The sequence below is a fragment of the Scardinius erythrophthalmus genome (assembly GCF_964197995.2).
Source record: "Scardinius erythrophthalmus genome assembly, chromosome: 19".
NCBI lineage: Eukaryota > Metazoa > Chordata > Actinopteri > Cypriniformes > Leuciscidae > Scardinius > Scardinius erythrophthalmus.
The window spans coordinates 16,841,989-16,983,110 of NC_138239.1; the positions used below are offsets into that span (position 1 = coordinate 16,841,989).

The 141,122-nt window shown below is 38.4% G+C and overlaps 13 protein-coding genes and 1 long non-coding RNA gene across 30 annotated transcripts; 7 read left to right on the plus strand and 7 right to left on the minus strand.

The window, feature by feature from the left end:
• Positions 1-19,004: 19,004 nt before the first annotated feature.
• On the plus strand, positions 19,005-26,877 carry erich1 (glutamate rich 1). 5 transcript variants are annotated; one of them, XR_014028878.1, is made up of 8 exons: positions 19,326-19,372; positions 19,516-19,625; positions 19,755-19,895; positions 20,679-20,819; positions 22,363-22,728; positions 23,485-23,676; positions 25,107-25,236; positions 26,476-26,877. XR_014028878.1 is itself a non-coding variant. In XM_081348002.1 (7 exons), the coding sequence occupies exons 2-7, from the start codon at positions 19,607-19,609 to the stop codon at positions 25,184-25,186; spliced, it is 939 nt and encodes a 312-aa protein (XP_081204128.1). In that variant the 5' UTR covers positions 19,005-19,372; positions 19,536-19,606; the 3' UTR covers positions 25,187-25,844. The 5 variants fall into 5 exon arrangements, 2 of the variants coding, with proteins under 2 accessions (XP_081204128.1, XP_081204127.1); XR_014028879.1 differs by having other exon boundaries at positions 19,536-19,625; XM_081348002.1 differs by lacking the exon at positions 26,476-26,877 and having other exon boundaries at positions 19,005-19,372; positions 19,536-19,625; positions 25,107-25,844.
• Positions 26,878-27,512: 635 nt separating this feature from the next.
• Positions 27,513-29,381, plus strand: LOC308707531 (uncharacterized protein). The gene is made up of 2 exons (XM_081394088.1): positions 27,513-27,745; positions 28,256-29,381. Exons 1-2 carry the CDS (start codon positions 27,695-27,697, stop codon positions 28,574-28,576), a joined length of 372 nt encoding a protein of 123 aa, XP_081250214.1. The 5' UTR covers positions 27,513-27,694; the 3' UTR covers positions 28,577-29,381.
• Positions 29,382-29,927: 546 nt separating this feature from the next.
• Positions 29,928-45,713, plus strand: LOC308707807 (cytospin-A). 2 transcript variants are annotated; one of them, XM_081394475.1, is made up of 12 exons: positions 29,928-30,009; positions 31,723-31,783; positions 33,116-33,478; positions 34,627-34,700; positions 39,955-40,346; positions 41,524-41,608; positions 41,703-41,760; positions 41,897-41,975; positions 42,082-42,187; positions 43,406-43,522; positions 43,610-43,669; positions 44,109-45,713. In XM_081394475.1, exons 2-12 carry the CDS (start codon positions 31,744-31,746, stop codon positions 44,196-44,198), a joined length of 1,464 nt encoding a protein of 487 aa, XP_081250601.1. In that variant the 5' UTR covers positions 29,928-30,009; positions 31,723-31,743; the 3' UTR covers positions 44,199-45,713. The 2 variants fall into 2 exon arrangements, with proteins under 2 accessions (XP_081250601.1, XP_081250602.1); XM_081394476.1 differs by having other exon boundaries at positions 29,997-30,009; positions 33,083-33,478.
• A 338-nt stretch (positions 45,714-46,051) lies between these two features.
• gale (UDP-galactose-4-epimerase) lies at positions 46,052-50,535 on the plus strand. 3 transcript variants are annotated; one of them, XM_081394199.1, is made up of 11 exons: positions 46,052-46,179; positions 46,594-46,723; positions 47,109-47,224; positions 47,866-47,979; positions 48,167-48,343; positions 48,419-48,532; positions 48,622-48,688; positions 49,436-49,521; positions 49,612-49,689; positions 49,847-49,961; positions 50,049-50,535. In XM_081394199.1, the coding sequence occupies exons 1-11, from the start codon at positions 46,177-46,179 to the stop codon at positions 50,111-50,113; spliced, it is 1,065 nt and encodes a 354-aa protein (XP_081250325.1). In that variant the 5' UTR covers positions 46,052-46,176; the 3' UTR covers positions 50,114-50,535. The 3 variants fall into 3 exon arrangements, with proteins under 3 accessions (XP_081250325.1, XP_081250326.1, XP_081250327.1); XM_081394200.1 differs by having other exon boundaries at positions 46,053-46,179; positions 47,112-47,224; XM_081394201.1 differs by having other exon boundaries at positions 46,177-46,510.
• Positions 50,536-50,760: 225 nt separating this feature from the next.
• On the plus strand, positions 50,761-54,943 carry zbtb8a (zinc finger and BTB domain containing 8A). 2 transcript variants are annotated; one of them, XM_081347806.1, is made up of 4 exons: positions 50,761-50,908; positions 51,842-52,665; positions 53,512-53,681; positions 53,948-54,943. In XM_081347806.1, exons 1-4 carry the CDS (start codon positions 50,844-50,846, stop codon positions 54,266-54,268), a joined length of 1,380 nt encoding a protein of 459 aa, XP_081203932.1. In that variant the 5' UTR covers positions 50,761-50,843; the 3' UTR covers positions 54,269-54,943. The 2 variants fall into 2 exon arrangements, with proteins under 2 accessions (XP_081203932.1, XP_081203933.1); XM_081347807.1 differs by lacking the exon at positions 50,761-50,908 and adding an exon at positions 50,940-51,017.
• A 131-nt stretch (positions 54,944-55,074) lies between these two features.
• On the plus strand, positions 55,075-61,117 carry hmgcl (3-hydroxy-3-methylglutaryl-CoA lyase). 2 transcript variants are annotated; one of them, XR_014028852.1, is made up of 9 exons: positions 55,090-55,196; positions 55,298-55,381; positions 55,759-55,866; positions 56,009-56,104; positions 56,735-56,883; positions 57,015-57,267; positions 58,524-58,649; positions 59,513-60,413; positions 60,670-61,117. XR_014028852.1 is itself a non-coding variant. In XM_081347537.1 (8 exons), the coding sequence occupies exons 1-8, from the start codon at positions 55,098-55,100 to the stop codon at positions 59,612-59,614; spliced, it is 1,017 nt and encodes a 338-aa protein (XP_081203663.1). In that variant the 5' UTR covers positions 55,075-55,097; the 3' UTR covers positions 59,615-60,589. The 2 variants fall into 2 exon arrangements, 1 of the variants encoding a protein (XP_081203663.1); XM_081347537.1 differs by lacking the exon at positions 60,670-61,117 and having other exon boundaries at positions 55,075-55,196; positions 59,513-60,589.
• A 648-nt stretch (positions 61,118-61,765) lies between these two features.
• gjb3 (gap junction protein beta 3) lies at positions 61,766-65,516 on the minus strand. 3 transcript variants are annotated; one of them, XR_014028853.1, is made up of 3 exons: positions 65,411-65,470; positions 62,702-63,831; positions 61,766-62,461 (listed from the first exon to the last, which is right to left on the minus strand). XR_014028853.1 is itself a non-coding variant. In XM_081347539.1 (2 exons), the coding sequence occupies exon 2, from the start codon at positions 63,765-63,767 to the stop codon at positions 62,838-62,840; it is 930 nt and encodes a 309-aa protein (XP_081203665.1). In that variant the 5' UTR covers positions 63,768-63,827; positions 65,411-65,516; the 3' UTR covers positions 61,766-62,837. The 3 variants fall into 3 exon arrangements, 2 of the variants coding, with proteins under 2 accessions (XP_081203665.1, XP_081203664.1); XM_081347539.1 differs by having other exon boundaries at positions 61,766-63,827; positions 65,411-65,516; XM_081347538.1 differs by having other exon boundaries at positions 61,766-63,831; positions 65,411-65,487.
• A 2,206-nt stretch (positions 65,517-67,722) lies between these two features.
• On the minus strand, positions 67,723-71,991 carry gjb10 (gap junction protein beta 10). 3 transcript variants are annotated; one of them, XM_081347542.1, is made up of 3 exons: positions 71,914-71,991; positions 71,035-71,207; positions 67,723-70,182 (listed from the first exon to the last, which is right to left on the minus strand). In XM_081347542.1, exon 3 carries the CDS (start codon positions 70,136-70,138, stop codon positions 69,341-69,343), a length of 798 nt encoding a protein of 265 aa, XP_081203668.1. In that variant the 5' UTR covers positions 70,139-70,182; positions 71,035-71,207; positions 71,914-71,991; the 3' UTR covers positions 67,723-69,340. The 3 variants fall into 3 exon arrangements, with proteins under 3 accessions (XP_081203668.1, XP_081203666.1, XP_081203667.1); XM_081347540.1 differs by having other exon boundaries at positions 71,035-71,216; positions 71,914-71,947; XM_081347541.1 differs by having other exon boundaries at positions 71,035-71,167; positions 71,914-71,943.
• A 7,176-nt stretch (positions 71,992-79,167) lies between these two features.
• On the minus strand, positions 79,168-96,951 carry wdr43 (WD repeat domain 43). Its single transcript, XM_081347948.1, has 21 exons — positions 96,634-96,951; positions 96,340-96,424; positions 94,866-95,092; positions 92,540-92,674; positions 90,334-90,455; positions 90,092-90,212; positions 89,887-90,005; positions 85,325-85,427; positions 85,179-85,243; positions 84,927-85,089; positions 84,759-84,845; positions 82,397-82,522; positions 82,168-82,311; positions 81,986-82,072; positions 81,836-81,867; positions 81,691-81,754; positions 81,419-81,532; positions 81,250-81,316; positions 80,139-80,197; positions 79,951-80,053; positions 79,168-79,809 (listed from the first exon to the last, which is right to left on the minus strand). Exons 2-21 carry the CDS (start codon positions 96,359-96,361, stop codon positions 79,799-79,801), a joined length of 1,971 nt encoding a protein of 656 aa, XP_081204074.1. The 5' UTR covers positions 96,362-96,424; positions 96,634-96,951; the 3' UTR covers positions 79,168-79,798.
• trmt61b (tRNA methyltransferase 61B) lies at positions 96,355-99,692 on the plus strand. Its single transcript, XM_081347949.1, has 7 exons — positions 96,355-97,442; positions 97,875-97,977; positions 98,123-98,313; positions 98,405-98,496; positions 99,033-99,220; positions 99,350-99,433; positions 99,563-99,692. Exons 1-7 carry the CDS (start codon positions 96,774-96,776, stop codon positions 99,595-99,597), a joined length of 1,362 nt encoding a protein of 453 aa, XP_081204075.1. The 5' UTR covers positions 96,355-96,773; the 3' UTR covers positions 99,598-99,692.
• Positions 99,209-105,886, minus strand: spdya (speedy/RINGO cell cycle regulator family member A). Of its 4 annotated transcripts, none has more exons than XM_081347951.1 (7): positions 105,824-105,886; positions 105,094-105,340; positions 104,883-104,941; positions 104,662-104,747; positions 103,659-103,830; positions 103,276-103,561; positions 99,209-100,201 (listed from the first exon to the last, which is right to left on the minus strand). In XM_081347951.1, the coding sequence occupies exons 2-7, from the start codon at positions 105,299-105,301 to the stop codon at positions 100,140-100,142; spliced, it is 873 nt and encodes a 290-aa protein (XP_081204077.1). In that variant the 5' UTR covers positions 105,302-105,340; positions 105,824-105,886; the 3' UTR covers positions 99,209-100,139. The 4 variants fall into 4 exon arrangements, with proteins under 4 accessions (XP_081204077.1, XP_081204076.1, XP_081204079.1 ...); XM_081347950.1 differs by having other exon boundaries at positions 105,612-105,886; XM_081347953.1 differs by having other exon boundaries at positions 105,094-105,495; positions 105,612-105,886.
• A 52-nt stretch (positions 105,887-105,938) lies between these two features.
• Positions 105,939-107,214, minus strand: LOC308680061 (uncharacterized protein). Its single transcript, XM_081347955.1, has 4 exons — positions 106,911-107,214; positions 106,661-106,773; positions 106,502-106,585; positions 105,939-106,415 (listed from the first exon to the last, which is right to left on the minus strand). Exons 1-4 carry the CDS (start codon positions 106,951-106,953, stop codon positions 106,272-106,274), a joined length of 384 nt encoding a protein of 127 aa, XP_081204081.1. The 5' UTR covers positions 106,954-107,214; the 3' UTR covers positions 105,939-106,271.
• A 5,136-nt stretch (positions 107,215-112,350) lies between these two features.
• Positions 112,351-115,503, minus strand: LOC308707496 (uncharacterized protein). Its single transcript, XM_081394037.1, has 6 exons — positions 115,403-115,503; positions 115,097-115,188; positions 113,756-114,912; positions 113,506-113,618; positions 113,334-113,420; positions 112,351-113,242 (listed from the first exon to the last, which is right to left on the minus strand). The coding sequence occupies exons 3-6, from the start codon at positions 113,796-113,798 to the stop codon at positions 113,099-113,101; spliced, it is 387 nt and encodes a 128-aa protein (XP_081250163.1). The 5' UTR covers positions 113,799-114,912; positions 115,097-115,188; positions 115,403-115,503; the 3' UTR covers positions 112,351-113,098.
• Positions 115,504-116,205: 702 nt separating this feature from the next.
• On the minus strand, positions 116,206-117,803 carry LOC308707497. Its single transcript, XR_014032174.1, has 4 exons — positions 117,702-117,803; positions 117,454-117,563; positions 117,254-117,367; positions 116,206-116,911 (listed from the first exon to the last, which is right to left on the minus strand). It is a non-coding gene; the product is annotated as an uncharacterized lncRNA (long non-coding RNA).
• Positions 117,804-141,122: the final 23,319 nt, after the last annotated feature.

Consider the following 141,122-nt stretch of genomic DNA (forward strand, 5'->3'; position numbering starts at 1 on the left):
CAGAAGAGCCGTGTGGGTGGCTGTTGTTAGCTGTCAGGAAAAAAAAAAACATTTTCTGCTTTACAGCACATTTATAACTGAAACTTACTCACTGATTCTTGAACTCATGATATTTCTGTATTGTTAGCTCATTGCCAGAAGCAAGTGTGTTTTCTTCCTCGTCATCAAAAGCTGCTGCATATAGTCTACACATCTGCCTTTCGCTTCATGTCGCAGAGAAAGACACAGCCAGTGTCTTTGTACTCACAGATGCTGCTTTCTGCTTTACAACAGGTCTATACAAAGCTGAGAGAGAGGAAAAATCAGTGACACCAATTTGCATAATGAGGGGAAGTTCTGTGGTGGCCACCTTCAATGCCTGGAGTTTGAGATCAGCTCCGAAGCAAAGGCCAAACCTGAAATTTAAAATGTAAATTGGACGATGCCTGTGAATGCTTTAGATGCATTAGGTAAAATGGCTTTCAGATGGATATACCATGATAGTAAACCTATACTGACATGGTCTACATTGTCTCCATAGAAACAGGATGAAACCATGGTCACAGCACTGGTGCAATACCACCAATCCATTCAGACATCCACTGGGAGTAAAAACCACCAACTTCCAAACTTGGCACAATGGTTTAATAGAAAATGCCCAATGGAGGCAGAACAGTGAATAATTGCTGCATTTCTGAGGCTTTTATAATGCAAAAATGTAAGGTCTACATGTCATGAAACGTTTTTTTAATCAACACAGCACCTGGCATCTTCTGCAATTATCTAATTAAAACACGCACCTCTGTTTCAGTCTGTAAACTCATTATGTTGTATTATTAAAGGTCCATGGCGAAGGAGGGGCACAAATGCCCCAGCAGAGAAATCCACTTGGCATATTATGTAAAAATTATGAACGCTAGTTTATCAAGCTTTGTTTTGACAAATGCCCTTGCTGTCATCTGCACACACAATACAGGAATGCATAATGAGCAAAAGAATATTTCATATTTATCAGGACACTTAATCTTTACGGAGAACAGAGACGGTTATGTGATCATCCGCCATGTGGATTATGATGAGGCTGCATTAATGCATCTCCTGTAAGGTCTCTAGTTTGTAATGGCTGTGTTAGGGGAGGATATTGTGATCCCCTGTTCATTTCCTTAATTCTTTTTCCATGGCACACTCAAAATTCCACTGCAATAAACCCTACTTATGGTACACTTTAGCTATCTAAATGGGGACATATCATTGACTTATTATTTTAAATACAACTAATTATAAACACTACAGACTAACCCACACCCTACTACAACAGAAAATGTTGTACTACACACACTCTTAAAAACACATAAACACACTTACAATCACCCTAAAGACCACTAGATCCCCACATTACACAAAGGTACACACATCAAGTTATTTACAAATAATTTTCTTAATCAGTATTTTAGTGCTGTTTTATGTATATTGAAACAAAAAATAAAATAATCAAATTTATCTGAGAATCCAAATTATTTAAGATCATTTGAATTAAGTTTCTTTTCTGCAAATTGCAATCAAAATTTCACTTAATCACTTAATTTAAGATTTTATGTCATTTTGCTTCTCAAGAAAATGTACTTGCATTTTAGTTTCTATATGCTTAATGGAAAAACAAAAAACGATCAAAAGTGTACAACAGCATAACACTAAAGGAAAAGCATAATGATAACTTGTTAACAATTTATTTTTAATTGCCTATTCACTATAAGATAAACAGCAATGTACAATGTATAATAAATGCGTTTAGTTTTAGCTTTTAAAGTCCTCCAGTCCTCCTAGTCCTTTGTACTGCCAAGTACATTCACAAATGCTGGGCTTAATTATCTAAAATTAGTGTAAATGGTTACAATTAAATGGATGAAACTGTAAGTGCAAGAAGCAGGTACAATCCAAACACACTGAGTCATCAAATTAGGTCCTTCCCTCCACTAAACCTTTACTCAAAATCAATTTCTGTTCCAGGTTTTGCTCCAAATGTTGATTTTCAAACCCCAAAAGACACTTTTTTGGTCTATTCTGAGCCCTATGTGAAGCTGGATCTACATCAGAAGACCAATACTAGCCGAGTCAGAGTCTTTGGAACAGATGCACAGCGAGTACCTCAGTAAATCTACAATCACGTCAAATCTAAAACGTATACAAGCATGTCTAACACACAAACTGGTAGATCAGCATCTAGGTCAACACACCGTTAGCAGAAGGGCCTCTGGCTCTGGGCCTAAACACACCATTGCATTTGAATGACAGGTGTGTGGTTTTACCTGTGTTCCTGTCTGGGAGGATACAGCAGTGTTGTTGCACTATGCTCAGCAGCACCTGTCAGGTGGGGAGAAGGATAGAGGCATCAGGGGAGGAGAGAGAGAAACTTGAAATAAAAAAAGAAAATTAGAACAAGCATGCATGAAGGCACATGCAGTCTCAACAGCCATTAATTACAGGCAGAAGCTGTCAGGTCTAGAAAGCATTAAATGGCGGTTTCCCTGCTGTGTGTGTGTGTGTGTGTGTGTGTGTGTGTGTGTGTGTGTGTGTGTGTGTGTGTGTGTGTGTGTGTGTGTGTGTGTGTGTGAGGCAGGAACGGCTGTGTGGGTGAAACATTTTATAACCATCTCTTTACATGGATGTTAGGGAAGAATGAAGCCAAAACAGATTACAACACAAATTTGTTCACTGAGAGAAAACAGAGGCCTCTAAATGCTCCAATTCGACACCCTTGACATGTACATAAGATGAGAAAAGTGTGTTACAGTAGAGGATTAGGATACAGTAAATTGGGTCTTTACATTCATGCTGACTCAGATGTAACTCGGCCACACTTTTGTTCAGTAATTCCCATGTAAATCCAGCTTTCTTTCATACTTCCAGGTGTTTCTGGAAGCTCAGATGGTATTTGTATCTCTTCAAGGCCACAATTAAATAGTGCTCAAGTAAACTGCAAATAACAGTATTCCGTTTAATAATAATCATGTTCAGGTGAAGCTTGGAAGTTTTAAAATGAGCAACAGTATTTGATTTTGTCTGTTCATATAGTTTTTATGATTTTTCCCTCTAAACAGAAACACAGAATGCGACTTTGAAAAGTTCCAGATCAGATTTTATGTGCAAGTATCCTTCACACTCTGAGCCATTTATGCTGCTCATATTTTAAGGTTATGCTGAATTTAACATATAAAACCATAAATCAATCTCCATTTAACAGCATTTCATATCTGCAGCCAAGCTGAACAAATTTACCCTCTTAAAGCAGATTGGAATGACGCTGCCATCTAGTGGCTGGGTGGCTTTGGCACTAGACTTTTTATCAGACAGCCTGACACACACTCAGTAGTACCATTGAGATACTAGTACAACAATCATCCGGTTTCATTTCTACAGAGTTTAATTGCTCAATTAGGTAGATACTAAGTGTCTCAGCATTATAATGTATCATAATCCATTTTCACAATTAAAAAAAAATCATGTAAGCTAGAAAATGTTAACTTGCTGACATTAAATTAGCAGCATTCACAACAACAATATTCAACACATCATAAAGAATAGAATAGAACAGAATAGTTTTTGGTCATGCTGCGCATTCACACTGCATCTGTCGATTCAGGTGCTCAGATGCTCCAACAGTACACAGCACACAAAAGACTGAGTTAACCAATCAGCTGGAAAATTATCACTTGTGTTGGCAGAGATCAAATCAAGTAGACAGGACTGCTGGGTTTTGTGTTGTTTGTATGTGTGACAGAGATAGTGTGTGATAGAGAGAGAGAGAAAGAGAATGAAATTAAGTGTGTGCAGTGTGGATGAAAGAAAAGGGAAGAATGTTTGTTTCACAATCCATCATTCCCGAAATAAATGTCTTCCATCTTACATGAATTGTATTTAGCTCATCAGAAGAAGCTTACAGAAAACGGCTTAACGTTTATGAAATATAAGCTACAGTAAATGAGGAATCTGATTAGAACAGAGTCAATTCATATACCAATCGGTTGCAGGATATGCAACACACTGTCATGGATTTTGAAGTCAGGAGTAAGGGGGGGGGGCGGGGGGGCTGAATTTGCTATGTTGAGCTGAATCTTAAACATAAACCAGAATTGGGAATATATCAGTTCAGTTATTCTGAATTTCTTCATGCGTTCACATTGTATTTAAGAAACAAGTTCTGTCACGGTTGTGAATTCATTGTTTCCTCTGCGTCTCGTGTCATTGTTGTTTACATGTCTGTGAGTTTGCGGGAGTGGGCGTTGTCCCGCTCACGTGTTTGTTCAGTGCTCCAGCTGTTCGCAATCATCCCATTCCCCACCTCAGCTGTTTCACATTACCGTTCCCTATTTATACTCACTCATCTCTCCATTCCAGTGTCCATCCGTTGTTTGCTGTACCTGCGTGTTTTGTTCGTGTCGTCTTCCGGGTTGTCGTGTCTTCAGTGGATCCCTGTTGTTTCACCGCACCCGAGCACCGATCACCAAGCACCAGCACTCAGCACCGAGCACCTGACCATCGAAGTCCCTGTGTGTCCGAGTCTGACCGTCTCCCCCTGTGTGGACCGTCCGGAGCTGTTTGCTGCACGCGAGATCGCGACCGCACCCTGAGAGGAACTTTCATTCCTGAATTGTCTTATTCTGTGTTTGAGTTCCAAATAAATATTGTTCACCTGCAATTGTTTCCAGTCTTCTGTCATGACAGAACGGATGGACCAAACGATGGGAGCAGCGGGTGATTCATCTGCCTCACTGGAGGATTTCATTCGAGTATGCATCGGCCGGATGGATGCACAGGATCGCAGCCAGGGGGAGACAGGACGCGCCATCCAGACTCTGGTCACACAGGTGTCCGAGCTCACCCAGCGATTTCATCAGCTACAACCCCCCACTGCGCCAGCACCTCCCGCCGCACTTGCAGTTCCTCCCACACCACCTGTGCCTCTCTCCCAGTCGGAACCCAGACTGCCCACGCCTGAATTATACTCTGGTGAGCCGAATTTCTGCCGTCCATTTCTGACACGTTGCAGTATGCATTTCTCATTACAGCCCAGAACTTTTGAAAAGGAGGAGGCGAAAGTAGCCTTCGTTTTGACGCTACTGACTGGGAGAGCGGCGCTTTGGGGAACTGCAGTGTGGGAGAATCAAGACCAGTGCTGCTCCTCGTTCCAAGCCCTCTCGGCGGAGATGAGACGTGTCTTCGACCGAGCCGCCGAGGGGAAGGAGGCTGCCAGGGTCTTGACTGACCTACGCCAAGGAGATCGATCGGTATCGGACTATTCTATCGAGTTTAAGACCCTGGCGGCCGGGTGTCGCTGGAACGAGGAGGCGCAGTGGGACCATTTCCTGCATGGGCTGGCCGAACGTGTCCAGAGGGAGATCTACGCCCTGGACCTTCCTTCAACGCTTAATGGACTCATCGACCTGGCCCTGAGAGTGGACGCCCGTCTGTCCAGGATTGGGCAGAGAACACCCACCAACCCAGTTCAGAGTCGGAGTGAGAACCAGCGGTCCAGCGGCCTGGACACGTTCGGCTCCCACGATCCCGAGCCCATGCAGGTGGGGCGAGCTCGGCTTTCCCGGGAGGAGAAAGAAAGGCGGAGATCCCAGGGCCTTTGTCTCTATTGTGGTGGCAACGGACATTATGCCTACAGTTGTCCAGTAAAAGGCCCAGCCCGATAGTAAGTTTGAGGCTACTATCGGGTGGGATCTCCGCAGGTAAGACCTCATCCACTTCCACCATCCTCCCGGTAAGACTGAGATGGTCAACTCTGGATCACCACTGCACTGCACTCATTGACTCTGGGGCAGAAGGTAACTTTTTGGATCATCAGTTTGCACTACAATTACAGATTCCACTTCGTACACTTTCCCAGAAGATCACAGTCAACGCATTAAACGGACAGACTTTACCCACTATCTCCTTGGTTACCGAGAAACTCACACTCATCACTTCTGGAAATCATGCTGAAACTATATCATTTTACATTACGGACTCTCAACTCACACCCATAGTTTTAGGACACCCATGGCTCAGTTTACACAACCCCCGTATCGACTGGAAAAGACGGACCATCTCAGCTTGGAGCACTGAGTGTCACAATTCGTGTCTTGTGTCTGCTTGTTCTGTCGTTTCTGTCCCTGTGTTACAGGAGGAAGCGGTGGATTTATCAAACGTGCCCGAGGAGTACCGTGACCTGAGTGAAGTGTTCAGTAAGTCTAGAGCTGCTTCTCTCCCTCCGCATCGTCCCTATGACTGTGCTATAGATTTATTGCCAGGTAAGTCTCCGCCTAAAGGCAAGATTTATTCACTTTCAGTTCCTGAGAGAGAGGTTATGGAGAAATATATTTCTGATTCTCTAGCAACCGGGTTCATCCGCCCTTCCTCTTCTCCAGCGGGGGCGGGGTTCTTTTTTGTGGGGAAGAAGGACGGTTCTCTGCGACCTTGCATTGATTACCGAGGACTGAATAACATCACGGTAAAGAATACTTATCCTTTGCCGTTGATGTCTTCAGCCTTCGAGAGGTTGCAGGGAGCGTCTCTCTTCACTAAATTGGACTTGCGTAATGCTTATCATTTGGTCCGCATCAGGGAGGGGGACGAATGGAAGACTGCTTTTAACACCCCTAGGGGGCATTTTGAATATTTGGTTATGCCTTTTGGGCTTTCCAATAGTCCCGCAGTCTTCCAGGCATTAGTCAATGATGTGTTGCGAGACATGATCGATCAATTCATATATGTTTACCTGGATGACATATTGATTTTTTCTTCGTCTCTCCAGGAACATGTGCAACACGTACGACTAGTGCTTCAAAGGTTGCTAGAGAATGGGCTTTTTGTCAAGGCGGAGAAATGCGTTTTCCATGCACAGTCAGTTCCTTTCCTGGGACACATCGTGTCGTCTGAAGGTATGCTTATGGACCCTGACAAGGTTAAGGCTGTGGTAGAGTGGCCAATCCCAGATTCCCGCAAGGCCCTGCAGCGGTTTCTGGGATTCGCCAACTTCTATCGGCGTTTTATTCGCAATTTCAGCCAACTAGCCGCACCTCTGACTGCCTTGACCTCTCCCAAAACTGCGTTCAGGTGGTCAGACGCAGCTGAGGCTGCGTTTGCCAAACTCAAGAGCCGCTTTGTTTCTGCTCCTATTCTCATAGCCCCTGATGCTTCACGTCAGTTTGTGGTGGAGGTCGATGCGTCGGAGGTGGGGGTAGGTGCAGTGCTTTCACAACGTTCACCTTCAGACGACAGAATGCATCCCTGCGCGTTTTTGTCACATCGATTATCTCCTGCCGAACGTAATTATGACATTGGTAACCGGGAGTTGTTGGCAGTCAAGTTAGCTTTGGAGGAATGGCGTCACTGGTTAGAGGGTTCAGGGGTACCCTTTACAGTCTGGACTGATCACAAGAATTTGGAGTACATTAGAACCGCTAAAAGATTGAACTCCAGGCAGGCTCGGTGGGCACTTTTTTTCGGTCGTTTCGATTTTACACTTTCCTATCGTCCGGGTTCCAAAAACGTCAAACCCGATTCTTTGTCGCGTATTTTTGATCGTCCCGAACACGAAGCTACTCCTGAGCGCATTTTTCCTGAGAACCTGATTATCTCTTCGCTCACATGGGAGGTCGAATCGAAGGTCAAGAAGGCCTTAGAAGGGGTAACGCCTCCGATCCGGTGCCCACCTAACCGCTTATTTGTGCCGGAGGAATTACGATCAGACGTCGTCCAGTGGGGTCATAGTTCCAGTCTAGCTTGCCATCCAGGGGTGAGTCGTACCATATTTCTAGTTAAGCAGCGATTCTGGTGGCCCCTGATGGCTCGTGATGTTCACAATTTTGTTTTGGCTTGCTCTAGTTGTGCCACTGGTAAGTCGTCCAATCGACCCCCAGCTGGGTTACTTCAACCGCTGTCGGTGCCTTCGAGACCTTGGTCCCACATCGCTCTAGATTTTATCACCGCCCTCCCACCCTCCCAGGGTAACACGGTAGTTTTGACCGTGGTGGACCGATTCTCGAAGGCAGCCCACTTTATTCCCTTGCCCAAATTACCTTCAGCCAAGGAGACAGCGGTGGCAGTCGTTGATCACGTCTTTCGGTTACATGGCCTCCCGACAGACGTGGTCTCTGACAGGGGACCCCAGTTTGTGTCCAGATTTTGGCGAGAGTTTTGTAAATTACTGGGGGCGACGGTCAGTCTGTCCTCTGGGTTTCATCCCCAGAGCAATGGCCAAACTGAGAGAGCCAACCAAGATTTGGAAAGATCATTACGATGTTTGGTCTCCAAGAATCCCTCCTCCTGGAGCCAACAACTTTCCATGGTGGAGTACGCCCACAATACCTTACCAGTGTCTTCCACGGGCCTATCTCCGTTTAAGTGTAGTGTAGGGTACCAACCACCTGTTTTTCCTAGTACTGAGTCCGAAGTCGCGGTCTCCTCCGCCCACGCCTTCATCCAGAGGTGTCACCGTACTTGGACGAGGGCCCGAGAGACTCTCCTCCAAGTGCGGGAACGCACCAAGGCCAAGGCCGATCGCCACCGGTCAAGGCCTCCCGTATACGTCGTCGGTTCCAAAGTGTGGCTTTCTACTAAGGACATTCCGCTCCGCTCCGTTTCCAATAAACTGGCACCCAAATTCATTGGCCCGTTTTCTGTCACTAAGATCATTAGTTTTCTGTCACTAAGATCAAGTAAAATTAAGCCCGTCTTTTTTGCACGCATTAATCCGCCAGCCCCGGTTCCCCCCCCGCCGCGACTCGTAGATGGGGAACCATCCTATTCGGTTCGTCGTATCCTGGATTCCAGGCGGAGGGGACGCGGATTTCAGTACTTGGTGGATTGGGAAGGTTACGGTCCGGAGGAGAGAAGTTGGGTTCCTGCTCGTGACATCCTGGATCACTCCCTTATCGATGATTACAATCGACAGGTAAGGAGTTCTGGGAATGCCGTGAGGCATTCCTAGGAGAGGGGGTACTGTCACGGTTGTGAATTCATTGTTTCCTCTGCGTCTCGTGTCATTGTTGTTTACATGTCTGTGAGTTTGCGGGAGTGGGCGTTGTCCCGCTCACGTGTTTGTTCAGTGCTCCAGCTGTTCGCAATCATCCCATTCCCCACCTCAGCTGTTTCACATTACCGTTCCCTATTTATACTCACTCATCTCTCCATTCCAGTGTCCATCCGTTGTTTGCTGTACCTGCGTGTTTTGTTCGTGTCGTCTTCCGGGTTGTCGTGTCTTCAGTGGATCCCTGTTGTTTCACCGCACCCGAGCACCGATCACCAAGCACCAGCACTCAGCACCGAGCACCTGACCATCGAAGTCCCTGTGTGTCCGAGTCTGACCGTCTCCCCCTGTGTGGACCGTCCGGAGCTGTTTGCTGCACGCGAGATCGCGACCGCACCCTGAGAGGAACTTTCATTCCTGAATTGTCTTATTCTGTGTTTGAGTTCCAAATAAATATTGTTCACCTGCAATTGTTTCCAGTCTTCTGTCATGACAAGTTCACTCTGATTCTCTGGCCCATTCACTCCAAGAACAACTGCAGTTCTGTTGTCTGTCACTTTAAATGATTGAGCTCTTTTAACAGGTGGATTCTGATTGGCTGCCAATGTTTGTGTTTATTTATTGGAAATGCACATTTGACAATAAAGCACTGAGCTTGAGTTGAGATGCAGATAAAATTAACTTTTAACTACAACCTAAGTTTTATAGGTAAAAATGTTTATATTCTACTCTTATTAAATGTACCATTGTTCTTCTATAGTATCATACTGAATTGACCAACAGCTTCATTGATTATAAAAAGAGCGCTCTTTACTTGTTATTTTTGTAATTCTTCGCAATTTGAGGAATTTTTTTGTTTTTCATGAGACTTCTTGACTTTTCTTTCTTCATACTTAAATACAAAGAAACTTTGTAAACTAAACTAAACTAAACTAAACTAAACCTAAAAATTCTTGATGATTTGCTATTTTATAACAGGGATTTCATAATATATAAATATAAATGTAATAGCAAAACATGTAAAAATATGTTATATATATATATATATTAGGGAGTAGAAATGTGTAATGAGCCAATAAGCACCGACATATAGCACCGTTGCGCTTCGGGCGACCCGGGTTCAAGTACCGGCTCGCAGACCTTTCCCGGATCGTCCGTCCCCCCACTCTTTCCCACATCACTTCCTGTCCACTCAATACTATCCTATCATAATAAAAAGGCAAAAATCACCACAAAAAAACAAACAATAAAACAAAAATGATAATTCAATAAACTATAACTGTGTTTTAAAAAAAACAGGCAGCTTAAAATAGCTAGTTTAAATATGGTTAAATGTCAAAATAAACTCCAATATCATACACTGGATTTGTATGGGTTGGGGGTAAATTAAGCACGGCCTGCTGTGACGTCACAATCACGTTGCATTGTGGTCTATGGATCTGCCTTAAGTGTACATGTTGAGTAGACTCGCTCCCTCTGTCAAAATCGAGGAGTCGAGGGTCTGCCGTAATAAACTTCCCTCGTCCATAATGAAATTTAACGCACTTCAAAATGGCGGTGGGGATTCACCCAAGGGGAAGTGCTTAGGGAAGTTTGAGTCTAAAAGTGGAGTTAAACACAGCCTGCAATAAACCACTCTGAAATGCAGTTAAACAGAATCTCAGGTGAACTCAGAGAAGACTCAGCTTAACATCAAAGTTCTAGCTCTCAATCCAAATTCTGCATTCTCTAGACTACATCCTCAGAATGCTAATCAAGCTGTGGAACCTGTGCTTACAATTCAGATGAGCCATCTGAGAGCGAGGGAGAGAGAACTGAAATTGAAATCAAGAGGGAGAGGAGAGAGAGAGAAATTTCACGCAAGAGCAATTCCAAGGTTCCCCTGCACAGAACAGACATCACAAACCGCATCCTGAACTACAGCACAATAGTCAAATCAAACTCAAAGCAAATCAGAGAGAACTGCTGACCAGTCCTTGCTAAAGGACACACAGGAGCCCTGCTGATATTGACCAACATGGCCTTGCACTGATTTAAATAGGAAAGACTCTTAATTTTTATAAATAGTTTCAAATTGTGTACTTTACTTTTACTTGAGTACATTTTAAGTGAGGTAACCACTTTTACTCCACTATTTTCCCTCCATTTGTGGTCATTACATGCTGGTTTTAATTTTATTTTTATGCTTCAACGTGACTAGCTATGAAGAGAGCAATCGGTCTTGTGACTCAAGTCAAATCCACAGCAGTAGATGGCACCAGCTGTTGTTAATCATGCCTGCTGTGAAAGGACATCCTTCAGGCATGATGTCAACATTTAATTCTTCCTATAATTTGAAAAAGCATGTTAAAGTAAATTTAGGATTTCAGCTTACTAGATGAAATTTGACATTTGGCGCGAGGTTGTGGGTATTGTGTATAATGTTAATAACTCTCCCACAATTGCCACGTTCATAATGCTGGGAATTCCCATTCCCATTTATTTACTTGAATATATAGAGAGTGATCTTCACTGCCACGTCTCTCCCTCGCGATTTTGTAAAATAATGAAAAATAATAAGTGTTGACTGTATAAATTAAATATAGATTCATTTTTCTTAAAGATGTGTTTTGTTTGATTAACATTAATGACATCACCTAATGAACGGATCCAATATAATGATACACATCCGATTTCTTTCTCATCTGTTTATGTTCCCTTAAGACATACCCGGCTGTGTTTACAAGAATACTTGCCGAGACGGACACACACAAAATTATGTTAAAATATCGGTTCAAGCGCAAGAAGACATCGAAGAGAAATCAAATCGGTGTTCGAGTTCTCTTTCACTTAAATCGCTTGTATAAATTGTCAAGACATGTGCAAATGATTAACTTTCACTCTATGATAGTTAAACTTAGCAATTAATATGCAAATCACATGCATGCCGAAACCTGGGGACTGTCCGTACTGATCACGGATCAACTGCGATCAATTGCAACCCGAATGTTAAAGATATAATTTTTGGTTTTGAGAGAGGTTTGAAATAGAAATAGGTGTAAATGCATATAAAAATCAACTTGTGAGGTGAAAGATCCAAGTGGAGAACAAAACAATCAAAAACAATGAAAATACATTGAAAATTCTCACCAGTCTGACGCATCACTTCCATTAATAAACCTGATTTCAACACCTCAGATAAAAACTGTGATGCATTCATTTCACATCTGAAAACATTCGTTTGAGATTAAGAAAATCTCAGCTAGGCAAAGATGTTGTTAACTTTATCAACACAGCAACTCAAGCTCTCACAGAAACAGCCAAGTAATGAAGAAATGAGGTTGGTGACGTGTGGGTACCTCGCCGGCATCATACTGCACAAAATTAAATTGACTGTTTTCTTTAGAATTAATGAACCTCCTCTCTTCCCTGAGCTCCCAGAGCACGGGAACTGACACCGAGGAGCTGGCATCCCAGAACTCATTTTTCTGCCCAAACTAAAGTGCACTGTCACGTTCAATGTTCTGCTTAGTCGCCTGTGACGAGGATAAAGTGAAAAGAGTACAAAAAAGAGAGAAAACTGACTCATAAACCCAAGGGTTTTCCTCTCATCTCAGATAAGATAACACATAGGAGTTCACCCAGCAAATACAAAAAAAAGCCAATTAAAACTCCATTAACCGTTTGAGACAGTCAGCAGATGTCATTGATGTAATCTATTCTGGACTCTAAGAGTGAGTTTAAGTATTCAATAATGAGAAAATAAAATAATGTATCTTCTTTTCTAATGTCAATGATCCATTTTTAGCTCAGTGATAAAAAAGTGGTTAAACAGCAGTGGTAGCATTTATGGGTCATTATGTCATTATTCTTCGATGCTGCTTACACCAACCGCAAATACTTAAGCACTTATGTGTATGAGGTATGCAATACAAAATGTTACATAGGTCTGCATGCATATATATTGTGATGTCTGCATGAATCCCCCTAAATGGGACTTTTCCAGCTGCATGAGAGGTCATTGTGAATGAACCCTTTGCTAAGCCCCGCCTTAAAAACGTTACTGACCAATCCTACCTTGGTAACTATTGCTGTCCGCTAATTTTTATATGCAAATCTATGGAGGATCTGTATGTAAAAAACTATATTATGGAAATAATCCCAAAATATGGTAATAATTGTTGCCAGGTCACTATTATCAGAGAAGATATAAGCTGTATGTTATTCTTTTTCCAAATCTTTAAATAAATCATGAAAGTTCATTCTGTGGATTAATAACTCTCTGCCTCATTTCCAAAAGGACATCACTAAAACAACTAGATTTGCTCCAAGATAAATAATGTTATTAGCTTTATGTCATTTCATTACATATTTATTCAGGTCATTGTAGTGTGGAGAAACTAATGATTATCATAGTAAAATAATGTAGAAACGTTCAAATCATTTCTGTTTACTCACACTAATATCATCAGCTGTAAACACTTTTAAATGAGGCTTTTCTCTTTTTACTATACTGTGTGGAGCATTTGCCTCACGGTCTCCAAAGTCTTTAACCACTTTTGCTGCATAATTTAACAAATTCTTCAAGAAAATTGACAGATAATAGCTTTGCAAAGGCCCCATAAGAATCATACTGAATAATCTTTTTACCACTTTATGCATACCAATTGTACAGTATTTATGTGAAGTGTCTAGTGATCACTGCGGTTTGTGTGCATGTAACCTGAAGAAAACCCTCAACTGTTGTAACTGACTTGATTTCTCATTCATAAAACAAACATACATGCATCTGGATACTATCTAATATATAAAACATACAATATATGAAATATATAGTGTGATAGAGAATCCATCTCTACAATAATCATTGCCAATAATCATAATCACTGACCCTCTTGACACAGGACACCAGCTGGCTCATGGTAGAGAATGTGTGAAATCTCTGTGTAATCAGTGTGTGTACACTTACGGTGTGCTTAATCAGTGTGTATATAATCAGTGTGTCTAATCGCAGCTCTCTAAATTACTAAATAGCTCCAACTGTCACAATCAGGAATAAAATAACACTCTGCCGCACAAGCAGATACTCTTGGTGTGCATGTGTGTGTGTGTCTCAGGCTTTCAGAACTCACTTTTTTTTCAGGCACCTCTTAATTCCCAGAGTAATCAGAGGAAGGCGGAGCTCTGAGACAGCAGCACTAATTACGGTACAGTGTTTTCTGGAGAAATGTTTCATGCTGTGGCCCTCACAAAATCCGGAGAGACTAAACAGTTTTAACCTACAGTCAGAGATGATAAGGTGAGAAACCACAAAAAGGGTGAGAAGTTGTAAATAAATTTTAACAAATAAATTAAACACAAAAAACTAAAATGCTACAAGTAAATTTAGGCATCATAACATTATAAGGTGCAGTGTTAAAATTGGATATTTATTTTGAGATTTGCTAAAGATTACATTCAACGATTACAATTTGCATGCTATTAAATTATTAGCGTTTTAGTGACTGTTGGATGACGAACTAAATAATCTTTATGTAAAAAAAAAAAAAAAATCTCTAACATCAACGATTAACTTATATGGTACCAATATATTGAGCATTCATACATTCTGGTAATGTCAATCTGATTCTTCACTGTTAAGTATATTTTTCAAGCTAATGACCTTGGGGTCCCTGCACAGCATGGAAACATATTTCTGACCCTGCCTCATTAATTCATTCGTTTTTTTCAGTCATTAATTTTTGTGCCATCCTCTGGTTGTTCCCTGTACTTATCTTGCCATGCAGCAGAGCTTCCACAGAAGCACTAACACATGCCTGCATTATGAATGGGAAAAGTCAAAAAAATAATACTGTAGCTGCCGTTAAGCTGATGACACAAGCACACATGCGAGACACGAAAAGCTTCTTCTTGTGGCTTGATGTCCATGAGTTCTCCTGTCATATCACGCTTTACCAGATATGGGCTAAAAATAAAGGCAATCCCGTGGAGTGTTTTATTCAAAAGGCTCCAATTCCGAAATATTTATGGGAAAAGAACAACAGGGGAACCTGCATCATGATCCACATCATACACTTTAACTAGTAGGGATGCACCATTGTAGTATTGTTAAATATCTAGTTTAGTGCTTATCATCATTATACAAAAATATCTGTTCGCAGAAAGTTGTGATCGACCAAAAAGTATTAAGCATTTCAAAGAGTCGCTTAATAAAAACAATTTGTTTTACATTATATCCCATATTATAAATCTGTACTGTTTTGTCTTTTTTTCTTTCTTTTAAACAAACACATTAAACTCTGATCTAGAATTTTAGTGAAATGAGCCATAAAAGATTATACATACATAGTAGAGCTGCACGATTCTGGATAAATTGAGAATCACGATTTTTAGGTTAAAATAAAGATCATGATTCTCCAATGATTATGAATAGAAAACTACACAAAAAGACATGTAATTTGCTAGCAGTTCTGACAAAATGTAAATTGCTGCACTCTATGTAAAAAAATATTTTAATAATTTGAATTACTTTTTTATTGGTTTAAATGAATGATTCAATGACTCACTCAGAAGCACTTCACTTGTTTTACTGGATGAATCAGCATTTTTGAATGAATCTCTTGAAAGAATGATTCAATGACAAATACATTTTTTAAACAGTTACTTGTCACCACCTACTGGTGAAATTATGTAATTTATGCAATCTTTATTTGAAGTGTCAAGTTACATTCAAAAGGCGATTTACTCTATTTTGTTTCCTATCATAGAATTCAGTGTTTATATCTGAATCTACACGATTTTATCCCAGTACTTATATGATCATTTGAATTATTGTAACACAAAAATAATGATATTGTGATTTTGTTTGTAAAGCTGTTTGTGAATGATTTTGTTTGTTTCATACCTATACATGACAACTGCTCTCTCTGGGTCACCAACGCAGATTTGAATCACTGTGATCGCACTGGTCAAAGGTTTACGCCATAGCCGAATCGTTGTCATTTACTGTAGGAATGAGATCACGATCTTTTAACGATTAATCGTGCAGCTCTATAGATGTTGGACTGACACCTGTACTTTTGAAAGCCTACAGAGAAAAAAAATATACTGTATGAATTGGAAAAAAAAATTATGTAACATTATTTGCTTCCAATATCGGACTGAACCTTTTAATTATGCTGAAAAATAATACAAATACTAATATTTATATGATAAACAAATGCTAATATTGGCATAGCAAGTATAACAAAATCCCACACCTGTCTTCAACCTATTCTGAGTCACTGAACTGAATAAATGATTTTTTTTATATATATTTACAGGTAAAGCAGCTATAAGAAGCTTTAATAAACTCTCGGCATGGGCCACAGAACCCTTCAGATCCTCAGTTAAATGTGCTGTCTATCAGCATAAGTGCAAGGTAGAGAAGGCTGATTCTGCCCGTCTGAGTTATTTCTGTAGAGCTGGTGTTTGAAACTGCAAATGAATGCTGCACCCCGCACTTACATTGACAGACAGCTGCATCTGGGAAGCTTTGTACTGCATCTGCTGCTGGCTTATGTAATATGTTTAAAATGGGCATCTTAGAGTCATTTTAGAGAACAGCTTAGATAATGGATGCGTATTTTGTCAAATTTGCTCTATCGCAGTCACACACACACACAAACACAGACACACATTTGCACTGTGGGATAGAAGGCACTCTTTCAATCTTTAAGATTTTCAAGCAAAAGCTACACAGCCTTATCCCAACCGCATCAATTAACTGGACTGAGGTGTGAATGACATTTTGGGTGACAACAAATGGGATTTTTTCTTATTTGCAACATTGTATTAGGGACCTGATATTGAATAATTAGCCTATATTATGCCAGATAACCGGTAAATGCCCAATAATTAAATTCTACGCTATTTTTTATAAATAAATTAAAAAATATATTTATTATAAACTAAAATCAACTGTTTTAAACGCTACAAGTGAATTTAGGTATCACAACAAAAGTACAGGTTTGAAAAGGGATATTGATTTTGAGATGTGCAAAAGATTCTTAGGCCTGGTTTCAGAGACAGTATGGCAAGACAGTTTAACATTTAATCCTTAAAACCTTTGGTACTAGTACTTATTTATTAGATACTAGTACTTATTCATTAGTTACTAGTCCTTATTATTAGATACTAGTACTTATTCATTCGATACTAGTACCTATTAAATAGATACTAGCTCTTATTCATTAGATTCTAGTACTTATTTCAATAGTGACTTGTAACTATTCTTTTATTTCTAGTAACACATTTAAAATTTTTGCCATTGACATCTATGGGGAACTGTCATTCAGATATCAACTATTCAGCTCTGACTAGTATGTATTCCAATTGTGACTAGTACGTATTTATTAGATACTAGTAATTCATTAGGTACTAGTACTTAATGATATTAGTACCTATTACTAGATACTAGTACTTGTTCAATAGATACTTGTACTTAGTCATTAGATACTAGTTCATATTAAATAGATACTAGTAGGCCTACTTATTCAATAGATGCCTGTACCTACTTATTTGATACTACATTAATAGCATTAATACCATTAAAAAGTAGGCTATTATTATATTGTTATTATAAAAACGGCTTTCTGCAATTCAGTCCATTTCTTGTGTCATCTCTTTTTGATATGTTGTTAGTTCATTAACATTCAACATATTACTTGCATACTGATTATTTAAATAGTACTAGTATCTATTAAGGTAAGGATATCTTTGATCTAAAATGTTACTAGTAACTAAAAAATAAGCACTACTTCTATTTTTTCTTAACAAGTTAGGTATAATTAAATACTAGACACTATTGGAATAAGTACTAGTATCTAATAAATAAGAACTAGTATCTAATGAATAAGAAGTATCTTTAAAAAGGTACTAGTACCTAAGGAATAAGCACTAGTATCTAACGAAAAGGCACTAAGGTACCTAAAAATAAGCACTAATAGCTAATGAATAAGTACTAGTAGGCTACTTAATGGAATAGATACTAGTATCTAAAAAATAAGTAATAGCAGCATGAAAATAGATATTAGTAGGTTTTAAGGATTAAATGTTAAAACGGCTTGCCATGGAGACGGGTCTTAAATTAAACCAGGATTACGCCTTAGTTTAATTAGGACATTTAAGTAGCTTTTATAAATGTGTCTTAGAAAAAAACAATACTGGTGTGCATCTTGAGACAAAACAAAGGCACTGACATATTTTAAGATATGCCAGTACATTGCTTCAGTTAAAACAGCTCAAACATGCTTTTTAGTCTGGGTCTGGGACTAGGCTTAAGCTTTGTCTGTGAAACTGAGGGATTGTGTAGCTTTTAAGTTAGTGTTAGATGATTGTAAAGGTAATCTAAAAGTAAAAATAACGTAAATCTGCATGTACAATTAAATACCCAACCTAATGTTATTCTAATAAATTACAAAGAAAATATCTAATATCACTCATTAACCAATATAGTGATAGAGTGTATCTTTAGTGTATCTATTTACAATTTAATATCTTCTCAACATTAAGAAAGGGGATGTCCCACTGTCACCCAAAATATTTCGATTAGTGGTAGATCAATGGAATTGTTTTAATAACCAATTCTTAAAAAGTTTACATTTATAAGTGAATGTAACCTAATATTGGGTGACTATAAATTGCATATCAGTGAATGTTTAGCCTACATATCAGTCTGAACTAGCAAACTGTTCTTTGAGGTAGACATGTTTAAGCTTACGTTCATAATAAGATGGATAATAATTAGCAGTTTTGAAAATTGCACTCCAGTTGACCCACACACCCAGTTAGGCTATACACAGAAAAGGGAAGAAGTTGTTTACAAGTCAATATCAATGTTCAAGAATGAACAATCTGAGCAAACTTGGGTATTTTTCGGAATAAAAATAAAATAAAATAAAAGGATAAATTAAATTGATAATAAAACCTAAATAAGCAAAATATCTGTTGAATCCGACAGGTGAAAATGTCACGCCTTCTCTCGTCAGGTAAGTGATGTAATGCTGAGCTCTGCATCCCGCGCGCCGCCGCACACAAGCTCGTTAGTAGAGTGGACTTTTTTGTTTTCTTCTCCGCCTTTCAAAAAACAAGCATGCAGAAATTGCTCAACGTACCTTCTTCCACGCTGACATTCTAGGTATTCGTTGAGCTTGCGGCTACATGGTGAGGATGCAGCGAAGTTTTGAGAGTGCATGTGCTTAGCAGTCGCTCGCCGCCCCGCGGGTGCAGATGCGGCGGTCCCCTGGAGGTGATGTAGCGCTTGTCCACGCCGCTGGATGGCGCAGTTCAGGACGCTGCACGTTCAGGCGCCATCATGATGAGGTCGGAAATACGACAATACAGGGAAAGAACCTGACGGTACTTTCTTTACATTATTATGACATATGTGTGCGATTTTACAGCTCCTTTTTTATATTCCCTTCATGTTAAATCCTGGATTCTTATTAAATGTGTAAAATAGACGGTTGACCTGATTTGCGCTTTATCATCCACTAACCCAGCCACTGTTTACACCTATCAGAAAAGTGTAATGGAGTGTAATTTTGTTTACGATTGAGGAAAAAAAGGTCTTCATGATTCTCAGCCGCTGATATGTCTGTCAGAAAAGAAGGTAAGAAGGGAGCATTGAATAAAAGTGTACTACAGAACTTGTGCTCTGCACGTGTTTTTATTGTTGACATATTGTGTTGACACACAAGAACACAACGTGTGTGTGTGTGTGTGTGTGTGTGTGTGTTAGTATTCCAGTCCAAGGTCCTGCAAAGATTGTATCCTGCATCCCAAGAGCAGAGTGTGCTGCAACCTGTTTCCCAGGAGCAGAGCATACTTGTACCTGTGCCACCTGTGGAAAGACCTCAGTACATCCCACCCAAAAAGTCAGGTTGGAGTTTGCTTTATGCTTAAGTCCTAAAACTTTTATGGTGCCCCTTTTATGCTATTTTAAAGGTACCTAGTTTTGTTTTGGAGGTCTTCTACAATAGGTTTACATGCATCTAAGGACAAAAAAAAAAACTTTCATTTCTCATAACATAAATTGCAGGTACAATAAATGAATCCATCTTTCTAAGCCACTCCTTTCCGAGAGCCAACCCTGCTCTGATTGGTCAGATGGCCCTGTCTGTTGTGATTTGTCTACCACTTAAAGCGCATGGTGGAAACAAAACGCCTAATACTATATCTGAATTTCAGCTCCAGAGGCTTCATTAGCATTTGTATACAGTAACAGTAACAATGGCAATGGTGTACCATATCTATTTGAGCTTGAGTCCTCATCCTTGGAAAGTGGATTTGCTTTCCCAGTGTCTTCGCGACATGTCGATAACATGAACCAAACTCTTCCAGGCCTCAGCTACATCTGCAGTGTTGTATTTGAAGGGTTTAAGTAGACATTGTTGATTTGTGACCTAATTTGTTACAAACCTACATAGGTTTGTGCAGGAAATAAGACTGGAATTACTGACGACTTGTTTCAGGCAGTTCAGAATCGGTTCTTTCTTTTGGGAGACAATATTTCCATTTCTTGTGCACTTTAGTCTTTGAAAATTTGCAGACATTTTACATTTACAAATAGCTATATATAATATAAAACACTACATGGAAGGTAATATTGGGGCTACAGGGGACTTGACTGCTTGTTTGCCCTTTCTTTCTCTCCCTTTCTTAGGTAATGAGAAAAGTACAGCTGTACCAGGAAAAAAGCTCTACACTGTACTTCCTCCTCCTCAAGGCTACCTGATCACTAGCGGGGATGATCCTGTCACACTGTCCAATCCAGATTCGATTGACTCTGAGAACAGCCCAGTCGGTGAGTTGGTGATAACCGTGTTCAATCTGATTAATGACACACCTCTTAGGTTAAGACCACCATCTCTTTACCCTTTTATTTGGTTTCTCTTTCAGTCACACATTCCAGTATGAAATGGATCCCACTAGTTGCTGTGAAGTGATCCTAGTAATCCCTGTAAATAATTATTAGTCACTGCAGATTATATTAGCCAGTCTGCAGCTGTATCTTGATATCCTGATTGATGTTTTTTAAATATTGGGTGATTTTTCTGTTTATTTTAATTTGCAACTCCTGTTGTGGATCCAAATGATCAAATCGTTTGATTCAGGGGAGCATATTAGCCACAGCACCCATTAAAAAAAAACCTCAGAAATAAAATCCTTATTCATCAGGAAAACAGTTTGGATTTAGCATCTACACAAACACAACATTAGTCATTTCTATGTTTAATTCGCACAAATATCACGGAACCAAAAGGAATCAGACCGTTTGAGATATTTGATTTGCCCTGATCATTTGTGATATTTAATTGTGGCCAAATTGATACATGCTTTTTCCTGCTTCCTGATGTATTTATACAGGTAGGACAAACCAAATCAAGGGTTTAACAAAATTAGGGTCTGTTGTAACATCCTTTTTGGGTAATTGTACTATATGACATTAAATTTTAATCACACCCAAAATATTTAATGACAAAACCAAGCACCTCCTCTATACGAAGTGACATTGTTGCATCTTTTATTACACATTACTCATCCACCATCATGAGTCTTTTAGTCCAGGTGTTGTATTTGTGATTTGGCTTAGTGTGCATGTTATACTTCTTTCCTCTTTCACTAAAAAGCTCTGTATATTTCTTCCTCCTACTGTCTTTTTGTTGCTATTGATCTGAATAGACCTCAATAGACCTGCAGAGCAGCAATAACTTCGTTCACAAGCTCTCTCTCACACACACACACACACACACACACACACACACACACGCTTACTCATACTGTCCATGTTATTGAGGCCTTTCCTCATCCCTCCTTTATTGCAAACCGGTCTCATTGTATGAGCTGTATGCTGATGAGCTGAATCTTTGCTTCCTGCGGTGTGTCACTCAGATGTGCGGTCAGTTTCTCTGCTCTGAATACAGATGAAAAAAATCAATAGCTCAGCACAACTCAGTGTGTTTGTATAGTCCTAAGGAGCTCGAAAAGCCTGCAGAAAACTCCTGAAAGGGCAAAGGGGTGTGTGTGTGTGTGTGTGTGTGTGTGTGTGGTGCACTATCCACTCTGGTAATTGCCTCTTATACAGCATGAGCACATTTTTTGTAGGATGCTTTTTATTTGAAAGAGTCTACCAAGAGCATAAATGTAATAAGGCTGTAACTGATGTCATTCAGTTGTTATTGTGTATTTATTTAAATCCATTCATGACAAATCAGTCACATTAAACCTCTTTTTCCAGATAATGGAGCCCGATGCTTGTCGGGATTTAAAACCCCTTTGTAATAATTCTAATACTGTGAGAAAGTCCATAATCCTCCTCACCAATGAGACATTTTTGGATCTTTCAGATGCAGATGACCATGAGTTACATAAGAAGAGGAAAAGGAGGAGAAAGAAAAAAGTGTCTCCCATTACTTCAGCCAAGGTATCCACCCCTCCAGCAGAGGGTGCTGTACAGGGCCAGACAGATGCTGTACATCCCAGCGATGAAGGGGACGCTGGAAGCTCATTGAGCATAGAGCGGCTCAGCAAGAACAGAAAGAGGAAGATGAAGAAGAAACGGCACAAAGAGAAACTCATCGCTTTTGGACTGGTGCCTCATGTGAGAGCTGTTGAGTTCACATACGCACAGAGTGGACTTGGAAATTCAGAGGAGGTGCTCGACTTCCTTCGTACCACACAGGAGATCTACCTGTCTGATCGCAAGTCCTCTGGTATAGTATTTTAATATAGCATCACTTTTTTCTATGTTGAGGGCAAATAAACACTATGTTCCAAATTTTGGGGTTGGTAAGATTTTATGTTTTTGAAAGAAGTATTTGACGGTCACCAAGGTTGCATTTATTTGATCAAAAGTTCAAAAGAACACCATTTTTTCTGGAATGGAAAGCTCCACACACTACCATTCAAAAGTTTGGGATCAGTAAGAATTTTTTTTTTTTTTTACTTTTATAATACTTTTATTCAGCAAAGATGCATTAAATTGATCAAAAGATACAGTAAAGACATTTATAATGTTACAAAAGCTTTCTATATCAGATAAATGCTGTTCTTTTGAACTTTCTATTCATCAAAGAATTTTGAAGAAAATGTACACAACTGTTTTCAACATTGATAATATGAATAAATGTTTATTGAGCAGCAAATCAGCATATTAGAATTATTTAGAATGAAGGATCATGTGAAACTGAAGACTGAAAATTCAGCTTTGCCATCACAGAAATACATTCCATTTTAAAATATATTCTAGTAGAAAACATGATTTTAAATAAAAAATAAAGTAAAAGTATTTCACAATATTACTGTTTTTGCTGTATTTTGGATCAAATAAATGCAGCCTTGGTGAGCAGAAGACACTTCTTTTAAAAACATAAAAAATCTTACCGATCCAAAACTTTTGATACGGTGTATATGTGTGTGTGTGTAAAAGTAATGAGATAAACATAATGTATTGCTACTCTTCTTTTCAGGCTCCTGTGTAGAAAGTGGACCTGCTCTCTCCCTCACTCCAGCTGAGACTCTGTTCTCTCGTCTGTCTGGTAGGACGCTGCCCCCTGCTGAGATCTCCAGGCTGTGCGGACTCAGGGCTCTATTGGTGAATAATGAAGAGCAGTTAAAATCACAGCTGCAAGAATTCAGGGACACAAGTATATTGCCTGCAGGTGAGTGAGGGCGCTTGGACCTCCCATGTCTGAACATCAAGCATGTGTGTTTTTGTTTTATAGTAATAGTTGCAAACAATAGAATATTGATTTCACTGCCAAAAGACTAAAATGTACACAACTGCCCACATATACACAAGCTACTATCATGCAAAAGTTTGGGGTCACTAATAAATAAATATAAATAAATAAATATATATATGTATATATTATTTTTTATTTTATTAAAAAAATATATTATTGTTTTAAAGTAATTAAAAAGTGACAGTAAAAACATTTACATTGAAATTTTTTTTTTAAATACATCAAAGTATGTATCATGTTTCCACAAAAGTATTAAGCGGCACAACTGTTTTCTACATTGATTATAATAATTTTAAAAAATTATTCTTGAGCAACAGATCAGCATATTAGAATAATTCAAGAAGGATCATGTGACACTGAAGATTGGAGGGATGGTGAGCCTTCCATCAGAGGAATAAATTACATTTTAAAATATAGACAACACTTTTTTTTTTAAATAGTATTTCACAGTAATACAATTTTTTTATGTATTTAAGATCAAATGAATGCAGACCTCAATATTTTGAATGGTAGATGTATATCTTTTATATATATATTTGTTTGTCTTTTATTTGCTTGACTTTAACGGAATGCCACTCACTTTAAGAAGTTCATGTGACGATAACTTAGCATACTACTGTTTCAAATGTTTATTGTTAAATAATGATTTTCACTATGCAGCTTACAATGTATATTGTGCAACAGTCAGTAAGTTCGATTCTCAACATACCCAAAGTATCGATCAAGAAAAATCTGCAGCATACAAAGTGCTTTCTAGCAAACTTTTGGCTTTATATGCATAAAAAAACAATAACAATTTTGTGTGTTTACTTTGAATGTGCCCATAGTGTTTTTTTTAGCCTTACTTTTCACATATGTGTAGTCAGATTAGACCTTAAGATGATCAGTGTTTTACTAAGGAGCTACAAGCACCCAGTAGATTCACGACATTCCGCACAGGTGTCCATGGTGACTCCTAAGCATAGCCTCCATCTCCACAACAACCACAGGAGACAACATTTATCCATTTTTTTCCCCATACACCATTATTTCCACCAGTAATTGCAGTAGGCCATTAATGTTACTCTGCAGATATGTGTTTTCCCTCAGATGTCCTCCTAATAACAAAACATTGTATGGGAATCTAGGTCCAATAGTGCATTTCAATAAAGCAGTACTTTTTATTTTTATTTAGCCCTTATTTGACCAGGTTGGTCCTGTTGTGATTTTAATCTCTGGCCAAAGTATCAGCCAAATCCAGACAGTAGTAAACATAAATTCATGATACCTAAGCAAACAACATAAGAACACACATAAATATGGGCAAATGTTACATTTAGATGATCTTTCTCTTTCTCGTTTTACAGATGAGGTTTCAGTGGTATGTACTCTTATTGAGTATTGGCTTACAGAGATTCTGCCCATACAGAGAGAGCAGAAGACATGACGTCCCCAGATTCAGATCCTAAGAGGAAAACGACTGTGAATAACCAGCAGGTCTCTGATTGTAATATCTCATCAGTCATGCTGTTTTATAGTCAAGGAATTCAAGAAACTCAGGATCAGATTGCAGCAGCAACCATTTGCATACCTTTTAAAAACCCAGCATGATATAGTCTAGTTTATTTTGCCTTCACAATAATAATTACTTATGAAACAGATTTTTTACACATTTTCTGCTGCTAATTTTTTTATCATAGGACACAAATACACTCTCACAGCTGTTCCAGAAAGTATGTTTCAGCTATCCAAACACTAGAGTATTATTATTGACCGCTGGATCACCGGTCTTCCACAGCTCATTATGAGGACTCTGTGGTTTGACGTCTTAGCAGCTAATAACCTTAACATCAGAACGTCAGCAGCCCCTCACTGATCTCAGAGACTGTTTAGATCATGACATTTAAGCTTTTACTCACTAGACTGCTCATTTCCCCAAAACAAAGCCTCATTTAGGTTTTTTTTATTTATTTTTTACATTTAATGAGCTACTTTGGGGCATCAATGTGACAAGCCACTGTGACTATCAGTGTGACTAGAAAAATGTCTTAGTGCAGCTATAAAGATATTAAAGTTTTATTTCAATTCACGAGATAAACAAATGTGTCCTTGTTTCCATTGATTGTTTGATATACCTACCTGCATTAAGTGCAGTGCACGACATACAAAGATCCATTGACACGGATACAATGGCTTATCCATGACGTCAAGGAAGAATCACTTTAACTAAACAAGCATCTCTAGACAGCCATGTGTGTGTTTGTGCTAATCTGAGATACTCAAGGCAACCCACAGCATGGGGTTTGATGCCATTATAGGATCACATGGATCTGGGTTGTCTCAGACAGAGGATACGTTTTTTTATTACTTCCCATTAGGTTACCATGTTTCGAAATAATAACCCTTCTGTATCTCTGAGAAATGTTTTCTTACGCCAGCTGGAAAATGAGGCGGACGACACAGCAGGTGTGATGGTGAAATTATAGCAGCTGAAAAGAACAAAATATCATCTTGTTTTAGCACTAAGCGCAGTATATCATCACACTAAATGCTCACTGCAGCTTTATTATCGCAGTTTATTGATTTATGGTTTATAGATCATATCCACTCAAAAGATGAGAGGCAATCCTGCAAAGAGGTGGAGCAAATATCTGCCAGTCATTAATGCTCGGAAAAGCAATTTAATTTAAACATACTAAATGATCTGCCACTGACTGAGGTCTGTTTGTTTAACAGGTCCTCATAAAGAACAAGATTCGTCGGTCCCCAGTGAGGCCCTCAACTCACAGACTGATATAACATTGTGTGGCTAAAGGGTCTATAGGACTGTGTTGGGAAAGACAATATTCTGCTGTCCCCTGTTTATTATGTTCTCTACCCTGAGGCAAAACTCCAGACAGGTTCATTTTGCAGAGTGTAGCAACAAACAGATATTTAACTAGGTGAATAAGCAAGACAAAATGGTGGCAGAAACTGCTACACCATACTGTTTTTGTTTGAATCTGCACCACCATTCAAAGTTTGGGGTCAGTAAGAGTTTTTTTTTAAAGAAATTTAAACTTGTATTAATGCATTAAATGTATCAAAAGTACATTGTTACAAAAATATTTATATTTTTAATAAATGCTGTTAAAAGTTTTTAACTTTCTATTCATCAAAGAATCCTAAAAAAAAAAAGTTTCCATAGAAATATTAACAACAAAAGTATTATTTTTAATATAATAACATTGATGGCAATGAAAAATGTTTCTTTAACAGCAAATCAACATATTAGAATGATTTCTGAAAGATCATGCGACCCTGAAGACTGTAATGATGAAATATATGATTTAAATATATTCAAAAAGAAAACAGTTATGAATAATATTTCACATAATGAATGGTTTTACTGGATTTCTGATAAAAAAAAAAACGTTTTACCTTTTTTACTGTAATACAATGGTATTCTTGGTGTTTATACGCTGTATGGTATCATACAGTACCATGGTAATATCATCTGATTGGTTGTTTTTTGTTTAAAATTTTGGTTGTTTTATGTCATGTTGTTTATATTATTTTGTGGGATTTTTTTTATTTTTTTGTTCTGATAACTGGGTCGCCTCTGACCGGTGTCAGTAGACTTTATAGCCCTTTCCGGCTTTACACGTGCCAAGCTGTACAAGGATGTCCTTCACAACAACTTAACCTTGCATCCTATACTGTCGCAGCTGTCGTCATCGCTAGCATGTCTTAAGTGTTTGCTAGCCTCTTTTCTTAATCTCATTGAGAGACAGACAGACAGATGGGGACTGTCTATATAAGCTGTGATCACAGGAAGACGTGATAGACGTGCACTCCTACCTGAGTGAGCTCTATCCTCTGTGAAGACTCCCAGTCAGAAAGGAAAGAAACAAGGAACCAGAGGAAGAGGTAGTCCTGCTCACAAACAGCTCCAAGGCATAGTGACGAACTTGACATGTTTTTTGGTCTCCCACGTCCTATTTCAGGATACATTCGCTACTTGCAGGTAAGTAAAATAATCTGTCCAGATGTGCATGTTATGGATAAAAAACTGAATAGCTAAATAGTCTAAATTAATCATCTGTAGATGTTTATAGTTTTGTATATGTATTTAAACCTGAACTGGGGCAGAACTCCAGTGCTAAACATAAAGCTGATTGGACGTTGATGTAATGGTTGAATAATTGTTTTCTATAATTCAAGAATTTTTATAACATTCCACATGGTGTGATTTCAATCACTATAATCTCAAATTAAGCATTAAATCTGCAATTATTACATTAGAGAACTGTTTGATCTAATTATAATCCATTTGTGTGACAATCCGGTCGTTATAGAATTATTATGATTTACAAGTGTACTTGGCCATTGTTCAAACATTTAATGTTTCACAGCCGAAAGAAAAGAGTCATCATTCAGTCATGCAGGCTGAGGTGTTCCTAATTAAATGTGACCTGAAATGTAATGTTTGTCAGTTCAACACACAATGTAACCATGTGTTTGCACTCTCTTTCAGACGTCAGCAGTGCAGACTGTGATCTACAGGGCTAACGATCTTGTAGTGCCGAGGTTGGCTGTTGTTCTGGGAGCTTTGGGATTTGCAATGTCCGGATACAGCTCTCGCCAACTCACTATTCACCACCGACCCTCCACTCGCATCCTTCATTGGATGTCCAAACCCGCCACTAATGTTGAGAGTCCAGGATCCCCATCAGCCCGAGCCCGTCTGTCTCCCGCCAAGGCTGCCATGGCATCCATCAAAAAAGATGAAGAGGATCAACCAATCAAAACCACAGGTGGCATCGAGCAGCCTGTGAAGACACCAACTGCCGCATAAAGAAGAAACTTTAGCCATACAAGGTCTTACTGTGTAAGATGGAGCATTAGTCAATAATTTATTCAGTAGTGGTGCCTGTAGTAATGTGCCTTTGTACAAGAAAGCCAGTTTGCCCTGATTAGTTTGTGTTTATTTATGAGGTCGGCCACAGTTGCTCAAATGATTCAGCAGATCTGTATTAATGACCAATTGTTGGTCATACATTGAATTGACATGTTTATGAAAATTACTTGAATTTTTTTAAATCTGTGTAAAAATACAGGCATATGGTTTGATGTCATGCTTAGGCGCTGTCACTGGTCGAGCAACATTGTGAATTCAACTCAATTTTAATATGCTGAATCAAGCCCACATGCTAGGCATAATTTACACATGTCTGTCAGTGACATCCTGATGACTGGTCTTAGAAATGTATTTACAGTAACAATATCACCTACTATGACTGGGATGTTTCCTAAGCTAAATCGTTTCCTGAAGATTATTTCACTAAGTTTATTTACTAGGGTTTGTTAATGAGATGTAAACGTAGGGGAGACTGTGAATTAGCGAGAAGCTGATTAACCTGTTCTACACTCATACAGAGAGAGTATGGCATTAAAAACAGTCCTGTATATTAAACTACATGCAGACAACTGGGAGGATTGTTCTGATTTGTTTTGTATTTATAATCTTTTTTAAATGCTTATTTTAGTTTTTATATGGCTGCAGTCCTGATAACTGTCTATCTTATAAACAGGAAATGCAAACTATTGTGTAAATTTAGCTGTGTATGGATTTACATTTTATGCAAATAAAGAACTAACTTAATTTTTCTTAGCCTTTTTATTTATGGTCTATAGTTTTTATGTTGTGATAAAAAAAAACATCAATAAATCACTTAAGCTTATTGCCTTGCTACACTACAGTAGGTCAGATAAGCTAAACAACAATATTAACCACCTTCTGTTGCTCAGTGCTCAAGTCTTTAAATTAGGATCAGGTCAGAGGTTATGGTGAACTGACTGCCTGTAGTATTCGTTAATCTATATAAATCACAACTCAGAGTAAGTTCAAACCCTTAATAACGATGATGTTAATGAGGGAATGTAGCCTACTCGCACGTGACTCCTGGTGGAAAGTAACTCAGTCACTTGGAGGGTGTTTACACAGGAGTTGTTTATTTGTGAGTTGTCGCTCCTTAAAAAGCTGAGGACAGTAAGGTCATAATGCTTTTTCGATCTAGTTCACGCTGTTTTCAGTAGTAGCTAGTACTGCTCAGTCCTCGTGAGGGGGCAAAAGGACCGTTTTTAACCGTGCTTCAGAGTTCATACCCACATCCTGCATTCTCTGCTCATGATCCGCTCCCGTCCGTGTCCGTGAAGAGGTGCGACTCCACTAGCGACAGCATGTAAAACTTCCCCGTCAGTCCCGGTGAACACAAGACCTTCAATAAGGTGTGTATAAACGATTCATTATTATGGGTTTCTTTATCGTTTAGGTGTTTTTATATTTTATTAATTCATATAAGTATGATTTGCGGTCTTTTTTTCCAGATGGTGATGCTCGCTGTCCGTGTAATATGTTATTTTCTTGTTTTATTATCTTGGTTTAAGATGTTATTGATAGACTATTCTCTTGGTTTAAAGTTGCTTGTTCGTTAAACTTGAAGTAGGATAGGCCGGAGATTGTTGTAACACTGGATGGCAAGTTAACAGTTTTAACCCATTAGAATTTATCAAAAAGGTAAACCGATGATTGATTAATGTTTTCTTTCTCTTTTTGTTATAAAATACAACCATATTAATTAATTAGACTACAAAATATTAGATATTAAAAACAATGTACGTATTGTTAGTAGCCTAGTATTACTATTACCTAATAAATCGTCGTAATTTATTTAAAGTTTTTTTTGTGAACAAATGGTCGCAAATATATTTGCATGTTTTGGTTGTCACTGATTAAGTTCAGAATCCTGCATTGTTCACCTTTGATTGAATGGTATAAAAAGTCATTATGCAAACAATACAATTTACTTTACCTGTTGAACATTGTTGGATGCTGTTCTTTAGAGACCAACCAAAATGTGCCATTTATTAGTAGTCCTGATATTATATGACAACCAAATTTACTCGCTTAAGTCAATTGTATATTCTATATGCTTTTTTTTATTATTATTACATTGAAACCAAATGTCTTACAACAATCCATGGTGTTCCCTAATTATTTGCTCTACCTCTTTTATTTAGCAAGTGCTGTCCATAGGCTTTTGCATTTTCATGCAAACTTTACCACAAACCTCATTCAAATTGCTCTACTACATGTTGTCGGAGAGTTTTCTAAATATCTCAGAGACCTGGAAGAGGAGTATGAGTGGAGATACTAATGTACAATCTTGTTATATCTTTTGAGTTTTTGTTACGAATGTGCCAGCACCACTGTTATTTGGATATTGAATAAAGACTGCATGGGACATAGAACACGTGTGTGAGAATGGGTGCTAAAGAAAAGGGTAACACTTTTTTTCGATGGTCTACTTTAGACATTCTACTAACTATTTAAGTAACTTTGCAACTACATGTCAACTGCCAGTCAATTAGAGTATTAGTAGACTGTAATAAGTAATAAGTAACTTTGTTTTGTAACTACATCAGGGTTACCAAGTCTTGGGGTTTTCCCGCAGAATTGGACTACTTTTAAACAAGTTGATTTTTCCCCCTTGGGTTAAAGGTTTATTAGACTGAAATGCTTGTATTGAGAATGAGATATTTTAGCCATTTTACATTCTAACAACTATACAACTGTGCTAGCTGATTGGTAATGGCATTGATCTTCTTTATGAAAACATGATGTTTATGATTACATAGAGTTTTAGGTGTGGGACTGGCATATTTTGAGTTTTAATATTTGGGATAGGGTCAGTTGGCTAATTTAAAGTTATTTTTGATTGGCCTTTGGACTATTTCTGTTACGCAGACCTGGGCAACCCTTAACATACTAACCCGAATTTCTAACCCTAACCGTCTGCTACAGTCTACCAATACTTAATTAGTTAGTTGACATGTAGTTGCAAAGTTACGTAAGTAGAATGTCTAAAGTGGACCATTGAAATAAAGTGTAACCAAGAAAAAAATGTATGTGTATAATGAATTTTTTGACTCATTCACTAGACTGAAAAAGCTGTTGGTAACATGGGGAATAACTCTGGAAAAGAACGACATGGATCTTCAGGTAACTAGCTTTTGACAACATACACACACACACACATTTGAATTTCCTGGTGTATTAGATGTGTTATTGGGATCTGAGGCAATTACCCTATAGGGGCAGGGACCAACAGAGGCATTTTTCACAAGAGATAACAGCATGCAGAGACAGAGAGATATAGAAACAAAAAATATAGGAATACAGAAAAGAGTGCTGTGTAAAGCGTAGTTTCTGGGCATGTGACTGTCCAATATTATGAAAGAAAGAACTGCAGGACAGTTATTAAATATATTAGAGAGCGAGTCATTATTGGCATACTGTATTGTACATTCTTCCCTGTTATTGGTGGTGTCCAGAGCCCTCAGACTTACTGAATCAGCAAACCTTTCCCACCCAAGGAGACGACAAAGGCTTTTTAATGAAGAACACCCACTCAGACACATTCAATCTAATCTGCTCCTGTTGGTTTGTATTCAGAAAAAGCAAATAATGAAACCTGCCTATTTTAGAAAACTAAAAAAATTCCTAAATGATTAGTTCACATAAAAATGAAAATCATTTACTCTTACTCAAGACGTTTCAAAACGGTATATATTTACTTTTGTACATGGAGCACTTTGAATAGTGTGCTGGTTCCTCTAATAATAATGTACCAAAGAGAATGTAAAAGCACCATTAAAGTGTTATAAACCTAGTCCATATGACTTGTGCACTATATGTCCCAAGTATTCTGCAGATTTTTGTGAAGAACTGACAACAATTTAAGTTGACATTTTCAAATTAAGTTTGAAAATAAATGTATTTCTTTTTTATTGGAACATCAGGAATTATAAACAACCTTGTTTGTTGGTGGATTTTGCAGAGCTTAAGGGAATAGCAATAAAAAATAATAAGGACAATCATATTGTAGTACAAATACAAAATTTAAAGTCATTTCACAGACTTAAAATATAATATGAAAACAAACTTAAAAGGGGCAGAACAGATATTTTTATTTTATTTATTATTTAAAAATACATTTATTTAAAAAAATCTTGAATCTTTCTTTTAATGGATCTTTAGATATATTTTGCTAGAAAACAAGAAAAAAATGTGAAAAAAAAACAGTGATAGTAGTGTCATTTATCAAAATAAAGAAACAAAAAATCTATACTTGGTAGTCAAATCTGTACTGTATATGGTAGTCACATAATTCTTGTCCCCTGAAATCATGAATATTAACCACATTCTGACCATCCCATGAATAACGGAAATAAAGTTTCATTTCTGTGACAGACTAATCTATGCACACAAGTTATTATGTCAGGTAATGTTTTATTACAGTATTCTGAGAGCTCCACCTCTGTCTCTCTGCAGGCACTGCTGTGGACATGTATGAAACACCTCCCGCCTCGCCATATAGTCTTGTTTCTACTTGGTCACCAACGTCTCAGCTGGTGTCCATTTCCAACTGCACAAGCACAGCCACCCCAGAAACGACTCAAGATGCTCTCAGTCCGCCACTCATCTCCACCAATCAGAATGATTCACTTTTGGACTGCAGGACAGGGCCTGCGAAAGAGACTGAGGAATGTGAGATGACAGAAGAACCTAGTCTGTTATCTCATCCGCCGTGTGTGTGTGTGCATGGAGACACAGAAGTGGATGCAAAACTCCTCCAGGAGTGTTTGAACACACTGCAGCTCAACAACACTGAAGAATCTACACACATTCTGAATGGTGAGTCAGACAGTCATGTTATGTACACTGATTCATTCATAAATTAGAGCATGCACATAATTAAATGAACTGCAAACATTTTTAAGAAGTGGTCTGCACACAGTATTAGGAAAGTTACTCTTAAAAAGCAATTTTATTACTATCTGTATCTACTAATTACATCTTCAACAGTGTGATTAGATTACTGTACTAATTACTCTTTCTAAAACGTATTACATTACTTATTACTAATTACTTTCTAAATCCCATATCAACCTCGACCAGTTGAACAATACAAGGATAGATATGAAACTGCCCTATTAATTCTTTCAAATAAATTACATTTATTTAATGGGAGAAGGTTAAATTAAAAACATTTTAATATTAGATGTTTAATTTTTATGTTAAATACACTATTGTGTTATATAGAATTGTTCTATAGTTTATACAATATTTAATCCAATTACATCAGAAGTAACTAATTAAATTACAGAAAATTTAAGAGTAATAGTTTACTTTTTCAAGGGAAAAGTAATTAAATTACAGTAATTAATTACTTGTAGAAATGTATTACACCCAACACTCTCCGCATATAATAATACATTATATCAAAGTATTATATAAATCTGTGGGTCTCAAATGGTGTTGCTGGTATGTTCTTATCATGGACAGCAGGGAGGACAAAAAATGCAAATAATAAAATGTAGTTAACCATATAAGCATCTGTATTTATACTGGCTTACTTTAAAAAATAAAAAACAATCAAAGAGGAGAAAAACTCAAATTCTCCAATCTTTCATTGTTAAACTCACTTCGCCAGGTTGCATGACATTCTTGAAAACCACGAACAAAACTGTGAAAGGTAAAAGAAAATATAACCCACAGTACATTCAAAAATAGTATTTATTTATTCATTCATTCAATTTTTTATTCATTTATTTGTTCATTTTCATTCGTCATTTTGGGTTGCCACTTGTCCTGAATCTGGGTCCTGAAGAAAACCTCTGATACCCTTATAGATTTTAATTCATTAAATGTTTATTAAACATTTGTATCACTTTTATCATATTGCTGTCGCTGTGGTTTTATAAAAACAATAAGCCGATCACAATAAGTGATTTTACCACTGCTGTAAACCTAAAGTTTACATGTCTTTTTATGTTTTTCAGATCTGTTACAAGGTTTTCTGGTGGAGAGGGAGAAGATGAAGGAGGAATTGAGAAGTTGTAAGGAAAAGATTCAGGTGAATCACACTTGCTTCTTTTTGTACCATCCATGTACTCTCAGTTTTTGCTTGACACTTTGGTTTCTAAAATTCCCTCTTTTGAAGACAGGAAAATGCAACAGGAAGTAACATTGTTCCCAGAGGGGCAGGTCAGGGAGGGTTTGATAACAGCCTGTCAGCTTCAGCAAAGGCTTATGGGACATGCAATCCTACAAATGACTCCCTTCCTGTCTTAGTTGAGGAATGGACATTGTTTTTGAGAGTGGTTTGTGTTATGGTTCTGCTAACATGGTCCTAATCTGGTAGTCTCAAGGAATCAGATCAAATTAAATCTATTTTTGACAGGAAGGAGGAGAGGAAGGCAGGAAGGGGCAGAGAAGAAAAAATGAAGAAAGAGACGGTGAAATTGTGCACTTCTCTTAGACTTGCATTGATTTAGCATTGATCTATAGCACTAATATGAAACAAAGAGAATGTTTATTAGTTAGTTATAGCATCATTTAAAAAACAGAACGGTGCTCTGGTCACAAGCAGCTATACAGGGTGTCAGGCCTGAAGAAGTAGGAGTGTTTGAGACACAGATGGAAACAGGGAGTGAACGGGACATAATGAGGGGGATGTGGGGAATTCTGTTCAGCTCCTGCAAGAACAAAACTTTTTTGTTTGGCCCCTGTGACAGTAGAAGTCAGCATGTAACGACTCACTGACCAAACAACAGAGTGAGTGTGTTCCTCCCCAGCCTTCTGTGAGTGCACATATCTTTAAAATGCAACTCACTTACATGCACTTCAGTTGTGTCTAAAGCAGTAACTGATCTTTTACTACAATTTTTTAATGGAATAATGTTTAATATACATTATTTATTAGTGTTCAGCATAATCTTTTTCATTAATGTGCCATCATAATCTTTAATTAACTCTCCCTCTCCCTTGGAAAGACATCTCTTCTCTGATGACATTCACCGGCATGAGGGCGGGACAATAATCCATCCCTTCCAGAAACCTGTCACTCACATAAGATCACAGCAATTATCCAACCAACGATCCAAAAAAAAAAGCCTTTTTAAATAAATAAAATAAAATCTTGTTTTAGAAGCCACTGACATACATCACAATAAGGAAAGTCCGTCACAATTTTCTGTTCATTTTGACTTTAAAAAGTCATATTGACGTTAGTCTGAAATCAGGGTTTTTGTAAAGTTTTTCCGAAGTTCTCCCGAAGAAATTGTTTGTGATGTCTTTGCAGTTAGACTAACGGACCTTGATAATGCAACTATAGTTTTGCTTTCGCTGCGTCTTAAATCATGTACTGTCTGAGTAGGCACTACATTTGAATTTGAACTTACTTCCCAACTGTTAAAAAAGGTGCGTTCTATAGTATGAATGTGTGTAGTATGAATGTAATCCGGACCTACTACATCCGCCATGTTGTCATTATCATGTGACCTACCAGCATCAGTTGCGTTCCTTCAGTTCCTTCATCTCCATTCATAAATCCTCTCCCGTGGCCTCATGGGATTGTAAAGTGTTCATTGAATGCACACTTCAGACTCTTGCCAGAAGTAGTAGGTCATCCAGGGACTTTTCGCCTACTGTTTTTCGAATACCGGTACTATGTATTCTGACGTACTACTCTGCTTGCGTACTGTTTTCCGCATACTATATAGTAGGGAAGTATTCGATTTCGGTCGCAACGTCTTTCCATCATGCAATGTGTATTGAATCTTTCAAATATTTGGTTTACGCATTGTAATGTGTAATGTAATGTTCGTCATGTATACTTGAAACATATGAAAACTGTATCTCAACTACATATAAAAAGCCGTACGGCATAACTGCACATGTACATTTACTCAATGACTCTATCGCACATTACCACACAACTTTCATATTCACTCATAAGATCATAAGAAGTCACTCTTTGTAATATTCCCAGTTTCATTTTGACCCGAACAAGCTCTCTCTTGCCCCATTGGACATTGCAAAAATGTTAAATTTGGTGTTCTAACAATGACTATACTCAGGGAGCTCAAAATCTGTGTGTGTGTAAGAGTGAAAAAATAACTATGGATGGAGCAACCCACCACCACTCATCACACACACACACACGTTATGAACATAAGAAACTGGCGGATCAGTTCCAGATGGACTGCTCTGAATGCAGGAGTCACACGCTGGATTTGGGTTTGGCTGGAAAAGCTTTACACAGTGTATTAGGCCATTGTGTTAGGCGCACTTGTCTGTGGGCACTTTTCTGTGTGTGTATTACTGAGTGTAGTGATTATGTAGTGTGCAAGGGGTTGTCAAGTAGGGTGATCGAGTCACACTCTACCCACCCCCACACACACTGTGCGAAGCCCAAAACAAGAGCAACAACTTCTTTTCATCTGAGATGGGTGTGATACTTCCTTAGAAATCCCACTGAGTCAATGAGCTGATGTCTAAAACATCACCACTGTCCAGAGAGAGAGAGAGGTGGGGTCATTTTCTGTTGTGCCAGGATGCCTGGAAATCACACTTACAATCCTAATGGTGAGTGTGAGCAGAGAGAGAAAGACAGAATTTAATGACTTTAACAAGGTTGGGTGATTGCCAACATGTGTTAATGCGGTTTCATTCAGTCCTCATCCATCAATAAAATTAAGTATCCTTTTAGAACAAATGCTTCAGGATTTAAACAGGCTAATAGGAAAAGGAAAAGTTCATGAAAATCTCTCCTGTGACAGAAAATTCTTGTTTTGTTTAAGGCTGGAATTTTGAAACATAACTTTTGCCCAGATATTTGCCATGATTTATAGTCTGGAATAGTTGCTGATAGTCAGAGGCAGTCTGCAGATTTTGGCCAGTTGGAGTTGACAGATTTCACAGTAAAATTGCGTAGTGTGTGATGGGCACAGAGTATTTTTAGCTTCAGATTCGATTCCGTCCAACCGTAGGATATTTTGAGCTAATTTTAGAACACATATTGTTTTCAATTGTCACGTGTCTCCTAGCAATGAGGCACATGTTTCTGTGTGAGTTTGTTGTGTTCTGAACCACCTAATAGTCTGATGAAGTGTGTGATCCTCAGTCTTTAAGTGTATGATGCCTATAGATTTTTAAAATCTGTTTAGATAGTGTGTTCTCAAAGTTTCACAAAGTGTGCTGTCAACAATTGGCAATTGTGCTTTGTCGGTTTAAAGTTTAAAAATGATTTTCACATTTCAGACAGCATAGAAATACCTAAATACCCTCCAATGCATGTGTTTAAATATCAGATAGACTCTCATGTGTGTGTCGGAGGAAGTCCTGCTATAATCAGCTCCAGCTGGGGTCTGGAGGCCTCAGAGTGATGAAGAGGGTCCTGAGACTTTTCCTGCTCTCTCTCTCTCTCTCTCTCTCTCTCTCTCTCTCTCTCTCTCTCTCTCTCTCTCTCTCTCTCTCTCTCTCTCTCTCTCTCTCTCTCTCTCTCTCTCTCTCTCTCTCTCTCTCTCTCTCTCTCTCTCCTCCTACTCTAATTCCATCCTCCTTCATTTGTTTAATCGCAGCTGGGGTCATCAACCTAATTCAGGCTAAGGAACTGGCCTGACCTATACAAACGTACATATAGTATCATGATGTATTTACATATTTTATGATGCTAACATTGCAATGCCATTAAAATAATCATTATAGAAGTCAGAGTCATGTAATTGAATAACTTTGGTTGAAGTTAACATACTGATATTTGTTTAATGCATTTTCTTTTCTTTTTTCTCCACAAAAATGCTTGATAATCGGCAGGCTTCTAGTTGGCCTCATGACTCTTTTTTTAACGTTTCTACATAGTTGTTCTCCACCCTTTCAACTTAATAGCTTTTGTCATTTTTTATAATTTCTCATGAATTTTCCCCTACTCTTGTCCTAAATGATTTTGTCTTGATTCTGCCAGAGAAGAAAAGTGATTTAAATGAACACAAACTACTGACTACTAAAGTTATCAAAGTGAGACAATTATCATTGTACAATCCTGTACAATAATATAAAGCAGAAAGAAAAAGGTAAAAACATTTAGCAGGCAGAGTTTCAGTCAGTTCTATTGAGAGAGAGACAAGAAATGAAAGCGAGAAAGAATAGATTTAGATTGTTTGTTTTTTACAAATGTGTTATCATGCCTGGGAATCACTCTTGTATTTCTTGACATCTGACTATTGAGCAATCATTTTATTGCCAGAACCTGCTCGGGGCTGCAAACGGAGTAAGATTCCTGTGTGTGTGTGTGTGTGTGTGTGTGTGTGTGTGTGTGTGTGTGTGTGTGTGTGTGTGTGTGTGTGTGTGTGTGTGTGTGTGTGTGTGTGTGTGTGTGTGTGTGTGTGTGTGTGTGTGTGTGTGTGTGTGTGTGTGTGTGTGTGTGTGTGTGTGTGTGTAAATGTGACACGGCTCTGGACCACTGCATGTAAATAATACAGGACACGTTTTATACCTTTGAAGTAGAATTTGTTGCTGATCTGACCATCTCAAATTCCTCGGCAGAGCAGAGCAAAGTTTAATGTAAGCATATTGGGTGTGAGTGTATGTTTAGCAAACAGTGAGAAGTGGACAACAGCACAGTATGATCACCATAGCGGTGAGATTCACAACAAACCTTCTGATCTCATAGACTCACAGCTGAATTACAACTCTAGAGGAAATCCAAGAGGAAAACATTAATATCCTCAGTCTACTGCTCTGATCTCGAAGCCTCTACATCCTAGTGTATATTTTGTAATCGAGTAATCAAAGAACCTTTAAATATATATGTAAGTGTGTGTGTGTGTGTGTATGTATATATATATATATATATATATATATATATATATCACACACAAACATACAGTATATCATGTTAATCATATATTTATTTGGCTTCATGTTTCATATGTAGAGACGTGTCAGTTATTTATGTGTGGAACCTGTGCGGAACTCAGAGCGTCGTCATTCGGAAGAGCAAGCTCTCTCCAAACCATTCTTTCACAATTTGAGCTTGATGGATCTTGTCATCATTGTCATCCTGGAATATATATGGCCATGATGTGTCCTACATGGTTGTTTAAGAAATGAAAAGTTACACACTCCATCAATTGGGATTAGAAGAACTATTGCCAAACATATAACATGCTATAAGCGTAATAATCACTGCGATAACGATCTAGTCATAGACTCATAGAGCATTTGAATCCAAACAGTCACTTTTTTACAATATTTTAATTATCTATTAGTCTCTCTCTCTCTGTGTGTGTTTGACTTGACTCTACCACTGTTTTCTCCTTCTGTAGGCAGAACGTGAGGAGTGGCAGCAATTCCAGGCTGACCTGAAGGTGGCGCTAGTGGTTTCAGACAGACTGAGGGCAGAATCTGAGGAAGAGCTAAGTTCTTTAAGAGCAGCAATGCAGGACATGGGCACACAGCTAGCCGATGCCTTACAGGGTCGCAAGGAGTTCAAAAGTCAATTAGAGAGCCTCAGAGTTGAACTGGAGCAGAGCCAGCAGAAATTGAAGCAGGTCACAGGCAGCCACCAGGGGGCGCCGGTACTGAGGGGCCTAGAGAGACGAGTGGAGGGTAACGTGGTGGGTAACGAGAAGAGCACTGGACCCGAAGAGCAACTGTGGACAGATGAGATTAAGAGGAAAAGAGAATTTCGCATATCTGGTACTGCAGAGAGGTCAAGGTTAGTATTATCCAGGGTTCAAAATGTAATAAATTTTGAAAAATGGATCCTAAACACACAAAGGCTAAAGTTTTGAGATCAAATCAATGTGAATTCTAAAATTTTAATATAAAGTAAACTGGTTACACTTTACAATAAGGTCCCATTAGTTATCTTTAGTTAATGTCAATATACCTTATAGCTGTTTTTCCTCTATATTTTAAATTAGTGCTGGTATGGTGTTTCGGTTGTGAACAACTCTGATCTGAAATAATCACATACTTCCCTACTATATAATAGGCAAAAAACAGTATGTGACAAAAGAAGTATGTCCGAATTCACAGTAGTCATAAAAGAGTAGGCAAAAAGTAGAGATTCAGAAGTGTGCATATGACGAACACTTTACTATCCCAACGGGAGAGGATTTGTGAATGGCAGTGATGCAAACAAAGTCCCTTTCAAGGACGCGATGCAAGTGACGCTGGTAGGTCATGTGATATGGGCAACATGGCGAGATTACATGCATTCTACAAACATTCATACTATATAGAACATACTTTCTAAGCATTCGTGAAGTAATTACTTATTCAAAATAAGTACCTACTCAAGAGAGTATACGATTTCGGATGCAGCCCAAATGTTTTTGAAAGAATCTGTTGAGTGAATGATTGAAAGAACTACTCAGTACTCAAACAGATGCTCACTCATGACCACCTACTGAAGTAATGATGTAACAGTCACAGAATAAATCAGGATCTGACCGAGCTTTGTTGGTGATCTGAATCAAAAGATTCAAGTAAATTCAAAATGAATCAAAATCCTCAATTTTAGCTCTTCAGGCTTTCTTTGAACATGTAGTAGTTTTTAAATCGAGGTAATGGATCTGTCTCATCTGAACATGTTAGAATGGAGTCGATTCGCCTGAGTGGAATCGATTCACACCTTTGGAATTTACAGTGCTCTCTCTCACTTCCCAACTGAATCAATGAATCAGTTTTGATTCAGTCTTATTCAAGCTTGTCTGTTCATCGAGTGAGTTCCATTCCATTGTGAATCAGTGCACAGTTCTGTAATGCATGCCGCAGACATATCTGATTTAAGAGCATTGTTTAGTGATTCTAAATGATTCACTGTTTACAGCCCACAGTCTGTCAAAGAGACCTATGTTACATTCATGGATCATTCCATCATTTTGCAGGAGTCTGTGCAGACTGCCCTCCAATTACCCTGATGTTGTTGTTAATGGTACTTCCCAAACCTCCATGGCTATGACAACAGAATCTGTGAGTAGAAAAGTAAAACATATTCCCTTTTCTACTATTTTCAGTTTTGGGATTTTTTGGATTAATACATCTGAAATATTTGCTCACTCCTCAGAGCAAGACTCAAGCAGTAAGTTTAGAGCAACAGGGCAACATGACCAGCTCCATTAAAGGTATCAAAACAGGGGTTTCATTTGCACAATATCCTGTTGATTGGGTTTCGTTGAATATTTGTACTTTTGCTAGCATACCAGACTCATACGGACACAAATGATTTATCCTGTGTGCGTGTCTGTGCATGTCTAACAGACAAGAAAGTGGAGAATTCACAACTACAAACATCCAACTCTTCGGGTTTAGATGTGACCAATAAGATCAACAGGACAAGGTGAATCAAAAACCATTATCTCTTTTTTCATTACCATTCATTCATGAGAAACACTGGAATGATAGTCAAATAATTGAGATTTGACATCTATCTCCTTTCCCATCAGGACACAGGAGGATTTCCCATCAGGGTTCAGGTCGCTGAGGCTTCATGGGAGTTCTAGGCGGAACTCCCTGCTTCGCTGGTGTCAAGGCAGAACTCAGGGATACAAGGTACTGAACTGAACCAAACTAAACGAAATAGCTGACCGATCAAACTTGGCAGTCGGCCACACACCCCCCTGTCTCAGCCTTAGACAGCATGGACCACCCACAGTCCTTTCACTGACCATCTGATGCACATTGTACACACAACTCAAAAGCACTCTCTCAGTCTGGAAAGCTCTTGTTTGACTCGCATTGGGAGTTTTTTTATCAGTCTGCCTGCAAAAAAATAAAGCCTCGGAAGTCATGTTTACAAGTTACTGGGTTGAAACAACAAACACTATGAAGAAAGAAATTGTCACTGGATTTCCTAAAGTGCAATTTTGATTTAGTTTGAGGCTCTTAAAGCAAGAGATTAATACATTTATTCAGCAAAATGTATATATTTATATTTAAATTAATATATTCAGCAAGGATGCATTGAAATGATCAAAGGTTACAGTAAAGATATTTATAATAATACAAAATATTGCTGTTAATGCTGTTCTTTAAGAATCTTGAAAATATATCACAGTTTTCATAAAAAATATTAATCAGCACAACTGTTTTCAATATTAATAATAAGAAATGATTCTTGAGAACCAAATCAGCATATTAGAATGATTTCTGAAGGATCATGTGACACTGAAGACTGCAGAAATGATGCTCAAAATTCAGCTTTGCCATTACAAAAATAAATCACATTTTAAAATATATTAAAATGGAAAACAGTTAAATTGTTTTCTATTTTATAATATAAATAATAAATATATATTACTGTTTTCACTGATCAAATACATCCTCGGTGAGCATGACACTTATTTCAAAAACAGTTTTGAAAAGTAGTGTATATGTATTTTCCGCCACCTTTTTTAATTGTATTGTGAAACAATAGGGATTTATTATTTTTATTATAGACAGGAATTGTCATCACAGAGTGTGAAGAGTTCTATTGATCTTTTTTCCTGTACAACCAATTCATGAAGACAGCCACACCATTGTTTAAATAAACTTTTTCAACACAGGTCTATTATTGTGATACACACTATAAAACCAAACAGCATGTAACAAAGACTAAACTAACTGTGGTTGGTCACTTTATATATCAGCCACCCAAGTCTCTTCCTGTCTAAGTGGGTGGTTCTTGGCCAGAACAAAGATGCAATAAAATTGTCTAAAATTGTCCTGACTGATGTAAAATATCTGCCTGTCTCTCTATTATTCTGCTGCCTCCTGTCTTTCCTGCAGAATATAGAGATCACTAATTTCAGCAGTTGCTGGGAGGACGGTTTGGCCTTTTGTGCGATTTACCACAGTTACCTCCCCTCTCACATACCATATGACAAACTCAGTCCAGAGGACAAGGTAATACACACATCTTACAGATGCTTGCATGCAAACATATTAGCAAAAGGGTTGTTATGATGATTTTTATGATGATTTTATCCACAGAAAGAGAACCTGACTCTTGCATTCCAGACTGGAGAAGGCTTTGGAATCTCTGCATCACTGGTGAGTTTTTTTCTAAGCTGTCATATTTAAATTCATAACTTAATCCTATAATTACTCCACCCTGATTCAGCCACCAAACCAATCAACCCAAATGCACAATTAATTAGTTCCAGCTTGAATCAAAAACATTCTGACAGATATTGATACTGACTTCAGAATATGCAAGACATGAGAATGAAAAACATGTCAGACCAGATGTGAAAATGACTCATGATTGAGTAGACATGAGAAATACTCAGATATGATTGATTAGATATGTAATTGACTGGCTGAACGTGATAATTACTCAAGAGATGATTGACTGGAAATGTAAAAGCCTGGCTGAATGCATTAACAATCATGGTTGGCCTGATTCAAAAAACGACTCCAATTGGAATAATGCAAACAGGATTTCATGTGGTTGTTCATTTGTGAATAATGTTTCATTGTGGTTCCTCAGACGGTGGAGGAGATGCTAAAAGATGATGCACCAGACTGGCACCGAGTTCTGGAATACGTAGAGAGCATCTACCGACATTTTGAGATGTGAGACTCCGGATATACATGTACTGATCATTTGCACAGTCATCACAAATGCTTTCAAAATTTCAACATGGCCTCAGAGGGGAGCACACAACTTTGAACAACCTTAAAGTAGACCTGAAAGTTCATCTTTTGTTGCTGGTTTGTATTTGAGTTTGGCTGGTTAGCATGGCCCGCTAACCCTGCCATGTGTTCTGACTTAACGCAAGCAACAAGTGAATTGCTTGTTTCATTATATTATACTGAAGGGCTCTTAAAAGTGTCAAATGAACTTAAAGTTGGCATGAAACAAAGGTTGCAATAGTACTTTCTATTGCAGTTATGCATACTTGTGTGGGTCCTGCATTCATCCCACTGAGATGAACTGGAATACTATTTGATGTTTAGTATTATAGACCTCCTGAGCAAAACTCCTAAAGAAGAGCGGCGTGTTTTTGTAAGGTTTGTGAGTTAGATGAGGAGTGTCCTGTTTTATTATTGCTGCTTTCTGCCCTCTGTTTGTGTTCATGTGGAATTGCAGGTTTCATCGCCAGTTTCTCTTTTTGCTCTTTTTTTTTATTCCGATACAACACGACATGAACTACGTTGTAAATCACAAATCACAGAAATCATTACTTTTGTATGTGTGCCATGTTTTATTCTCTGTGATATTAAAAGTCTGAATAAGGAGCAGAGCTGACTCATTCAGCGGCTGCTGTTTGTTGACTTTGAGCCCCAAAACCCACTGATAATCTGACAGCCATTAGCGTTTTGTAGATATTAATGGAAAGTAAGATTCCAAAGACAAGCTTTAATAAATAAATATTTTTATTTATACTGTTTGTTTCATTGACCAATGAGGAGTTAGGCTTGGCAAAACTTGAGAGTGATTGAAAATGTGTGTATAATATGAACGTATGAATGAATATTCCTTATTTAAAGTGTGGATGAAAGGGACAGGCATCATCATAAATTGTTAACTTCACTTTACAGATTCAATAGTCTCAAATGTCAGTGCCCGCGCGAAATTATTTTGGTACAGAAATATACACACATTATTGTCTCTCTGGTACTCTTGGAAATGCATTCCTATTTATATTTATATTCCTATATGCAATTTTTAGTTCAGTAGTCTTTAATGGATAGAAGTGACTCTTCCTGTTTTGAAGTAAATGAATAAACCACTTGACTGACATATGATCACTGGACAGACACGTCAGAATGAAAGTTGTGTGCGTAAGGGAAAATAGTTCTCCTGTGAGGAAACAACTTTTTTTCATAATAAAAGTAATCGTGAGAACGCATGATTGATCAAAGCCGTAGTACTTCATGTTGGTACTGTAAGTTAATGTATATACAGTATATATTACTGAATCCTTTTGCCTTCTTTAGTCTATTTTTGTTTGTTTTTTTGTATTGTATTGTATTTTACTTTTTCAATCTTTTTGATATTTTTCTTTTCTCTCTGGTTTTTGTTTGTTTAAAAAATGTTTTATATAAAAAATATTCAAAGAAAAAAATAATAAAGCTGGAAAAAGTGTATAACAATAAAAATGTGTCACAACATTAATATATACATAACATTTTTCACACTGTGGTTCAAGGCTTCCATGATACTTGATATATTTTGTAATATATTTATATTGATTTACTTTTTTCTCCAAAGAACGCATTTTAATGAGCATAATGCAGGAGGGCATTTACAGTTTTGGTTTAATGGACACTGATCTCCTGCTAAAGAACACTAAAAATTATGCATGGATGAATGAGTGATTGAGAAAGAACGAAAGACAGAAAGGCAGTTGAAAATGACAAATTAATCAAAATATGAAAGACTTTTACTTTAAAAAATAAATAATGCAGCTCACGCATTAGCTGCTTCACACACTTCCACGTATCCCTGAAACCAGGAACCAAGAATGAATAAACCAAACAGACTCGGTAAACTCTTCCCGCCTGTCACCTGCCTGCTCTCCAATAACCCTCACTGAACCGCATTCATCAGCATGGTGAGTGTTAATAGGTCTTAATGTGAGCTGTTGTGTTGTGTTATATTGTTTGTTTTGTTCTGAGAGATAAGATATCTTACTTTCTTCCTTCAGTCAGGTGACATTTAAAATTTTACTGTGTTTGATATCAGTGCAGTCAGTGTATACCAGTGTAGTCAGGCTGATTTTAACTAAATTGATCTCTTGAACGTTTGGGGAATCATTAGTGAGGTTTAAAGGCAGTTGTGATTTGACCGCCATTGATGAATGAAAGAGCCCCATTCACATACAGTAAAACAGGATGCTACTGATGAAGGCAAAGCCACGTAGTGCACGTACAGGTTGAGTAAAGGTAGGACACACCCACATACCTGTTAACAATGATCCAGTAATTACATTCACCTTTGTATGTCTATCTTTCTGTCTGTGCTGAAGGCTCTCAACATGGGTCAGAAGATCTTGGTGACAGGAGGAGGTGGATACATTGGCAGCCACTGTGTTGTGGAGCTCATTGAGGCTGGTTATCACCCTGTGGTCATCGATAATTTCAGTAATGCTGTCAGAGGTAAACGGACTTCTATAAATCACATTACACTGCTGAAAGTCCTTGTTGGTATCCTGAACACATTGCATTACAAAGAGTCTCAGAAATATCCTGCACGCACAATGAGCCCTTGTGTGGAATATATCAAGTAACAGTTAACTAACTAAACTTTTTTCTTTAAAGTATTAATTTAAATATTTTATTATAATATTAAATCTTTTACATAGTTTTTCCTATTTATAGTATTAAATATTACATTTTGAATTTTAAATAAAAACTATTGTTGTAATATTGCTTACTCTGCATCTTGGTTTAAGACAAAACTTCAGTTTCTTGTTAGCTGACAGTATTTTCTAATGTATTTTATAAATGTCCGTCATTCTTTGTGGATGTGTGTTGTGTTGAGGAGAGGGCGATGTTCCAGAGAGCTTGCGGAGGATAGAGAAGTTTCTGAACACTAAGATTGAGTTCCATGAGCTGGACCTTCTGGATAAACCTGGACTGGAGAAAATATTTAAAAAGGTAAAAATGGACGCCTACTCTTGTTTGTGTCCATGTATCCTGTATAATGAAATCTAATCTTCATTTTGCTGTTATACATTAAGCCACAACAAGCCCCCCTGAAATTGGACATGAACTCCCTCTCAAATCAGATTTCCCACTTGGAAACTCAGATTTCCTAGTAGGAAGATATGAGTTTCCTAGTAGGAAATTATTATAATTCATTGTCTTTGCTGAAGAAATTGGTCATGAACTCCCTCTCAAATCATATTTCCTACTAAGACACTCAGATTTCCCAGTAGGAAACTCAGACTTTCTAGTGGAAAAATATGAGTTTCCTAGTGGGAAAATACGAGTTTCCTAGTTGGAGAATACGAGTTTCCCAAGTAGGAAATTATTTCTTTTTTTATGTAATGTTTATTTAACCAGGAAAATTAAGTTTAACAGGGACATAAATTTACATTTGATATATAAAAAAAAAAGTGAGGACTTTGCCTCATTTTAAAACACCATATGCTTGCGTGTGTGTGCTTTCCATCATACTATCATTTTCTTGACTCAAATCAATCTACTAATTTCTGAACCGAGCTGGTTAAATGTATAACAGCGTCCCCTAATGGTTAAATGATTTAATTGTTTTCTCTCTGCCCTCTGTGTCTCAGCACTCCTTCTATGCAGTGATGCATTTTGCAGGACTGAAAGCTGTGGGTGAATCAGTAGAACAGCCTTTAAAATACTACAGAGTCAATCTCACAGGAACCATCAATCTGCTGGAGGTAAGAAACGTGTCTGAAATTGTAAATGTCTTTGCATGGATCATTTTTATGCATGGAGAGTCCATATGAATCTGATTCTTGAAATCCAGATTAAGTACAGTTAGGGGTTTCTTTGTGCATGTTAGTGCTTTCGGCTCTGAAGGAATGCCTTACTGGCTGTGGCTCTGTGTGTGTGTGTCTGAATCAGGTGATGCAGTCTCATGGGGTGCGTAATCTGGTATTCAGCAGTTCTGCCACCGTCTACGGAGACCCACAGAAACTCCCCATTGATGAGCAGCATCCAGCGGGTGGCTGCACAAACCCCTATGGCAAGACCAAGTACTTCATTGAGGAAATTATCAGGGACCAGTGCACAGCAGAGAAGGTAGTTGACCGCTCTGTTATGACGCTTTTGTGTCTGTGTGCGTGGCAGGTGTGTAACTGATCAAATGTCTCGCAGGACTGGAATGCTGTGCTGCTCAGGTACTTCAATCCCATTGGTGCTCACATCTCAGGACAGATTGGTGAAGATCCTCAGGGAATCCCAAACAACCTTCTGCCTTATGTTGCCCAGGTAACCTGTCTGAGCACTTGAGGTTCAGCGGAGTCTGTGTGCATTGTAAAGGACATTGTTCTTTCTCACTTTCTCACTTTGTATGGCAGGTTGCTGTTGGAAGACGAAAACATCTGAATGTGTTTGGAAATGACTACAGCACACCTGACGGGACCGGTAATGAGAGATGGTTTTCAGCATGTTATTTTTGTCTTAACATCTGTCTCTTGTTTATTCATTTCTGTTATTCATTTATTCATATATTTATGTGTTGGTAATGTTAACAAACTATTAAACATTGTTTTTTTTGCTGAAATAAAATATAATCATTAGATAAAAAACTTAAACTAAAAATCAAATTTAGAAAAGTTCCCTTTGGCATTTAACTGAAATAATCTGTTTAAGGTAAAGTACTAAAATGACTAAAATTAAAATTAGGAGATGGAAATAGAAAATGTATTTATTTTTTAAAAACTAATAAAAATGACAAAGCACATAACAAAATTACTAAAACCTTAACTCAAGTTAAAAAAATGAAAATATAAAAATGAAAGCTATTTCAAAATATTAATAATTATTGTAACAGTATATACATTTTTTTCAGAGTTTTTGTTTATTTATTTATTTATTTTTAGTGCTCTCTAAGTTTGTGCTAACTGGTATAATTTATCATTTTAATGAATGCAGTTAAAATTCTATGCAGTGTCTAATGTTTTCCTATTCAGTCGGAGGCATTTTAATGTTTAATGCAGTTTAATGGGTTGTAAAGGTTTTATAATATAGTGTTATATAACCATGTTATGTTATTTTAGTTTGCTTTGTACTCATGAATTTTGTTTAGTTAGTTTTTTTTTTTTCCTATGTTTTTATTTCAGTTAATTTTGTGTTCCTTTTCAATAACACTGATTTACTCTTCCTGGCTAGGTGTGAGAGACTACATCCATGTTGTTGACTTGGCAAAGGGGCACATTGCTGCCATCAGGAAACTGAAGGACAGCTCTGGGTGTAAAGTACGTCATTTTGTCTTTCCTCTTTAATGTACTCAAGTTTTTCACATCCCTTTTTCTCAGTTTTACTTTTCTGTCCTGGTCTCCGTGAAGGTTTATAACCTTGGCACAGGTACAGGTTACTCGGTGCTACAGATGGTGAATGCCATGGAAAAAGCTTCAGGTCGAAAGGTGAGGGGTAAAGCTGCTGTGGTCCAAAGCACATATTTACCATTTCTATATGCATATATACAATTTATTTAGCCTGAGGTCACCTTTATGAAATCTCAATGTGGTGTTTAAACTTGCAATATTTCCTTCAATGGTAGTATTTTTCCTCTGGTTCCAGATTGCCTATCAGATTGCCCCTCGGCGGTGTGGGGATGTGGCCTCCTGCTATGGAGATCCAACTCTGGCGGAGAAAGAACTGGGCTGGAAGGCTGAATACGGCCTGGAGAGGATGTGTAAGTGTAAACTAAAAGCATTTTCATAGATTTAGATGGGTGAGAAATACTGACAGCTCACGATTAATCTTTTATCTGATCACGCAGGTGAGGATCTATGGCGTTGGCAATCCCAGAATCCCACGGGATTCAGTAATGGAGCACTGCCTTGAAGCTGGATGAATGCAGACTGTTTCTTACAATAAGGGAATTGCACTCATAGCAAAAAAACAAAAACAAAGCCAAATTGGGACTATGATTCTTTGATTTGTAATAATTATATGTAAAATCATTATATTACAAGAAGCCTGAATCTAAACAAATGATTTCATGTAATTCAGCATCTGTCTCTCTTTTTTTATGGCATCTCACTTGTATTAAAGTACATTGATCTAATATAGAATTATTTATACTTCCTTGTCAGTATTGACATAATAAAAATGATTTCATATGTGGTGTTCTCTTTTTCTTTTTATCTTTATTTTTACAGTAATTTTTTCAGCATTTAACTGATTGGTTATTGGTTTACCTGGCAGATTATTGTAACAAAACACATGCTTCAATAAAACACCTTAGACTCAAGTGTATGAAATTTAAACTAGTCCCCTATCAAATCACTGGCGCTGTTTCCTGGCTATGAGACGAGAGGGCCAACATAAGTGCTAAAAAACAAAAATGGGACATTTATTCATTTTAAGGCCAGAAGGCGTAAATGCATTGGTTTTGCTGTACGGGGGCGCGTGTGCTTTAAGCGGTTCTCCGGTCCCGGGCGCTCCGGACACCCACGTCAGCAAAACGTTTTTCCAGCACAAACGGGTTTCGGTCTTTCGGGCAAAGCAGGAAGTGAAAGCAGTTCGCCCTGATAACAAAAGCTGGACAAATACATCCAAAGTAGGCAGAGAAATGGAGATGGTTTGTGAAAGTGGGACATGTCGACCGTACCGGAGTGCGGGTGACGCGGGGCATCTGTGAGTATTATGTTTAAAGAGACTGGGGGGAACGGTGCCCGGGTGAAGAGGGTGGGCGAAGGGGTCCAGCACGAGGCTCAGCGTCAACCCGCGGGGCGTCCGAGCTCAGGTAATCCGAAATATAAAAAAAAAGGCGACGGTGTTGCAAAGCCGGGTGTTTTGCGTTTTAAGATCCAGCCTGAGGTCGGTTCGGTGGGCGGCTCTCCACGGACGACAGGGCTCCCGTCAGAAACCACCCCACTGCCTCTATTCCATTATCTGACAGCTTTAATTCGTAATGAAATAAATGATATGTCTGGTTAATGTTTAAATGCCCTTTTAGTGAAGTACAGGCGTGTGTGTGCGCGTTATCTCAGGTATTATTTTATTCGGCGGGCGTTTTACACATAAAGGGCGAAGAGCACTTTAATCTCATAGCTAATTGACTCGTCGAGCGTTTTCTCGGTTGCTACGAATTCTATGGCTTTATATTAATTTGGTTATTTATTTATTTATGTCTTGACTTGCGGTGTAACCCAGTTTTGGTAGTGTGCGCGTGCTGCGAGGGGGGACGAATGATGGAGAGATTTTTTTTTAACAGCAAGAACGTCCCCTAATTTTTCTTTATTGTAATTATTTCAATGTCTCAAGCGCCAGTGTAAAACCTGCGTTTCTCGTCTTCTCTCCCTCTTTCTGTATTTCCTCCTTTTTTTCTCCCTGCTTCTCTCCCTTGTTACCCGATGCGCAAAGTCGGGTGTTGCCCCTTCCACAGCGAATGTACATGATTGACAGATGCGTAGTCCAATCAGAGAACAGTGGGCGGAGTCTTACTGCCTCCTTGTGAAATCGAATCGCTGCCATTACGTCACACAAAAGCACACATACACGCTGCAGAAATAATGAATAATGAGAAGTTGTTGTTTTTTTCATTAAAGTTCTCACTTCTTTTTTCAGACCTGTTCACAAATGGACCAGTGCAGATATGTCAGCCATTCACCAGAGCTGTTTGCTAAAGCAGCTGGACCAGCAGAGGCAGCAGGAGTTGTTCTGTGACTGCAACGTGCTGGTTGAGGGTCAGATTTTCCGTGCACACCGCAATGTCCTGTACGGCAGCAGTGGATATTTCAGGATGCTGCTGTCTCAGGGATCTAAAGACACTCTAGAGTCTGTAAGTGCTTCTTTTGATGTCTTCAGCCCTGATATCTTTGCCATCATCCTGGACTTCATTTACTCTGGTCAGCTGGAGCTCAACAGCTCTAATGTAATAGAAGTGATGTCAGCCGCCAGCTACCTGCAGATGAACGACGTGATTTCCTACTGCAAGGCCTTCATTAAATCTTTCCTTGAGATCAGTGCAAAAGAGGACGATGAGAATCGGTATTTGTGTCTGTCGGACAGCAGTCCGCTTCAGGACAGACGTGAGAACGTCATCGAGCAGTCCAACGTGCGTGACGTCAGCATGAGCCCTCAGACCAGACTCTGGGATCAACAAGAGGATGAACAGCCGCAGGAAGAGTTCAGCGGAACCAGCCCGCAGCCGTCAGGGCTTCAGCTGAACTCTCCTCCGCAGTCCAGCCTGGAGGAGGAGCAGTACGGCTCTGGGCTCCCGGAACGCAGGAGAAGAGGAAGCAGGAAAAGAACCGCCACCAGTCGCTTGGTAACAGAAGACACTTCTCTCATTGACCTGCAGGGGGTGGTGTCACACTGCTCGCAGAAAGCAGACGAGCTGTACGCCAACCTTCCGTCCATTGTTGGGGTTGTTGGGGTGTTCAATAAAGGTAATCACTGTTACACTGCCGTCTAAAAGTTGTATTCAGCAAGGATACATGCATTAAATTAACCAAACATGACAGTAAATACTTTTACGTTGCTACAACATAATCCGTTTCAAATAAATGCTGTTCGTTTGAACGTTCTATTCATCAAATATTAAGCAGCACAACTGTTTCCAGCATTGATAATAAGAAATGTTTCTTGAGCAACAAGTCTGTATAGCCTATTAGAATGATTTCTGAAGGATCACGTGACACGAGGACTGCTGAACGATTCAGCTTTGTCATCACAGGAATACATCACATTTTAAATATATTTAAATAGAAACTGTGAAACTTTTTAAATTGTTGTAATATTTCACAATATTGCTGTTTTTACAGTTTTTTTTAATTATTATTAAATAAATGCAGTCTTGGTGTTCATGACGACTTTAAAAACATTTAAACAAAGAATTTTAGAGAACCCCAAAAATATATATATAAATTATGTTTTATTCTTTTCTATTTTACATAAATATAAAGTGTTTTTCTTGTCCTCCAGCAAGACTTTCTCTGCCTCCCATAGTGAAAGATTCAAGTCATATTGCACAAATTTGTTTTGTAATTAGGAGCTATTCAAGGTTTTAATCAACAGCCAAAATCTGGACAATACATACAAATGCAAACCATTTCTCCTTTAGGCCTTTATCACACATTTCACTATTTATATATCTATATTATGCAATGTTTCTGGACTTTCTGGGTAAACACGAGATGATTTTTTTAAAAACAGACTTTCATATAGTTATCTGATATGGTGATGCGTGAAAGGGATCTGACAGTCCTCTCTCTCTCTCTCTCTCTCTCTCTCAGATTCCACACCCTCTATGCGCTACAAATGTCCGTTCTGCACGCACACAGTAAAAAGGAAGGCAGACTTGAAGCGTCATCTCCGCTGTCACACAGGTGAGCGTCCGTATCCCTGTCAGGCCTGCAGCAAACGTTTCACTCGCCTGGAACACCTGCGCAGCCATTTTGAGACGGTGAGAAACACTAAGCTTCACACATGTCCGGTTCATTAACACCTCCACAGGCTGTACACATCCACATGCTACTGCTGGTCATTAATTCATCATATCTTGTACTTCCTTCGTGATCACATTAAGTCAGGGTTGAATTCAGTCAAATGTAATAGATGCGATTATATATAATTGTATATGTTTTTCAGTCTGTTAAACAAAAGAAAAATGATATTGATGTGAGATAGATCTAAACATCCACTCTCCTTTTTAACACTTGTGTTACGCAGATTCATCAGGCCCGTAAGCTGGTGTGCAGGAAGTGCAAACGGCATGTAACCGAAGTCAATGGGCGAGTGGTAAGCGAGGGAACCCGCAAATACAGGCTGTGCGACGTTTGCATTCAGGAAAGCGGCTACAGTGAGTTAATCACAGATGGAACTGATGAAAATGAGGAGAAGGAAGGCCTGTTATTGGGTGTGGAAGAGAACATGAGTGACAACAGGCAAATTACATGGGTCATGGACGACGATGACCTCGCGGAAGATTCTGGAGCAGATCTCATTATCCAGGAAGTGGAGGACAGTGATGAGGAAGCCAGTGGAAAGTGATGATATGTTTGTGTTTGTGTGTGTGAGGGTGAATGGGTAAGAGCTGTCATCTTGGCAGTTTAACATCTGTTAATGTTTCTCTTAATTTCATAAGGGAAATGACTGTGCGTTTTTGTACAAATAAAAATACTTTCTCACTACAAATCTAAAGTATTTAAGTATCTAAAGTTTTTATAAAAGTACAAGTATATTTCTGTAATTTAAAGTATATTTACTTTATTTCAAAAAAGGCATTTATGGGCAATGTGGTAATTCAATTTAGATCCAAGGCTGACACACTGGGGTTTTTCTTTAATTAAAAATGAAAAATTCTGTGATTTCAATCTTTCAAACTTTAGTTAATGCCAAGGTTTACATTTATCATTTTATATACTATGCTGCATGGAGTCCACGTGACCTACTTTGTGTAATGTGTAACAGACTCATTTATTTATTTAAATCACAACAAGTTATTTGTTATCAGTCACAGGCTCAACTTAAACATTGTCTAAATAAAATATTGTATGTATGAATGTATCTGTTTCTGTTTGATTCTGGAAATATCATCTTTGCAATTTGTCTTATTTTGACATGACAATTATTTGCTTTGATTATTTAATTTTAGACTAAAAAAATGTATTTTATACATGCAGTGTGTGTAAGAATCATAATTTACATTAAACCAGAATAAAACGCAAATAAATTGGCTCATTCTACATTTATACTAGAATTTAACAAAAAATTGGGCAAACAAGAAAACATTTAGCTCTCGAAATCTGATCCCGAATTATCGCGAGACCTAAATTCATATATGGCGTCATGACGTCAGGACTAATGGGGGTGTGTGAAGATGGCGGCGCTTATGATGAGAGTTGGTCCTGGTCCGTTCGCTTCTGTTCGGGTTCACCGACCTGCTCTGCACTCCTTTGCCGCCGTCGTGCTCAGATCCGTAAGTTTTTATTTGCTGCTCTGAATGTGACGATGTTATGTGGTTTGTATTAGCCATTTTGTGTGCATGTTTGTCTATTTTTTGTGTGTGTGATTTGACAGGTCAGTGTGTCTGCCACTCAGTCATTCCCAGAGAGGGTTAAGATTGTGGAGGTTGGACCCCGAGATGGACTCCAGAATGAGAAGGTGAAGATCATTTTGTTTATTAATCCGCCTGCATCAAAATCCAACATGACAATGTCCAATGTGGTTATGACTTCTGTTTTGAGTTTACCAACTGTCAAACACCGGCGTCTCAAAGAAAATTAAGTCAGTCTTGCAAATATCATGGAATTTCAAAGGTATAGTTAGGTATAGACATTTTAATTACCTTTAGTATATATATATATATATATATATATATATATATATATATATATATATATATATATAATATTTTTATTATTTATTTTTAATTATTTGTTTAAAAACATTTTCAAGTTCATGGAAATGTATTAGTGTGAGAAGTTCTGGGAACCATGTGATGTTAAATAGAGGAGATATATCATTTCTGCGTCCATCAGACCATCGTTCCCACTGAAGTGAAGATCCGTCTGATTGATATGCTCTCTGAGGCGGGACTTCCTGTCATTGAGGCCACAAGTTTTGTTTCACCTAAATGGGTCCCTCAGGTGAGATAAAGCACTACAGCACACACCAATGAAGCATGCAAACATTACATTAATAGACCTTCACAACATAAAACGCAATAAAATAGCAAATTATGAGAGGATCTGATGTAACCATTGAAGTTTGGCTGCATTTGATTGGTAGATGGCTGATCAGGAGGAAGTGATGCGTGGTCTCCACAAGAAACCTGGCGTGAATTACCCCGTTCTAACCCCTAATCTGAAAGGATTTCAGGCTGCTGTGAGTGAATAACAGCAAACTGTCATGTGCTAGTGCTGTACAACACTGTATGTTTATACTATTATTCAAAAGATTTCGGTCAGTAAGATTAAATAGAAGTAAACTAGATTTAACAGAATTAATACTTTTATTCAGCAAGGATGAATTAAATTGATCAAAAGTGACAGCAAAGATTTTTACATTGTTACAAAAAAATTATTTCAAATAAATGGTGTTCTTTTGAACTTTGTTTTTCTAAGAATCCTGGGGGAAAATGTATCATGGTTTCTACAAAAAATATTAATCAGTAAACTGTTAACAACATTAAACTGTTTACAATATTGATAATAATAAGAAATGCTTCTTGAGCACCAAATCTGCATATTAAGATGATTTCTGAAGGATCATGAGACATTAAAGACTGGAGTAATGATGCTCAAAATTCAGCCTTGCTATCATAGGAATAAATTATGAAATGTATTAAAATAGAAAACGGTGATTTTTAAATGGTAGTACTGTTGCAATGTACTGTTTCTGCTGTATTTTTTATTTATATATATATATATATATATATATATATATATATATATATATATATATATATATATATATATATATATATATATATATATATATATATTTTTATCTCAGGTGAAGGCTGGTGCAAAAGAGGTGGCAATATTTGGTGCTGCATCAGAGCTTTTCAGCAAGAAGAACATAAACTGTTCAGTGGACGAGAGTCTCGTGCGCTTTGAGGAGGTGATGAGAGCGGCCAAACAAGAGGGAGTTCCTGTGAGAGGGTAAGACATGCGCGGATTGCACAGTTCGTCTCACTTATTTTTTATTTATTTTTTCATAACCAAGTATGCTTAAAGTTAAGATTACTGTGCTCTCATTGTTGAAAAATCCTCTTTTGCTCTGTTTTTCCAAGCTATGTGTCGTGTGTGCTCGGTTGTCCATATGAAGGGAAGGTATCGCCAAACAAAGTGGCAGAGGTTGCTAAGCGACTCTATTCCATGGGGTGCTATGAGATTTCACTTGGCGATACCATCGGAGTAGGCACTCCAGGTGGCATGTCGGAGATGTTGAATGCTGTGAAGAAAGAGGTTCCTGTGGAGGCTTTAGCAGTTCATTGTCACGACACTTATGGACAAGCACTTGCTAACATACTTGTGGCATTACAGGTGAGTGAATCAGAGGGTATGTGGAATCATGCCCATTGTCTCTTTGCCTGTCTGTCATGACTGATATTTTTTACTATACTTGTATTGTTTTATTGTATTTACCCCTTAGGGCTTGGGCCCTATTGTTTTCCTCAGGTACTTTTTTTTTTTTACCTTTTGGGCACTTTTGTAGACCTGATCATGCTCAATCATGCCCTTTTATATGGTTGTTTTAGAGGGGCTCTGTAGCGCACTTTTCACCTACAGTAACCAAACTTTATACACTTATAGATCGGGCCAAGCAACTTTCACTCTCATAGTCATACGCCAGCCAAACAGGAAGTCAGCTATTATGGGTTGTTTGAAAAACGCATGCTCTGGAATTTGATAAACTCCTCTTAGGGGATTCATACGATGGCCACCAAACTTGGTAAGCGTGCAGCCAAGACATTGATGCAAAACTGCTAGCTGATTTTTTATATCTCGAATGGTTTGGCGAAAAAGGGAAACAGGAAATGTGTTATAACATCTGCGTACATTGATATAAACTTTAGTTGTGTGTTTGTTGTAGGAGGCCGATCACATGAATGTGACTATTGTGATTCAAAGTCATAGTGCCACCAACTGGCAGGAGGAAGTGTGTCACTTTCAAAATGCTTTGAAATCACCCTCTGTGATTACCTACAGTCCCTAAACTCGGTATATATATTGTTCTCACCAAGCCGGACTACTTTTTAATTTACAGTCATTAGCTCCGACCAACAGGAAGTCAGATATTTTTGTTTGGATGTGGATTTTTTAATCAAGCTCTTAATTTAACTACTGCACCAAAGGGCTTCATACAATTTACACCAAACTTTCTTAACATGATGCCAATATATTGAAGATGCTAAATTGCGAACGTATGTTGGGTATCTTGAACAAAGTTGAAATGGCGAGGGATTAAAATAATGACAAATGGGAAACTGGAAGAGTCTCGTATCTTCTAAATAATTAATTATACACCATTTATTTCTAAATAAAATATTACAAATAAAAAAAAAAACACATTTTATTCTTTTTTTTTAATAATTAATGCATTATGCGTGCGTGCGTGTGTGTCACCGGGATGACGGTGGTGTCAGGGCTTGGGCCCGTCCTCGATGCTTGCAGCTATAATTATGTATTGAGACCTGTTCTTTGCATACATACCGTACATTCTGTTATTTTTTACATTCTTAAAATGAGCAACTACTTTTTAAATACAACATACTTTTGTTTCCTGCGATCTATTCTAGAATGGGGTAAGTGTCGTGGACTCATCTGTTGCAGGGCTAGGCGGCTGCCCTTATGCCCAGGGCGCTTCTGGGAATGTTGCAACTGAAGATGTGGTCTATATGCTGCACGGACTGGGAATCCATACTGTAAGTCCAACATGACTGTGTCTGTACTTATTCTTTCTGTCACCTGGGTAATTTTTCTTTTTGAAAGTTCTGGTCTGTAAATGCATCATCTTACTAGCCCTACCCAAAACAACTTGGTTTTGATAGGTGATGTTACACCTAATGACTGATTTTGCTGGATGATTGTGTATCTTCTTAATTGGGGCTTTCTGTAAAGTACTCCACCCTTCAAAAGTTTGGGGTCAGTAAGATTTTATGTTTTGGAAAGAAGTCTCTTATGCTCACCAAAGCTGCATTTATTTGATCAGTAGTTGTACCATATAGGAGTATAGGGTAATTATCAGCTTCAGAAAGTTTACAAACTAAACATTAGTTAAACAAATTGTTCTGCCTCTGCTTTTGATTTTAGTAATCATTTAGAGAACCTTAAAATTATACACATCGTCTTCGTTTTTTACCTTTTCAAGAGAAGCCATGATCAAAATTAAAGCTAGAGATTGTTTTTGTTTACCAGCCAACATTTCAATCCCGCATGTAATTCAGCTCACTTCACGGATGTAAAACCCCCTACGAGTCTTCTTGCGTGCATCTCTTTTCAACACGTCTTGACTGCCGTACAGTCTGACATTGATTAATTAACTGAGATCCCACAGTGTGACATGGCTTACAGTGGGGATCATGTTCATACAGTCTGACAAGCAACAGTCATAAAGGACTATTGTAAATCGTACTTTGTGCATCTGGCTTAAAATGGGGACTGAGAATTGTCATGAAAAAATTTAATATGTCACAAAAATAGCTTTGCTTACATGAAGCTCTGGGTAAAAAATATATATTTTTAAACAATTATTCCACTCATTCAGGTTGTTGTTTTTGTGTTTCAGGGAGTGGACTTGCCCAAACTGTTGGACGCTGGCTCATACATCTGTCATTCACTTAACAGAAGAACAAATTCAAAAGTTGCGCAGGCCTCCTGCAAGCTCTGAAAACTTTTTTCTCTTCTTATTGTCTGGGTTCACTCTTGTGGAGGTCACACTGTGTTATCCCTTAGTATGCAGTGAAGCCTCTTAATTTACAGCATATTTAAAATAAGCATCTCTAATCACAGTGGAATTAGACTGGGGATGAGCACATCCGTTCTCTACAGTGAATGTGGGAATTAGTCTGGTGGTGAAAAAGGACGCTTGTGAACTTGTATCACCTAATATTCACAGCCAGACAGACCAAAAATGTTCTATTGTGCCTTGATAACTGATGACAGGCAATCAGTAAATACAGAGTTGTTTTTATTTCTAATAAATTAATTCAATGTTTTATGTACTGCTGAAGTAAGATCAATTTATGATGCCTAAAGGCAATAAATGCTAGAGAGGGATCTAATTTGACTTTCCAGAATATTGTTAATCATATAGGTGCAAATTTCTTGCTGGTTAGACTGCATCACATTACTAATGTTGATTAGTATTATAACTAATGCCTCATTTAATGTGGTATCACACATGGTTTTATGTCTAACATCCCCAGATACGTGTCTGCGAATGCCAATTTGGCTCATTTTGAAAAGGAAGTATCTGTTATTACCAGTAAAATGCATTTCAACACTGGTAGTCATAACAAACCCTCTCGGGGAGTGGAATTGATGCACAATTACGATAACTGATTACTGATGAATTTTGTTCCTCTCCAGGAAAAGATTTGAATAGTTTGAGGAAAATGATTGAAGGAAAATCCCTTTACAAAAGCAGCGTATTTGTTACAGGCAGAAATCAAGCTGAAGCTCTGCAGGTTTGTTGATTGTCTGTAGATTTTTAGACATGTCTTGTGGGTGAAACGGCTTATTATTGTTTCTCTTTGTGTTGTTAACTGACATTGTGTGATTTTCTTTTCTTTTTTGGTCCACAATTTATGATGGTTAATTGATGTAATTCATTTTATTGATTAAAGACAAGATAATAAAAAAAGTGAATGAGTCCTTATGCAATGTGGCAAACTTATCTTTAGACTAAAAAACCGGTTATGCTGACAGCTGAACTCTGTTTAGAACTGTGACAAACAAAAAACTGGAATCATCTTGCTGGTTAGGCTGACGGACAGCTGAACTCTTGTTACAACTGTAACAAACTGGAATCATCTTGCTAAGAGGAAAGAATGTACCTATCTGTTGAAGGCTGATGAACTGGATCATCAACTCCTGGACATTTACGCATTTTGTTTGACATCATACACACAACCTCAAAAACATATTTTACAGTTCATGTATTACTAAGGTTTGATGAGTTCATCAGCAGTGAAAACTTGATCAATTAGTTCTTGTACTTTCATCAGTAAGTGGCGTCTGGTTAATGTATGGCTGAGGGCTGCATATACATGTGATTATTCTGAAGAATGACTTTATAAAAAAAAAAGTTCTCTATATATTAATGTCTCAATATGAAACTAATATGTCATTTGTCCAAACATTCATAATAAAGGTAAATTGGATAGATATTATATGTTCCAGTGATTTTGATCCATTAAGATTCTGACTTTAAGAGCAAGTCAACTTTTTTAAAGCAGTCAAAACTAAAATACAGAAACCAGTAATTTTGTGAAATTTTATTACAATTCAAAATCACTTTTATATTTGAATATTTTAAAATGTAATTTATTCCTGTGATTCAAAGCTGAATTTTCAGCATCAATACTCCAGTCTTCAGTGTCACATGATCTTTCAGAAATCATTCTGATATGCTGATTTGGTGTTGAAAATAATATTTTAAAAATATTTTAGAGGAAACCCTGATCCATTTTTCTCTATCCATAGGCTATAGTTAATGTATTATTGTGGTTTGATCAATTTAATGTGTCTGCTGAAAAACAGTATTAATTTCTATTCTTTTCTTTTTATCTTACTGACCCTAAACATTTGAATGGTATTTTAAATAGATCATCATAAATGTATTACTATTACAATGAGTTCCCATTTTATAATGTGCAACTTCTGACAAAGGATAATGAATAACAATGTTCATGTTCTGTGAAATTGAATTGAAGTTTTTTATCCACTTCCTTTATTGTTTCCTCTTTGAGTCAAATGCCTGTTCATGATTTAAGCTATTGCAATTTCACACTGTTAATCTTTTAAAAATGTGACAAAATGGTTCTTTTATACTTTATTTACAGAGCTTTAAAATGAATCAACTTTCAAAACTTCCTCAATTTACAAAACCATCTCATATTGTCATAAAAGCTATTTAAACAATAACCTGAAGATATTTCATAAAATAATATGTCAGTGCATTGATTGAATTTTTTTTTATACAAAGGCAGGGTATGCAGCATCTCATCTAAAATATGCAACACGATCATAACAGCAAGTCTGAACAAAATCATATTCTCACAAATGCTTGCCAAGTATCTGAAGAGGTTAGTCCACAGTCTTTTACAACAAATAGTAGAAGAAAAACTTTCCATTGTTGTCCATCTTTAGACACTGTGGTTTATTTTATATACCACTCATTTTTCCAGCATAAGAATTTGAGTTCAGATAGAGTTCAGGAGTGTTCGCACATAAAAATCAACTATGATCTCTCTGAAACTGTGATAAAACAGCTTCAACTATGAAACATGATTCTGATCTTTGGTACAAATGCAGGACATTGAGAAACGATACATTGTAAACAATCAATGACCCATGAGCTATTTTCATTACATCTCACATACAATGAAACTACTCTTCCTCCTATCATTCTTTGTGCGTGTGAAGGCGGAGGTGGGTTTTGGAAGGTGTGTTCTCCATGAATGCCTTTCTGGTTATTTGATGACTTTTTCACGAGTTTTCACCTTTGTTCTTTCTAAGAAATGAATGAGAAGAAAAGGAATGCTTTCGTCAGCACTAGTTCTTAGGATCATGGTGATAATGCAGTCATTTGAGCTGGCATCGAAGCCTATAGGAACTAGGCAGTTATTCCAGGTTTGAACCCAGGTAGCAGTGAAATCACAATACTGATTAATCCCCACTTCGCCATTAGGCAAAACACTTAATCCCTGCTATTTTCAAGGGAAATGTATCTGGCATACAGAATTTCACGAACCTTCTGCAAAATGACAAACACACAAAACTGGCAGTTCAAAAGGTCTTGATGGACAATGAAAGACTTTGGGACTGTCCAGACCTTCAAAGCCTATTTTATACCTCTGGGTGATACTTGACGCACAGGGAAATGTTCTTTAGATTATATCAGACTGCATCTTGTACATAGGCACTGAAAGATTTGGAGCAGAAGCTCTCATGTCCACGCTCAACCTGTAGGCTGGCTTAAATGTTGGCTTGAGTTGAGATTTAAACTGCGGTTTAGACCCAGGTTTATACTCAGACTTAAAGTCTGGTTTAGACTCCATCTTATATTGGGGTTTGCTGTCCAACTCATGCATAGGAAGGGTGCAGTTGCTGTCCTCGTCTCGGTATCGTCCATCAAGCGGTGTGCTACTGTGGGGTCTATTAAACTTTTTGGCACAGCGAATGACTCGTTTGGAGATCAAATAGATGATCTCACAGACACTGAGCACTATGCAGAGTGCCGAAGCTCCGACCATGAAGTAGGTGAAGACTCTTTTCTCTGTGGGTCGGCCAATGTAACAGTCCACAGTGTTGGGACACGGCTGGACGTTACACTTCACCAGCCGTGGCAGGTAGAAACTGTCGTAGATGTGATGGAGGATGTACAAGAAGGTGATCTCGATGCCGGTCTTGACAAAAAGGCTGATCAGGTATGTCCACCACAGTCCACCGTGCTTCTTCCCCGTGTTGTCGTAGAGCTTGACTTTATCACCATGCTTCACACGGTACTTGCGTTCGCGGTCCTCACGGTACTTCACGTGCATGACGACCATCAACGACGGACAAGTGACGAAGATGAGCTGCAGAGCCCACAGTCGGATGTGGGAAATGGGGAAGAAGTAGTCGTAGCAGACGTTCGCGCAGCCCGGCTGCTTGGTGTTGCAGTCAAAGTCCTTTTGCTCATCGCCCCAAACTTTCTCAGCTGCTACAACGTAAACCATCACTCTGAACACAAAAACCACAGAGAGCCAGATCCGGCCGAACGCGGTGGAGTATCTATTCACCCCACTGAGAAGGGCTTGGAAAGTCTTCCAGTCCATGGCTCAGAGCAAAGCACTCACTTCTCTGATTTCTTCCTCTGAGCCTCTTCGACACTGAATCTGTCTGATAGAAAAAAAAATGGAGAAAAAAATCACAATGAGTGAACTCACTCAAAACAACGTATTGTAATAAAAAGCAATCATGTCATCATTTAGGCCTACTCGCCCTCACAATATTCCAACTCACTAAGGCAGGGATGTCCAATCCTGCTCCTGGAGGGCCACTGTCCTGCAGAGTTTAGCTCCAACCCCAATTAAACACACCTGAACCAGATAATCAAGGTCTTACTAGGCATTCTAGAAACTTCCAGGTAGGTGTGTTGAGGCAGGCTAGAGCTAAACTCTGCAGCAGGACAGTGGCCCTCCAGGACTAAGTTTGGACACCCCTGCACTAAGGGCACGTTTGCACGACAATGATGTCCTAAGAACGGAAAAAAATTCCGTTTTCTGTGTACAGACAACAACATTGTCAAAAACATCCCCATTCACAGGGATCTGGGAAAACAACTAAAAACGCTACACTATTCATGCCAGGCCAGTAGTTGGCGATGTAAAGAAAAACTATGCGCCTGTAGTCTGAACACGTAACACGTATGATGCCACCATTTTCACAAAATTGAGTTTTTTGTACTTAACACAGAGTAAAGCTTTCAAAAACTTGCACTTTGAAACCCGTTTTTAAAAGTTTGCATTCTCAGGCCCCCAAAACGCAGTTGCCGTCTAAATGAACGGCCAAAACACATAAAAAGTTTTCCAAAGGTAATTTTTTAAGAATATCCAAGCCACTCTTATCCATAGGCTATAGCTCATGGATTATTATGGTGATTTTGGGAAAGAGGTCCTTAATGATTCATTCATGAATTGAACTCATTTGAATTCAACTAATTGACTCAATGATCTGATCACAGCAGTTCACTAGTAGGAGAATTAACAGTGAATAATGTCTTAATTTTTAATCTGTTAGTCTTTTAATCTGTTAGTCACAGAATGACAAGAGTATGACTTCAGAAGGCCAAATAGGCTACAGAATAATGATAGCCTACTTTTATGGTGCTCTCTTGTTATTTTGAAACTTGACAGACCCATAACATTTTTCACTCAACCGAATGAATGTGGTTTAACATTTGATGATAGGCCTATTTTAAGTACGTACACATTTGTTGAATCTGCGGCTGATATCTAGTTTTTTTTTTGTTTTTTTGTTTTTTTGTAAACTGTAGTCAAAGTATAACCAGTGTCGCTCTCTTTCACGTTACTTTGTGTCTAGAATTTCTTTGCTATGGCTGTCGGCGGTTTTCGTTTTTAATAGCTATTCGCGGTTTTGTAACACTGATTATAACAATATTGAGTTCTGTAAAGGTAAGCATAGGCTATTTCTTGTAATAAGATAATTATAACAGCGCTTCTAAAGATAGATTTCACATTAAAAAAATCAACCGACTAAAATCGTAAGCGAAAGTTTAATAGCTATACTTTTAAAAAGTTCAACCACTTTGCTTTCAATTCCAGATGAAAACAACCAAGCAGAAACGACATATCAAGGTAAATGAACGGAAACGAGGAAATTATAGTGATGATGACAACATTTAGCGCAGATGACTGTCATTTGAACAAATTGCACAAAAACAAAGTTTACTACTTACGTTGGATGTTTCAGTCCTCTTATAATTCAACGGCTGTTAAACTCTTCTCCTCTCTTTCCTCCTTGTGGATCTGGTTTAGTTAACACGCCTCACTGAGGGTGGAGTTCAGTCTCCAGACTATAGGATACAGCTCTTACCATAAACCTCTTACTTTAAAGATATAGTGCTAATTAAATACATAGCCTATATAATGTGTGTGTGTGTGTGTGTGTGTGTGTGTGTGTGTGTGTGTGTGTGTGTGTGTGTGTGTAAAATGCTCGTAAAACCATCATGCATTCCCGTGTATGATCTTAAATGTCCAATGTGGGGAACAAAGTATTGTTCTTATTCTGAAGTTACAGTGTCTAAAATTACTTGGTAATATGACACCATAAAGTTTTTGTTGTTATTGTTTTGCATAGCCTACTGTTAATATGATGATACTGCATTGTGTTTTGTGGGACAAATAGGAAACCCTTGCCTGTGAAGCCTAGTAACATTTTCCATCTTATTGCTCAATAAATAAGACTCCCTTTGTTTGGACAGCTCTGTCAACCAAACACTGCTTGTTAGTGGTTTGTGGAGTTGCCAACCTCTGCAGGCTTCTCTGTTCAAACTTGTCCATGAGTGTCTGTGCTCCCTAGTCACGTAAAGGACCACACCTCGTCCTGAACAATAGCTTTAGATGTTTTTTGGCTTTTTATTATTTTGCCAGACACCCTTTTAGTGTCGTGCTGAGACTTCGGTACTAATTATCTTGGGGAATAATTGTTTATGTATTCCAAGCCACTCTTGCATTAGGTCTATGGTAAATCCTTGGCAAAAGCCCTTCATTTGGTTTGGATGGAACTTGATTCTCCTTATATCAATGTTATAGTTTTAGCTGGTGGCGGGAGCCTAATGGTTAAGGATTTGGGATGGTTATACAAAAGACTGGTGGTTTGATTCCCAGTAAACCAGAACTTGAATTCTCCACAGGAAAAGTCTCTGTGGTTCTTTGAAACTTCTTCATCAAAGTGAAGAGAAATTCTGTTTGGTCACACGTGTGACCGAACAAGCCCTCTGACTCACTGCTAAAACATCCACAAGATGATGATTCATTCCCTGCCTCGGGCATAAAAAAAGCTTTAGTTTTCAAAAAACTATCTATAATTTTGGTACAGGACTGTTTTCAAAGTATTAAAGGAAATCATGCCTGCTTTAAGTTATTCAGGCCATGTGAGCTGTCTGAACTTGTTTGTTCAGCAAGAGGAAACGTTATGAAACACTGCAGAAGAAACACTGAACCAGATCGGTCAGGTCTGTTTTAAAGTTTTTCAACTGGTTTACACTTGTTTATGTGGGGAAATGATTAACCTCATTTGGATTTGCATTTGTATACGGAATTGAACTTCTAAATTAGATTTTTACCACCAAAAACATTAGTTAAACATGCACCAAACTTGCTAAGTGCATATGCAGAATATGTATGGTTAGCAAATGTTGGTATTTGTTAATTAAAGCATTAACAATGATGAAAAGAGATGGAGAGGAAGTAAAGGAAAAGCACAGTCAACAGGGAGTGGAATGTCGGTTGCGTTAAAAAAGGAAAGAGACTCGTTGGATTGGTTTCCACGCCTAAAGAACGTATGTGACTTACAAAACCTGCTTGAACCAGCATGAAGTTAACTATATCTACCCTACCCTTTCACTACAGGGGTTATGAAGATACCAAGAATAATAGAGACAGGCTGGTACATTGGTTGTGAAAAAGGGAGGGACATTTTTTTGTCTTTGGACAATTTTATCTACTGAAAGGTGTGGATACTGAATGGTGTTACAGGAATACAGTTGAAATACAGTCTAGTTACAAAATGGCCTTAAGGTTCATTTACGAAAAGTGGTTTGTTATTCCACAGTGTGACAGGCATTTACAAAATCGCTCTCTGTATATATATATATATATATATATATATATATATATATATATATATATATATACACACACACCATCTCTCAATTGGCCATTTCTCTTTAGATTTGAAAATGTATATATATGTGTGTATATGTGTATACATATGAAGAATTATATTTTCCTTGAAAGTACATTAAAAATTAAACTAGATTTATTTGTCATTCTGTCTTGCCATTTTGCAGCTTGATGCAGAAAATGAAATGTCATGTCGACACATCACATGATTTTTATCTCTGTGTATTTTCATTCTTGCCATTTTTTTTGCACCACAGCACACTCTCATGCAGAACAAGTTAAATCAAATCTGCGAACAGCAAAGTCACAGCTTTCATCTGCATCCTATAAAGTCAGACATCACTGATTTAAATGGGCAACAGACTGTAAGAAAATAGCAGATTTTAATGTACCTCTAATGTAAACAACTCTAAACACAGCAATGAGGAAAGAATCCTGAAACGTTAGCATACAAACAGAGGAACCTCAGAGAATGTTTACTTTTATGGATACATGTTTATCACTGAATGAAGAACGCACACAGGCTAAACAGCCTCTTCTGAATTTGCTCATCTTGGCAGTGTTGAAAGTCTTTATCAATAAATTCTTGAAATTTTAAATACTGCAAATTCTTGGAAGACATTAGATTGAAGCACCACAGTTTATGCACACATTAGCATAAACACACACACACCGGCTAATATACAAAAAATAATAATAAAAAATTACAAAATATTGAATAGTAATTAAAAAAATGCAAAAAATTTGTAAACAAACAAATTTACATACAAATGTAAGTATAAATTAGGCTTCACTTTCTAGGTTTACAAAATAATGGATTTGGGAATGTATTTGTAAAAATGTGTTTAGTTTAACAGCATGTGTTTTATGTGATGACTGTGAATAGATGAAGAAATGTAGACATCTTTGCATGATGTTCTTACATCCAACAGAATAAAATCATTTTACAAGTAAAAGCCGATTGAAGATTATTATGGAAGCCTGTTTCCGCCTCAAAGAAAGAAATAGAAAAGGTAATTATGAGATGAGTTTAAACTAAAATAAGAAATAAAGTCACACTATGAGTAAGAATTCTGATATTCAAAGGGATAGTCAACTCAAAAATTACTCAATAAAAATATATAAAAATGCAGTGATCATTTATTCACTGCCATGTCATTCTAAATCTGTCTGACTTTCTTTCTTCTGTGGAACACAAAAGATGTTTTGAAAAAAAAATCCTCTTTTTTGTTATACAATGGAAGTCAATAGGGTGAAATGTGGTTTGGGATGCCTTTTACCGTCATTATATGGACAAAAACATGTTAAACCTTCTTCTGAAGTCTTTTATATTCTACAGAAGAAAGAAAGTCGAATGGGTTCAGAATGACACAAGGATGAGTAAATGATGACAGATTGTTCAAATTGTGAAATATTAAGATGGAAACAGGTTTTCATAGATAATGGCCTTTTTTTGTTTCCTGCAAAAAAAAAAAAAAAAAAGTACAATTGAACAATAATTAAAATATGTGACCGGAAGATTGCTTTAGCATCATTTGCAGTCACGTTTTGCTTGTTAGTGTCAAATGAAAAGCTGACAAATATGTAGTGATTAATAGTAATACTATTAATCTGGTCTTATACCAATTATTTTGTATTAGCTATTTGATCAAAGTGCCCGTTTGTGTTCTGGAGCTTGGCCTAACAAAAGCCACACCACACCCAAAACCCTTAACTGACTTGCTTAAGTCAGACTAAAGACAGTGTCATCCTGAATGATGGCGTTTTGACCCACTTAAACTTTTCAAATATACAAAGTTGTTTATCAGGCCACAACTTTTTTTTCCAGCAAAAAGATCCAGTGGATATAGGGTAAGCAACAAGCATCTTCCTCTATTGCCAACCGTCCATTGAGTCAAGTTCACATCGTGGTGAACGTGAAGAACATTTTCCATCTCTTGGAGTCCCACATTAGACCAAAGTATGTTTTCTTCAAGTATTCTTTAGGATGAGATGACCACACTGTATGCTGGCGCTGGCTGGTCATTCCTCACCAGTTTCTTGCTGTTTGCCTCTAAAAGAGTATTTGAGCCCCTCATGTTTGCAATGGACCGTGCCTTGTTTACCTGCCGTGACCCTTGCACCCTGTGGACACACTCAAAGCAGCGTTTGCCCACCAGGTAGAGCGTCTCGATGAGCGAGAGGAGGATGCACACCAGACTTGACACCACCATGAAGATGGTGAATATTCGTTTCTCTGTGGGCCGAGAGATGAAGCAGTCGACCACGTTGGGGCAGGGTTCCTCAGAACACTTCACCATAGAGGGGAAGTCATAGCCCTCATAGATGTGATATAGCAGATACACGAAGGTTGCATCTACTCCTATCTTAAATACCAGCGAGAGGACGTACGTCCACCAAAGACCACCGCGCTTCTTTCCGGTGTTGATGTACAACCGCTGACAGTCGTCACCGTATTTCAGGTGGTGCTTGCGTTCGCGTTCGTCGCGGTACGCCACATGCAGGACCACGAGGAATGACGGGCAGGTGACGAAGATGAGCTGCAGCGCCCACAGTCGTATGTGGGACACCGGGAAGAAGTGGTCGTAGCAGACGTTGTGGCAGCCAGGCTGAGCAGTGTTACACGCAAAGTCTTTCTGCTCGTCGCCCCACACCTTCTCTGCAGCAACAACGAAGACCATGATCCTGAAAAGGAAGACTATGGACAGCCAGACACGACCGAACACGGTGGAGTACTTGTTGACCCCGCTCAGGAGACCCTGAAGAAAAGCCCAATTCATGGCACCTGCGAGCGATCAGGTTATCTCACCTGAATACCTCTCACCTGGAAGAGAGAGAGAGAGAGAGAGAGAGAGAGAGAGAGAGAGAGAGAGTTAGACAAAACATCTCAAAGAAACTTGCCGTTACCACACATTACAATTTATTTGGATAGTTTTCGATATACAAAGCTAAACTACACATCATCTGTGATAATTCAAAGTTTGATATTAAAGCAGGGGGTCTTTAATCTTTTAGAAAGTTATATGTAAACAAGTTATATTGTATGAAACTGAATGTTGAATTTGAAGGCAGGCTTATAATTACAAGCAGTACCTTATTAATATATTTACTTACTTTATGTCGCTTTTATAGCTTTTAAAATAATTGCTAGTGATGTACAGTCATTTATACTACTATATAATGATACAACTGAAAGAAGGAGGCGCAATAAGAATTTATCTAAACTTTCGCGTTAGCGTTTGCCCACCAAAAAAAGTTCTCTTAACATTGCATGCTTTATGTCTTTTATCATAAAATTAGTTATGATCAAACAATTATTAGAATAAACAAGACAATGTTTAGGTAAAAAAATCCCCGTGTGTTTCACTATTCAAGCAAGTAGTTTAGAAATGCCTTTATATTTCCAATTTATAGGATGCGGTTAAACGGAATAAATATATTGAGACGGGTATAATAATGATGTGTAGCTATATTATGCACAATCGCCGAACATTTTAAACTGTCGACTCGGTTCACAAATAGGCTATGTAACGTTATCTAAAAAAGCCATCTTCAAAAGTTTTTGACTGTTTAAAAAAACTTACGGAATGTGTAATGAGACTTGATCATCTTTATATATTAACACCAAATGCATTAGTAAAACAAGCAAACGGAGGATTATTTAGTGTATACTTACAGTCCGAGGATTCACAGTCGTCTACGCTGTAGGCACCGTGATTGTGTTCTACAGGGTCGGGCTGGCGAACTGCGGGCGTTAAACCAAACACAACCGTGGGGCACGTGTGATGAAGTGTACACATCGACGCCACCTAGTGGAGAACATCATGAGCGACGCTTTGACGCCACCAACTGATGTGTCTCAAAAAATGTATAAAAACATTTGTCATCAGTTTTTTTTTTAAGAAAAAGTAATAATATATTTCATATATTTAATAATAGTCTAGACTCACCATAACACGTAAACTAAAATATTTCAAGCAACATTTTTATTTTAAAATATTTCAAGCAACATTTTTATTTTAAAATATTTCAAGCAACATTTTTATTTTAAATGTCGATACGGCCAACAGTCGTATCTCAAAATATTAGAATATTTCATTTTAAGTTTGATAACATTTAACATACAGTAGGGTAGGATGGGGAAAGATGCCCCCCTTAAAACAATGTGAATTTACTTTTAAATTGTAACATATTTAGATATATCAGCTATTGTGACATTTGCTAATTTAGTTATAGCACAAAATTTTAAATATTAAGAGAGGGGTAAGATGGGGTAAAACAGCCCCTGGATAAACTACAGATTGTATACATTTGATATAATTCTTATTAATATTTTTATATTTTTTAAAGTGTCGTTATAATGTAAAATACTAAATAAACTATTGTATTTAAAATTTTATTTTGACAAAATAATTAATTGATAATAATTGAATAAACGATGACAGATAAAGTAGAATACCACCAAAAGAGATTCATCTGAAACGTAAAATGATTCTATGATTTTATGTCACAATAGCAACACTGAATGCAAATTGAATGATTTCACTCAACTAACCTATAGGTCAGTGGTTCCCAAACCTGTCCTGCCGGCACCCCAACACTGCACGTTTTCTTTGTCTCCCTAATCAAACACACCTGATTCAACTCACCAGCTCATTATCACATGGGTTAATGAGCTGATGAGTTGAATCAGGTGTGTTTGATTAGGGAGACAAAGAAAATGTGCAGTTGGGGTGCCGGCAGGACAGGTTTAATTTTGTGTATATTATCAACGCATTGCAGCAACTGGCAGACCTAGAGCGGGCTTACTAGCGAGCTCATTGGCTGCTCTGCGGCAACTGCAGCAGCCTACCACCGAGCCCCGTGTGACGTCACGCCCGCTTCGTGTCCTCACGCGTCATTGCCCGCCAGAATGGGTGTGGCTTAGCGTATATAAGGATGGCTCGGAGGCTGTTTACCTGATTTTCATCTCTTCAGCGAAGCTCTCCGCATCGCTGGATTTCGAGGAAGCCATTGAAGCTAGCGAACAGCAAGCCTAGGACAGCGCTTGAGGAAGCCGGACGATTCTCGCCGCCGCAACGCACCTTTTCCTCTAAAAGCTGTTGGCTCGATTTGGCATCCTCATCCAGAGCCCTGTTCTCTGCATGCATGAATAATCAACGGATACCCATTGGCCTGCCAGAACGGGTGGTGTACACGATCACGCAGTCTAGAGCTCCTTCCACGAGAAGGCTCTACGCGTCGAAATGGTCGGTGTTTGGAGAGCTGGTGCACGGCAAAAGGCTCTGATCCACAAACCTGTGGAGTCGCTGAGGTACTTGTTTTCCTTCAAGAGCTGCTGGATAAGGGCAGGTCCCCTTCCATGCTCAAATTTTATGTTGCGGCTATTGCGGCATTCGCGGAGTTGACGCGCAGCCAGGCAATGGGAAGGAATAAACTAGTCATCCGCTTCCTTAGAGGAGCTAGGAGGATGAATCCCCCGCGACCCCCGTGTGTCCCTATGTGGGATCTTTCTGCGGTCCTAGAGGCCATGAAAGAACATCCCTTTGAACCACTGCAGACCGTTATCTGAAATACCTTTCGCTCAAGACCGCTTTTCTGATAGCCCTGTCATCAGTTAAGCGCGTTGGTGACCTACATACGTTATCTGTTAACGCTGCGTGTCTCGAGTTTGGACCTAATGACTCTAAAGTCACCCTCAAACTGAGGCATGGTTATGTCCCCAAAGTGCTTGGCACTCCTTTCAGAGCGCAGGTTTTTACACTTTCAGCCCTGCCGGGCTCCAGTGACGAAGCTGATCCTGACCTCCTCTAGCCTGTTAGAGCGCTGAGGGTTTACATCACGCACTCTGCCGCCTTCAGGCGCTCGGAGCAGCTCTTCATTTCATTCGGTGGACGCACTAAAGGCCTCGCCACCTCGAAATAGAGGCTGTCCAGGTGGATTGTTGACGCTATCGCTGCTGCATACGTGTCTAAAGACCTGCAGTGCCCTTTGTGCGTGAGGGCTCATTCCACTAGAGGCATGGCCTCTTCATGGGCCTGGTCCAGCGGGATTTCCATTCATGACATATACAGTGGCAGGCTGGGCCTCCCCTCTAGGTTTTACAGCCCAGAGGTTCCCGCTCTGCAGGCTAGACATTTGTCAGTCTAGTAGTAGCGTATGTTCAGCTCTAAACCGTTCATGGGCAGGCTACTCTCACTCTATCGCAGTTCCTCTGGCTGAACTACCCTGTGATATAGTTATCCAAGTGTCAGTATGTTAAAGTTTTCCAAGTGTCAACTCAGTACGGACCGACAAGGGGTTCCCGTATCGTATTCAATTTACGCAATATGAGAGAACCTCTCGTAAGAGAACGTAATCGGTTACTAACGTAACCTCGGTTCTCTCTAGAGAGGGAACGAGTATTGCGTAACCGGCCTGGCCCGCTTCGAGCTGATATCGCTTCAGTCGATGAAAACCAGGTAAGCAGCCTCCGAGCCATCCTTATATACGCTAAGCCACACCCATTCTGGCGGGCAATGCTGCGTGAGGGCGCGATGTCACACGGAGCTCGACGGTAGGCTGCTGCAGTTGCCGCAGAGCAGCCAATGAGCTCACTAGTAAGCCCGCTCTAGGTCTGCCAGCTGCTGCAATGCATTGACAATATACACAAAATTAAGGATAATTTTTGGCTTCAGTATCTCGAGAAAAGATGACTTTACCCGTAGCATAAGCAACTTACGCAATACTCGTTCCCTCTCTAGAGAGAACCGAGGTTATGTTAGTAACAGATTACGATTCTGCACCATCTATGGTCAGGAGAAAACATTAAGGTGTGTGTAAATGTGCCTGAGCTGACAGTTGTCCATAAGATGATCATCGACATCCGCCACAGGTCGTCATCGCCAAGCATAGCCCATACCTGTCAACACTCCCGTTTTCCCCGGGAGTCTCCCGTATTTCACACCCATCTCCCGCCCCCCTCCCGTTTTGTTATTTCTCCCGTGATACTCCCGTTATTTGTATGGCCCAAACGTCATTATATGAATAATCACATCAATATATTATTCCAAGGTTGTCCATTTGCCAGATCTCGTATGAAACCCATCCTACTTGCACAATCAACACATCATATAGTTGGGGGCCTTAAGCACATAAATAGGTAATTTCGTGCAAAGTCATCTAAAAGCAACAAATGTGGCACAGATGTAGCGCTCAGGTCATACTGAAATGATTTACCAAGGGTGCCGGAGCCATCGGCCCCATCCAATATGGCCGCTGCCCGAAAAGGTTTCCGACTATAACTTTTGAACCACATGAGCTACAAATACAAACTTGACGTCTTTTTCAGCTTAATTGATCATAGGAAACAGATGCAGCACAGATGCAGCTGACGGCATACTGAAATGATTTAGCCAGGACGACCAAGCCAGTGATCCCTGAGACCAAGATGGCTGCCAAATTCAATATGGCCGCCACCTGAAAAGGGATTTGGCTGTATATTTTGAACCAGATGAGATACAAATGTAAAGTTGATATATAGTTCACCTTTTCTGGCTATGGGAAACACAAAAAAATATTTATATTTATGATTGGATATATGTGGACCCTCAAAGTCCCCAAATCCAATCTGGCTACTGTCCGAAAAAGGATTTTGACTACAACTCTAGAACCTAATAAGCTACAGCTGAAAACTTAATGTCAATAAAAAAAATGTTACCATGACAATCACGCGGGAATGCTTACATTTGTGAGTGCCTATGTTTAGACCCCACATTTGCATTTACAAGAAAGCAACTACCTGATAGTTCATACTTTCCAAATATTTCTAATTGAGAATGTAGGGAAGGCATATATGAGGGAGTCAGAATTTCAGCATAGATTTAGGCAATATAGAGAAAATATTGAGAATACTAGTTGACTGTATGGACTGTGGTGGAGCAGCTGTTTAGTGCTACTCCATGCTTGTGAGCAAGATGGACAACAACGGTGAAAGATGAAGATGACCAACAGCAGTGTTTAGCCAACTACTTCCTTTCCTACTAACTTCCTTCCTGGTGTAAGTAACCAGGTGTACTTTTTACTACAAGTGTTTTGTTCTTAATATGACTACAGTTGCAAAATAGAAAAAATATCCTGCTTTATGTCCCTCACAACAAGCTAGCAAGCTGTCACAACAAACAGTAGAGGTTACGGCATGTAGAGGGCACTCAAGTGCTGTAAAGCCGTAGTTCGTTGCACTTCTATATGTGCATGTGAGGGTGCTTGTACAAACAATGATGGTGGAGACGATAAGTGATCCGGTGATCGTGAGTGATAATGATAATTCATGTGAGAGAGACCATGAGAATGAGAATTTTTTTTCGGACAGCGGCCATATTGAATTTAGGGAATTTGGGGTTCCTGATATACCCAATCTTAAATGTAAGTATTCCTATGGGTTTCCCATGGTCAAAAGGGGTAAAATAGACATCAAGTTTGTATTTGTATCTCATCTGGCTCAAAAGCTAGCCGAATCCCTTTCAGGCAGCGGCTAAGTGGATAATTGGATTTAGCCGCCATTTTGGTCTCAGGGACCATTGAATCATTTCAGTATGCCCTCAGCTACATCTGTGCCAAATTTGGTCCTTGTAGATGAATTTGCGCAAACAATGGGGTGTAAGACCCCATGCTACAGCCAAAACTGCTTTTTTGGACAGTGGCCATATTGGAATTGGAGGAATAAGGGGTTCAATGCACCGGGCCATAAATATTAACATTCCTATGTGTTTCCCATGATCAATAAAGCTGAAAAAGATATCAAGTTTGTATTTGTAACAAGCTAAATGATTTCAGTTTGACTTGAGCTACATTTGTGCCAAATTTGACGCTTTTAGATGAATTTGCGCGAAAATGTGCTTGAGGCCCCGTGAAAAATTGTGAAATACTGTTCCAATAGGTGAAGTTACACAACAATTTGCTGATTGATTACATAATATTTGGATGTAATATTCAGTTCCAGTGAAAATCTGTTCCAGTTAATGGAGTATACACAGGTGATGTGTAATATTCAGTACCAGTAAACTCCACCCGCTGGAACAGTTTCTTACAGTAACTGAATATTACACATCACCTGTTCAGTTTTAAAAACTATAGCCTACTCACAGGTTTGTGGCCTATACCTTATTTTAGAGATCTGTTTTTCTGTATATTGATTTGATGTGTATTGTTAAGATGAATACAACTGTCTTAACTGAATTTTTCTATGATAAGGCGATGGGGTGTGTAATGTATAGATGACATGAAACCGCATGTGGTTGAACTGAATACGCATACGGTCTCCCGTATTTTGGTACCCAAATGTTGAAAGGTATGGCATAGCCTATTCATAGAAAGTTGATTGGAAGGAAGAAGTGTGGCAAGAAAAGGTACACAAGTAACAGGGATGATAGCAGCCTTGAGAAGAAAAAAACTCGACTGTTGCTTAGTGATCCAAAGTCCTCTTTTCAGTCAATTACTGCATAAATTAACATACTTTTCAGAACTCGAACATTTCTGTATTGTAAATCCTTTTTTAATTGATCTTAGGACACATTTTAATATTTTGCTATTTTTGACGAGCTGTACACTGTAATCATCCAAATAAAAAAAGGCTAGAAATATTTTTCTTTACATGTAATAAATCTAAAATATTAAATTTTCACTTGTATAATTAAATTACCAACAACAACAAAATTGGTGGCGGCGCCAAAACCCATACTTGAACTGCCAACTTAACGTGGTGGAGGGGTTTGAGTACCCGAATGACCCTAGGAGCTATGTTGTCCGGGACTATATGCCCCTGATGGGGTCTCCCAAGGCAAACAGGTCCTAGGCGATGGGTCAGACTAAGAGCGGTTCAAAAACCCCTTATGAGAAAAATTAAACCGAGGACAGTGACGTCGCCCGGTATGGCGCAGCCGGGGTCCCACCCTGGAGCCAGGCCTGGGGTTGGGGCTCGTATGCGAGCGCCTGGTGGCCGGGCCTCCCCCCACGGGTTCCGGCCGGGCTCAGCCCGCAGTAGCGACGTGGGGCCGCCTTCCTGTGGGCTCACCACCTGCAGGAGGGACCGTAAGGGGCCGGTGCAGAGAGGATTGGGCAGCAGTCGAAGGCGGGGGCCTCGACAACCCGATCCCTGGACACGGAAGCTAGCTCTAAGGACGTGGAACATCACCTCGCTGGCGGGGAAGGAGCATGAGATTGTGCGTGAGGTTGAGAGGTTTCGACTAGAGATAGTCAGGATCACCTCTACGCACGGCTTGGGCTCTGGAACCACACTCCTCGAGAGAGGATGGACTCTTCACCACTCTGGAGTTGCCCATGGTGAGAGGCGGTGGGCTGGTGTGGGTTTGCTTATAGCCCCCATGTGTTGGAGTTCACCCCGGTGAACGAGAGGGTCGTTTCCCTGCGCCTAAGGGTGGGGGATAGGTCTATTACTGTCGTGTGTGCCTACATCAGAGTACCCGTCAGCATATTTTGCAGCGATTTTTGTACGAGCATATCAGTGAACACCCCTGACCACTCGGTGAGTTTCATCTCTTTGTAAACGTTTGAAAGTTTAATGCGTTTTAGGAAGGATATGTTCGAGTGCACCTATACACCCATTCTGGAGGTGGGGGGAAAAGCGAAAGAAACCTAATATTCTCGGGACAGCAGCATGTGTCAAAATTTTAATCTTAACCGTTCTATTTCATCAGAAACGATCTGTAAACAGGGCTTTAAGTGTAAAATACCGAACTTACCCTTTAAGTAACTTGGGGTTTTGTTCACGAGTGAGGGAAGGATGGAACGGGAGGTTGACAGACGGATCGGTGCATCTTCTGCAGTAATGCGGTCAATGTACCGGTCTTTCGTGGTGAAGAAAGAGCTGAGCCGCAAGGCGAAGCTCTCGATTTACCGGTCAATCTACGTTCCTACTCTCACCTATGGTCATGACCGAAAGGACAAGATCCCGGATACAGGCGGCCGAAATTAGCTTTCTCCGCAGGGTGGCTGGGCGATCACTTAGAGATAGGGTGAGAAGCTTGGTCACTCGGGAGGAGCTCAGAGTAGAGCCGCTGCTCCTCCACATCAAGAGGGGTCAGCTGAGGTGGCTCGGGCATCTGTTTCGGATGCCTCCTTGACGCCTTCCCGGGAAGGTGTTCCAGGCGCGTCCCACTGGGAGGAGACCCCGGGGAAGACCTAGGACACGCTGGAGAGACTATGTCTCCCGGCTGGCCTGGGAATGCCTCGGTGTCCCTTCGGAAGAGCTGGAGGAAGTGTCTAGGGAAAGGGAAGTCTGGGCATCTCTGCTTAGACTGCTGCCCCCTCGACCCGACCCCGGATAAGCGGAAGAAGATGGATGGATGGACAACAAAAAAAACCTTCATATTATTCAAACATTTTTTAGATGTACCTGTACACAAGAGCACCTAGGAAGAGCAGCTGTATCCTAAAAACTGTAAATCATTTGTGCCGACTAGATAGAAACAATTATTGACCCATTAATTTCTTTTGTTAATAACCCAGGAATTTTCATCTTTAACATTTTTTCCAGACATTTTTAACTACCAAATAAGCGTTTATATAAAAAAAAAAAAAAACAGTAATTTCTAGCTGATGAAATCATTTAGAGCCAAGCATAACATTTTACAAATTCCAATTACTTTTGTAGAGCTAGAGAGAAATAAATAAATTATAAATAAATGATATATACATATTTAAAATGTATTTACATGCATACAGGCAGTCTTCAGGTTGAGACATTTCACATCATTGCTGTCATTTAGAGCAAGGAAATAAAATGTCAGATGAAATTAATCCAAACAAGAGATGAGAACAAAGCAGTATTTATTTCATTTAAACTGTACAACAGTCGCCGATATATATTGTTTGCATGAAAGGTTTTGGTTGACGCTAACTGCAACCACTGTATAATTAACGTACACACCTCTGGTTTTGTGTTTTTAATATTAATGTTGTAATGGGAGAGGTTCACATTTTTTGTTCTCAAGACCAAGAACTGGGTTAATGACTGCAGATGGTGTAAAAAAACCTCATCTGAAATCACACAGGACACAGAAATCAAACATGAGAAAATGACTGTGACAGAGAGAGCAATGACGACAGATAAATCAAAGATGTGAGCAGAGGACAATGTTGATGAGCATAATCATGATCAGCTCATATGCTCGGACCACCGGGACATCGGACGTCTGTTTAAGGATGCAATCGAGCAGGGGGATCGAGGGGGATTTGGTTTGGAAAAACCACAGTATCCCATTGTAGTTGGGCAACAAAACAGAGGCAGTTAGAGGTCAAAGGAAAAGTGACCCGAATGGACCTCAAATGTGTGTGTGTGTGCTCGCTCTCTGCACGAGGAGCTGTCAGTCACCCAGAGTGAGGGTCACATGCCCCTTCATGACTGTTCTGAGAAAGACAACCACAAGTCCAGGCTGCATTGGCTATCGGAATTCTATAAAACATAACCTTTCGTTTGTTACAATAAAATTCAACAAAATGAAAAATAAAATGAAATCATATATAAATGCAAGGGTGCTTTTTTTTGGGTATTATTCCTCCTCGCTTTCATTTTCAGGGTCCAGATCTGAATCACCATTTGCTTTTGATTCATCTTTCATATCTTCCTCTTCATCCTCCTCATTGTGGTTCTTTTTGTCTTCTGTCAATTCCATTGCTGTCTCATCCTCCTCCCAGTTCTGAAAAAGACAAATCAACATAAGAACAGTCCCATAATGCCACACTCCGAACACCCCAGAAGGAAAAACTGAGAGAGCATCTTACATCAGAGTCATCTTCAGGACGCCCTTCATCTCCTGAATCTTCATCCTCATCTGAAGACTCTGTAGAAAAAATGGGTAAAATCAGATGGGTAAAATCAGTTGAACGGGGTACACCAATAAACACTAAGATAATTAAGAAGAACAAAAGAACACGGAAGTAATTAATATTAAACCTAATACATTTACACAGAATGATAAAATATATTAAGATATTTTAGTCAGCTACTCAATAGAGGGTATGCGCGCGATATCACCGTCGGCCGGAGTGACTGCAATTTTGCTCACTGAGTGGCAAAAAGACTGAGCAGCAGCATTGGTTTTCAGTGTGGATGCTGCGAAAAACACACACCACATCTAAAATGGGAAAGAGCTTTGACAATTTACTGTCTAAATAGATTAGACAAAATCTGAGGTATCTTACAGACTGCCGAAAGCTACAGAAAAGAGAAGCAAATGGACCAATGCAATTTACAGAAACAACTGGATGCAGGCAGCGAAAGGTGGATTTGCATTGTCAATATGCTGAATATTGGGTTAAAAGCATACCTTATATATTGTATTGACAACTCAATTAAATATTTATAATCTTATATTCCGCATAATTGGATGCTTTTAAACAAACACTGAAGAAAAAAAAAAACTATACAAGTTTTAAAGCTGGACAACATGTATATAACATTGATATAAGTGATCACCCAGATTTAGACCTACCTATATTTATATAAAGCGTTCACAGGCAAATTTGCTTTATTTCCCCGGTGTCGAAATCAGGCACATGGCAATATCCATGGATTACTGGATCTTAGGTAAGTTGTAAAGAACACTATATCTAGTCCAACCTTTAGTTTAAACTGATAATCGTTCGTTTTCGCTGTTTCCCCTATAAAATCCAGTCATGCAGCAGTTCTTTTGCCACTCAGTCCAGCTGAGGGGGCGTGTTCCGGTGGGAAAGTGATGTCAATGCATACCCTCTTAATTAATCTTGATTAAAATACTAATCAAGAACTATTTAAACTTCTTAAGTGATTAAACTACAATTTTATTGGTTATTATATTTGAGTGTATTTTACTACAAAAACAAACTGTTTCTAAAAAATAAAAGGGCTCATTACCTTCTTCATAAACCAGTTTTGCTGTGCGATCGACATCGGTTTTCTGAGCGCTGCTGCTTGTCGCCACCTAGTGGAAAAATATGCAAAAGTGAGAAAAATCTGTTTTCATTCTTAGGTGAACTATTCCTTTAAGCCATTTGTTCTGGTTGCTTGTGTTTGACCAGCTCACCTGTGACATAAGCAGGAACAATTTGCCATGAAGCCTGTTGAGCTGATGATATAACTTTACCCTGCTCTCAATCATATGGTAGATCAAGCCCAACTGAGACACTAGATCCGGCAGCTATGGGGAAACAAGACGAACAGACCAAATGAGTAACCCCCAAAAAAGTGAGAAATATTATCTACCGTGGATAAAGACTAATAAATAAGCACTGGGTCAACATTAAGATCTGGAGAATGTAAATCTATTGACAGGTATAGATGTACACACGCACTTACCGAAGACAAGTATGATGCGTGTTGTGTAAGTACAGCCTTAAACCACTGAACTATAAGCAAGGCCCTGCACACAGTAAAAGAATCACGTTACAAAATGTTGAATGCCTTAAAACCTTAAAGGAACAAAAAGTAAAAATATACTCACGCGAACGGATGTCCCTGCAGTCTTCTGGACAGCTAAAAAAAACAACCATAGAATAATTTAAATGTATACAACGTACACTAATCAAAAGTTTGGGGTCAGTAAGATTTTTGTAGTTTGTTTAAATAATACTATTTAACAATGTCGACATACCTCTTCCAGCAATGGCAGGATAGCTGGGGGTGGTAACCGGGAAACAGTGTTCTTTATCAATATCTCTTTTTTGGTTTGAAATATTTTCTGTTAGAATGAATCAAATTAGAATGAGAACAGGGTCTATGAACAGACAACAATCTGTTGTGTATGATGTTTGTAGCGAGAGGAGTGTAACTTACATTAAGGATCTTCTCGTCTTTGCTCTCTAGGCCTTGAACAAGCAGTACAGCAAAGCTGTCCGTCTGCAGGGAGGACGAGCCTTTAGCAGCACCCTTCCTGCCTCCACTCAACTCAATCTGCTCCAACCGCTCCTCGATAGACAACTAGAGTATGATGGAAAGAAATTCCTTAATTTAATTCTTGGGGGATAACATTTAAGCATTTTACACAAATTGTCTAGAGTCTTACCTCTGTGGTACTGGCCTCTTTTTTCCTTTTCTCTCCTTCATTGGGAGTTAATTTGATTGGTGCCTTGTGTCCTGTTAGTCCTGGCATTAAAACTTTGCTCTTTTGATTAACAACTGGTGTCTTCACCTAGAAGATGATGTTCAAATTAATGCACAGTCAATAAACCATTTTAAACCATTACCGTACCAGTGTTACAGGGGAAATGGGTAGTTGAATTAATAATTTGTCCATGAACTTATTTAACAATTCGATTTGAGTATTTTTTTTTCTTTACATATACACTACCGTTCAAAATTTTGGGGTCAGGAACTTTTTTCTTTAAAAACATGTACAGTTTTATTCAAAGATGCATTGATTTGAGTGACAGTAAAGACATTTACATTGTCACATAAGATTTCCCTTTCAAGTTAATGCTGTTTTATAAACTTTCTATTCAAAGAATTCTACAAAAAAAATGCATCAGTTTCCAAGGTTATCCACAAAAATAACTGTTTTTAACACTGATAACAACAGTAAGAAATGTTTCTTGAGCAGCAAATCAGCAAAATAAAAAGATTTCTGAAGGATCATGTGACACTGGGGACTGGAGTAATGATGCTGAAAAGTCAGCTTTCAAATGATTAAAATAGTGAATGTTGTGGAAAATTATTATATTTTAAATTAACTATTTTTGATTAAACAAACGCAGCCTTAGTGAGTATAAGAGACTTTTCTTTTAAATCTTGTCGACTTTTTGAACTGTAGTGTACATTTCATATGCTGTAACTGGTTACCATTTCTTCTAAATCAAGGGGGTGTCCAGTCCTGCTCCTGGAAGGCCACTGTCCAGCAAAGTATAACTTTAACTCCAATTAAACACACCTGAAACAGCTAATCAAGGTTTTTCTAGGTATACTAGAAACTTCAGGCAGGTAAGTTGAGGTAAGTTAGAGCTAAGGCCCTCCAGGACCAAGTTTGGACACCCCTGTTCAAAACATTTCACTATTTTAAAAATCACCTTTTTCATTCTCTCTTTCTTTTCACTTAAATTGTTCTGCAGTGTGACAAATGTTACAAATATCTCAGGAAGACAGATTAAAGAAAGGAATGTGTAATTATACAGAATCAGAAACAAAGCAGTTTTTAACCCTTTCACACCCAAGTTTAAATTATTCTAGCTAAGCCCCCAGTTAACGCATCATATTTCCATGGCGTCGCATCATGCTTGTCACGAGACACGCCGCAGCCATAATAGCGCTGTACGACTGATGTATTGCTTTTATTTCCTTTTTTTATTCAGAATATTCACAAACTTGTAAACCATTTCATCACCTACCTGATATTCCGATTCTCAAATACGTGCAGGTAAATGTATTTTGTCATTTAAAAACCTTTATAATGATCATGTTAGTTGATCTCTAACGAGCGATGGGCACCGCCATGTTAGTTTGTGCCGCAATTCAGAGAATCGGACGGGTCAGATTTACAACACAAATTTACCCACTTCTCCCGAAATACATGAAAGTGGCCGGTGAAGTGGGAGAATAATAGAGTAAACATTATAGTTACCTACACAATGTGTATCTGATAAGAATAAAAACACCTCGCCAATTTATATTTGAAAGAATTATTATTGTCGCTTTCATAGACATCAGTGTGTATTTTACAATTGTATACAACAACTATAAATAGTACTTGAGTATTTAAATGTCTGAAACCAAAAATAAACCTTGTGGTTGAAAACACTGAATAGCTGTGATATATGAAAAGCACAGCGCGAGTCTCTGACTCAGCTCCAGCCAACGTACGAAAGCACATTTGAACTTAGCAACTGATCACATGATGCACTGAACGGTCTAATCACACCTGTGTGATCGTACACTCCAGGGACCAGCCAAGACTGATCACACTGGTGTGCTCGTTAGGGATGGGAGATATGGACTTAAAACGAGTCGGGCCCCTCACACCGCTATACGGACCACTTGGCGGAGAGCGAAACTCAAGCGCTCAGTCAGTGTTCGCAGAGAGAAAATATATTTGTGTACCAGTTCCATATTGCAGAGGTAGTTCCTCATTTAGCGCTAAACTCCGCCTCAGCTTCACGTCTGCTTTCCGCCATAGTTGTTTTCGCTCTGCACATGAGCTGCGAATGGGTCCCAAACAGAAATACGTCAAGAAGGCTTTATCGTTATTATCGCAGGAAGACTAATTCTTATCGTGAGGAGAACAATAATATACCCCCCATCCCTAATGATTGTACGCGTAAAAGGGTTGATAGTTTTACAAATATGGTATGCAACACTGCAGATCCTGTTTGAAATTGAATGTCAAATGACCTTGTCATATGTAACAGCATTTATTGATGGCACATATGGGGTCTTACCTTGGAGACAGCCATGTCTACAGAGAGAGAAAGTGTGGAAAGTACATCTCGGACTAAGCACGCATGTCTTTCTGACGTGTTAAATGGCTGTGGGAAGAGACGGCATGTAAGAAAATTGACCAATTGAATAAACCACTTAAATCAATGATCAATTTCTGCTGTACTTACCGTTTTCTCCATGACAGGTTGCAGGTGATGTCCGTATGCCAGCTTTAGGTTCTGTCTGTCTGCACACAAAGCTGCTGCGAGCAGAGGCACTGGCACAGGCGAGTCTCCCTTCATAGTGGACACTTGCAAAGAGCACACTGGTGACAGTGGCTTCTTGCAAATCCTGAGGAAGCAAAATATCAATATGAGCTTGACTGAACTGTTTTAAAGAATAACCATTCACATGGATAAATGGAAGATGGACAGACTCACCCATTCAGAAAGTGCTCAAAGAGATGAAGCTGACCATCCTTACACACCACTGCTAACCTCATAGCCTGAGAAACATACAGAGAGGAGTCAAAAACTAAGCACATAACTCCAATCATGGATAATGATTAAGCCCATTAAATCCTCACCTCCTCTTTGTGGCTGGATGTCTGAAGATCTATGTGTTGGGGTTCATCTGTCAGAGTAAATGACACCACAGAGTTCTTGTCCTTGCCATCGGACCTCACCTGCCTGAGGAGCACAGAAGGAACTAAATCAGACATCAGTTTATTAAGCCTCAGATTTCTATGAGCTTGTTTTTTTACAATATCATGGACCAGCAGTCTTAGTTGTAATTTGGGCTGCTCGATTATGGCATAAATAAATCATAGATAACAATTGTTTTGGTTAAAGGGTTAGTTCACCCAAAAATGAAAAATAGCCCATGATTTACTCACCCTGAAGCCATCCTAGGTGTATATTAGGGATGAGTGACGATTTTAGAATATTTGATTAGTTGTTTTAATTGTAGAATATTGAATTGGTTGTGCGATTATTGTCTTAAAACAGGGTACCCCCAGGATCCTCCAACTTAAATTCAAGGCTTTTTAAGACCTTTTTAATACCATTTAAAATGAAATTCAATGCCAACTTCGTACCAATTCCGACAGAAGTATGAGGGGAAAATGTCAAATCTGTATACATTTTAAGCCCTAAAAAATTATTATGTACAAGTAGATTACTTGAATTAAATAAAACATTTTATTTAAATTATCAGTCATATTTATTACATACGCAACAGCGTTGTAGCGTGCACGTGTGTAGGCCAATGTTAATTTTAGCAGCCATTTTTGATTTAGTCTTACTCTTCATCTTCAGACGAAAATGCTTATTGGTCTTAGTCACATTTGAGTCATTCTGCCTTTCATAGTTTTAGTTGACGAAATGTGTTTGCATTTTTTGTCAACTTTTAGTCATTACTTTTAGTCAAACTGCAGTTACTTTAATTTTGGTAGCTATTTTATATGTAGTCTTTAGACAGAGAATGTCATAATTATTCTCTCTAGGCCAATTCGATTAAGCTTATGAGAAATTAAAATTAAGCTAACAGGCTGTATTGACATTGCACTCTTTAGCAGTAGCACTTGTGCAATTCTACATATCCCTTTTCCTTAGTTCTCCAATTTTTTAGAGTGCCGTACCCCCTCTCTTCCACTTAGACTGCAGTCACATCTTTCCATTAAGGGACAATATTTGCCCCATTTAATCGATTTTTCCATTTCATTTTTCACCTTTATAATACCTTTAAAATATAAATAATGCTTTAAGTAAAACAATGTTCAATAAATATTCAATGTTAAAAAACGTTTAATATTAATAAAAATATGATATTAAAATCGCCAGTAGGTGGCGGTAACTCATTGTCTTTGTCAAAGCCACAGATTTTGTTGCAAAATAGAGCAATAAGCCTGACAATACTGTTTAAAATGTAATACATCACTTAATGTTACTTTTTTTTTTTTTTTTACTGTTTATTGCATAAAATCAATGTCACATTTGAAATCGTGTGGATAGTCGGGAAACATTGCATTCTTGCTCGCATAATGATCAACATTAAAAACACTGCTGTATATCAGCCTGCATTTTGATCGCAGATTTAGTCGCACCATCAGCGCAAGCGGCTCGTGACAGATCTTCTCAAATGAAGATCGCTGAACTCCAGCTTGTCTGTGTTTTCAGATCATCCGCGCTTCTTCAACAATGTAGAGAGAGCGCGCGTGGATGGCTGTGGCCAGATACTACTGAAAAGACCGGGTAGAAAACATGTTCTTTTAACAGAAAAGCTCTGATTAGTAACCATAGTAACGGGTGCGCACGCTTTCGCGCGTTCTTCTATGACGTGGAGCGCGAGGTGCACTCAACGTTAAGCGACTAATTTTTAATTAGTCTACATTAGTAACAGTTAATTTTGTTACGGTATGAACTTAATCATAGAAAAGGCAAAACAAAATTTAAGACCTTTGTAACGAAATCCAAGACTTTGTATACCAAATTCAAGGCTTTTAAGGCCTTAATTTGAGATTATCAAATTTAAGACTTTTTCAATGCTTTTAAGACCCCGCGGGTACCCTGTAAAATATCCCTGTGCGGATGCGGTGATGACACGTTCATTTAACCAGAGGGTGACGCTAATAACAAACCTAAAAGCTGTCAATCAACTCTCAGACAACAGAGAAAGAACACATTAGTCTCACACCAGAGTGGTAATATTTCCTCCAGAGCGGAGAGTGCCTTTCTGAAGATTATGCTCCGCTTGCTTAGTCCTGCCCGAGCAAAATAATCATTTCATGGTGGGAATGGAGCACTGAGCGCCGCTCGCTCAACCCAGAATGTCCTAATTACTAACTAAAGTTTTTTTTCTAGTCTATTAGTAGTTGTTCATTTAAGCCATTAGTCTAATTACATATTTTTATTAATTCAATTATTTAAATATATACTGGAGAGAGAATACTAGAAGCTCAGAGAAAAGAGCAAAACAAAATATTGAATTTTGAAATTTTGAAGAGAAATGTCGGAGGATTTCTATATAGTAGAAGAGGAGCCTCAGTTTGTTGCACAGCCCTATTTGTTTAAACCGCGAGAGGCGTCTAAGCTTACGATACTCCTACATCCTACACCATACATGTGTCACTGGTTACTATTCTGGTACAAGTCGACTTATATAGTATGCGTACGGTAATCTGGCGGAAGCTAGTTATTTTAGATTATAAAGTTATAAATATTGGTATTTTTCTTACAAAAACATGGCTCCTCTTCAGAAGGCCTTTATTAACCCCCCAGAGCCGTGGGGAGTATTTTTTTTTTATAATGGATGGATTCAGTTTTTTGGGCTTCAAATTTTCACCAGCCATTCACTCCCATTTTAAAGCTTGGATTAGCCAGGAATTTTTTTTTGTAACTGATTGTATTTGTCTGAAAGAAGAATGTCACCTAGGGTGGCTTGAGGGTGATTAAATCATGGGGTAATCTAAATTTTTGGGTGAACTATCACAATAATTTAACAATTATTAGTAGGGATGCACCGACACGGAATGATACCAAAAATTCTGAGTATCAGCCGTAATAAAAAATAAAAAAAGTAGAATTTCTATACCTGTGTTGAACTGATAATTACTCTTTAGTGTGTTTAACATTATTATAAAGAAAAACAACAACAAAAAAAAAAATATTATCATAACCTATTACAAAATACTAATATAAAATAGATTAGTGGAAAAATCTGCAGCAAAAGTTACTCTAGCAAAATGCACAATAATTGTATTAAATCTAAACATTTAGTGAGATGGAAAACCAATAAAAGTGAATAAGTGTAGCACTAAATCTGGTAAAATGTTAGATTGTATTGTTACATTGTAATTGTATTGTTGTAAAATACATTTATGAAAAACAAGTATGTGCATAATGATGCAGTTGAAGCGGCATGGAGTCGAAGCACATCGCATTAAAAAGTTCAAAGCAAAAAGGGAAGAGATATTGACGCGTAGTATTTTATGTCATTGCAAAAGTTTGAGCCTTTTCTTTTAACAGTTCTAGATTTCAGTTACTCTGCGCCTGAAGAACAATTCAAAGTGCTCTCTACTCCAGTGTTGTGATCTAAAAGACACCCGGGAGAAAGTTGCATGAACAGCAATAAACTCCAGCAAGTTTGAGTGCTGAATGGAGAAAGACTGACAGCCGCAGCGGAGGGAAGCACTGACATCAACTTGAATTTAACGACTTCAATATTTATCTCCATGTCACATTAAACTATGGAATTGCTTTAGAACAAAGTTGATGGTGCTTTATAATGTTTTTGTGCCTTTTGTGAGGCTTAACAATAACACAATAGTATACGCACAATATCAGATTTGGATCGGTCCCATCTGGGGTGCGTTTCCCAAAAGCATCGTTAGCCAACTATGGTCGCAAGTTCCGTCGTTATCAGCATAGTTCAACAAGTCAGTGTTTCCCGAAACCATAGTTCCAAAGAACATTCGCAAACAGCATCGCAAAGTTGAGTAGTTGGAAGCGACAGCTCTCTCGACCTGTGGTTAGAAGCATAGTTTCTAAATTGCATGACATGTGGACTCAAATCCTTATCTTGAGCAAAATAAGCAAGCTGACATTCAGTGCAATCTGTATCTATTATTTAGAATACATACAAATGTCATTTACGTCTTTTAGTTTGTCAAGAGATTTAAATTGACGTTTTTGAACATGCTCTACTACGCAAGAATGAGCCTAGCTTGAATCTGGAAATAAATCAAAATAGTCCTCAGATGCCATGTCCGTAATTTATAGCAAAACATTAGCATTAATTCGATCTGAAACAAATTCATTAAAAGTAGTTATTACTCCACCTGCATGACATCATTAACCAATGTGGTTGAACGACCAATTTACAACAATATGGTTTCGGGAAACAGTCGTGACTAGCTAGTTGGATTTCTTCAACAATGCATCGTACTATGGTAGTTAAACAGCGAGTTACGTCGTTGTACGGGAAACGCACCACTGACCGTTACCCGATCTGACAAAGAATGGTGGTATTGGGATCGGCGCATCCCTGATTATTAGATAGGCCAAATTGTAATAACTGTACACCAACCACAAATGATCATTATGGGTTTATTTCTGTGTGCTATGGTTAGCTAGTAAAGGTGTAACATACCACACACTCAGTAGCCTGTCGTGAGCAGCTCCTGACAGAAAGTACATCCCATTGCTGTCAGGGGGTCGTGTTGTGGCGAAGCAGAGAGTTGTTACCATGGTAGAGTGACCTGTGAATTTCTGCAAATTTGGGAGGTATTGTTAAATCTGAAACTTTTCTGTTTTTATTTACCCGTGGCTGCTTATAGCATAGAGGTCAGACTCACCCTGTACACTTCCTTAGTCTCCAGGTTCCACATCTTGATGGTCATTCCTGCCGAGAGCAGCAGCTTTCCATCTGGACTTATACACAAGCTGCTGACGGCTGATCTGTCTGCCTTCCATTTGCTGAACACAGAACATGTTTGCTTGTAAATCAGATGCACAAATTTTTTTACGTTGAATAAAACCAAAAGAAACCCATTTTGGTCAAACATCCAACACAAATAACTGCAGTGCACACACTCACCAACTAACTTTTCCTTTCTGCAGGTCCCATTCAGCTATGTGTGAGTCATCTGAGCCACTGTATAACACAGAGTCCTCTGGATGCCACTGGACGCTGTTAACTGGTCCACTGTGTTCTCCATCCTGAGAGGATAAGACATCATTAAACATTCTTAATTTCAGCTAAATTAACAGAAATCACTCATTTGTGTCTTTTTTAGTTAGGTGAACTACTTTCTCCCCTGGGTATTACAAACCTATGGAAGTAACGTGTGCTGTGTACTTGCCATTTTCAAGTCCACTGTAGTTCACCAAACTTCCCTTAAAGGGATAGTTCACCCATAAATGAATTTTTATTTATTTTTTTTCACCCTCATGTCATTCCAAACCCATAAGTCTTTCATTCATCTTTGGAACACAAATTAAGATATTTTTAATAAAATCTGAGAGATTTCTGTCTCTCCAATAACAGTCTATTCGCCCAAAATTATGACGCATAAAAACATTTATAAAGACATAACATAAATCCATATGAATCAAGTGGTTTAATGCAAGTCTTCTAAAGAGACAATTGTTTTAGGTCTATAGACCTTATATAGCCTCGCCTCTTTTCAGCGCTGCGCTCGTTGTCTTTTGACTTCCGGTCTGTATTTTCACAGCGATCTTGCGCATTTATGAATGAACGGCTCGTTTTAAAATCTTCCCAGTCTACTGACATTTATTAAGACATCTGCTTTAAACATTACAATCCTCATGATAACTTTCGTTAACTTTATATTAAGTAAATTCACTTCAAAAGCTAATTACTCCTGGACAGCAATGCCATAGAAATATACAGAGCGACTGCAAAAACAGAAGTTCAAAGACAATATTCTAAAGATGGCGGCACCCTCGTTTCTCTGGCGCATAAGGTCTATATGAACAGATTAAATTTAGACTCATTCACATATAAACTTTGATCAGCGAAAATTCATAGAGCACTCAAAAGTGGCAAATGGAAGCTCAACCATATTTTCTTTATTTTATGATTTGAGCAAGTTTTGGTTGAATAGACTTTCAATGGATTGACAGAAATCTCTCGGATTTCATTAAAAATATCTTCATTAGTTTTTTCCGAAGAACAAAAGTCTTATGGATTTGGAATAGGGATGTCAATTTACACAAATTCCCATGTTCGATCGTCATTTAAATAAATAAATTGTATGTTGTATTTATTTTAAATAAATAAATACAACGTGTCACCAACGCCGCCTCAGATGCGTGCTTATCAGAATGTGTACTCCTGTTGTGGACGCGCTCTTCCTGGAACAATGCGCTGAAAACAGCAACTAAACCCAATGAATTCACAACTATTAATTAATATAGTGTTCTCAATGTTATGTAATATGACAGTCCAATCAGTTATTATTAATCGTGCATTGCAGTTTGAGCTGCGCGCACTGAATGAACACCGGTAAACTGAAGCCCTTTGCTAGCATATTACTTAAACGCATCCTACAAGAGATTAATCAGATGCATACAAAATAAACATAATATTACAATTTATATCTACACAAAATGGCGCGAATGTACAAGTGAACGAACTAATTTACATGCTATTTAGAATGTGTGACTCACGTTGTGGACGCACTTTTGAAGCAACGCGAAGAAACATGGCAACTAAACCCAAATAATTCAATAACACAAATCTTATTACAATATTGTTCTCTCTATAATGTTATGTAATATGACAGTCCCAATCATAGTCATTATTAGTTGTGCATTGCTGTTTGAGCCGGTGCTATTTAAACCGCGTTAATTCTTAACCAAATGCATCCTATATAAGACATAGATAGGCCTACAGAAAATAAACAATATTACAACTTACATTTACACGAAACAAAAGGCTGCGAATGCACACGCAAACTTATAGTTATGATGAAGATGTAACTAGTAGTAAAATGGTCCCAAACATAACTCTGTACCGCTCGCTTAATTTTTCCTCGTGTCTGCTTTACATGTTTCGAGATTGAGCAGCACACGCACAAACCTGCTTAATCGACGATCGTTTTAGCAATTAAATGTATTAACAATTAATCGATCGTTGATTAATCGTTAACATCCCTAGTTTGGAACGACATGAGGGTGAGTAATTGAAGACAATTCTCATTTTTGGGTGAACTAACCCTTTAAAACTTTGAGATGCATTGGCCAAATATCATAAGGACCAGCTGTTGGTGAATTCTTACCAGAGTGCAATGCAGGTCTCCTTTCAATGTGCTGTAGATGAGGACAGACCCAGCAGCAGTGCCCAGAGCCAACAGATCTGTCTGCTCAACTGCCGACCCGGCCTCACATTTCCTCCTCTTCCTCTGTGGAACATCCTAAAGCACACACATAGAAAAAGAAAATGATTACCATTAATTACCATTTATTTTGCCTTTGGGTGAAATCCAACAGGAAGAAATTGTTATTTAATTATGAATAATATTTAAACATTTCATACTGGACATTGTTTACCCAGTCATTTCCATTAAGAAGACTTTAATGCAGGGTTCACCAATCTCGGTCCTAGAGGGCCGCTGTCCTGCAGAGTTTAGCTCCAACACACCTGTTTGAAAGTTTCTAGTATGCCTAGTGAGACCTTGATTAGCTGGTTCAGGTGTGTTTAATTGGGGTTGGAGCTAAACTCTGCAGGACAGCGGCCCTCCAGGACCGAGATTGGTGAACCCTGCTTTAATGTATGTAACCTATCGAGAGCTGTTTTAACATTACTAGTAAATAATCAAAATACAAGTTCTCAATTTCACTAGAAACTTTGTTTGATACTGGTACTTAAAACTAGCATGTTTTGTTACTGGTGACAAACTATTTATTAAGTTTTAATAAGGACTATTTATTAAGTATTAAAAAAGGATATCTAGCTACTAGGGGTGTAACGATACTCTCATGTCACGATTTGATACGTATCACGATACTGAACTCACGATACAATATAATTGCGATACTCCAAGACATATGATAAAAGGTTAGCAAAAAATGAACTGTTGATTAAAATGCTAAATTTGATATTACATTGTGGGTGTAAATGATTGTCTTGGACTTGGTGCTGAAACCCAATGCACAGGACAATAGTGACACCAGAATAAAAATATTCATTATTCTGAAGCGGAAAATACAGAATTAGTTTTAGACAAATATGCTTGCACTCTGTCACTGACTAGATATAGCCTATTTAAAATAATGTAGGACACGTTTTACTGGTAACATAAGACATTTGGCCTTTTCAGGACCCACAATATTCCCCCATTGCATTATACATTATATTCAACATTATATGTTTTAGTTTAATATAGTACTGACACTAAAACTCTGAAAAAAAAATTTCCCCACACAGTAACTTTTATTGTGGGTGAACTATCCACGATACATATTGTTGTATTTTTGTATTGCGATATATTGTGACACCCCTACTAGCTACCAGTAATTGGCTATTATCTATTATAAAGGTACTAGGATCCATTTGCACTAGGAAACTGGAGCAGTTATGAATACCACTTGCACAGTTACAACTAACATACTTTTAATAGCTAATAAATAGCAAATCCACAGGTACAAAGCAAAATTATAAAACAAACTATCAATTAACCAATCAACTTTTATTTATATAGCACAATAAAAGCAAGAGTAGTTGGTCATTGTGCTGTACCACAAGATAAATATCTAAAAAGCAAGAAAAGACAGCAAAACAAATGATAAAGGGAGTTTAGAAGGACAGTTGTGAGCCTGAGAGTACTAGTAAGTTAGTGTTTGATATCTGAATCACAAATAGAAAAGAACTCCAAGTCAAACATTTAATATATGTTACTAGTAACAATGGAAGAGTTACTTGTCAAAGATGTTTATGACCAACTTTCTCCAACACTAGCTAGAATCAACTACTGTGACGTTCCGCGTGTTACTATATATCAGTTTGACAAAGACAAACAGATAGACACTTTACAAACAGCATCAAGAGAAAGTTCACGAGTTGTGCAGCCATGTGACCATGTGCTACTTTGATAAAGTACATTTAAATACAACACTGATAATTGAAACTACACAAAAATAACACACTAAAAGAGATGTTGACATTACTTTTTTTAGTTATAAAATAAATAGCAGGGAATCATCACTTTAGCCAACATCAACTTATTAGCCTACGTTATTAGCCACAGACAACCAACAGACGACTATAACAATGTTTACGAGCCCCAATATGCGCATGTAGCTGAACTTCTGGAATCAATGTAGTGATTTTAAAGGTTTTATGTTGAGAATATATATGAATATAGTGTTGGATCTGCGCGTCTCGCGGCCTGCGTCTGAACATGTGCCACACGCAACATGTGCGCAGCGCACTCCACGGGCACAGCTCTAAAGCACCCAGTAAATACATTGTCAAATTACCAGTGTTCAGTTTTATGATCATATGCTGGGTAAATACACAGTCAAAGCGACCCGAAGACTCTGCAACGGTGCACTGCGATACAACAGGCCGCATCCCCCGACTGAACCCCGAACACTGTGTGTTACCTGAACTGCTCGGCACGGTCCCCATGTCACACAGGTACAGGCTGCGCTCAGGTGCGCGGAAGGCACGTATTCCTGTTGTAGAGTTTTGCTCTCGGTATTCCAAATCCGTAGTCTCCCGTCCTGTGCGCAGAGAGCCAGAAACTGTTGTGATTTGGGGCTGAAGGCGCAGGGTAGCGCAGCTCGGCCTCCGTCCGCCGCCATCTTACCAGTCCGCGTGCGTCCGTCTGCTTCACGGGAAACACGTGTGAGAGAAAATTCCAAAGCGCACATGCGCAGCTGCACAGGCGCCACGGAAACGCTAATTGGCCCTCCTGGGTTCTGTGGGCGTGGCATATTGTTTTTCACCAACCACAGACGGACGCGGAAGTTTCATTCTCCAATTTTGTTATAGTGGAAGTTGAGAATGATCTTTGAGTTATCACCAAATGCAATTTTCATTTGCTTTCTATAACTGAAATTAATGTGCTTTACTAAATAGTACCTAAGTTAAGTATATTTCATTTTAAATTGTATTTATATGTATATGTATTTACAGTACTAACTGTAACAGAAAATATAAAAACTATGTAACTGCTACAGAAAAAAATAGACATCTAATCAAAATTCCCATTCTGTAACATATAATGGAAACGGTTACATATTTATTTTGTACATGTAATTATTCTAAAAAATTATGGGTCATGTGTCTTCATGTATATTTAGTATTTAAATAGCCTATACTAATATTTATGTGCATTTAACAGATAGTTCCATTTAACAATTACGTTTTATTTTAAAAAGCTTAATTTATTTTATTTAAATATGATGCATGTACGTTTATAAACGAGTACAATCATTTGTTTATGTTGCTGCAAAGATTTTTTTATATATATATTACTTGGTAACACTTTACGATAAGGTTTCATTAGGTAATATTAGTTAACTACTTTAGTTAACGAACTAAGAATTAACAATATGTCTACAGCATTAATCTTAGTTCATGTTAATTTCAATATTCATTCATAGCCTACTTAATCAAATTTGTATTTGTTAACATTAGTTAATGTACTGTGATCTAACATGAACAGTCAATGACCAGCTGTGTTTTTATTAACTAACATTACCAAAGATTAATAAATAGGCCTACTGTATCAAATGCATTGCTCATTGTTCGTTAATGCTAGATAATACATTAACAAATTTAACTAAGTTAACAAATGAGACCTTATTGTAAAGTGTTACCATTTACTTATTTATTTTTATTTGTTTTGTGTAAAGAAATGTATTGTTTCAACGGTAAAAACAGATTTAAACATAAGGTGATTAAGATTTATAATAAAGAAAACATACACATAGACTATAAATATTAAATAGGCTTTAAGAAAATAATTCCCTTGACCTAATCATACAACCCTCGTAAATTTATAATTATGGAAACTGAATCGGGACAATAACAGACAAATCTGAACAAGTTTAAGAGAAAGAAACCATCTACCGGTGACCAGGTGGTACTGCATCTGTCAGTGACGTCTTTCCATCATGGCGGCGCCCTTTGAGAATCATGCTGGATTGTTTTTCTTCTAACATAATGGACACAGATTAAGTTGCCATTTACACTAGTATCCTGCCAGTAAATAATTATATAGCGAATTATTTCGGTATTATTACAGGTCGTTTGAAATGATATATTTTCTACAAATGTGTTTGACTTTATTTTTTTGACAAAGGTTATTGTGTAGAGGTAATTTGTAGTTAATTATATAATGCATGATTTGCGAGTTCCTCCTACCAGTACGTCTTTTCTGGTCTCAATAGCTCAATAGCTGCTGTGTGTGATGTTTCTGATCTCTGTGTGGTAAGAAGAACCAATTAAGCCTTCAAAAGTGTACCATCTTCATCCTTTAAGTCATTCTTTCTTGAGCTCAAACCATGACGGTTTTATTGCATTTGGGTCTCTCATTCATGACTCGTAAATTTTCCAAAGTCCATGTCATGTGTTTGGATAGACATCATGTGGTTCGCATTAAACCGTTTCTCTGTGGCGTGAGGAGCTTTGGGACTGACCCAAATGATTCTGACAAGGGTTCAGATGCACCCGTGTCCACTTTCCCACCGTTCTCTCGAAGAACTTCTTTGTCTGGAAGACGTCGACCTCTGTCCCCACTGGAGAGAGTCAGTCAACTGCTGCCTGAAGACAGTCTGAGTCAAGAGGTTTGGGAACTACGGGACACTCGAAACAATGAGGCTGAACATGACACTCAGAGTCTGGGGAAGGAGCGAGAAGAGGCAACAGAGGAACCTCAATCTTTTGCTCCACATCATGTGTGTGTTCCTGGGGAAAGGCAAATATGTTTCGGAGAGACCCTACTGTCCGAGTTCAGTCGAAAGAGACGTTTAGAGTTTCGGAAGATGTTCCAGCTAAAGGAGGGCATGAAGCTCCATAGTAACTGGGGATTAATAGCTCATGAGGACATGGAGGGGCGTCCTTCTGGAAGCATCATACGCACTTCAATGGGAATCCCGATTCTCATTCGCCGACCCAGCCTGGATGAGTTCACTCTCTTTATGAAGAGAGGGCCAGCTATTACATACCCTAAAGTAAGAAATGATAGTCATCACAAAACAGCAGTCAGTCATCTACACATCAGTGAATCTGTAATATATGCACTGTTTGCATGCATAGTCAGTGATGTGACGATTATTAAATTATTAATAATGATCATTATTAAAAAGTAATGATACCGAAAATTCAGCTTTGCTATCACAGGAATAAATTACATTTTCAAACAGTTGAAAAAAATGTAAACAAAAAACGGTTATTTCTATTTTAAATTGTAATATTTAATATCATTGACGTTACTGTTTTTTGATCAAATAAAATACTTAAAAAATAAAAATCTTACAGACCCCAAACGTTTGAAAGGTAGTTTACATGCATTCAATATGTAAGGAAAATATGTTATTACTTTTTACTTGATGGTTCCACCATGAGTTTTATGCGAGAGTCTCTCGAATCTCTTCCCTCTGCAGGACGCCAGTGCGATGTTGACAATGATGGATGTGAGCGAAGGAGATTGTGTTCTGGAATCAGGCTCTGGATCTGGTGCTATGAGCCTTTTCCTGTCCAGGGCAGGTGTGTGAGTCTTCCTTTATCTTTTAAGTGTTCATTAAAAGCAATGTAATGAGTCGCCTGATTATGAGGGTATTGTAGAAGTGGGTATACTATTGCATTGCAGTATATAACTTACTGTAGGATTAATTTATGCTTGTGTCATCAGTGGGTTATAAAGGAAGTGTTTTGAGTGTGGAGATAAGAGAGGACCATCACCGAGTTGCTGTATTAAACTACAAGCGTTGGCGGTCCACGTGGAGTCTTCGGCGAGGGGAGGAATGGCCTGATAATGTTCACTTTCACCATGGAGACCTCATATCTGCCGGTCCTCTTCTGGCTGGGCGGGGTTTTAACTCGGTGAGGAGCCACACCCCGTGATGTGTTTTATGTTTTACCATAATATAAGAATAATTTGCTGTCTTTATATGAAAGATTTATTGTGTGTTAGGTCGCTTTGGATATGGTTAATCCACATTTGACCTTACCTGCTGTGGTTCCTCACCTCCATCCTGGATCTGTGTGTGCTGTTTATCAAGCAAAGTAATACAAAACTCTGTGCATACACAAAGCAACAATGTAAACCTTATACATACACATTTAAAATTTTGATTTTAGATTTTTTTTAAAGTCTCTTATGCTCACCAAGGCTGCGTCTTTTTAGTCAAAGTACAATAAAAACAGTAATATTGTGAAATCGTTACAATTTAAAAACTGTTTTCTATTTGAATACATTTTAAAATGTACTTTATTCCTGTCATGGCAAAGCTGAATTTTCATCATAATTACTCCAGTCTTCAGTGACTTCAGAAATCATTCTAATTTGATGATTTGTTGCTCATTATTATATCCACTTTGATAACAGTTGTGCCATATATTTTTGTGGAAACCATACTTTTTCTATAGAAAGTTCAAAAGAACAGTATTTATTTGAAACTTTTTTTTAATCAATTAAGTGCATCCTTTCTTAATAAAAGTATTAATTTCTTTAGAAAAAAAACCAACAACTTATTGACTACAAAATTTTGAACAGTAGTGTATAGAATGTATCAATAATGTTGCCTTGATTTTGTTGCCAGTATCACACAGGTCATTGATCTGATGGAGGGTCTGCGTTGCTCCGCCCTTCCTCTGGTGTGTGAACGCATTGTTGAGGTTCAGTACAGGGATTGGCTTGTTGGCCCGTCACTCAAAAAGGATGGAACATTTAACAAACGAAAAGCTCCACATGAAGATGATGAACGTGAACCAAGTGAAGACACAGCAGGTGATTTATAACATGGTCTTTCTCGTATCATACAAATCACAGATTCTGCATTGCTTGTATTACACAAAACTTCAAACATCAGCACAAATCATCCCTGGTTAGAATCACGCTAACCTGTCTGTGTTTAAGGGGATTTGAATTGTCAAGATCCGGTGCCGTTTGGAGATGTCCCGTACATTGCACGTCCTCATCCTGAACAGACTGGTCATTCAGGTGAGTTACAGCTCTCCATTGTTGTGTGTATTCCAATAGCTTGTATATGCATGTTTAATAGAAATAGTAGTAGTATACGTTCTCTAGGTGATTGAAATGTACCTGATTTTTGAATGTGTTTCTTTTCAGCCTTCCTCATAAAATTACGAAAGATCTTGAAATAGATGTTCACTACTAATGTGCATACAAGAGTCCAAAGCTGCAGTGTCTCATATATACACTTTATCAATAAACTTGTCCAATAAAAGTCTTTTTATTGTACATTTTTCTTTCATGCTCTTGAGTATTTAAGACAGAGTATATTGAATCTAAATATCTGCTCAATTCATTTCATAGGTGTTCATTCACATTCATATTTATATCAGGCAAATGTTATACTTTAAGACACAGACTCTCTGACAGTAAGTGCACACTACAGAAATAGAAAAGTACTTTGTACAACAATAACAAATAAATAAATAAATAGTGATGAGGATTATGATACAGTAAAATACATGTACAAACCTTCACATAGTGAGAGGATTTGACATATTCTTTAGATCTTATATGAACAATGTACATGACCATTACTCTTTTCACACCAATGCTGTACATTTCTTTTAAGGTCAGTTTAGAGTCTGAAATTCTGTTCTGGCCCTTAGACAGCTGAAGTGCCTCTGATATAGACAACAGGCAAATATGATCGGTTTAATGTTATGCAATCGAGCTACTCCTCATTGATCCAGTCCATCGAATGATCTTGACACATTTCGCTGACCCCATCACTTGCTGTAAATATGCATAAGAGAAAAAAAGCCAATTGTAACTATTTCTACAGAGGGATAAGTACAGATCAAATTAAAGAATTTCAGCTGCAGTGGCCTAAGTCAAAGTACCCATCTGTCATCAAAAGTAGTGGTGCACTCCATAAACAGGCATGTGATTGGCTAAGGACAAAAAAGCAGGAAAATATACTAAGACCCAGCCCCCCCGCACCGCCCCGCCGATCAAACTGGTGGCGGATCTATATGGATAGTAAAGCAGGACCCATAACAACTTATTTGAACAAAAAATATATATTTTAATTTATTTTACAGCTAGTTGTGCAACAAGCAACTTTTTTTGTACAGTATGACAAATGACAACTTATTTGGTGGATGTGTCGCAGTGGAAATCAAAGCCAAGTGTCTAATCCACGCCATCAACAATTTAAAATAATTTAAAATAATTGGATTTCCATTTTTTAGACTATACTTTAAATTATCATTTTTTTTCTGTGATGCAAAGCTGAATTTTCAGGATCATTACTCCAGTCCTTTAGAAATCATTCTAATATGATGATTCATTATCAAAGTTGGAAACAGTTCTGCTGCTTAATATTTTTTAATAACCTGTGATACTTTTAGGATACTTTGATGAATAAAAAGTTATAAAATTAAAATAAAAAATAAAAAAGAAGAATTTAAAAAAAAAAAATAGAAATCTTTTGTAACAACAATATACACTACTGGTCAGTAATTTGGGGTCAGTAATTTTTTTCTTTCTTTTTTGAAATAAATCAATACTTTTATTATTAAAGGATCATGTGATGGACCGGATGTCACATGCTGAAGACTGGAGTAATGATCCTGAAAATTCAGCTTTGCTTCACAGAAATAAATTATAATTTAAAGTATAATAAATTGAAAACCAATTATTTTAAATTGTAATAATATATCACAATATTAAAAAAAATTCTGTATTTTTGATCAAATAGATGCAGGCTTGATGAGCAGAAGAAACTTCTTTCAAAAACATTAAAAATAGTAATGTTTCCAAACTTTTGGCCTGTACTCTATTCCCCCCAAAACTGCACAACTGTAGAGTAAAACATTAATAAAAAAGTGATAATAAAAAATGTGTCTTAAAACTGACATGATTGTAACAAAATCACACAGTCTGGAGAACTCAGAACAACTGCTAACATTAAGTTTAAGGTAAAAATAACTGCCATGAAATGATAGTATCTTACTCCTATGCAATTAGATAAACTGTTCATTCACTACATCACTTTACCTCTGTCTTTATCCCCTTTTATCCTCTTCTCTTCTTTTTGGCACTGTATCTATCGCAGACTATAATGCTCATTTATAATGTGTCATGTAAATTTGGCCATCCGTCACAATCAGGAAACTTTCACAGCGTCTAGAACTGGCGCGAGCTGCCAGGCCCGTTTCTACGAGCTGTGTGTTAAGCGCCCTCAAAAAAAAAAGCAATGCTGTCTACATTGGATGCGGCGTCGCGCACGCTACACAACAAATTACCAACAACTGATCGCGCGCGCGCTCTGTTTCTGACGCACTACAAGCAAAGAAGCCCAAGAGGCGAAACTCAATAGAACGCTCCATAGCAACAGTTGCCCCCATGACGTGACGGCGCGGCCGCCATTATGGACTGAAAACTGAAGGAAAACGCCGAAAAATAATGGGAGTCAATGGCACTGAAAAACTTAACATAACAAAAACTTAACATAACTTAATTTTTTCTGGCCGTCATATCTCAATATGAAAACAATTTAAAATACATTAATGAGGATGACCGACGTTAAATGACGTTAAATGACAGAAAATATACGTCTATGTGTTGGTTATGCATGGCCTAATTACCCTTAGGAAAATAGTATTTTGGGACAAAATATTACTATAGAAGTACTATAAGACTACTATAGAAATACTATAGCGGCTCTAGGATATTATAGAGGTATTACAGAACATAACATACTTCTGTGATTTTCTGTAATACCTCTATAATATTTTAAAGCTGCTACAGTATTTATATAGTAGTCTTATCGTACTTCTGTAGTATGTCCCAAATTACTATAGTATTCCTATAAGATTACTATAATATTTTGTCCCAAAATACTATAAGATTCCTATAGTACTTTTTAGTAAGGGTATGTCCCCCACCGAATCGGCTTCATTAGCCTACCACTTACGGTTTGCAAAGATAAAATTATAAAATTACTGCAAAACTTTAATCTATCAATATTTATGTTCTATTATGCATTTTCCTAGTTATATGACTAACAGAAATTCATGAAATAATATAGGCTATAGGCAGACACACAGTAATAAGATATAAGTAATAAGATGTTTATTCAAATGTTGATTTTGAAATTAGTAAACATCACCATATATATGATTTGGAAAAATAAATAAATAAATAAAATTATAAATGAACATTTCTAAAGACAGTTAATATTTTACATAGAATATCACAAAAATATTAACTTGTTTTTTCAACATCTTCAGTGAAAGTGCACACAGTGAACGTTTCAATGGGAAGAACAAAAACAATCTGTGAATGTCCTATTACAGGCGGAAAGGTACAAAAAAGATGTGCAATCTAGCAAGTGCACACATGAACTATAAACGCCTATTAAAATGGATTTTGCCATTGACTGGCGCTAACGATTTCAGCAGCTTTCAGTCCATAATGGCGGACGCGCCTCCGCAGCGCCATCTACAGACTGTTACCCATAACACAACAGAGTTTCGCCTCTTGGGCTTCTATACTCTTTGCTACAAGCACTGGCTGGGCGGGGAAATATTGCATCTCTCTGCCATCTGTAACCATGTTAACGTGCCGCCCGGTGTGGCCGCGATTCGCGGCGATTGTGGTTCCGTCCCGGGTTACCATGGTGACGGCTGTGAAATTACAAACCCCCCCCCCCCTCCTTTTTTTTTTTTTTTTTACAGATCTGCATGATTCACGTAGGTCACATTTTCAGGTCGGAAAATCCGGAATTCCGGATTAATCCGGAAAAATCACATCCCTGCATAAATTTCCTTTACACCACTAGAGGGCGTCACACACTCATTTACCTGCTGTAGTTGTGCAGTTAAAGGTGTGCTGAGCTTTGGTCATCTTACTGGGCCTTTGTGAAGATTTGGTCTTTGGGGGTCCAGATGAAGAACGAGCCATAGTAGAGGATGGACGAGGCACAGGAACAGCAGAGGTCTTAGCACAGAGAGAACAAGGCTCTGGAGAAGAAGAAGGCCCGCGGGGAATGTGGATCCCCTCAAAGTTTTGGTACAACCTCTGAGCACCACTGTGATGCTCTGCACGCTCACGCTGCCAGATGAAATGAGATGGCACAATAGCCATCACCTGCAATCATGCATCAAGCACAAAGTGATTTAGAGCTATTTTTCAGAACCAGAAACTTCTAAAATGATTTACAGTGCATGTTTAGTGAGCTGCGTACCTCCTCGCAGCATCGTCTGCTGACAGCAGCTCGGTACTCTATGCGTGCCCACAGTTGGTCTCTTTGCTTTAGGAATCGTGGGAAATTTTTCCTCCAGCTTTTTCCCAGAGCCCATGGGAAGATCTCATATTTGGTCTCCTCCTCATCCTCTTCCATTGTGTTTGCCAGATAGCTAGAGTATGAAAAATGTAACACAGAAACTCTAGGATTTAAGGTTGTACCCATAAATAGGACTTCTCTGTTGTGCTCATAACATATTGCAGTTCTGTTGAACAACTTTAACATAGCTAAGCCCAAGTACAACCCTACATACTGTAAATAGAGAAAAATGCTAGAGTAAAACCCTGTTAGTTGGTTAACTGCAAGTTACCGTACCATTTATCATGGAAAATTGTAAATGGTTAACCACATGTAAAAATGTTTGGCCTCTGGAAGTAAAAAATATGAATTGCAGAATTAATTACCAAATAATTTACAGTTAAAAACAGTAAAAGGCATTCCCAGAAGTCCCTGCATGACATCACATTATTTTTTAAATAGTTTTGTCTCCTCCAATTTTTGTTATCAGGAATGTATTAGGGTGTTTCTATGCTACATTTTGTGTTATTTAGTTAATGTTTTTTGCATTATTATTTTAAGTGTTAGCCTGACTGTTTTGTCTGACCCTGTGCACTATCTAATGAGTTTTGACCATGTTTTATGGACACTTACAATGAACTCGGATTCATCATGTGGCTTTCAATTGTACAACCATTGTTGTTATGGTGGTTATCAGTAGGCCTACACTTTAAGGTAAAATGCAGATTTGGGTAGTTCAAAATAGGTATATTAACATTCTATAAAATAAAATAAAATGGTGATAAGTTGTAAAATATGCATGCATCCTGTAAAACACAGTATTTTTACAGTGAATTTCTAACAACCACAGCTGCTATTTTTTTATGATAAATTTAACAGGATATGTTTTACGGTGTACAGAACATGCACATAATGATCAACTCACAGGGCAAGGAAGAAGTTCATTCTGTTGTGTTCAGTGATACTGAAACGAGCCCTCCTGAAGTACACAAATGCCATAGCCAACAAATACTATAATAGACAAAGACATACACAACTGGGTTTAGAGACAGCTGAATATATACAATTTTCTAAATTCAACAACGAGAACAATCTATAAACCACTCAATATTAATAAATACACCAAAATACGTCTCGCTAACTTACCTTGTCCGTAAGTTTGCAGCAGCAGTCCATCCACAGAAAGTCCTGTATTAGATCATCATCTGAGCAGACAGCAAATCAAAGCGTTATTATTCTACGGAATTATATAGAGCTTGATTTAATTTTTTTGATTTAAACTACTAATAAACCTGATGTAAAAGTGACCAGTGTGACACAGAGGTTTAATTTTGTTCAGAAGGATTCCTGAACCCACCGAACAGTCTGAAGAAGGCGGCCATCTCCTGCCTCTGGATCAGCAGGGTTGGGCCGGTCGTCTTCCTGCGAGGCTGCTGAGATGAAGAGTCCGGCTGGTTCCGACCCGCTGGGGTCGGCCTCGTTCTCCGCGGGCCTCGCCGGATCTGCAGACTGTGAGTAGGTCCAGATGGGGCGGTTTCGGCCCATGGTCGGCTCAGTTTAATCATGTTTCAATGATTAAATCAGCCGATATTACAGAACTGCCACTGTGTAAATAGTATCATTATATGTTTATTCGATATATATTTTAGTATGGATGGCAAGCGTATTTCGTTATTTATTGAATTCCTGTTTGTTTATAAGTTAAATCACAGACTTTTGCTAAATATACAATTTAAAGTGGCGTCTTGAAATCTATCACCTAAAGAAAGATAAGAAAAATTACTTCTCACCATTCCTATCGGACTAAAATATAAATACAAATGTTTATATGATGTATTTTATATAAGCGAGTTTTCAATTGTTAACCAGATTTACCTCAGTTTAAAAAACCGCGGCTCAGTAATGGCACGCGCATGGTGCCACGCGCTCTCAGGTATGTGTTTAGATAGACTACAGGAATAGGTAAGATTTAATTTTTGCTGTTGTGTTTAACATTAATAATATTTTTCTAAAGGTAAATTAAAACAAAATAAACATTTAATAAATATTTCAAAATGGAAGACGCGCGAGCGAGCGCGCACGTGCACCTGCTCTTCCTTGGGCAGCGCGGGAATCATGTCAGCAGTCACATGGTCAAATATTCTTCAATCAGAGATCAGAACACTTACATGGATATATAAAAGATCAAGTGGGGAATATTTTGGAAAGGCTTTATTTGCATTTAAAAAAACTTGCACATATATTTATAAAATTGTTTTTGAAATAGTTTGATAACTCTGACTAAATACAACAAAGATCTAATTCAAGTGATTTATTAGTGAAAAAAATATACAAATGAAAAGCAGTAGCCTAAATGATCCAGTGAACAAATTTATTGCATATTTGCTATTAGATTTAGCTTATGATGGTTTATGAATAATGCACAAAATATTTTTAGAAGAGTAGCCTAAGACATCCAATAACTCAAACAGACCACAGGCTGATTTATTCAGATATTTCAAAATTACCATGTTCATTAAGTCAGATCAATAACATTTATTTACACATACTCAAATGCTGACAGGTTTGTTCGCTATTACCAGGAAACAATAGGTGAAATATCAGGAATTGGTATTTATGTGCATATTTCTCGCAGATGTGTTCGAGGACTTTCATTGCTTTGCACACAGCCTTTATTTCCTAAAACAAAAACACATTTAATTAAAGCTTGGGCAGGCATTTAAGCAAAATATCTGTAATGAATTTAGGTTGAAGTATTAGTTTACCTTTTTAATCTCATGGAGAATTATGCCCTTGATCTCATGAATTGACTTCTTGCAAACCCAGCACGTAATGACATTCATATCAGACTTCAAGGAAAAAAAATTGAACATTAGTAACTTTATATCTGTTTAATTGTATTGCATTATAGTGTGTCAGTTTACCTCTATGTTTAATTCACGGCTGTTTTTGTCTTCTTCAGGAAAGTTCAGTTCATTACTCTCCAGCATGCTCTTCCAATGTGCTTTGTTAGTAGTGCTGCTACACTCAACAAGAACTGAGCCACAACAACATTTATGTGCAGAATTTAATGAATACGTATGATTGTAAAAATTAAGTAAAAGCAAATGTCAGATAATGAAAAGAGTAACAGTAGAAGTTTGAAGTTAAATTCATATAGTCCTTCAGTCTCACCTGAGCACATGATAAGCAGTCCCAAATGAATAACAGGTGACATGATTCTTCAAATCCTCTCCTTAGAAAAGCGCTGCTTGGCTTCTACTCGTCTGGGTGATTTTCAGTTATCACTTCTGACACTATCTCTTCTGTGTTTGTCTGTACTCCTCTTTTCTCACAGTTATGTGTATAACGTTGAAGATAATAAATGTCTACGCAAGTCTTTTGAAGTGCTGATGTTCAGGGCACCAAAACCACAGTGGACCAAAGTGTCAAGTTTTAATGGAGCTCCTGTCAGCATTTTCTAACACTGTATGTCTGTAAGTTCACCACCTAACCATCAGTAATACATACGTAATCAAAGCAGATGTGCAGATTAAATGCTAGATTACGCTATAAGTAAAATATAAAAGTAAATATTTTACTTTTTTTACTTTCACTACAGCATTTTTATATTATTACTTTTGTGTTTCAGATGTGAATTTATGTGCTTCCTGTATTTAAAAAACCAAATGAATCAACTCACACTGTTTTTGCATTTAAAACATTTATTAATGCTTTTGACAAAACAAAGGAAACAATATTCTCTAAACAGCTGATGTTTTTGATTGACTTGTTAAGGATAAATCAATCCTTTATTTTGCACATTTTGTACTTAATGCAGGACATTCGAGGACTTCCAGGGAAATATCCTTTGATGACCATATTTTTCCCTATTCTGCCAAGTTGTCTACACATTCTCCAGAAAAATAGCTTGGGACTGCATACAGAATTTATTTTCTAAGATGGAAAACAAAAAATACTATTTTAATAAAAAGTAAACTTACGTCAGTGTAAGACACACAAATACATTTTCACATTTTCTGTGAATAGTTTCATAAACAAAGTAAATAACAGCTGTAGCCATAATATGGCTAATAATACCAAGATATATCCCAGGAGGGCTTAGCAAATCACATTTATAAAAAATATTTTATCTTCCTTTTTAAATGAATATATGAGTTTAAATTCATTGTGTTTTCAACAAACAAATGAAAATTGAAAAACAGATTCAGGAATAAAAGTAATATTTACCTTGTCAACTGCAGCGTTTATAATGGGTATATATGTCTTTATCATTTTCAAACATATACAACATTTTATGGCCTTCTAGGAAGAGAAATAATAAGGTTAAAGAAAATCCTTGATTGAATGTATACTCCACACTAATGTCCTCTGAACTTCACCACATGATTATTTTACATATTTTTCACTTTAATTTAAGCGTGAGAGATGACAACATTCTTATATATCCATTTCATTACCTTGGCATTACACAGATCTTCCTTGTTGTCATAGAATGTGATTGTCTGTACCGTCTCATGACTGGACTCATATGGAGAACTTTCAGCAGCAGCTGCACAAAATACAACGTCATAAATGTATATAATATAACTACATTATAATCTTGCAAAATGCGATTCTGGTTTAACATTCCACTGAATTTAATCAGATCCAATAAATGAGTCAAAGCAGTACTAAACATTACCAATATCTTACCAAAGAGAATCACAAAGGATCCAACTATACAGGCTAGATGCATTGTTCTATAAGAGCACTCTAACCTCTGTTTTTTTTTCTTCTTCTTCTTGGTTTTGCTGATATGAGCACGCAGACAAAGCTGCTAAACGTAAGTGTTAAGCAAAGTAAGTTGAACCCTCCTCTAACCCTGGACCAACCGTTCATTTGTTCTAATGATATAACAAAAGTATTCAGTTGCTACTCGTTGCTGATCTCTTATTGAATTAAGTTTACAAGTCATTTTCTGTGTTAAACCTCATGGGTCTGGAACCGCAGTCCTGATAGATCAATGCTAATTAAACTTCAACAGTGTTCAAAGTGTGTTTTACATTAGCATACACCCAAAAGTTCTATTTACTATTATTCTTTCTTTCTTTTTTTAAAAGCTTGACAGCCCTCTGGTCACCATTCATTGAATGGAAAAGAGCAGTGTTCAGATCCTGACTAACATCTCATAAATTGTAAATGTCAGAACATTTTACTAAATTGACTACATTTTAAACTATTCTAAACAGCAGCTGAAAAACTCTCTAGGGCTGATAAAGCATTATAGACTCCAATGTCCAGTTACCTGAGAGCAACTGTTTGACTAAGAATGGTGACAAAAAAGATCAAGTTTAAAGTCTAAAGCAGCATTTAAAAATATTTGTATAGAATTTATTTTGTACCACTATCATAACTTTAATAAATTATACATTTTATAATGATTAACAGATCATAGTTAGTATTTTCACAAAACTAAATATGTGATAATGCTCTTGTTAATGTGTACTAATTAACTTAAACTTTACATAATGATTAACAGATCATAATTTAATGTAAATTGAAATGCTTTCAAATGTCATTAAACTTTCCATTCATAATATGATCATGCACTTTTTTTTTAATCTATAAATGATTTTAAATGATGGTTACAATGTGTCACTGAAGGCGAGTTGCTGAACCCATGTGGAGTTTATTAAATAATATATGTGAACAAAACAAACATGACTGGACTCTTACCAACATCAGTAACAGGGAACAAAGCTAGACAAGATACAATGGTAACATGAGGGCTATTTATACACATGGACTAAACAAGGTACACCTGTGAACAATCAAACCATGAACCAATAAGAACACAGGACACATGACCAGAGCAACCAATCAGAACATGACAATGAAGGAGAAGCACAAGACATGATCACATGATTGCAAGTGAGGAGCAAGAGAAGCACATGACAAACACGAAGCATGAGCATAACAAAGAGCATGAATTACAAAATAAAGGACATAAAACATAAACATGAAACAAACCTCAAACCCAAACATAACACAATACTTAAAAGCTTAAATTAATAAATCATTAACAAACATAATTCTTAACGGAATATTAGTTAATATATATTCAAAAGCTATGAGATAATAAGCTTGTTAATGTTTAAATAAACTTAAAAAGGATGATACATATACATAATGATTAACAGATCATTTTAAAGTCCCCCTTTAGTCAACAATTTTATCCCTTAAAACTCATCTTTGATCACCAAAATGACATATTTAAACGTTTTTTTTTTTCTTAAAAAATCTAGATGCCTTGAAATAGTTTGAATATAAATCTACACTCTTGTCTCAATTAGTATACGCGATTCTATGAATATGCAAATTAGCCCCGCCTCCACTCACTCACACCAGGGCTGCGTTCAGCCCCAACAAAAAGTTGCACAACGTTTTTTTTTAATGGAAACGGTGGTGCGTTGAACACCCTATTCTGATGACTCATGAGTTGCAACTATGGCAGCTGAGAAGGCCATTCTTTGTGTTCTTTTTGAAGAATTTTCGCAGCCTGATGAAACCGGTATAGATACGTGTTTAATACTGCAAAATACGCTCAATGTTACAGTCACTGCCCTTGCCGTCCATAATAAAAGAGAACATCCCAATCGAGTGAAGGGATTTGTGGAAACTGTGGTTCCAAATTATTGTGATCCAACATTTGCCTCACATTTCAGGATGAAAAGACAAACATTTCAGGTGAAGGATAATCCACTTCTTACCTCCGAGACTGTGTTATGATCTATATGACCTTATTATTTTTATTGTGAGTACTCACCCTTCGCAGGTTGTTTGATTGACAGGCGATCTGACCAATCATAATCATCCAGCCACCGAATCCGCCATTTTTGTCCGACAAAGCAGTCAGGAGAGTTATTAACGTTGGAGGATTTGAACTTGAAAAACGGAGTGTACTGATGTCTTTTCAACATTCCTTCTTATGTTGATTCATGTTTATTTGATGCTATAAATTAACTAGAGGGAAGAGATGATTGGTTCATGAGCAGCTTTAACTGAGGTGCTACAGCAATCTGTCAGACACACTAAAGAGCCACAAAACGGTTTTTATTGTTCAAACTTCTCAAAAAAAAAATTTAAGTTGAGACTTTGTTTCATATAAAAAAGTAACCTGGTCTGTCCTTTCTGTCAGCGCATTGACAGTGTCCTCTCTGCTCTGCGATGTATTTTTCACTGCGTGAGAACATGGTGCAGCATGGCTTGTCGGACATAGCAACAGTAACTATAGGGGGCGGGTCTTTACGAACTGTCAATTAGGCTTATCATTATTGCTAAAACTGTTGATAATATGCTATATTTTTACTATAAAACTCTTAAGACAAACATGCCTTCTAGTATCTTCAATTGTTGCGTATACTGAGCTGCAGCGGAAACATTTGTAAACGACTTTACTTGGACCCACTGTCTCTATAATACCGCATGGTTTATATACATGTTGCTGCTGATTGGGCTGACATTTTTGACACACCCATCAAACAAGAGGAAACGTATCTCAAACCCCATTGCACACCGTTTCCAGGAAACATATCGTTCAACCTGGAAACTGTAGCAAAACGTTGCACACCGGTTTGAGCTTGAACGTGCCCCTGCTTAGAGATCCATTCATTGACGATCACACATTGACGTGATTGGTCAAAGGGTAGTTTGTGACGTCAGAAACACAAGCGATTTCAAACCACGTTTTTGAGACTGTCTTTGGTTCACTGCACGCGCCACGTATTACGTCATCACGTTGGAAAGGTCACGGGAAAAAAAGAAGAAAATAATAATATTAAATTAAAACAAAGATGTCAGACGATTTTGAAGTTGGAAGAGAAAATGAGATGGAATTTTTCGCCCTTCCCTACCTTTTTGAACCGGAGTACACAGACAAATAAGAAATAAAGATGACGTGACTCGTGACCTTTCCAACGTTATGACGCAATGCATGGCGCGTCGCAGACCAGCACAAGATGAACAATTGTGGTTAAAAAGTATATAATTTTTTTTTATTTTTAGAAAATGGCCGATCGTTTCGTTAGATAAGACCCCATTCCTCAGCTGGGATCGTGCAGAGCCCTTTGAAACTGCATTGATTTGAACTTCAGCATTCTGGTTGCCATTGAAGTCCATTGTGTGTAGAAAAATCCTGAAATGTTTTCCTCAAAAAAATTAATTTCTTTTCCACTGAAGAAAGAAAGACATGGACATCTTGGATGGCATTGGGGTGAGTAAATAATCAGGAAATTTTCATTTTGAGGTGAACTGATCCTTTAACATATTATTAATTAACTCATAACATAACCACAGTCTGTAAAGGCCATACATTTGGTCTTCATTTGTTGTGGTGTGTATTTTTAATGAATTTTTTTACAAATCGTGTATTCATTAATTTTTCATGTTTTTGCAGTACCCAATCTAAAGTTGAAACTATTCATCATTTGTAAATGTTTATAAATGTTTACTATTAATCATTTAGTACCTTTATGTGCATTGAACTTTTAGCTACTGTAACAATGTTTGTGTAAAGGGCGGTTAGTTAAGTTTAGCCAAATGATTGTGAAAGACATAATAACACCACGTAATTGTAATTTAGGTGCAAAACATGTTTTATTGCCTGGTATATCCTTAAACAGGATATTCCTTGAATCTTACATCAACAGGAGAAAACAAATACATTTTAAAGTAAATACTTGTTAATTTATCAAAACAGTGTAATATAAATGGTTTAAACGGTGTTCCCTTACAGTAATCAAACTGACCCCTGTGCACTGTTGACCCCTTAACCAACCCTTAAACCTACTCATACCACCAAACCTGTCCCTAACCTTACCCGTATCACACCTCAATAGCTGCAAGAGTATTTTGCAATAGAACATGAACACAACAAGTACTACCTAACAATTTATTTATTTATTGACATAAGTACATAAGACACCTAACTTAAAATGGGACCAGTCATTCTTATATTGTTCAATTTTCTGTTGAACATCTGGATCACTCATAGCTACCAAACAACTTTTTGCATTTGTATAAATGTAAAAAAGTGCATTAGGTAATATATGAAGTTTAAAGGCAATTGATTTGAAGTGCATGATCAAATGATTTGAAAGTTTAATGGCATTTGTATTCAAGTACATGAAATACTGTACATGTTAATCACTCAACATGTAATGTTTAATAAGTTCATTAAAAATTAGTAAACATTAACAAGCACAGATTTCTAGCTATGTGAATATATATTAACTAATGATCTGTTAAGCATTATATAATGCTTGTTAATGATATATTAATGAAAGTTATTATAAAGTGTTACCATATCGGAGCAATAACATTTATTTACACATACTCAAATGTTGACAGGTTTGTTCGCTATTACCAGGAAACAGTAGGTGAAATATCAGGAATTGATATTTATGTGCATAATTCTTGCAGATGTGTTCGAGGACTTTCATTGCTTTGCACACAGCCTTTATTTCCTAAAACAAAAAAAACATTTAATTAAAGCTTGGGCAGGCATTTAAGCAAAATATCTGTAATGAATTTAGGTCGAAGAACGTTTTAGTTTACCTTTTTAATCTCATGGAGAATTATGCCCTTGATCTCATGAATTGACTTCTTGCAAACCCAGCACGTAATGACGTTCATATCAGACTTCTGAGGTATGTAAGGAAAAAATTTTTGGACATTAGTAACTTTATATTTGTTTTATTGTATTGCATTACATAGTGCGTCAGTTTACCTCTATGTTTAATTCACGACTGTTTTTGTCTTCTTCAGGAAAGTTCAGTTCATTACTCTCCAGCATGCTCTTCCAATGTGCTTTGTTAGTAGTGCTGCTACACTCAACAAGAACTGAGCCACAACAACATTTATGTGCAGAATTTAATGAATACGTATGATTGTAAAAATTAAGTAAAAGCAAATGTCAGATAATGAAAAGAGTAACAGTAGAAGTTTGAAGTTAAATTCATATAGTCCTTCAGTCTCACCTGAGCACATGATAAGCAGTCCCAAATGAACAACAGGTGACATGATTCTTCAAATCCTCTCCTTAGAAAAGCGCTGCTTGGCTTCTACTCGTCTGGGTGATTTTCAGTTATCACTTCTGACAATATCTCTTCTGTGTTTGTCTATACTCCTCTTTTCTCACAGTTATGTGTATAACGTTGAAGATAATAAATGTCTACGCAAGTCTTTTGAAGTGCTGATGTTCAGGGCACCAAAACCACAGTGGACCAAAGTGTCAAGTTTTAATGGAGCTCCTGTCAGCATTTTCTAACACTGTATGTCTGTTCAGTTCACCACCTAACCATCAGTAATGCATCCTTAATCAAAGCAGATGTGCAGATTAAACGCTAGATTACGCTATAAGTCAAATAGTGTAAATAGCTAAATAACCATCAGCATTATTAGGTTATTACTTTTGTGTTTCAGATGTGAATTTATGTGCTTCCTTTTTTTGCATTTTAGATGTATATTTAAAAAAACAAATGAATCATCAACTCACACTGCTTTTGCATTTAAAACATTTATTACCTCATGCTTTTGACAAAACAAAGGGAACAATCTTCTCTAAACAGCTGATATTTGAGTGACTTGTTAGTTTAGGTTTATTCAATCCTTTACTTTGCACATTTTGTACTTAAAACAGGACTTTAGAGGATTTAAATATACTTTTAAGACCTTATTTTTCAACTTTTGGGCAATTTCCATACATTTAATTTTGAGAAATTTGTTGGCATTGCATACAAAATGCACGATCTGAGAGAGAAAACAAAAAATAAGATGGTTTTAATAAAAAGTAAACTTACATCAGTGTAAGACACACAAATACATTTCTTCACATTTTCTGTGAATAGTTTCATAAACATAGTAATTAACAGATCTGTAGCCATAATATAATAATACCAAGAAATATCCCATGAGGGCTTAGCAAATCACATTTATAAACATTATTTTATCTTCCTTTTTAAATGAATATATGTGTTTAAATTCACAAAATAGTGTGTTTTCAACAAACAAACAAACAAAAATTGAAAAACAGGAATTTAGGAATAAAAGTAGTATTTACCTTGTAAATTCGAGCGATTATAATGGGCATATATGTCTTTATCATTTTCAAACATATACAACATTTTATGGTCATCTAGGAAGAGAAATAATAAGAGATGGTTATCTAGAAAATCCTTGATAGAATGTATACTCCACACTAATGTCCTCTGAACTTCACCATTATTAACTTAAATATCATTATTTTGTAAATTTAATTAAATTTTTTACTTTAAGCGTGAGAGATGATAACATTCTTATATATATATCCATTTCATTACCTTGGCATTACACAGATCTTCCTTGTTGTCATAGATGGTGATTGTCTGTACCGTCTCATGACTGGACTCATATGGAGAACTTTCAGCAGCAGCTGCACAAAATATAACTTCATATATATATATATATATATATATATATATATATATATATATATATATATATATATATATATATATATATATATATATATATATATATATATATATAACTACATTATAATCGTAACATTCTGACAAAATGCGATTCTGGTTTAACATTGTAATCAAACAAATGAGTCAAAGCAGTACTAAAACATTATTTCTTACCTAAGAGAATCACGAAGGATCCAACGATACAGGCTAGATGCATTGTTCTATAAGAGCACTCTAACCTCTGTTTTTTTTCTTCTTCTTGGTTTTGCTGATATGAGCACGCAGACAAAGCTGCTAAACGTAAGTGTTAAGCAAAGTAAGTTGAACCCTCCTCTAATCCTGGACCAACCGTTCATTTGTTCTAATGATATAACAAAAGTATTCAGTTGCTATACTCGTTGCTGATCTCTTATTGAATTAAGTTTACAAGTCAATTTCTGTGTTAAACCTCATGGGTCTACAACTGCAGTCCTGATAGATCAATGCTATACAGTGTTCAAAGTTTATCCACTTTATTTGTTATTTTTGAGGCTTGATAGCCCTGTGGTTACATTAACTTTCATTGAATGGAAATTATCAGTGTTATCAAATCCTGACTAACATAATAATAAATTATGTCATAATGTTTTACTATTCTACTAAATTGACTACATTTAAAACTATTCTACAGCACCTAAAAAACTCTCTAGGGTTGATAAAGCATCATAAACTCCAATGTCCAGTTACCCGATTGTAACTGTTTGACTAATGGAGCAAACAAACAAAAGTTTTAAGTCTAAAGCACCTTTTGAAAAAAATATATATATATTTCACAGAATTGCTTATTTTACATTGATTACATTACATTACATTAATTAATTGTGATGTGAATTATTGGTATTGGTATTATTGCTTGGTGTGTCTTTGCTAAGGGGAGAGAAAACAACTTTAATGTTTAACTTTATTACTATCAACAGAAATAACCAGAAGTAGAAAGTCACATGAAAATTATTAGATTTTTAATGTGTAATTTATGTAAAACATAACACAATCTTACACCACAGGATCCGCAAAAAAAGCATCTTCAGTACAATAAACATCCATCTATTAGATTATATTTTAAAGGGATTAAACATAACTTTTAATTGCATTTGTTGATCTTATCGTCTCTGTAATCACATAACCTCATCACTCTGCAGGTGGCTATAGGAGTACCTCCAGGAAAAAAGGTCCTCATTATGGAAATTTTGTATCCGTTGGCTACAGAATAGCAGAGGGAACGCATTGGGGCAATCCATTTAACGCATGTTTTATTGATTTTCTGAAAAGCATAAAGGAAAACAGAAGACCCTATAGCTGGCAAACATTCAAGTTGATGACAAAAAAAATGTGCATGCACATTGAAAATATGGCAGTGGACGGATATTCAACTAACAATTTTCTCTCAAATAATGAAAAACAGCTTTGATCATTTTAAAAACAGATTACAATGAAGTTAGCTATAAAGTAACAGTCAATGTAAATGTATCCCTTCTACAGCCATTGTCACAGTTGTTACTAGCATAACTTTATCTTCAAACATGTGTTCCTTGCACTCCCACCAGGGAAGAGTTTGTGCAGTAGGATGTCCCGATATCTCCCTGCACGCTGCAAGCAGATCTTTCGAATACCCTCTATGAATTTGTAACAGACAATGTTTATCTTCTGTAAAATAACAGGAAAAATGATTAAACATAAAAACTGTTCGCTAAAAAGCTTATTTTCCTTTTAATTTTGAATTAAATGTCCTTGTGTGACAAGCTGTCCAATGAATAAATTCACATTGAAGTTACTTCTCACTATTCATATAATAATCATTTGATTAAATTGGATAATCACAAATAGCCTACTTTACTCCAGACTAAGAAGTTAAATATGAGCTTTTTCTCAATTATTGTAAAGTTTGCGAATTGCTATTCTGTCCCATCATTATATGTATTGATTATATATGTCAAACTGCCATTAGAGCCATTAGAAAAAAATAGTTCTGAGACAACTGAACATTACCTTTGTAATCTTTTGAGAAACTTTTTTCTTAGCTCGTTTTATAGCCTCTTGGCATGCGCAACAGAAGATGATGTTCGGCCGCTTTCTCTGCATGCGAGGAATGGGGAATGAGGTCTAAAAATCAGTGACATGAACGAGTGAGTCTTATGCAAAGTTGCCGTAGTAATGTACGAGTATAAATGACAAAGTGTTGTACGTACTGAAAAGTCATTTCCATAGCCGTCCGTCAAACTGTGTACGTTTTCAGAATTTGAAGGCATCTCTGGCTCCCACCAAACTGAAAGAGCTTCATTTTCACTCTCTGCTAGGGCTTTCCATTAAAAGAAAATGATAAAATCATTATTTTAATTTACATAAACTGAATGATGATAAAGTCTTGTGATTCCCATAGTAAATCAATCAAATTAAATCAGTATTGTCATTGAATATCACAAATGATGTATCTTACCTGAGCAAGAGATCAGAAAAACAAAATAAACTATTGATGACATCGTATCAGATTCAGCAACTGATTCCCTCTCTTTCCTTTTTGCTTACTTATTAGGCTCTCACCAGCCTCTCTCTCTCTCTCTCTCTCTCTCTCTCTCTCTCTCTCTCTCTCTCTCTCTCTCTCTCTCTCTCTCTCTCTCTCTCTCTCTCTCACTGTGCAGAGGCACAACAGACCAGTGTCAAAGAACTAAAAATGTGACATTGTTACAACTAAATACACTGCTGTCTAATTTCTAAAATCATGTCATTGGAGTCACTGCAATGTGATTAGGATGAACATTCTTGCATGTGGAACAGTATTAATATCACAGAGAAAATAAAAAGAACATGAGGCAACATGCACTTAAAGTAGGAAGTCAATGTTTATTATTATTATTTATTATTATTATTATTAATAATTATTATTATTTTTATATCTTTTATTTTAATTATTATTATTATTATTTTATTTTTGTCCGAAACTGTGTTAGCAGTTTTTTTCTTCTGAAGAGTTAAAACTGTTTACTCATGTCCTGTAAATAAGCTGACAGAAATGTAAAAAATACCACAACACCACAGTGCTAAACGGTTGCTTTATCTTTTGTTGCTTTGTTTGAGAGGCACTATATCTACTGTTTTTCTTTTAGCAAGCGAATAACACATGAGAAAATGCAGCAGAAGCAAGTACAGTTTTGATAGTGTACATTTTTAAATTGCTAATGCACAATTCATGAAACAATTCACCATTTTCTCAGAACTCCAAACTGGAGCTGACGTACTCTCTAGCTACTTTGGGATGGCTATCCCAAGCTGTTGGTTCCAAGCGTGATGGATTGTAGGATGATAGAAGTTTGGTTAAATACACAGGAGCTAAACAGTTTAGGGCCTTATATAGTCAGTAGCATACTTTGTAATCAACATGGAACCAGTAACCAGTGTAAAAATGATCAAATTGGTGTTATGATCATATTTTCTTGACCTGGTAAGAACTCTAGCAGCTGCATTTTGGATTAATTGTAGTTTGTTAATTGAGGATATAGGACAACCACCTATACCTGTTCGAGTTGGACGACGTCTCGTCCTTTTTAAACACTATCACTTGGGGATAAGATCTCTAGTGCTCCACTATCACTAATAGAAGTACACTCTTGAAAATAAAGGTTCTTTATTGGCATTGATGGTTCCATGAAGAACCTTCAAAGGGATTGTTCCTCCAAAAATTCTATCATAATTTACTCACCTCATGCAACTATACCACTTTGATGCTTCAAAAAGTTTAGTAAGAGATCATATATGTTAATAAAAAGCCTAAATTCAATCTGTTCGTCATATAAAGTGATAATGTCTCTTTAGAAAATTTGGACAAACCGCTCGATTAATATTAATTACAGTAGTTTTAAGATCTCTTTATGAACTTTTGAAGCGTCAAAGTGGTAGTTCATAGTAGTTGCGTAGCTGTCTATAGGGACAGAAAGCTCTCAGATTTCATTAAAAACATTTTCATTTGTGTTCTTATGATGAACAAAAGTCTTACAGGTTTGGAACAAAAGGGTGAGAAATTGATGACAGAATTTTTCTTTTTGGGCGAACTATCCCTTTAACATCCATGGAACATTTCCATTCCACAAAAGGTTCTTTAAATTGGAAAAAGGTTCTTTAGATTTTAAAAATGTTTTTCACACTAAGTTTTTTCTGTGGCATTGCTGCAAAATACACTTTTTTTCTTCTTTTTTTTTAGAACCTTTAATTTTAACTGTGATATGCCTAGCCTGCTGCACAGCAATAATTAGATAGACTCCAGACAATGTCTTTGAATATGCTTTAATCACGGCTGGAGGATCTTTATATCAGGGTTAGGGTTATAGCATCATTATATCATTTTTGTTATCATATTTATACGTATCATGATGTATACATGGTAACGTGTACAATTTAGCAAAACAGGTAAAAGCAAATCTGGATTTCTTGATTACTTCACCTTATTACTCAAAAGTCAAGAGTTTAGACAGCTGTCTACACTGAAAAAAACAATAAGTAAAATTTACTTAATTTTTCTTTGGCAAGTTTTTGCATTTTTAAGTAAATTTCACACGCATATTTTTAAAGTAAATTTCACATATGGAATTAAGTAAACTCTACTTAACTAAGTTAAGTGAAAGTAACACAGAAAATAAGTAAGCGATATTAACTTGGCTAGTAAAAGGTTGAGTAATATTTATGATATACTTCAGACACACTTTGGCCGCAAGTGTTGGGGACATAGTTTTAATCCTGCAAGGAAAAGTAGCCTATCCATCACCCTATGGGCAGAATAATCTGGGAGCGTTCTTAATCTGTTATAAAGTAAATGGTTTGATATTTGCTGCAAAAATCACCTGTAGAGTAAATCTTGGTTATCCCAAGAAAACTGAAAACATATAACTTTATTGCCATAAAGAGTTTTTGAAGCAGAAGTACATTTTTAAATGTTCAATCGTGTTAGAAATAATAACACGTATTCAAATCTAAGCTTGAAGAATTCACATAGTTTGCATATACATTGGTTTGCACAAATTTAATTTGATACAGATTTTTCGTTCATTGCCTCCAGAGATCAGCGCGTTGATCAGTTTAATTTTATATTTTCGCACAAATTTTGTACAACCAGGTATATTTATTTTTTTACAAACTGAATCGAGCTGCCGATCAACCTCATCCTGCAAAACAAAAGACAAGAAAAATTCAAGAACATGGGAAAACAATGAAGTTAATGTATGTTTGTAAACAGTATGTACAAATATGTTTTACAAACCTTAGAAGCATGTTTTCCAATATATGCTATTATTTTCTTAACAATACTCTTACAAGAACCGCAAAGAATTAGCTGAGGAAGAGAAAGAGATAAATTAGAATATTGCTAATGAAAAGAAATAAGAGATTTTTGTCTTTGAATAAGTGAACATGATTTATTTACTGGTTTGTTCTCTGTTGCTTTTTTGTCATGATAACTGAACTCCATCTCCCTCACAGGATTCAGATGGTCAAAGTGCTGCTGAGACAATCCCATCTGAACATCTGAAATGACTGAACATCACAAAATACTGTGTTAAAACTTTGGAACAAAAAAGGGGAAAGGGATTCCATTTATATTAGGGATTCGGGAACAACAGCTTATTATTGGCAGGGCAACGATTCAGAAATATCCCACTTGCTGTATAGAGTTATTTCTAAATTGCCAAGACATCATTTGTAATTTTCTGTCTAAATATGAAATGTTCATGAAAACAGTTATTAAATAAATAATAAAAATGAAAAATTCCATTAGTAAAATAATATTAATAACAGCTAAAAGACCTGATGCAAAAATACCTCATTAAAACCATTTATGACGTCAAATGAAAGAATGTAATAATCTGTGACAAACAAATCTCCTTTGAAAGTTGCACATAGTAAAATAGCCATTTAGAACATGACTAAAGAATGAGCCTCATTCATATTGCTTTTATATTCAGATTTCTGGATTTTCAATTGGTAAAGATTTTACAGAATACAAGAGGAAATCTCACCTGAACAGAGCAGCAGGGAACCCAAGACAAAAACAAGTGATTTTTTTGTCATCTCTGTATCACAGTTTTCAATTATCAGTATAGACAACTGCCTGCTATTATGGCTGAATATTATATTTATATGGCAAATAAGGGAAGTTAGATAAGATGCTTAGGTTGCTGAAATACAACTCCTGTCAGCTTAAAATAGTGCAACTTGTTAGATTCACACTTCACCTTGTGAAAAACCTCTAGGTTTCGACTGTAACCTCTCTTCCCTGAGATCTTTCTTTGCGATCTTCAGTCCAGGGTGTGTTTTATTGCTTTATTTTAGGGTGAGTTTTATCTCAGCTTTTGTCTTAGCAGGAAAATCAATCCTTAAAAGCCTCCCTGATTTTAGCCCAGAGCCTGGTCAGTACTTATCAGGTTGAGCATAGTGTTCCAGAATATGTCCGAGGATCGCTCTGTTTGAATACTTAACACCCTAAGTCTGTCGGAAGGTCGAAGGACTCTCATGAGGCCTTCCTGTAAGATCAGCCCAAGAGCTGGAGGCGCCCCCCTTATTAGGGTCCCTTTTAAGAGTGCCCAGCACTCCCCTCAGCATGGTGGGATTGTATATCGTTCCCCATAGTGTCATCAACGCAGTGCAAGTTTCCTTTTGAAAGGGAATGTCTAGGTTACGACTGTAACCTCTGTTCCCTGAGAACAGGGAACGAGACGCTGCGTCGTTCGCCATGCCTCGAGATGCCTGCCGAACAGTCCCTTCAGATGAAAGTGGATGACATGTTCTCTAGGCGCCCCTTTTATAATTCCGGGTCGCACTATAGTAGTGTTTGGATTTTAATCGATAGGCTGTCGCCAGTCAATATCGACTGCCATGATTGGATAGCTTTTCAGACACCGGTTCACGTGGAGGGCGTTCCCCATAGCGTCATCGACGCAGTGCGAGTTCCCTTTCGAAAGGGAAGTGCACTTAATTGTAATGAATGTGCATTTATAGCATATTTTATGTCTTAAACCTATATTTAAAAAAACTGTACTTGCAGATAACATAATATTAACCCTAAAGACCATAAAGAGACATCAGAAAATTAATTTATTGCTATTTATTGCTAGTACACACAAAAAAATGTATTTCATGATTTCTTAAAAAAAAAACATGACTTTTATTTTTGTATTTATGTATTTAATTTATGTTTGTAAACCCAAGGATAAGTTGCCCCTTTGGTGGTATAAATTCATTGAAAAAATAATGCTTTTTTGGCAATGCGTGTTACAACATTTTAGACACATTTATTTTAGAACATTTAATCTCTCATAACTTAAAGTAAACATTCTTTTGTACAATTTAGTTAAACAATAAGTATAATGCCTATTTATGAATATATTAGCATACTATATTATATTTAATATGCAGAATTCTAGGGCCTACAAAATATTAGCACAACCAAAACTGCTGAAAACCTGTTGGACCCAATATATTTCATGCCTTTTGCCCTCTGATTGATAGTTTATACTTTTTTATCAATTAAAGTCTTTTTCTTTTCTTTTCTTTTTTTTTGCTGTGAAATCTTTAATGGTTTTTATAAAGTAAATGTAAGATGAACATTTACTGGACTGAACTTGGGTTTACTTGATTATCCATATAATTTTTAACATTAAAAATTAAAAATTCTTTTTACATTTTTTCATGTTAATGTAAATGTCAAATATGACACAACAGGCTTTTAAACATTTCTTTGTCCATCTCTCAATTATCGTCAGTTGTGCTTGTGACCGTAGCCTGGTTAGAGAGTTAGACTTCAGAGGCTGTGAGTTTGAGTCTCAGTACTTCAACGAGGGGGGTAATAATTTGGCGGAGGACGAAATTCGGCACAACACCGGCAGGAAATGTTTGTGGGGGAAGTGAATGAAGCCATGTCCCAAATTCCCAACAATTTATTTTGTAAGCATGTTAATATTAATTAGCCAGTCCATGAATGAATTTTCTCTGAAATGGCTTGGGTATGCAGCTTAAATGGATTTGCAGCTTCAAAGGACTGTACGCCCCTGAATCTCATATAATCTCAATAAACAAAACCTGTGGTAGACAGAGGCGGCCCGGGGGCCAAATGCGGCCCGACAAACATCACCATCCGGCCCGACGGCACCAACCTACCTCCCTCCTCTTTTCCTGGCAGTGCGGCTAATTTAGTTTGATAGGCTACTCGCTCCGATTAACCTGAGAAACGTTTTACGTGCAAATATTTCAGAAGTTATTATATGTGTCCCGAATTTATGTCGACTGAACCAGCGATACCAATCATTCGTGAATGAATCATTCTTTTGGTTCGATCCTTTCTAAAGAGACTACTTCTCCGCAGAGCGTCGAAGTAGTAACGGTCTAAAACTATTCGGACCGCTCCGTCGCTGAATCATCTGAAGCGGTTTCTCGGTCAGTACAGTAACAACAAATAGTTGCGTTTACTCCGGTCCCGGACACTATTATTAAAGGAGAACTCCGGTCAATTTTAACATTGAGCTAATTTTTTTGTACATTTGGAGTGCTGTCAATACAGAGAACAACGGCAAAAATCGGTGTTGCCTACACCGAGTTATTCTATTTTTAAAATTTGCACCCTGTTGACTTCAATGGGGCAAGTATTAAACCTGCTTTTAGCCTCTTAACATCCTTGATGTGTTATTACAAGTGCACAGAAAATGTGAGTGATTCCTTCTGAGTGAACACGAGTGAATCTGACTGCAGTAGATGTGAAAGATATAATGATGTTATTTAAGCCAGCGCAAATACCTGTTTACATCCTGTTTTTCGGTTGAAGTCCAAAGTTGTCGATTGCCGAGTTCACGTGCATAGGTTTAGTTACCTATGATCACGCGCGTGAACTCGGCAATCGATTACTTTGGACTTCAACCGAAAAACAGGATGTAAACAGGTATTTGCGCTGGCTTAAATAACATCATTTTTATACATATCTTTCACATCTACTGCAGTCAGATTCACTCGTGTTCACTCAGAAGGAATCACATTTTCTGTGCACTTGTAATGACACATCAAGAATGTTAAGAGGCTAAAAGCAGGTTTAGTACTTGCCCCATTGAAGTCAACAGGGTGCAAATTTTAAAAATAGAATAACTCGGTGTAGGCAACACCGATTTTTGTCGTTGTTCTCTGTATTGACAGCACTCCAAATGTACAAAAAAATGAGCTCAATGTTAAAATTGACCGGAGTTCTCCTTTAAACAGCGTTGCGACAACCAGTGGGAAGCGTTTTTCAGTTCGACAGAAACCTCTCTGTTACAAACCACAAATCACTCGACGATTTAACTAGTATTAAATCAGATGAAACAGCCTCAACATTCCCAACAAGACTGATGAGGAAAGCAGGAGAAGAAACATTGTGGCGTGAACGAAATTAGAACACTTTAAATCCGCTAATCACCCTTTCAAACATTTACCATGAATGTGCTGTAGTAATTTACCATGGTTGGGCAGAAATGTGTAATATTTATATTGAATTACTGTGTAGTAATAAATAAATATAGTATATATATATATATATATATATATATATATATATATATATATATATATATATATATATATATATATATATATATATATATATATATATATATATTATACAGTATAATAGTAGATATAGTGATTTATATTTTTATATTGCATTGGATTTATTAGGTGGGTAGAGGAATATATAATTAATATTTGTTATGAAATTATGTCAGTTTCTTTGTAACGGTGCGTATAGTTTTTAACCCGTGTTTAGGCATTTTTTATACAGTGGGAGTGAGTAGCATGTGGTTATCAAGTCTCACTGTCAGAATATTTTCATTTAAGCATAACAATTATAAATAAAATAATTATTATTTCTCACCAACAGCCAGTGGTTAAACTGGCTTTTGTAGGGAGGGGGAGCCCTTATCGCATCGTAAAATGACTTAATGTGTTGAGAAATGTGGTGATCAATGTATAATTTCACTGTAATAAAGGTATTATCACACTTTAATAAAGGTATAATTACACATTTATATTACACTGTACTAAAGGTATAATAACACAATGTATTACATTGTAATAAAGGTATAATAACTAGGGCTGTCAATCGATAAAACAATTTAATAACGATTAATCGCATGATTGTTATGAGTTAATTCGCGATTAATCGCAATTCATCGCACATTTTTTATTTGTTCTAAATGTACCTTAAATTAAAACTTTTCAAGTTTGTAATACTCTAAATCAACATGGGCATGGATAAATATGGATGCTTTATGCAAATGTATGTTTATTATTGAAACCATAGTCAACATAGAGCATGAAGACAAGACATGTTTCAAAGGTCATAGATGTTTTTCAAAGAACTTGTTCATGTCTATTAGACACAATGTAGAAAGAACAAAGAAATACCAGATTCTAATTATTCTCTTTCTTTGCACTGAGCAATTTACTAACACAAACATGCTTAGATTTTTGCATGACAGGGCAGCTCTTCTGAAAATGCTAAATGTACATTCATTATTTATTATTACATTAGTTTGTCTGTCTCTGTGCCCATTTTAATGAAGCTAAATTCTGAATAAAACTGTTTTCATTGGTATATTTTACTGTTTCTTTTGTCAAACAACGGAATGAATATGAAATAGTGACTGAAATGCAACCCAATAAACATAACCAGCTCTCCCTTCCAAGACGTTAATCTGCACAAAAATCCTGATAATCGAGTCATCGTCTGATGAAATTAAATAGACCAACGCTACTTTTGCGTCATCGAAGGGTAACGCCCCTTTTTGGGGGAAAACAAACGGATTCCCCTAAGAACAGAACTCGCTCGCTCTAGACCTGCAAAGTTTCTTGATAGCAATAATCGCACAAACATACACTCTCTTTGGACTATTCACACATCTACCACTATCTCGTGGAATCACCAAGTAAGTAGTAAGTTGTTTTTTGTCATTAACACACTCACAGTATGACAAACTAGACAATGAGGCCATGTCAAGAGGAGTTGGTGGTTTACTTGGATCATATTTCACTTGATTTAAGCTATTGACATAGTTTTGTTGTCGACTAGCTATAACTTACTAGTTAGAAAGACGAAGCTGCTAGCAGCTTCGTGATTAACGTTAGCTCTCACTAGGCACGCTACCTTGGCTGTTAACTGATTTTACTGTTGAAATATAGTGGCAGGCTAGGACTAAAGTGGACTTGGCTGGTTTCTGCTAAGTGTCTAGAAAGTGCTAGGACTTTGAAAGTTGTAAAAAGGTTTACAGTGTACGGCAAAATATGTATGGGACCTATGTATGGGGCATGTTTTTCATTGTCTCTACCCCACTTAAGGTACGGACTATTTATGTTTTTAGCATCTGACATGATTGTTCTGTACAGTGTTTGAGGGTTTCTTACTAGTATAGCTAGTCTACAACAAAACTGTCAATAGCTTAAATCAAGTGAAATATGATCAAAGTAAACCACCGACTCCTCTTGACATGGCCTCATCGTCTAGTTTGTCGAGTGTTAATGACAAAAAAACAAACAAAACAAAAAAAAATAGGCTACTTACTTGGTGATTCCACGAGATAGTGGTAGATGTCTGAATAATAGTCCATATTTGGCCACTGCGTGGGGTCATTAATCCAGTTTTCGACCATTTCAAAGGGACACCTCTGTAACTCCCTATCCAGTAGCTTCTTTAAATACCGCTCACGGTCCTCGGCCGGCAAAGAGAGTGTATGTTTGTGCCATTTTTGCTATCAAGAAGCTTTGCAGGTCTAGAGCGAGCGAGTTCTGTTCTTAGGGGAATCCGTTTGTTTTCCCCCCAAAAGGGGCGTTACCCTTCGATGACGCAAAAGTAGTGTTGGTCTATACACATAAGATAAAGACAATATTTGTGTTGTGATTTCGGCTATACTTGCATGTAAAATTAGAGAAGCAACATAATATCTGTGTTTAACTGAATTAAAGACACTACGAGACGCAGAGAGAGAGAGAGAGAGAGAGAGAGAGAGAGAGAGAGAGAGAGAGAGAGAGAGAGAGAGAGAGAGGTGCGCGCGCGCGTGCTGGGCGAGCAGTACCGGCGATTCTCAGAAACTAAATAAGGTTTGGCCACTTTTTTGAAGGGAAAAAATGGCTAAAGGGGTCTGCAATGTCGCTAAATTGGCAAGACTGTGTATCTCCATTTCTTTAACTAGGGGTTGGGCCACGGGTCAAACAGAAAATATGCGCTGCGTTGATCAGCCGTTAAAAAAATTTGTGCCGTTAATATGATTTTGCGTTAACGCGTTATTAACGCGCTAACTTTGACAGCACTAATAATAACACAATATAATACACTGTAATGAAGGTATAAGTACACAATGTATTATTACACTGTAATAAAGCTATAATTACACAATGCATTATTACACTGAAATAAATGTATTTAAAACACTGTGATAAAGGTATACTTGCACAATGTATTATTACACTGTAATAAAGGTATAATAACACTGTAATAAAGGTATATAATAAAGGTATACTAACACTGTAATCTTCTTCTCTTCGGCGGTCACTCGAAACGAGTATGACTGTCCTCTCTTTCGGGTCGCCTTATTTGTGAATCCTCAGGTGGCTGTAAAGGCCGATCTGTGATCCACAGATTCTGCTACAATGTGGGCATTTGAAAGTTGAGGTGATGTGTGGTGGTGGAGCCTTTCTCTGTTTGTCCTTGCGGTGTTGCCGCTTTGCATCTGCGGCACGGCGGAGTTCTGTTTCGTGGTGTGCTGCACCTTCCTGCACTGCTTTCCTCCAGTGATCCCTGTTAAACGCAAGATTTTCCCAGTCGCAGGACGTGATGTTAAACTTTTTCAGGCTGGTCTTGATATTGTCCTTAAAGCGTTTCTTTGGCCCACCTGGGGCTCGCTGTCCTTCTTTTAGCTGGGAGTACAGGATCTGCTTAGGGAGACGGTTGTTGGGCATGCGGATGACATGTCCTGTCCATCGGAGTTGGTGCTGCATTATGGTCGTAGTGATGCTGGGCATATTCGTTTCCTCCAGAATACTGGAGTTTGTACGTCTGCTTTCCCAGTTGATCCTCAAGATTTTTCTTAAGGCTCTTTGATGGAATCGTTCCAGTGCTCTCAGGTGTCTGCTGTAGGTGGTCCAGGATTCCGCTTCATACAGCAGAGTTGGGAGAATCATAGCTCTGTAAACAAGGACCTTGGTTTGAGCCGTCAGGTCTCGATCATCAAAGACTCTTGTCCTGAGTTTGGCATAGGCTCCGCTGGCACAGCTCAGGCGATGGTTAACTTCACAGTCTATATCGGCTTTGGAAGAGAGAATGCTGCCAAGGTAGGGGAAGTGGTCCACGCTTTCCAGAGTGGTGTTATCCACTTTAATGATGGGCTGGAGTGACGGCTGGTTGGGTGCTGGTTGATACAGAACCTGAGTTTTCTTGATGTTCAAGGCCAAACCCAGGGCTCTGTATGCCTTGGCAAAGGCATTTAGGATTCCCTGGAGGTCTTCAGGGGAGTGTGCTGCAATGGCGTTATCATCGGCATATTGCAGTTCCATGATGGTGGTATTCCCGACTTTGCTCTTTGCTTTGAATCTGTTAAGGTTGAAGAGCCTGCCATCAGTCCTGTAAAGGATTGGGATCCCCTGTGGCAACTCTTGGCCAGTAAGGTGGAGTATGGCTGCAATGAAGATGGTAAATAGGGTGGGTGCAATGATACATCCCTGTTTGACCCCAGTTTCTACAGTAAATGGCTCAGATTCAGAGCCACTGTTGAGCACTGTGGCTGACATTCCGTCATGCAGTAGCCTCAGTACACGGATATATTTGGCATGACATCCATACTTTGATAGTATGCTCCACAGTGCCTGCCTATCCACGGAGTCAAAGGCCTTTGTCAAGTCTATAAAGGCCATGTACAGAGGCAGTCCTTGTTCCCGACACTTTTCTTGAAGTTGGCGAGCAGAAAAGATCATGTCAGTTGTTCCCCTAGACGGACGGAAACCGCATTGTGATTCAGGGAGTATCTCCTCAGATAGTGGTTGCAGTCGGTTGGCGAGAACACGAGCAAGGACTTTGCCTGTTGTTGACAAGAGCGAGATGCCCCTGTAGTTTCCACATTCAGCCTTGTCCCCTTTCTTGAATATGGTGACAATTTGGGCATTCCGGAGCTCTGAGGGGAGCTCTTCCCTTTCCCAGACCTTGACGAGCAGATGGTGGATGTGGTGCCAGAGCCTTGGTCCTCCTTCCTTTAAGACCTCCGCAGGGATCCCATCAGGACCAGTGGCCTTGTTGTTCCTGAGATTCTTAATGGCATTGTGAACCTCAGTTAGGGTAGGAGGTTCCCCCATGTCCTCTCTGATGGGACTCTGCGGGATATGCTGCCGTGCAAAGGCAAAAGACCGTAACTTCGTCTTTGGTCGAAAATGAGTTATTTATATTTTTGGCACATTCAAGACCTTCTTTATCATGTGGATAAGTATCTTGAATCAATTCCGTTTTTTTTTCGAGAAAATAATGATTTGTCTTAACAGTAACTTTCAAAAGCCCATGAGAAACCAAGGCAGAACACCGTAACATCAGTTCTCTTACGAGAGTTCTCTCGTACTGCGTTTTATCAAAACGCTACGGGAAAAGTCTCTTTTCACGAAACACTGAAGCAAAAAATTATCCTTTAATTTTCATATATGTAAAACGCGTTGCGGCAGCAGCAGTCAGCTATGGCGAGACGGCTTGCTCGCTCATTGGCTGCTCTGCGGCAACTGCTTAAGCCTATCGAGCGAGGCCTGAGATGACGTCAGGCCAATGAGGGCGCTTCGCGCCCTCCTCGCCACTTCCCGCCGAAACGGGCGTGGCTTACCTCTATAAAAGGAGCTCGAGAAGGCTGATTCACTTGATTTTAATCTCTTCAGCGAAGCGCACGCATCGCTGGATCACGGAAGCAAGCGTCGTTCGAAGCAAGCACTTCAGCGGGACGAGCCCTCGAAGCCGCTGGCCAACGCCGCCTTCTACAGCCGTACCTGCTGCGCTTTCCGACGCCTATATCCTTTATTGCTATATTGCTCTGTTTTCTGTGTGTGTGTGTGTTCGCTGCAACACTCACCCCTAAAAGAGCTGCGTCTTTTTCAAGACGCCTTCTCATGCAGCGCTCGCGCTCGCTCCGAGCCAATTGCCTACGGTGACTCTGAGGACTCGCCAGGCATCCTTTCCGAGGCTGCCCTTCCTGGAAGCGGACGGCGGGATTAGTTTTTCTTTACGTTACAAGAAAAGCTACCCTGCCTCTGCACGCGTCATTCACCGGCGAGGGAGAAAAGAGTGTTCTTAGTCCCACCGTTGGTCGGTCTGACCTCTTTTCTCTCACATTTCTCAGTTCCCTGTTTGGCGACTGGAAATATTATTGCAGCAAGTGAGTCTGTTACACGCTTGCCTGCCAGCAAACGCCGAAGAATACATGTTGACGCCGCTTTCAAAGCCTGTATCCCCCTGTGGCTCAGTGGTGGAATTATAAGTTCTCCCGCGGGGAGACCGGGGTTCGGATCCCGGTCTGGCGGCATATATATTTATGCCGCCAATGCTTTGCTCTGTAAGTCCCCTGAAGGCGACTGCAGAGATGCATTTTGCAGCCAGCGAGCGCGTAGTACCCGCTTGCCTGCAACCGAACACCGTTTCTACGGTTCCCGCGCGTCACTGGCGAAAGAGAATGGAGTGTTTTCAGCCCCGCTGAATCTGGGCGATTTCCACTCTTCTCACATTCTGGCATTTTGCAGGCGTTCTGAAAATGCAAATCACTCTGTCTGTTCCCCGAGAGGCAACTGCAGACGTGTTTTTTGCTGCCCACGAGCACGTGGTACAGGCCTGCAAGCAAACGCCAGTGTGGATAATACCCGCGCTGACTATGTCTATGTATCTTCACTGTGGTCCAGTGGTAGATTCTTAGACTTGCGCGCGGCCGATCGGAGGTTCGAACCCCAGGCTGGCCGGCAGAAAATATTTATGCCGCCGAATGCAAATCACTCTGTTTGTTCCCCGAGAGGCAACTGCAGACGTGTTTTTTGCTGGCCACGAGCACGTGGTATATATGCCTGCAAGCAAACGCCAGTGTGGATAATACTCGCGCTGACTTTGTCTATGTATCTTCACTGTGGTCCAGTGGTAGATTCTTAGACTTGCTCGCGGGCGATCGGAGGTTCGAACCCCAGGCCGGCCGGCAGAAAATATTTATGCCGCCGAATGCAAATCACTCTGTTTGTTCCCCGAGTGGCAACTGCAGACGTGTTTTTTTTGCTGCCCACAAGCACGTGGTACATGCCTGACAAGCAAACGCCAGTGCGGATAATACTCGCGCTGACTTTGTCAATGTATCTTCACTGTGGTCCAGTGGTAGATTCTTAGACTTGCGCGCAGGGGATCGGAGGTTCGAATCCCAGGCCGGCCGGCAGAAAATATTTATGCCGCCGAATGCAAATCACTCTGTTTGTTCCCCGAGAGGCAACTGCTGACGTGTTTTTGCTGCCCACGAGCACGGCCGATGATGCTATATGTGTAGAGAAGATGCCCACTGCTAGTGCCCATCCCTACACACTAGCACAGCCCTTCACACAGGGCCCGCGCTCATATATTCGACTCGGGTCGATCACGCACGCAACATAGTGAACGTGCCCACTGCCTAGTGCCCACAAACACTATGTTCTGCATGCCTTGTGGTTTCTGTAAAGACGAAACCTGTGTGCATTCACTCTGCTCAGACAGACAGTGCACTCATTGCAGTAACTGTGCCCGCTCTCCCGCGCCCACACTTACTCACGGTACTTCTGGTGTCCCGGCCACGGCCGATGGTGCTATAAATGTAGTGTCGATGCCCACTTCTCAGTGCCCATCCCTACACACAAGCACAGCCCTGCACTTAGGGCTCGCGCAAATAAAATCGACTCAGGTCGATTGCGCTCCCCACATAGTAAAAGTGCCCACTACTCAGTGCCCACGAACACTATGTCTATCAGATCACAGGCTCTCTGTAAAAACGAGACCTGTGAGCGCGCGCGCTGCTTACACAAGCAGCGCGCCCCAAGCAGTAAATGTGCCCGCTCACAGCCCACATCTACTCGCACACATGAGTCCCATGGGACTCGCGCAGCCCCCCCTCACTCAGCCAAACACTGTTGTAAGGTCAAGGGCGAGCGCTCCGCCCGCTGTATTAAGCGCGCCCCCCGCCTCAAATGCCGCAGGCATAACGCCTATGTTTGTGAGCCCCATAGCACCTCTGTCGCACGGCGAACAGAGCGCGCTCTGTATCCGGCCCTTAGCCAACCATGCAGATGCATGGGCAGCGCTTCCAGGGGTTTCGGACTGGGTCTTAGGCATTATAAAGAGAGGCTTCTCGCTACAGTTTTGTCGACGCCCTCCGCGCTTCACAGCGCGTCGAAAATTCGGTTCCGCTGAATGTAGCACACCTACTTCGCGCCGAAATATCAAAACTGATAAGCAAAGGGGCGATAGAGCTTGTTCCCCGAGTTCAAAGCGAACAGGGGATATACAGCAGATACTTTCTAGTCCCCAAAAAGGACGGCGGTATCAGACCCATTCTGGATCTCAGACGACTGAACAGAGTATTAGTGAAACGCCGTTTCAAAATGCTCGCAACCAGCAAAATTCTCGCGCATGTTCGCCGAGAAGACTGGTTCATGTCGATAGATCTGAAGGACGCGTATTTTCAAATACAGATAGCGTCACATCACAGGCGATTCTTGAGATTCGCCTTCGAGGGTCAGACATACCAGTATACAGTCCTGCCATTCGGCTTGTCCCTAGCACCCCGTACATTTACGAAATGCATGGACGCAGCGCTCGCTCCTCTCAGACTCAGAGGCATGCGAGTGCTGAACTATTTGGACGACTGGTTGATCCTAGCTCAATCACGATCACAGCTCGTGGAGCACAGAACCATTTTACTCGATCACCTCGAGAATCTTGGTATCACGGTCATTTGGGCGAAGAGTTCACTGAACCCCAGCCAAACGATTTTGTTTCTGGGCGTCGTTCTGGACTCACAGTCTATGACAGCGCGGCTGTCACCACAGCGCGTGTTGATCATTCAGCGCGCGGCGAGGTCTTTCCGCCGCGGCGCTGTCACCCCGCTCAGGAAGTTTCAAAAGATGCTGGGTCTCATGGCTTCAGCATCGTCAGTTCTCCGGCTGGGCTTGCTCCGCATGCGCCCGCTGCAGTTCTGGTTGAAAACGCGGGTACCGCGCAGAGCGTGGGCGACCGGTCGATTACGCCTCAAGGTCGATCAGAGCTGTGTTTCAGCCCTGGCGCCTTGGACGGCGGACGACTGGTACCAATCAGGTGTAAGCCTGGGGACTTCCTCGAGAGTGAGGATGGTGTCGACAGACGCATCCACCTCGGGATGGGGAGCTCTGCTCGAGGGCAGACCGTTCTTCGGCCTGTGGTCGGAACGAGAAAAGCTCCTACACATAAACTGCCTAGAAATGCTGGCAGTGCACAACGCGATGACGCGTTTTTTGTCCCCGCATCAAGGACGAACACGTCATAGTCCGTTCGGACAACATGGCTGTGGTGTCCTACATAAATCGCCAGGGCGGTCTGAAATCCATATCCCTGTACAGGCTGGCGAAACGCCTCCTACTATGGGTTCAGCACAACTTACGCTCGCTGAGAGCAGTGCATGTACCTGGGCTTCAGAATGTGGGCCCAGACAGACTGTCCAGGAACAATGTTCCCCCGGGCGAATGGTCTCTACACCCACAAACAGTCCGGCTGTTGTGGGAGAGATTCGGCAGAGCGGAGGTGGACCTTTTCGCGTCCCGCGAAAACGCGCTCTGCCCCGCGTTCTTTTCAAAGACCGACAGCGCGCTGTCCCGGAGGTGGCCGCGCTGCCCGTTATACGCTTTTCCCCCCGTCTCCCTCCTGCCACAGGTGCTGGAACGGGTCAGGGAAACGAAATGCCCAGTCCTGCTTGTAGCTCCGTTCTGGGAGAACCAGACATGGTTCCCAGTTCTGATGCAGTTGGCAGATATCGCTCCATGGCCACTGCCGTTGAGGAGAAATCTCCTCTCGCAGGCCGGGGGCTCGATTTGGCACCCACACCCGGAACTGTGGTCCCTTCATGTGTGGGTGCTCAACGGATACCCGTTGGTCTCACAGAGGGAGTCGTGAATACCATCACTCAGGCTAGAGCACCGTCGACACGGCGGCTTTATGCTTCGAAGTGGTTGGTTTTCTCCGGATGGTGTACAGCTCGGAGCATTTCACCCCTCGAATGTGAGGTAACGGAGGTTCTCTCCTTCCTACAAGAGCTGTTGGATAAGGGCAGATCCCCTTCCACGCTCAAAGTGTATGTGGCGGCTATTTCAGCGTTCTTTGGTTCAACGCTGGGTCAGTCGCTGGGAAGGAATGATTTAGTCATCTGCTTCCTCAGGGGAGCTAGGAGACTGAATCCGCCCAGACCTCCTTCAGTTCCTTTGTGGGACCTTTCTACGGTCCTAGCGGCCATGAAAGGTGCCCCTTTCGAGCCTATCCAGTCTATTAGCCTCAAACATTTGTCTTTCAAAACAGTGTTTTTGATGGCTCTCGCTTCAGTGAAGCGCATAGGCGACCTGCACGCGCTCTCTGTGAGCCCGGCATGCTTGGAGTTTGGTCCTAATGACTCTAAAGTCATACTCAAACCTAAGCATGGCTATGTGCCGAAATCCCTCAACACGCCTTTTCGGGCTCAGGTTATATCCCTGGCTGCCCTGCCGGCATCGAGTGAGGAAGGGGACTCGAGTTTTCTTTGCCCTGTTAGGGCTTTAAGAGCTTATATGTCCCACTCTGCTGTCTTCAGACAGACAGAGCAGCTCTTTGTCTCGTTCAGCGGACGTTCCAAAGGAATGGCTGTTTCGAAACAAAGTCTATCCAGATGGATAGTTGACGCCATAGCGCTAGCTTATACTGTCAAGGGCATTCCATGCCCGTTGGGAGTCAGAGCACACTCTACGAGAAGCGTTGCTTCTTCGTGGGCTTGGTCCAGCGGGATTTCCCTACAGGATATATGTACGGCGGCAGGCTGGGCCTCTCCGTCTACATTTATCAGGTTTTATAACCTAGAGGTTCCCGCCTTACAGGCTAAGCTTTTGTCGGTGTAATCTGTTCAGCCGTCTAGTCAGACCACTGAAACCCATGCGCAATGCGCTACCGACTATCTTGGGCAGAACTGTGTAAGACCCACATTTCCCGCATTAGTTCAGGTTCCCTACCCTGTCTATGTGATGTTATACTTGCGTCTGTGGACATGTCTATTCTACGACGCTACAGTATAGGGAATTAAGGCTCCCACCCTTATTCCCTGACTCTGTGTGAGTCAATCTGGTGATTATGCACTGTGTGCCTGAAATAGCTTCCGGTGATCAGTGTTTTTATCCCAGCACGCACGGCGTTTTGCAAGGGGTTCCCGTAGCGTTTTGATAAAACGCAGTACGAGAGAACTCTCGTAAGAGAACGTACTCGGTTACTAACGTAACCTCGGTTCTCTCTAGAAGAGGGAACGAGTACTGCGTTCTCTGCCGTGCGTACGGTTCACTCTGGTTCGCTTCGGCGATCAAAATCAAGTGAATCAGCCTTCTTGAGCTCCTTTTATAGAGGTAAGCCACGCCCGTTTCGGCGGGAAGTGGCGAGGAGGGCGCGAAGCGCCCTCATTGGCCTGACGTCATCTCAGGCCTCGCTCGATAGGCTTAAGCAGTTGCCGCAGAGCAGCCAATGAGCGAGCAAGCCGTCTCGCCATAGCTGACTGCTGCTGCCGCAACGCGTTTTACATATATGAAAATTAAAGGATAATTTTTTGCTTCAGTGTTTCGTGAAAAGAGACTTTTCCCGTAGCGTTTTGATAAAACGCAGTACTCGTTCCCTCTTCTAGAGAGAACCGAGGTTACGTTAGTAACCGAGTACGTTACCGCTCTTTGGCTTTGTTTTGGAATGCTCAAATTACGAGTTACGGTGTTCTGCCTTTGTTTAGCCGCGCGTCAATATGAAGTTACTGTGCCGGTGTTCAATCAAACAATGCTACCTACCAGATTGTACGGTTATCTGCCTTTGTTTTAATGTCCATTAAAATTAAAATTACGGTATAGCCTGTGTACTTTGTACAGCTGCCATCAGTCCCTCTAACTTCTGATGTCCTCAGAGCGGTCAGAACATTTAGTATGGTCTGAACCCGCTCCATCGACAAACGTGCGATATCGATCGCGCAAGGATTATGCAGAGTTGACAGAAAAACGTTACACATTGCCGTATCAGATGAATACAACCAAGAATTAAAGCTCGGCAAACTAGCTGGCAGAGTGCCAGAACTTCGCCTTCAGCCCCGCCCTAAACGCGGTCGAGTCAACGCTGGACTAATAGGAGGTATTTTGTCATGTCAAATGTATTAATAATGCCATCAGAATGCAACCAAAGCACAGGATAGCAATAAGTAGATGGCTATAAATAATTGTAAATCATACAAAATAAATGCCATGATCACTAGATTTTATACAGGTGTTACTATAATGATTTTGTTAATGGTGATCAGCAACTAAATATTGATAATGTGGAAGTTACTGCCTTTTGCCTTGGCATGACTTCTCACTTTTTGCTGACAATACAAAGGCAGAGTAAAGTAACTTTAAAATAGTGGTCAAAAGTCAAGTTTGAGCTCAAGATTTTTTTATGTATATAATTTCCATTACTAAAACATCTATTTGCCAGATTTCCAGTGTCCTACATATAATTAATTTGGCGGGACAACTAAAAATCTTTAAAGTCATTTTTCTCAGTTCCACACTCTAGCGACTTAAGGTCTTTTGCCTTTGTAGGGCAGTATGGTCTGCGATATCTGGTTCGGCTGAGCTGTCACGGTTCAGAAGTTCTTGAAAGTGCTCCTTCCAACGTGCGTTGATGGAGTCATTGTCTTTTAAAAGAGTCTGTCCATCTTTTTGGCACAGGGGATTTAAGCCGCGGTGGCTAGGGCCATAGACAGCCTTAGTGGCACTAAAAAAGCCTATGGTGTTACCTGAATCTGCCAGTCTCTGGAGTTCTAGAGACTTTTCTGTCCACCAGTTGTTCTTGAGCTCCCTCATTAATCTCTGAACGTCAGCCTTGGCTCTGGAGTGTGCTGCCATTTTGGCCTCACATGTTATGTCATTTTGCCACACTTGGAAGGCTTTTCGTTTTCTGGAGATAAGTTGTTTTATCACTGTGTCGTTTTCATCAAACCAGTCCAGATGTTTTCTGGACTGATACCCGAGGATGGATTTGCATGAGTCATGGATGGTGGATTTGAGAAGACCCCAGTGCTCCTCGATGTTATCAGGATATTCTTGCTGAAGATTTTTCTCGAGAGAGTCCTGAAGTAGCTGCTGGATGGCAGTTTCCTTCAGGCTGTCAAGGTTCAGTCTTCGCCGGGTCTGCTTCTTCTGAATCCTCCTCCTCTTTTTAAGTTTGATGGACATAGTGGATCGGATGAGGCGGTGGTCTGTCCAGCAGTTGTCAGAGTTTATCATGGCCCTTGTGATATTCACATCACAGCGGTCCCTGGCCCTTACAATGACATAATCAATGAGGTGCCATTGCTTGGAGGGAGGGTGTCTCCAAGATGCCTTGAATTTGTTTTTCTGTCGATAGAGAGTGTTGGTGATGACGAGGTTGTGTTGAGCGCATTTACTCAGAAGCAGCACTCCGTTGGAGTTGATGTTACCGATGCCCTCCTTGCCAATAGTGCCCTTCCAGAGGTGTTGGTCCCGGCCTACCCTAGCATTGAAGTCTCCAAGGAGGATGATCTTGTCCTCCCTGGGGATTTTTGACAGGGTTTCTTCCAGGCAGGCGTAGAAGGCTTCTTTTTCTTCTACGTCGGAGTCTAGGGTAGGGGCATAGGCGCTCACTACTGTCGCTGTCTGGTTGTTGGCCAACACCAGACGGATTGTCATGAGGCGCTCACTGATCCCCACAGGAAGTTCGGGGAGGTGGTTGACAAGCTGATTTTTGATGGCAAGTCCAACTCCATGGTTTCTAGCCTCATCGGCTGGCTTTCCTTTCCAGAAGAAAGTGTAGCCACCTTTCTCCTCCTTCAACTGCCCTTCACCTGCCCGTCGGGTTTCGGAAAGAGCAGCTATATCAATCCGGCATCTCTGCAGTTCTCTGTCTATGATGGCGGTTCGTCTCTCAGGTCTGTCACTGGAGGTGCTGTCCATCAGAGTGCGCACATTCCAGGCTCCAAAATAAAATTTATTTTGTTTCTGACCGCAAATGGGGTGTTCCCTCTGGACGCGGTAATCCAGTCTGGAGGTATGAGGCAGGCTATTTTTAGGGCACCTTTTCTAGCCCCTTCCCCATGTGGGGTAAGTAGAGTGGATCCTAAATAGGACTGCTTAGTCATGGGTGTAGCTGCCGAAGAGCTCTTCTGCCTCGTTCAAAGAGCCCAGCGACTGATTCTGACACCCATCGCCTGATGTGCCAGCTCATGACTAGGGGCTTCCAGACTACACAAACCTGCCCCCGTCGCCACTTGCTGGTCGCGGGTTGGCGGGTGCCAGGGCATGTCCACTACTTGGTGGGCCTGCACACCGCGCCTCTGGGGCCCACTGCTGCTCCGAGATCCCCTACAGTTCAGCCTGGGTCCGCTAGGGCCCAGTTACCGTGTGTGGCCGCAAGGAGGCACTGTAGGAGTCTTGGCGGTGGAGAGGCCTGGTACCGACAGGAGGAGTCTTACGCACTCGGCTCCTCTTTTCGCCCTTCCACAAGGGCTAGTCGGTGGCAGTAGCTGTAAGCAGAAAGTAGCAAGCAGAGGTAGCATGCAACATGCAATATCTACTGAAACTACAGGCACTACTATTCCAGTAATACTGCACTGACGCATCACACACGCCCTGTGTGTCAGACACACACACACACACACTGTAATAAAGGTATAATTACACATGTATTATTACACTGCAATAAAGGTATAATAGCACAATGTATTATTACACTGTAATAAAGACATAATGACACAATGTATCATTACACTGTAATAAAGGTATAATTACACAATGTATTATTACACTGTAATAAAGGTATAATAGCACAATGTATTATTACACTGTAATAAAGGTATAATAGCACAATGTATCATTACACTGTAATAAAGGTATAATTACACAATGTATTATTACATTGTAATAAAGATATAATAGCACAATGTTTTATTACACTGTAATAAAGGTATAATTACACATGTATTATTACACTGCAATAAAGGTATAATAGCACAATGTATTATTACACTGTAATAAAGACATAATGACACAATGTATCATTACACTGTAATAAAGGTATAATTACACAATGTATTATTACACTGTAATAAAGGTATAATAGCACAATGTATTATTACACTGTAATAAAGGTATAATAGCACAATGTATCATTACACTGTAATAAAGGTATAATTACACAATGTATTATTACATTGTAATAAAGATATAATAGCACAATGTTTTATTACACTGTAATAAAGGTATAATTACACAATGTATTATTACACTGTGATAAATGTATAATAACACAATGTATTATTACATTGTAATAAATGTATAATAACACAATGTATTACACTGTAATAAAGGTATTATAAGACAATATATTATTACACTGTAATAAAGGTATAATAAGACAATGTATCATTACACTGTAATAAAGGTATAATAGCACAGTGTATTATTACACTGTAATAAAGGTATAATTTCACAAAGTATTATGGCACTGTAATGAAGGTATGATTACACAATGTATTATGGCACTGTAATGAAGGTATAATTACACAATGTATTATTACACTGTGATAAATGTATAATAACACAATGTATTATTACACTGTAATAAATGTATAATAACACAATGTATTATTACACTGTAATAAAGGTATTATAAGACAACGTATTATTACACTGTAATAAAGGTATAATAAGACAATGTATCATTACACTGTAATAAAGGTATAATAGCACAGTGTATTATTACACTGTAATAAAGGTATAATTTCACAAAGTATTATTACACTGTGATAAATGTATAATAACACAAAGTATTATTACACTGTAATAAAGGTATTATAAGACAATGTATTATTACACTGTAATAAAGGTATAATACCACAATGTATTATTACACTGTAATAAAGGTATAATAACACAATGTATTATTACATTGTAATAAATGTATAATAACACAAAGTATTATTACACTGTAATAAAGGTATAATAACACAGTGTATTATTACACTGTAATAAAGGTATAATAGCACAGTGTATTATTAAATTGTAATAAATGTATAAGAAACAATGTATTATTACACTGTAATAAAGGTATTATAAGACAATGTATTATTACACTGTAATAAAGGTATAATAACACAATGTATTATTACACTGTAATAAAGGTATATTACACTAAAGATGTTCATGAGATCTCATCTAAAGTAAACTCTCAAATTTTGTTTCAGAATAATTTACAATTTACAATACCTTCTATAAAAGAAGCATTATTTGATATTTATAAAAAGCAGTGGGAGTTAGAAGTGTTAAATAAACCTAAACTGAGAATTTATAGGCAGTTCAAGGTCTGCTTTTCCACAGAGCCCTATGTGAATTGTAATATGAAAAGGAGACAGAGATCCCTGTGTGCACAGCTCAGAGCAGGAGTGTTGCCTTTGGAGGTGGAAGTGGGTCGGTATAAAGGGGTTTCTGAGGAAGACCGGCTTTGTGCTGTCTGTGATTTGAGTTTGGTTGAGGATGAATTTCATTTTATGTTTTACTGTCCTTTGTATAATGATTTGAGAAATGTTTTGTTTGAAAAGATTCAATG

Bases quoted from the DNA above. Each gene is read 5' to 3' on its own strand.
- erich1 (XM_081348002.1), top strand. The intron at 20,820-22,362 runs GTGAGTTGGTGA...TGGATCTTTCAG, and splicing joins CTCTGAGAACAGCCCAGTCG to ATGCAGATGACCATGAGTTA. The intron at 23,677-25,106 runs GTGAGTGAGGGC...CTCGTTTTACAG, and splicing joins CACAAGTATATTGCCTGCAG to ATGAGGTTTCAGTGGTATGT.
- LOC308707531 (XM_081394088.1), top strand. From the start codon at position 27,695: ATGTTTTTTGGTCTCCCACGTCCTATTTCAGGATACATTCGCTACTTG. The intron at 27,746-28,255 runs GTAAGTAAAATA...ACTCTCTTTCAG, and splicing joins GATACATTCGCTACTTGCAG to ACGTCAGCAGTGCAGACTGT.
- LOC308707807 (XM_081394475.1), top strand. From the start codon at position 31,744: ATGGGGAATAACTCTGGAAAAGAACGACATGGATCTTCAG. The intron at 40,347-41,523 runs GTTAGTATTATC...ATCATTTTGCAG, and splicing joins GGTACTGCAGAGAGGTCAAG to GAGTCTGTGCAGACTGCCCT. The intron at 41,976-42,081 runs GTGAATCAAAAA...CTTTCCCATCAG, and splicing joins AATAAGATCAACAGGACAAG to GACACAGGAGGATTTCCCAT.
- gale (XM_081394199.1), top strand. The intron at 48,533-48,621 runs GTAACCTGTCTG...TTTGTATGGCAG, and splicing joins TTCTGCCTTATGTTGCCCAG to GTTGCTGTTGGAAGACGAAA. The intron at 48,689-49,435 runs GTAATGAGAGAT...CTTCCTGGCTAG, and splicing joins CAGCACACCTGACGGGACCG to GTGTGAGAGACTACATCCAT.
- zbtb8a (XM_081347806.1), top strand. From the start codon at position 50,844: ATGGAGATGGTTTGTGAAAGTGGGACATGTCGACCGTACCGGAGTGCG. The intron at 50,909-51,841 runs GTGAGTATTATG...TTCTTTTTTCAG, and splicing joins GCGGGTGACGCGGGGCATCT to ACCTGTTCACAAATGGACCA. The intron at 52,666-53,511 runs GTAATCACTGTT...TCTCTCTCTCAG, and splicing joins TGTTGGGGTGTTCAATAAAG to ATTCCACACCCTCTATGCGC.
- hmgcl (XM_081347537.1), top strand. From the start codon at position 55,098: ATGGCGGCGCTTATGATGAGAGTTGGTCCTGGTCCGTTCGCTTCTGTT. The intron at 56,105-56,734 runs GTGAGTGAATAA...TTTTTATCTCAG, and splicing joins TGAAAGGATTTCAGGCTGCT to GTGAAGGCTGGTGCAAAAGA. The intron at 58,650-59,512 runs GTAAGTCCAACA...TTTGTGTTTCAG, and splicing joins ACGGACTGGGAATCCATACT to GGAGTGGACTTGCCCAAACT.
- gjb3 (XM_081347539.1), bottom strand. From the start codon at position 63,767: ATGGACTGGAAGACTTTCCAAGCCCTTCTCAGTGGGGTGAATAGATAC.
- gjb10 (XM_081347542.1), bottom strand. From the start codon at position 70,138: ATGAATTGGGCTTTTCTTCAGGGTCTCCTGAGCGGGGTCAACAAGTAC.
- wdr43 (XM_081347948.1), bottom strand. From the start codon at position 96,361: ATGCAGTACCACCTGGTCACCG. The intron at 90,456-92,539 runs GTAAGAATTCAC...TTATCCTCTCAG, and splicing joins GAGACCTGCATTGCACTCTG to GATGGAGAACACAGTGGACC. The intron at 82,312-82,396 runs GTAAGACTCTAG...ATCATACTCTAG, and splicing joins AAGAGGCCAGTACCACAGAG to TTGTCTATCGAGGAGCGGTT.
- trmt61b (XM_081347949.1), top strand. From the start codon at position 96,774: ATGACGGTTTTATTGCATTTGGGTCTCTCATTCATGACTCGTAAATTT. The intron at 99,221-99,349 runs GTGATTTATAAC...TCTGTGTTTAAG, and splicing joins ACCAAGTGAAGACACAGCAG to GGGATTTGAATTGTCAAGAT. The intron at 99,434-99,562 runs GTGAGTTACAGC...GTTTCTTTTCAG, and splicing joins TGAACAGACTGGTCATTCAG to CCTTCCTCATAAAATTACGA.
- spdya (XM_081347951.1), bottom strand. From the start codon at position 105,301: ATGATTAAACTGAGCCGACCATGGGCCGAAACCGCCCCATCTGGACCT. The intron at 104,942-105,093 runs GTGGGTTCAGGA...CTGTCTGCTCAG, and splicing joins CGCCTTCTTCAGACTGTTCG to ATGATGATCTAATACAGGAC. The intron at 104,748-104,882 runs GTAAGTTAGCGA...TGTCTATTATAG, and splicing joins GCTGCAAACTTACGGACAAG to TATTTGTTGGCTATGGCATT.
- LOC308680061 (XM_081347955.1), bottom strand. From the start codon at position 106,953: ATGTCACCTGTTATTCATTTGGGACTGCTTATCATGTGCTCAG. The intron at 106,774-106,910 runs GTGAGACTGAAG...GTTGTGGCTCAG, and splicing joins ACTGCTTATCATGTGCTCAG to TTCTTGTTGAGTGTAGCAGC. The intron at 106,586-106,660 runs GTAAACTGACAC...TTTTCCTTGAAG, and splicing joins GCCGTGAATTAAACATAGAG to TCTGATATGAATGTCATTAC.
- LOC308707496 (XM_081394037.1), bottom strand. From the start codon at position 113,798: ATGTCACCTGTTGTTCATTTGGGACTGCTTATCATGTGCTCAG. The intron at 113,619-113,755 runs GTGAGACTGAAG...GTTGTGGCTCAG, and splicing joins ACTGCTTATCATGTGCTCAG to TTCTTGTTGAGTGTAGCAGC. The intron at 113,243-113,333 runs GTAAACTAAAAC...TTTTTGTTTTAG, and splicing joins TTCTCCATGAGATTAAAAAG to GAAATAAAGGCTGTGTGCAA.